Source organism: Leuresthes tenuis, unplaced genomic scaffold (genome assembly GCF_036924035.1).
Source record: "Leuresthes tenuis unplaced genomic scaffold, fLeuTen1.0.hap1 SCAF_23, whole genome shotgun sequence".
Taxonomy (NCBI): domain Eukaryota; kingdom Metazoa; phylum Chordata; class Actinopteri; order Atheriniformes; family Atherinopsidae; genus Leuresthes; species Leuresthes tenuis.
This window is the reverse complement of record NW_027325377.1, coordinates 21,295,476-21,434,698: the sequence shown is the minus strand read 5'-3', so window position 1 is coordinate 21,434,698 and position 139,223 is coordinate 21,295,476. Positions and strand designations below refer to the sequence as shown.

Genomic DNA, 139,223 nt, shown 5'->3' with positions numbered 1-139,223 from the left:
TTAATTTAATAGAAGGGGAAGACTTCAGTGGAAGAAAATGCTACAGCAATCCTTTGTTTTCAGATCCTGGTGTTCTGTGTACACATTTATTTATGATACAGTACAATGGAAGATCCTCCTAATCTTTTGCCTGGTATTGAACTCCCCAGCTTATGACTGATAATGATAATTCAGTCAGTGTTATACAGAAATGTTAACATAGCAATATGACCTTATAACCCACCCATCCTGCAGAAAAAAATACAAAATAAGATGTTCAAGTTTCAGGCAGAAATACTCAAGACAGCACATGAGAGTGTTTTTGTTAACCCAACCAGGCAAGCCACCATGGGACCTCATTAGGAGAAAGGATTTATTTTGTTCTTTTGTCACTGAACTCTTTCCATCAATAGAAACCGCCACATCTGGATACCCATCTTCAGTTACATTTGGCAACTTTATTTTTAGGATTCTGAGGTATTTTGACATTGGAGTTGAATACAGTGTCTTATTTCCATATCCAAGCAGTTGCTTTGTTTATCAAAGACTCCAAGAATAGGCTTTCTAAAGCTGAAAGAGAAGTGTGACAAGTCACACAGAATGATAAAATGGGTTTCACTTTCATGGGAGCAAATGACTGTTGTTGCATAGCACTCTCTTGCAATATCCTTTTAGGATGCTTAATTCAAATATTTGCAACATTCTATAAAAGGTATTCATGAGTCAGCATCCTCCCACTTTTCCCAGCTCGTATACAAAAATGTAACCCAGATTAGGGCCCCTTGTGTTATACTCTTCTCTGTTTATTGTAGCTTTTTTTTTATATGAAGTCAGATTTTTTTTTTCAGTGATTCTGTAGAAATGAGTGCTATCAAACTATGAAAAGAAGGAAAAAAACAACCAGCTAAAAAAACTAAACCATAAGGGAGCCACACAGCTTTTTATATGCCGGCCATATCATATTTTTGTGTCTGGCATTCTATATAAACAGAACTCCAGCTCTATGTGTTATGGGTCATTTGTGTCAGTGGATTAGATACAGCAAGTTTCTAAGAAAATATATTCCCCCTGTGTGGCACTGTTTGCTGGTCTGGAGTATTTAGCTGCGAGTTAACAGAATGGAAAGACTTGCAATGATCTTGCTAGGATGTTTCCAAATAATTTGGAAATAATATTTTTATAGAGGGAAAGAATATTCACAATTGGGAACATTTAAGATGGTTGCGAGAAGTGGACATCCCAACAAGTTTCTCCCAAGGACAGAATCAGAGAAAGAAGAAAAAACAACCACCAAGAGCTCCATCTCAGACTCTGCATGTTAAAATCTATAACAGTATAATCATAAAAGGACTGAACTGAAGTATGGCTTGTTTGAAAAGGTTGCCAGATAAAAGAGAACATGGAAGCACAACTTGGCTTTTCAAAGTCTGTATCTATGCAAACCAAAAGTTTGCTTTGAACAGGCAAGACCCAAATAATCTTTTTGTTGATAGAGATATCTAGAGGATTGACCTAACCAGACACTTCCAGCTAGAGTCTTCCATCTCAGAAGGACACGCACCCCTAACTCCACAAACAGTTCACAAACACTAATACCCCTTTTAAACCAAAGCAGTTCCAGGGCTGGTTCAGGAGTCGGTTCAATTTTATTTATTGAATTTAGCTGACTAAAAACTATAAAGATTTAATATGCCAATCGTGGCATTTTGCTTGGTCTGGTTGGTCTCCATAGCCTCACTCCCATCCCATGACTTAAGAATTTCTAGGCTTCTCAAAGAGCCTGTGCTAGTGTAACACAAGCTTTTTAGGTCTTCAGCCTGGGGTTTGGTGGTTGACACAGAAAGAACTGGTTCTAGATTAAGCACTTGCCAACCCTTTGTCCTGCTCCTTTATATCCTTTTCTTATCTCTCTCATCTGGTCACTCAATCTCTGCCTTTTCAGTCTGCCTGTCTGTATTGAGACAAAGAAAAAGACAGGGACTCTACTGTGCATAAAGATGCAGCAGAGGAAGAGAGAAACGTTCTGAGGTGAGGACACAAAAGCAACACCAATGACAAAGTGTGAGGCACAGGGAGGGTCTGCAATGATCCATATCCATATCACTGCAGGTCTAATACATACCCCAGCCGGTGGTGGAGGAACCAATCAGAACATGACACATTCATAGAGCCTCAGTATCCCATAGCTACAATATTCCAGACTTCCCGTGGGGCAAACAGAGGATAGTAAACAAAATGGATTAACAGGGACTGATCTAACACAGAGTATAGTCTATCTCGAAATCTACCTTCATAACTACCCTATTTCTTTTGTTCCATCAATGAAATCTACGAAAGAAGTAGCCCAACCACAAAACAGACACTCCTGCAGAGTTCAATCCCAAGGCGAGTAAAATTCAATCACATCCTCCGCTGCTGCTGACCCACCCGTCTAGACTGAGAGGGACAGAAAAGAACAGGCAGAGGTGGAGAAATCAATATAAAGCCTGAGGCAGGCAGAAGGCTGGCAACAGGTACACAGAGTGCTGGACTGAGTTAAGTTGTATAAGAGGAGGGCAGAGGACAGAGGTTCAAGGAGCAAATAGCAGAAAGAAATTTGAGGGAATAAGTCAAAGGTAAGACTAAAACCTTGTATATTTCAGTGTGAGCTGACAGGGTAAGCAATATAACACAAAAGCGCTTAAACAGTATGAGAAATGAAGATTTTACAGCCATAAAAAAGCATACTTTAAAAAGCTCCATTTTACCTTTTGTGTACAGAAAGAAGGAGCAAGACACATTTGATATGAGCTGAGAGGAGAAACATGTGAAGTGATGTTACATTCAAGACAACTGTCATGTTTGTATGGATTTTAATGCAGAGTGCTGAGCACTGGTTGAAAATCTACAGTATGAGATCACATGTAGGACCTGAGAAGTAAGGTCTTCAGTTGGATCCTGATCAAGCCTTCATCTAACAAGCTCCCCTCTTGTGGAACCAGCTCTCAGATTGGGTTCAGGAGGCAGACATCCTCTCTATTTGTTAGATGAAGATAAAAACAGTAGTAGTAGTTAGGGCTAGCTCGGGTGACCCTGAACCATTCCTCTGTTATGCTGCTATAAGACCAGGCTGCGTGATGCACTGAGCACCTTTCCTTGCCCTCACAACTACGCATTTTTATTGCATGTCATTAGCTTTGTGTGCGTCTGTCTGACCTGTGGTCTAGTTCAAAAACTATACGTTTCTGATCTGTTGTTACTGTCCTGCCCAACCTATCCACTGTTTCCCACCTGTTGTATCTTGTTCTTTTTTTCTGCATGTCTGTTCTGCATCATCCCAACTGGTTGAGAAAAGTAGCCCTAGTGTGCTGGAAGTTTCTTCCTGTTTAAAGTGACATTTTATCTTGTCTTGTTTGGAAAAAACAATAGCTTGCTCGAGGTAAAAGAAGACAAGGCCAAAGGGCTTGAAAAAGAAAATATCAAAATTCAGCTGGACAAAATTTGTGTTCTCACATGCCATTTTCTTGCCACAGCTGTGTGAAGACATCTGTACTCACAATGACTTGGCCAGCATGGTAATGCTAACCCTGTTTGCCATGCCATCATTAGCTCAATGCAAACTGCTAACTACAAACTGTGCATCGTTTGTAAGCAACATCCCCCCCATGTATTTGTGTGGGACTGATTCCTTGAAGAGAGATACTCCAGACTCAGTTTCTCAAACTGGTATATGACAATAAAGAAGAAAAGGATGGAGGAGTATAAGAATAAAAAAAGTGCTGCATTAGAGGGTATTCTTTTATGAGAAAACTGTTACAAGTTGTACTTTAAAAAGAAATGGTGAAAGAAATTTACAATTAAAAGAACAGAAAGATAATAAAAAGGTAAGTGGAAGTATGTGGAGGGTGATACACAAGATAAGAAATGACAAAAGGGGAAATGAAGGTTAGGATTAAGTTGAAGAGATGTAAAAGCATTGGAGTGGGCTGAAGATTATTTAAGATGACAAGGTTAAAAGGAGGGTCACTAAGTCACAGCAGGGAGGAAGAAAACTAAAAGGGAGAGCAGAGAATGAAATGGGTAAAGAAGGGTTGGGAAGGCACAGATTAATTATACTAGGTAATCCAGTGGGACTTAAACAGGAGAGTAAGAAGAGGAAATAAGTTCCAGTAATCATAAAAATAAAAGATGATAGAAGAAAGTTGTGAACAGTTCAAAGACTCAAAAAAGTGGAATTATCTGAGTAATATTAAATGAATATATTTAAAAACCTTGTCATGAAACTTGGAGAAGATATGGAAATTATGAAATTATAGAGGAGGAGAGGCAGTGAGTGAGTGCAGGATGGGCCAGTCAGGCACAAGTTAATTACAATGTGAAAACCAGGGGACAGGAGAGAACATTTAGATGCAGAGACAGGGAGAGAAGAGGCAGCTATGTGAGACAGGGTGAGTCAGAGTGTTATGTTGCCATGTGTGTGAGCTCTGAAGGGTTTCAGGGTTGAACAGAATTCCTGATGAGGAGGGACTGGCTAAGAAACAAATAAACTGCTTCAGGAACAGTGAAAAGCCATCAGTTAGTATTTCTCCTCTCTTCATCCTTGTCATCATTCTCTTCCCAAATCTGATTGGCGGCACACACACACACACACACACATTCACACACCTATACATACAGACTTTTTCACATGCCAAAGAAACACAGATGCACTGGAAATATAAAAAGGATCAAAAAATGTATGATATGAAAACAAACAGGAAATAAAAGAGACAAGTACACTGACAACACAAACACATTACCCTTCCCAACATGACTATGTTAGATCGTACGAGCGCCTGGGCCCATTCAATAATGGCTCAAATTGATGGAAATGGGTGCTGAAATTACATTTTCAGGGGTTCTCATTTTAAGTGCATGACTGGAGATTCACATTCATTTCCTGCGTGACTCAGTCAAGCATCACATCAATCAAACATCACGTAACTTCATCTCACAGCCATCCACAGTCTGTAATAGCGTAACAGTCTGATGAGAAAATGTTGTACGTTTTCTCATCAGACTATTAAAACTAACTATTAAAACAAACAAATCTTTGTTAAATGTTAAAATGTTTGTTTTAATAGCACACCGAACAGTGACAACAGCAGCAGAATTGCTGCACACATATAAACCATATGCATTACAGTTACTATAACTCTCTAAAAAAGGCTTTTTGTTTTTATTTTGGAATAAAAGCAACATTTAGCAGCAAGAGGGGGTCCACCCCAACCATCAGAGACTGTGTCACATTGCTGCCATCTAGTGTGTAACACGAACATAGTTTGCTTCTCCTAAAATAACAGAAAATTGTTGGGATGTCCTCTGGATTGATTGGCAACTATCTTAAATGTTCCCAATTGAATGACTCAGAATTCTAATTTACAGCTCATACAATACAAAATCCTTCATAGAACACACTATACAGGACAAAGGATGTTCAGGATGGGTCTGACACACTCAAACATCTGCTCACATTGCACAGATAACACACCTGATGATTATGCACACGCTTTGTGGTTCTGTGCGCCTGTCCAGAAGTTCTGGCTTGAAGTCTGTGAGGACCTATCAACATGGCTAAAGTGTAGCATCCCTGCATGCCCCACACTGTGCATACTGGGTGACTTAGACAACATCAACATGGAAATTAACTCAGCACACATGGTTCTCACAGTGTTATGTATCGCAAAGAAAACTATTCTTATGAACTGGAAAGCGAAGAACAATCTGTGTATTAACCAGTTTAGAAATTTTCTTTTAGATTATATTAGCATGGAAACAATGTCTGCCTCCTCAAAACATCAATTGGCTGAATTTAACTCTCTCTGGTTCCCGCTGATTAGCTTTATCACATAGTGGTGGTGGTGGGTTGCTGTCCCGTCGCTCTGGGCGGTTGGGTGTGTGCTGGGGGGGGCTGTGTGGCTTCGGGCGTCTGGTGGTCTCGCGGGTCGTGGGGACCGGGTTGGTCATTGCTGGGGGGGACTGTGTGTCGGGCTTGGAGGGCAGTTTTGGGGGCTTGCGGGTGGGACTGTCTTGCGGTGTGGGGCGGGGTCACTTAGAGGCCTTGGGGTGGTGGCTGCTGGCTCTATGCCGGGTGGCTGGGCCGCTCCGGCATGGGTGGTGGTGCTGGGCCTGGGCCCTGGTGGCTGGGCGCTGCCTTGCGCCCGGGGGGGGGGGCCTGCCTGTGCCTGGAGGGGCTGGGTTGTCCTGGACGCGCCACAGTATGGGTGGGTTGGTGCAGGTCCTGGTGCCGGGCTTGTTGCTCTGGGACCTCCAAGGTGTCCGCAGATGGTTGTTTTTTTTCAGGGTGTTGGGGCGTGCGGTGGGGGGGGGGGACGGTGCTTTTCCCCTGTTGGGGGGGGGGGGGGGGGGGTGGCCTGTGTGATGGTGGGTCTCAGGCCCGGGCTGCTGCGACTGGTGTGACCGGGAGGTTTGTTTGTTTGTTTTTTGTTGTTGTTTGTTTGTTGTTTGTAGAGGTCCTCCGGGGTGGGGTGGGGCGGGATGGGTACCTTCTGGGGGTACAGTAGCTCCCGTAATATGGTCGCTGCAGGCCCCGAGCCTGGTGGACATCAGCCCCTCCTGCCCTGGGTTGGCTCCCAGGTAGCGGGGATGCCTATTGCAGCCAGTCCCTGGCTGCCTTCTCCGGGGGAGAGTAGCTGCCCCGGTGTATATCCCCATACCCCTCTCCCTTCTGGCTCCTGTACACAGCACACACTCACACATGAAGGGTTTTGGGGGCGTGTGTGTTCGGTGGGGTGTAGTGGATGGGGCCACGTAGGTGGTCCCCTTTGGTTGCACTCTGCAGTTCCCCGCCCCTGTTTTAATTACACCTTAGACATTACTACTTATCAAACACACACTCACACACACACATTAGGTCTTGGGGGGTGGTTACACTGAGTGGCATCTGGTGGGCGGGGCTCTTTGGGTATGTAGGCTGCCCAGAGGGCCGCGCTCCCAGTCCTACAAGTTGGGCTGCCCCTCAATTTTAATCGCTCACTATTAGAAAATATTGAAGAGCCAGAAGGGTGAGGGGAGGGGTCTTCTTCCCACACCCCTGCTTCCTGGTTGCTGCTCGGGGCGGGAGGGGCCAAGAGGATTAATTAATTGTTCTGCTGGTTCGGGGTCTGTGGTGGCTGGGGGGCTGCTGGCCCCCTGGTGTGCCCGCTGCGCTACACCCCAGCAGAGTCGAGGGAGGGAGGATGTGTGGATGTATGGGACGTGAAAGTGTGTGTGGTGATGATTGGGCCTGGATCTGGGACTTGCTGTCGCCTGGCCTGCCTGTGCTTCTCCCGAAAGCGGCGTTGCCTCTCCCCGCTGCTCGCGACTTCACCCACCTGTGGGCACGTCTTGACTCCCAGGGCACTTGGCCAGGGGCGCTGGGGCAGGCGCTGACCCACTGCGTGGCTGTCTGGGGCACTTGGCCCTCCTGGGTATTGGGTGGGGCCTCTGCCGGGGGGTTTGGGGGCGCTCGGGCTCCCGGGGCCCGGGTCCAGTGCACGGCCCATGTCTGGGCGGCTGGGACCTGGCGGGGTCGGTGGGCTGTTGCCCCTGGCTCTCTGAGGGCCTCTGCCCTATGCTTATGGGGGCTCTGTCCGGGGGCTTCCTCTGCAGTCTTCTGGGTGGATGCGTGGTTGTCCCTGCGGTGGGCTTCGTGGGTTCTGTGCTCCGTGGGGGCTGCTGGTGGCCTGGGTCTTGTGGCCCTCTCTGCCTGCTTCTGATTGCTGGGGGGGGGCTGTGGATTGTGGCCCTGTACACTTATACACTCATAACTAACCACGGTTACCATGTAGATCCTGTGCCATGGGTGTTGCATGTTCTCACACACACACACACACACATTTATTAGCCCAGTAGCATGCTCGCTAAGCAGTTTATGTGTTATCCTGTGGTTTCAGGTCATCTCTCCACAGCTGTGTTGTATGCGATTACCGCTTCTTGTGCTTGTTTTTGTTTGTTTGTGTGTTTGTTTTTTCTCTGCTTGTCTGCTTTCAGGTGCTCCTGGTGGCGCTAAGGCTGGATTCCCCTCAGAGGCCATGGATTGTTGTCTGTTTTGTTTTTTACAGGTGTAGCAGCTGGTTGTCTGGTTTTTGTTTCTATTTTTGTTCTGTTTCCTCTTCTTTCCTCTTCTTCTTTCCTTGTCCCCCGGTCCGGTTCAGTTCAGTTCATGTCATATATTGTAAACAGAAATAAATAAATGGGCATCAAGGGGAGCTTTACATTTATAAAACTTCCCTTGGCAAAGCAAATCTGTTTGGCATCAAAGGTATTCAGACTACAATTCTGCTGCCATAATGCTGAACAGGACAAGGGGAAAAAAAAAAAAAAAAAAAAAAATGTTCCCAATTGTGAACAATCTTTCCCTCTATAAAAATATTGTTTCCAAAATATTTGGAAATATCCTTGTAACATGCAGCTAAATACTCCAGACCAGCAAATATTACCACACAGGGGGAATATATTTTCTTAGAAACTTGCTATATCTAATCCACTGCCACAAATGACCCATAACACATAGAGCTGTAGCAATGAGAACAGGCAACTGTGACTTGTATTTACAACTTTTACCTCTTTAACATCATATTTATGTTGTGGAAGAATAACTGCATATTTTTGTGATCATCTTTTTATTGATTTGTACATTAGCAAAAACATCCAGTTCTTGAATAAAGTAGTTTTGTATGATATCTGCAAAATTAAACAGCTGAATGAACATTAACCAAGAGTGGTGATTGCATGTTTTTTTGCCCGAGGCTGCATATTTATACCCAACAAAACTATGGGGTGAGACTACTTCCTGAGACTGCTGCCAAGTGATTCATGCTGTTCAAAGTCTAATAAACAATGTGTTGTAAGAATAAGAATTTCTAAAAAAGGGATCAAATAAATGTGGCAAACATACCCAGAGAGGCAAAGAGAACATGGACAGTCGGAAACATCACTCACTGACTGAGATGTTTTATTGAAGGCCAGGAATAAGTGTAATGGTGATATGAATCCAACACATTAAAATCACTCACCAGGACCAGATCTGCAGGAATTTGCTTTGGTGGTATTAAACCACATAAGACAGATATTATCGGAACAAAGAGGAGACTTTCTGTTAAGTGACAAGAAGGGAAAACATGTAAACTCCACACTGAGGGAGCCAGGAGCGCTCTTACTGTGAGGTGACATCACCGTTCAGCCCATGACCCTCTGGGCAACATCGAAGTATTCTTCAATGTAAGATCATTCATCTTGCTGCTTGGTTGTTGCTGACTCAGATTACAGAGATTCAGAGATCATATAAAGAATTCTGCCTTTGTTTCATTATTGTCTCAAAATTAAATGCTGTACAGTTATAATTATGAATATACAGTGTTATGTATTCTGTATCTACTATGTGTCCAATATCAGCAATGATCATGGTTTAACAAATATTCCACAAAGGTTTGTATTTGTTGAAATTTTACAATACTGTTACTGTTTACTTACTGTAATTCAGACACAGATACATCTGCAATGCTATTTCATTGGATTTAAACAATAAATTTCTGAAATTCAACTGCCAGCACATTAAATAAGAATAATATCAATTACATTATTACCTGTAAAAGAGATTTTAGAAAAGGTTGAGAGGACTGACTAAAGTGGAGGCATGAGAGAAGAGGGTAATCTGTTAGTTGTGATGCAGTCTAGTGAAAAAAATAATAACCAGGGCACCCAGTTAGATATTTAGTTTTTCATTAAGAAATAAAAATATTACTGGATCCAAGTTATGACATTTTAGATTCATCTGTCAAAACCACAATGTTCCAGAAGTCATGGTCATAGTTTAGGTGTTCTCTGGCAAACTTTGGTCTTGCCACAAACATGACTCCTCGATAAAAACTTCAGATAAAGGGCGAACTTGTGCAGTCATTTGATGCTGCTATAGACATGTGCGGAGTTCCCCATCTTGTAATGAGATTTTAGGTTTAGATTTTTGAAGACTTCTTGCTGAATTTCCAAGGACGGCTTGACCTGGCCAAGCTGTCATTTACTTTACTTTGTTCTCCAAATGTAAATCATTTTACACACAGCAGAATTGCTCATTTCAAATTATTTTCAGATACTATTTTTTTTCCCCTTCCAGGAATACATGCATATGCCTGAAGGCCACTGAGATCTCTACATATATCACTGCAATAGTGCTACTACCACAGCCAAACCAAACTAAATGTCTGCAGCTTGGATAAGACATGCACCTCTAAAACACTCAGGAACTACGTTCTAATTATTGTGGAGCAACTTAATCTTATTCTAAGCATTTTAACCAGTCATGAATCTTGAGATGTCCCCAATTTAGTCCTCACAAGAAATTGCTTTTCTATTAATGAAATTGTATAAATCATCTTAAATTAATTTGTTTTATTTTGACTGTATAAACTACTTCTATTGCAGTTAGGTTCTGGGCTCCTAGTCTGCAGAAGTTCAGAACGGTGAGTCAGTTTGAAACCACAGGAGGCATACTGTTATCTCTTAGTGCCAGAAAGGCCACAGATATCTCCATTTCCCACTAGTGCACACACAAATACACATTTGTGTTAAAAACTATATACACAGACATGCATTAGGCAAAGACACGCAGACACAAGAAAAACAGGAAGTTAAAAATGCAATTCACTGCTATAATAAAGCATTAAAGATGTCTGTTTTATATATACAGACTGTGAGGACACAGAGGACTGTTCAAATAGATTGATTACAAATTCATACCCACATAAACACAAACAAACTTAACACATGCTTTCATAGATTCTGAGAAAAATCACTCCAGACAGAAACTCAGAGCTTAACCAAAAACACACCTTTTTAGAGATGTGAGATGCAAAACTTTTCGTAACACTTTAATAGTTGCATCACATGTAGGAACTACACTGCAACATACACAGACAAAGGGCTCACTTCACAACCTGTGATGACAATGTACGATCTACAGTACCACTCTCTGGCATGGGCAACTACTCAGCACTGTCCCTCTGTGGCTGTGCAGATGCATCAAAAGAGTTCTCACATGTACAAGACTGTATTGTGTAACATGACTGCAGGCTGTGCAATGAACTACGTTTTGGATTAATGCCTTCAGAGGTCGTTTAAAGTGATGGTGCATATATTTTAGACATGTGATACACTTAAATGTCACAAATACTGCGCCTGTCTGTATGGGAAGTTTGTTGGTCAGCCAAGATAACTACCACATTCAACAAGTCTTCTGTATGCACCGCTGGTGAGACACTGCTCAACCACCTTATATGTCACTAAACTTTTTTTTTTCTAACTTCATCTGATCAAAATGTATCATTTGAAATAAAGTTATTGTGAGTGAAAATTACATTTAATAATACATTCGGTGTTAGATGAATAAAGTCTGTCCAAAGGTAGTGCTGATCAAGCACTTCCTAAAATCACTGCTGCATATTGAGACAGCATACGAATCCAAGACTGCTGAGCAATTATTTTCAAAATCTCTTTTGGTTCCGAAAATGCACAATGCTGACTCGTCAGCCTAAAGCATGCTCAAAACATGCATCCCACGCAGAAATGTGCGTTTATGATACGATCTATTTGCATCTTAATTCTTGGTCTGTTTTTTGTTGGGTAATTTATTTATTAATTTGAATGAAATGGGATTCATTGTATTTCTTTTACATGTGAGTTTAAGTGGCCTAGCAATACGGCACAATAATCTCCCATAATTATCATTAATAACTTGTAATTACAACAGTGTCAGCACGTCACAGGGGAACGTGAGCTTACTGCATCAGCTTCACAGACTCCTCCATTATCTCCTTTTTTGTTGCCTTCAGATGAAATAGGAAATTTGTACGACGTTGTGTTTACTTCACTTGCATCACCCTTTTATCTATTGCTGAACGCATCTCGGACACCTGAACTCGTCATTTACTGCAACCTCTATACACATATTATTTAATCACCACAGTTGTTTTTTTTGTCAGTATGATTATGATTTGTAATCCACATTCTTGTGTAAGAGTCTATCATCAATGCATTTTCCGCAATGTTCTTTTAGTGTGTTTCCGTTTTTTTCTTTAATTCAAATAAGGGCCTTCTTCAGGCCGACAAAGAACACATTCAAAATCAAGAAGTAAATACGACTGATAAATGCTTGGATCGTGTTTGCCTTTTTACATTATCGTAAAGGAAATGGGCAAAATTGTTTGGTTTGGTTTCTGGGACATAATGGGTGCGTTTTGGTGTGGAATGTAAACACAGTATATGTTTGTTTACAGGGAAAGTCCGCGGGATAGGTCTGAGTAAATAGAGCTAACATTTCCATGAGTACGTGAAGGCAGCAGTCGCTACCAGGAGACGTTTGCCGCAGCTCGCCTCTCTGCGCGGCCACAGCGGAACATAACAGAAAACACAATGTTAAGGAAGAGGGCAACATAATCTCACCACGCAGAGTGACTGACCATGACCAGCCGATGGCGACACGGTCCTCGCGGCTGTTCAGGAGAGCACGCCGGTAAAACGGCGCCCCCCCAACAAGAGCCCTTCGGGGACACCGGGGATGCAGCTGAGCCTGGGCGGGAGCTGCCGCGATGGATGCGGCTTTACTTCTACGGGATGCACGGTGTGACTTTGGATATCCTGCTCTCATCGTTACAGGGTTTTTTTTATGATCGGGACTCTAGACTTGTGGGCTTTTCGTCTCCTTACCTTTGCATCATGCACTCACTGACCCACTTTGCGCTGGAGAAGATCTACTCTCAGAAGAGATGTTTCCGAGATCGGCCTGTGGTGTTTCACCTCGTCTTCTACCCGTCAGTCTACATCGGACTTCAGATCCTGATCGGGAACATCAACACTTTGACCGAGCAAGTGCGGGTTGTTTCTGGGACACAGCTGGCGGTGCACTACCTCCTGGCTCTGTATTTCTCTCAGGTGTTCCACAGAGGACTGTCACATCTGCAGTATCACCCCTCCTGCTCCGCCGACCACATCGAAGGTGAAGATCGCAGACCTCTCCACGGTCTGCCCGGCTTTGCTCGTTTTCTATTTTTCGGTATGCATGGCTTTCTGGACGAAGTGCTTTTCACTTCTCTGTTCAACTTGGTGGAGAAGTCTGACCGGACCCTCAGCGGTCATACGTCCCTGTGGTCTTTCCTGATGTACGGAAGCTGCAGTTTCGTAGTGGAGAAGCTCTACCTCCATCTGCACTTCAGCCGAGGTTGGGGGAAGTGGCGGCGACTCCCCATCTACATCTGTTTCATCTACACCTGGGAGTTCACCTGGGGTCTGGTCCTGAGGCAGTTTGACGCCTGCTCCTGGGACTATTCCCACTACCCTCACAACTTCATGGGGCTCATCACCCTCCTCTACCTTCCCGGGTGGGTCTGCCTGAGCCTCTATCAGGACGTGCTCTCAAATGTCCTGCTGACCATAAAGTGCACCCAAAATGTAAATCATGCATGTGGGGAGAATGGAGAGGTCAACGGACAGTTTGAGTCGAAGAAAAAAGTACTTTAAATTAGATTTTTCTTTAAGTTTTGAATATGCACTGGGTAAACTCTGGCCTACATTTGATTACGGAAGAGACAAAGATACATTTGAGTCGAGAGACGAAAGTAAACCGGACACATGGGCTATTTTGCCTATTACTAAAGACATTTAATGAAAATATATGTAAAGTAGGTTTGGGACTTTTAACCTGCCTCAGCTCAAGGTTAGCATTTGTCACATATCTGAATATTTAAAAGTATAACCTAATTCTTAATTTTCTCTCTTGAGCAAAGGTAACAACATTTTGTAATGACATTTTTTTGTAATGTGAGAGTCCAGTGCACATTTAAGTCTCGACTCCCATCACTATGCAGGTCAGACATTTTCCACTTGTCAACTCTGCCACATCTGATATTTCAGGGTCTGATAGGACACTGATTTTTTAAAATTTGTTACCTTATTTAAATTCCTACTGCCATTTTGTATCCTACAGATGTAAAAAAAGAAATATCAATGACTTTCACATCTTCATGGTTTTGAAAGTGAGCATTCAGGTGTTTTTTTCCAAATGCATCTGCAGACTTGCCATCTTATACAAAGAAGATATTGTTGCAGGTCTGATTTTTGCTGGATTAAGTCGTTTACATTTGCATCTGCACGTTTTAACTTGAGCTCGTATCTGCATGCAACTAATGTAACGTGAAAAGTTTATGGTTTTGTTCCCAAATATACAGGTTAACATTCCAAGGTCAGCATTTCAATGATCCTCTTTTTTTAAGTTTCAGTGCTACCTTTAGAAAGAAAAATCCCCTCCCCATATTTATATGACTCCTGAGTTATGGACAGCAGCTATCAAAGAGATAAGCCCAGTCAAATGTAGCAGAAAAGAACCTGTAGCTGATTGAATATTTGGAGCCAAGTGAGATTTTACTGTGAATTTTTCCATGAACCAAACAATACTTTGCTGGAGTGCCTTCCTGTGCAAACAGAATTATTTGAACAAGACACAGCTTCTCTTCTTATCTGCAAGTGCTAAACTCATGGGTCACACTCACATATACTCTAAAGATTTCAGTCTTTTGTGAGGGGTTTAATAATTTCATGAAATCACTGAATACACAGCTAAAACAGTATGTCACATGTCCTCGTACGTCACGCATGCAACACAAAATTCAAAGAACACTGATTTTCTTTTTGTCAAATTCAAAGACATTAGTTGCACTTTGTTTGCACTTATTTAGAAGACATGTGGCACAAACATCAAATTGCACCTGAGCCCTATATTGTGGCTCCTGTTTTGTTGCACTTGGCAGCTTCATAGATGTTCTCGAACAATTACAACTTCTGCCACACAACTGAATTACTTCTTAAATCCTTAAGCTATCCCATAGATGAATAACTACACTTTAATCATACATACTTTGTGTTGTGCTCTTCTTTAAAGAAAGAAAAACAAATCCCTTAAGAAAACCATGGAAAGTTTAAAATACTAATTATTGTAACAGATATATGGATGAAATAAAAAAAAAAACAGTTCACTTACACTGGCATGTACTGTATGACTTACAATTTTGATTAAATCTAAAAATGTACTGTGTTACTTGTATTCCTTAAGTTTGTTACAGTCATGTGGTGATGAAGAGAAGACGCAAACGCAGACTCTGTGGATAACCAGAGGTTGAAGGAAGTTAGAACTGAGGTACAGCTCCAACAAACTAAACTGACAAAACCCCAATTGCAAATAACCTGAAAACTATAAATTTACTACAAACAGAAAAAAGCATAACGAAAGCCATGAGATTATAGCAGCGAGGATCTGACAATGACTGAGAGAAACCAGGGTGTTTAAATACTGTTGGGCTGATTAGAGAGTGATTGCAGCTGAGGGTGATGGACAGGCGCGTCAGTGGAGCTAATTACTAGACAAGAGGGAACTGAGAGAAACTGTGTGTGAGAATAAGGAACAAGAAACAAACGGAACTGAGAGAAGACAAGATGACCAAAGACAAAATATGAGTGACTATAAAAATGAAATCCTGATAACCAATAACTCAAGAACCCAAAGAAACTAAGCTTAAACAAAATACCAACTATGAACAAGGACAGAGGGCAACCAAGGAGTAATCAATGAACAAAAAGACAAATCAATACTAAACAAATACAGACAGAACAAATCCAAATGACGATCAATGACAGACACAACTGAACAGAAGCAAAACACAGTAAAACTAAGTCCCAAATCCACAAACCCCAACACATTTTTATGGCAATATTGGCAAATATCATATTCATTATTCAGCACTTCTGAGGAAATATGCATTTGTTTTACAGCGTTTTTGTATGATATACGTGACCAGGAGGTCCAGATAAAAGTTCTAGCCTTATATTTATTTCACAGTTCCAGCTGTATGGAAAAATGAAGCAGCGTATGCAAGCAAACTTTTTGGGTTACATTGTGCAGCACAGCTTCTGTTTCACTTTCGTATCTGTTGCTCTGGGTTTACAGGTTCCTTTCTGTTGAAGTATTAGTATTTTTAAACTTAGACCTTATTTCTGGCATGAAATATGTTCATCTACTCACCGATGAAAGTCGTGAAAGTCGGCGTCCTTTGGAAGATATTTAGATTCCTCGAGATCCATATGACGGGGCTTAGACGATGCAGCCTCTAAATAAGGCATTATCTGTCTTTATTTCACCAATACTTTAAGACGAATGAATAAATGAACGCGTACTATAGCTCTGTTAGCTCATAGCTGCTGTGTTGTTGTTATTGGCGGCTATCGGGGGGCTTATAGAGGGTTTTCTATACACTCTGCTGCAGCACAGCTTATTTACTCGGTGCTCTGTGACAATCGGCTAACTTCACACATAGTTTGCTACTGATAGTTTTGTGCAACATGGCAGGATATTTATCGCTGCAGCGGCGTACGTAGATGACGTCATCCCAGTAGTAGACGAGTGTGTAGAAAGCCCTCTATAAGCCCCCCGATAGCCGTCAATAACAACAACACAGCAGCTATGAACTAACAGTGCAATAGTACGTGTTCATTTATTCATTTGTCTTAAAGTATTGGTGAAATAAAGACAGATAATGCCTTATTTAGAGGCTGTATTGTCAATGCCCCCGTTCACTCCGTTATATGGCTCTCGAGGAATCTAAATATCTTCCAAAGGACGCCGACTTTCACCAAACTTCTCTCGGTGAGTAGATGAACATATTTCATGCCAGAAATAAGGTCTAGGTTTAACAATACCAGAGTTCCCCTTTAAGCATCTGTTCTGCACAGCCAGGCTCACGTGTTTTTGTCAGTTGTAGCCAACGGGTTGTTTTCAATTACATATCAGATAGGTAACAAGTTTTAACAATGCTCACCACACAAAGTCTAAAGATGAAACAAGAAGTATGGGTGAAGACAGGGTGAAATCAAATAATTTCAACAAGTCTTACTCCACAAAATTAGCTTTTCTAATGCTCATTGTTTTCTGTTTTGGTTCAAACTGCATGAAAGCAACTGGTATGTGTCACATTTCTAAATCTTATCAAGCTCATGTCGTAATAGTGACAATAAAATGATAACAGCTGAAGAGGACGACATGTCAACAAGGGTCCGTTTATTACACCTTAGAAATCATTGTGACATAAGCAAACACACACACAATCACTACCCAAGGGACCGTGACTGAATCCACCAGTGACCTACAAGACTTGACTGCACACCACAATGGGAATACACTAAGTCCTCTATAAAGCCTCATTAGCAGTCTCTATTATAAGTGTCGGATTGTTGTTAAACATCACACGATCTGATGCATATGAAAACAGGAACTGAGAGGCCATTTGCTTAAAAAGTTTTTTTAAGAGAGTCCTTAATACTTAACTGTATATCAACTGCTAAAGTTCTTTAAATAATATGTCAGTCAGTCTCATTAAATGCAATGTGAAATAGATCATTAACAGTGACGGGCACAAAAAGTGTACCCCTCTGTAGAATCTCCATCATAACATGGTGGAGGGAGTATCCCCATGATCCTGAGAGCTGCAGATGGGTGTTAACCCCTGGTAGGGTCTCCCATGGCAATTGGTCTCAGGGGAGGGGTTGCACAAAGAGCAATTGAAAGACCTTCGAAAATACCTTGCCATGAAAAGGGAAACCGGGGTGCCTCCTTCGCGTGAGCAGTAATGTGATTGATCTCAAGTGCTAACAGATATCAGGGAGTCCCCAGAGATAACAAAGACCTTATCAGAATTATTTCTGTCAGAATGAAGAAACATGTCCTTTTAAACTTAGCTCATTATCCTTCTTAGCCCAAAGAAGACCATGAAAATTGTGGTTTATTCAGCTCATCTGATATAGTTCAAACAAAAAGAGAAGTTAAAGTTTAATTCCCAGAACAGACAATGAGAAACATTACTAACAGTAAACTTTTTGATTGTCTGTTATCACTGTATTCATCAGTTTCACAGATCATTTACTATACATACAGTACACAAAGCAAACAACTTGATTAGTGCCAAACAGATAAGTTAGCTATTAGCTGCTGCATTAAATTGAGAACTTACCTATGCTCACGATGCACAGCAGTTCATCTTCAAACAAATGCCAGTGTTGGTCTACATCTGCTTGATGTGTAAAAAGGAGCTCCTTGCCAAGCTTAAACAGCTTTAACATGTTGTTTTATTTCTGCCTATTTCCATAATGGACGTTTAGGTTTTAGCATCAGCAGGAAATTGATTACATTAAAATAACTACCCCCAAATTAAATGAACTACTTTCAATAATGTAATTGCAATTTCACTGTAGTAATTCAGTCAGTACAGAGAGTAGCTCTAATCAAGCAACGTTAGTGAAAACACCTGTGTGGATGTCCCAAGGATTGTTTTTTTCTCCTCCTTCTTCTTCTTCTACTCAATATGGTGATGTGCTAACACAAGGTTTTACAGTAGAGTACAATGGAAAAAACGGGGCTTCACTTAGAGTAGCCTAAGATACCAAAACTTGGCTATTCATTTATTTTTCTCTATAGCACAGTTGTTTATTCAGTTTCTGCCTAGTAGAAATCACCACACTGTTGCTGCCTCTCTCTTTTTCTTTATACATTTATTTACATATGCAGCCAAATCATATGCAAATATCCACTGGGGTACTATTGTCATAGGCATAGGACACACTTCTGTCAGTGGTGATAGAACTGAATCCTTTACCTTTAACACACCTATTTAGAATAATGCTTGTGTCCAGAGGCAGCAACATACTGGAACAACAGTATGTTAGAGGCCCATCTACAAGTCGGTGGTCCTATGTTCTCTGTACTTTGGCTCTGGTACAAACACTGGTAATTCAATTAGAAATTAACTACTTGAATTACGAGCTAAACATTCATATTGTTCTTGACATATTCCTTAGTAATACTAGACTGCTGTATATCATCTAATGTAGCTTTACTAAGAGTGTTTTGGTACAGCCCTTGCTTCACACTAAATAGCAAGGCTTTGGCTAGCTCTCTGTAAGTCCTGGGAGTGCAACTCAGACCTTTGTAGCATTGACAGTTAAATCTCCTCCTTAAAATCTTCAGTTCTGCAAATGTAGGTGTCCCCAGAACAAAATAGCGTTCCCGAACATGCACGACTCTGAAATTCTCAGGGTCAAGGTGGAGGTAGTGATTGGACCTGGACTTTTTTCGGACACAGCGGCCGTTCCCTCTACACAGGAAGTTGCTGCAGAGCTGGGCAGCTGCCGTGACATTGATGATGTAAGGGTTAAGTGTGGAGGTGAGGTAGAATGAGAGGGCTTCACAAGAAGTCTGGAAAATAAGGAAAAGTGAGTGGGAGCATGAAAAAGAAACAGCTTTATTTAGAATGCTTGAAATGTAACTCAATCGACAACCTCAGCAATACAACCTTTAAGTCCGTCAATTTGCCCGCTAATAATTAAAGCAAATCTAAATGAGAAGTTCAGTGCCACTTTCGAAATGTCTGTGCAGGGTTTTTTTTATTATTATTATCATCTACGGGTATAGTGATCTCCCAGAGAGAAAGTTATAAGTGACAGAATGTCTCAAAAGTTTTCTCCCCAGCCTCCCAAGTCACAGCAACTACAACATTGCACATGAGTAAGCAGCTCACAGGTTCTTTTGCCTTTGATGAAGCTAGATTTGTTGCTAGTAGCGCTTTCAAAAAAAGATGGGAGAAAAGAAAAAAAGCCCCCAATAGGGTCTGAAAAGTAGTTCAATCTGGCGACAAAATTACCCAAGTTGGCAACAGTAGTCGCCTCCTTTTATGCTGCAACGTCAGTGATGATGCATAATGTATGAGACTTGAAAGCCATGAGCACAAACCATCTTTGTGCTAAGCAAACTGGTAGCTAAGGCTGTTAATAGGACAGATATTTGAGTAATAGGCCAATTTTACTCGTTAAAAACATGGCAAACTATTACATTTTACAATATGCCCAGCTTTTTCTTTCTATCTTTAGTGTTTTAATCACTGCATAAAGACAAAAAAAGATATCTTTGGCTACTGTCAGTATGTCATATACATAAACTGATTCACATTGTAAGTTCCCCTTCAGAGAAACAAGCATGACAGTCACTTTCATCAAGCTAATTTTGGTTTCCCAGCTGTAGAATAATTAATGTTGTGGCAGCACCAAACACCACAATCAATCAGCAGGTATTGTCAGTCTCAGAGAAGGGCAGCTTCCAGTCCTGCAGGAGCTCAGTTATACCCATCTAGCATTACTCTCACTCACCTTCGTACCTGCAGTCAAATTACCTACAGTAACACACAAGTCTTCAGACTGAAAGGAAGCTCAACCAGCAGTTTGTATCCCCCCTGAGCAGCTTCCATTGTCACCAATAAGGTGATGATGTTATCTGAATATGATGTTACCTGATCATCATAGTCAGCGCTGGCCCCCCACAGCACAGCACCGGATGCTCCAACTGCTGCACTCTCCCCGATGGTGCTGATCAGATCCCCCTGGACACAAACATGTTTGTTCACCAATGATTTTGCATGCATACAGACAAAAAGTACTGGACACTGTGTGCAGACCTTTCTCCTTTTTGTTTTTAGACAAGGCCGCTGCTGAAACAACTCTCCCTGAGATCGCTCTGAACTACTCCCCCCCCCCCCCCTCTGTCTTACGGACACCTGGTGATTGTTGACTCCGACAGGGACCCAATCAAGGACTTCTCCATGGCAACCTGCTGTGGTATCACAATGACATCTTGTGAACTGAAACATTGGTTGAGAGCCAGACATAGCAACTCTATGTCGCGAATCTTGAATATTAGGTATAAAAACAGACATTGAATAACATGATAGGACAGGATAAGAGCTACACCTTCAGGTGGACTTTGCACTTGAGCTGGGTGTTGTTACAATAGAGAAACCAAACTCCTCGTTAAACTGGACCTCTTGACGTGGAAACATCTCTCTCCTGGGATTTAAGATGTAACCTAAGATGTATCTAATCTTGTCAAGTGAGCAGTCTCTCCCTAAGGGGTTGTTTCAAAAGATGTTATCTGTTTGAATCATCATTTTGATTGTTAATATCTGTCTACTATTGGCAACCAATTGATTCTCCTGGCACAAAACGCATTCTTCATTCTGACACTGAGGTATCAAATGTATATATTAAGAAATCCCATTTCTTTCATCCCTCTTTACCTGACTGAGGAAACGTCTGTTCTGATCCACAAAGACAGGCCGTGTGTAAACAAACACAGGTTTAGTGCCGCTCAGCCTGGGCAGGGCAGACACTCTCAATGCTTCCTGGACACGGTTTCTAACCATCAGTGCTGCTTTGGGATTGTCTGCCAGAGAAGCCTGAAGCAGAAAAATAACAGTGGTAGAGAGGATAACATAAAGATAACTTATCCGGAAAGAGAAACATTAGCAACCTGCAGGTACACGGAGGGGTAAAGGGCAGTGCTGGAGTCCCACAGCCAGAGCAGCTCATTGTTCTGCCTTCTCACCTCCCTGGAGCATTGGCCTGTGTAGCTGGGCTCCTGCCAGCCGTAGTTATAGCAGTTAGGAAACAGGTAGAAGCCCCAGAGATAGTTTGGTCTCATGGCTTTTCCCAGTTCCAACATCCTTGACATGAATTTTCTTGCTGCCTCCTAAAGATGAAATTCATCAATATCTAATAGTAACTTTAATATCATAAATATGCTCATTTGTTTTATTAAATCACACAGTCAGTTCTGACCTCGAACTGTTGTTTGGCCTTTTTCATAGCCTGCTGTGCCGTGAGGGAGCGGTTTGTCTGCTTAACATGGGCCACTGACAGTGTCTGATAGATTCTCTTATTGCCCCAGTTTCTGTCCCATAGGGGGCGCCATTCCTCCCAGTCAATCACAGCCAAGCCTCTAGTTGTCCTAGAGAGGATAACACAAGATATGAAGGAACAGCGACACAAATAGAATAAAACAATGTGCTTCTGATTCATTTAGAAGTATGCTGACTTTCGTTAACCCCATTGCCCAGCCTTAAACTGTCCTGGAGTGCTCCAGGGCTGAGATACCACATTTCATGACTTCGGTTCCCAACCACTCTGTTTTGCTTTTCCGTCACTTCATATTTGTGAGGGCTTCTGAGGCTTCTCCTTTTCGACATGACAACATATTCTTGTGTCTGGCTGTACATTAGCAGGGTTCATGCTGAGGTTTGTGGTTTTTGATGACAGTGGTGTTACAGTCCACAACTGAAGGGGGAGCCAAAGAGCAAATAATTCTCTTACTTTAATGTCTTACTTTTATGCAGTACCAAGTGAGGTTCCAGCATGCAACACTGATTCTCAGCTGAGTCCCTTCAGCACAGAGATATCTCCAGATTCTCTATCTTTTGATGATGTTGTGTACTGTAGATGATGGAATAATTAAAACATTCATAACCGTACGGTTTGGAATTTTATTATAAGATTAAACGCAGTTTTTACAGATTGCTGAACCTCTGCATATCTTCACTTCTGAGAGACTCTTTTCCTCTAAGGTGCTCTTTTTACACCCTATCATGTCCTTTTTTTTCTATCCATCAAATGCAAGGGACGGTAAACATTTTCATTTTTCCCAAATAATTTTTAAAAAAAGGATTTTTTGAAAATAGTAAATGTCACTTTCAACATTTGATATGTTTTCAATGCTCGGTTGTGAATCAAATTTTGTTTCGTGAGGTTCCCATATCATTGCATTGTTTTTATTTAGTGTCCCATCTTTCTTTGGCATTGGAGTTCTACATAATTTAGTGCATTGTTGGATTTTTTTTCACTTACTTGGATGGGATGTAGTAATTAATATCATCTTTGGCCTTGTCCATGCTGACTTTCAGGTTTGCTCTTTGGGGGATGCCACCATAGAAGTGTTTTTTACTATTGAGGTCTACATATGGGTAAAGACCCAGTCTGTTTGTATAGAATAGAGACAAAAACTGGCCTGGAACCTGCAGAAAAAAAAACAACAAAAAGGGAATCACAACGATAAGCTTTACAACCCACAGTGAATAATCTAAATTCCAAAACAGCTATGGTAGAAACAAGTGATGGATTACGTTTTCTGCATAAAATGCTCTTAAGATTAAGATTGTCTTCATGTACGGTATAAAACCTTTAGTGGGGCTAAATTTGTTGATCAAAAGCAACCTGAGAGATGACATATTCTACGTTTGATTATGATGCAGATTTTTTGATCGAATGATGATCTAATTGTACACAAAAACAAATCTTTACCTTGGCAGGCGTGGCCACTCCTTTAAATGGTGAGGTGTCCAATGAGATGTTGTACCTGTTACACACCAGATTGGGAATGTTCCAAGTAACTATGAAAGGCTGATCCTTGAACAACAGGCCTGCAGTGTCGGGGAGAACGCGAGGCGGATGTAGTCCAGGCGGGTTGGAGGCTGTTGCTTTCGGAGGAGACAACGAGGATTTGGGGAGAGGAATGGGTGATGTTTCAGCAAGAAGCTGAGATGCTTTTGAAGTTAAAGGTGGTGTTAAAGCTGAGTTGGAGAGAGGAAACAGTGAGACTGAAGTGTGAGGGGATAGAGGTTTAACAAATACAGGAGGGAGTTTTTCAGAAGGAGGAGGATAAAGGGACAATTTGGATGGAAGAGATTTCAAGTTGTTGTGCAACGGAACGTCTATAGTTTTATGAGACAGAAACAAATGTTTGCAGGTGTGTGGCAACTGTGAGACATATTCTGTGGGTTGAAGAGGAGAGTGAGGATAACAGCAGCCTAAACGTGGACCCGGAGATGCTTGTTTCCGAAAGTGACTGATCTTTGCGGAGGTTATGTTTGAGGTTATAAGTGTGTCTCTGGTTAATGTTTCAGCGTAGAATGGCAAAGACATTTTAGAGGAAGATGACACTAAAGTAAATGGTGACGCTGTTGAAAAAAAAGATGGAGCAGCTGCAGGAGATGTAATGGAGTTTGAGGAGTGCGTGGCAATGGATGATGTAAGAGCCGTAGAAACGATAGCTGGTGAGATACTGGTTGATTTGTTGTCATCAACGGGAAGGGTTACGGCTTTTGGAGAGCTTAGGGTAGTTAATGCTAAGGCAGGCCAGACAGATAGAGATACAAGAGTGAGGAAAGAGGGAATGAAAAGGGGGAGGACTGATGGGGTCAGGGAGAGCAGCAGCACACAGCTTTGACTCCTCTGTGTGACTGAAACCATCCTTCCACTTGACTTTGAAATGAAACAGGAAAAAAAGTCACAGTCCGCATACCTTCTGAGTAGAAAATTATTTTAACAAGACATTATCCAGTGACATGATATTTCTGCTTTTCCACGTGCATGCCCCACTATCTTTTTCTAATATACAGTATGTTTACTTTTGTGCTCGGTCTAATACATATGTAAAAGATACTCTTTGTTCTGCATTGCTGTCAAGTCTAACAAGAAAGCCTTATAAATCCATTGACTCCAGCTCAAAAGTCCCCCAAATTTTAATCCTATCTACCTATCCTTGTCCTTGCTCTGCCAAAAATAACCATAAGCTACAGAGCTTGCTGTTTTGCAAACTGATATCTCCCTATTCAGAAATATCTAAGCTATAATGAGACCATAAACTAACTCAAAACTGACAGAATATGTTAAAATAAAAAGACACAGTACCTGGACATGCCTTCAGCCAAACGGTCCCAGCATTAAAAATGTGTTGAGCGGTTGAGTGACACACACAGAGTGAGAGTGTCCGACATATTCATATAACAGAGACTGAAGGAGGAGGAGAAGCACAACGTACCAGGATGCTCTCTGTTGTTTGTTCCAGAAAAACGTTTTAGTTTGATCCCACCCTACCAAGTTTGTCTTCGAGCAGAGGAAGGGGCACACCTGAGTGTGAGGTCATGAAGCATTATTCGGGTCATGGAGTTAATGGGTTAAAACTGAAATTCGTTTTTATTAGAAATTATGCCATTTAGAGTGGTTTGTGTCTGAGGTGTGCAGCACCACAGTACATGGGTAAATTAAAACAAAAAGTAACAAATTCAACATATTACGACAGAAAATAGTAGTAAATAAATGTATGAGCAGCAGCTTTCTGCTGATCCTTTCTGATCCACATAGGATCTAAACAAGCCAAAGTATATCTTTGCTTAACATGCAAATGCTTTTCTCAATATGACTAAAAAGTATTTACCAGACACTAAATGAACTCTGCTAGCAGACAGGAGACAGGGAAGCTTGGCGCCTAAGTGCCAAAAGAGCAGATGTGTACTGATGGCATAAATAATAGCACATCTATGTCCTATGGGTGGGAGGGCGCAGATGTGCCAGACAAAATTATGTCAGCCATGTTTTTATTTTCCAACAAAAAATAAAAATATGTCAGACACAAACTGAAAACGCAATTAATAACTTTCCTTGTCTCCTCCATGTGACACATCTGTCTGAGAATCATACTTCTCACTCAGTTGTTTACTCTGTTCTGCATGTGCTCATGTGACTGGCCAGGCACATGCAATACACCATTTGGTGGTGGTTATTTCACATGATGGTGGTACCGTGCAAACACTGGAGATAAACTTTAACCACAGCAGTTGTTTTCAGGAAGGTGGTGTATTCACTGGCTTGGTGTATTTGTATGACTTGAGTGTAACTTTCCTCTCATAAATTCAACCAAGAGAAACAAAATAATGTCACAGTTAATGAAAAAATCTGTTGTGAACAGGCAGGATTAGTAGAGTAAAGATGATGATTAAAAGTAACATCTGGGAAATTAAACTGGACATTTTTAATCTTGCTGATAAACAGGTCAAATTTGATACATCTCAGTTTCAGTATGTTAAAGGTATACAGCACTCGAATTAAAGATCTGCACAAGCTAAACATCCTATTATAGCCTGGATAGGATTAGATTAGATTAGTGTTTAACTAGCACTTGTGACTTGTGGCTGATTGAGTGTGAATATACTTCATAATTACACTGTCCAAATATTTTCCACATTCCAAGGTATGATATGCCTGATTAGCCTGTCATTAAATTTTCTTTTTCACCATCTGTAAGGAAAATAAATTCAGATCTATATTTACGTGTTGTGTGTTGCAATGTGTTCTGCCCAAAGGGTAGAAGTGCAAAGCAGCTGGAACGACAGCTGCTCTGACTGGGTTTGGGTCTGTCGTCTGGAGTAATACTGCCATCTTGTGGTCGAGCTGTAGAATTATTCAATAAAACTTCAGATTCATCTCATCTCATTGTTAATGTGTCAATATGTCTGTTCATAAAGATCATTTTCCACAAGAAGCACATGTCATAGTCATGGTTGCACAATATGAAACATGCATATACACCCATTAATGCATCTGTGAGATCAATCCAAAACTGACAGGGTGACTTAAGGACATTACAAGCTCTTTGAATAGCAGGTAGAAATGCACCGTGGGATTTCTAGTATTGTTTTGTTTGTTTTTCTTTATTGTCCATTCATCATCTTGTGGCACTTCATAACTAGCATGTGACCTCCAGATTGGGAAACAATGGTCTGGACTAATAATTGTCTTACTTTACCACAGAACAAATGTAAGCACATAGGAGATCAGGTGCCGGGAAACCACTGTCTCTGGGTTTTTTCCACTTATCCAGCGCTTTTTTTTTTTTAAACATTTTCTGACTTTTTCCAGTTAAATGATTTAGTGTAGTTGTTCACTGCAAATCCACGTATTGTCATTTTTCATTACAAAGCGCAACACAACCCTTGGTATCTTACAGTACCTGCCTGTTTAGCCAACCTGTTGTGATGCTTTTAAAAAATTTACAGAGAGGAAATAAGGCAAATCCATCTTTTTTAAAACATTTATAAAGAGGCCTGTATTTCAAACTATAACATTCATGTTTCTCCCCCACCCTCAATCTCTTGTGACCTCAGAGCTCATTTGCTGCAGAAAATGGGTCAAAAGATGTTTCGAGCGTAGCCCCAGAAGGTGTGCTGGCATTGGTGCAAATAATCCTCACAATACATTTAGCATTAATGTAACAATGCGTGAGCAAACACACATAAAAGTTTACAAACCCATACAGATGTACGTGTGTTAACATGCTTTGAAAAGACTTGCCTGCTCATGCTCACAGATGGTATTACTCAAAAAGTCAGTTGGGCGTTTTACACAAAAAATCAATCAGTATTAGCTGTCAGTATCTATGAAGTTCTATCTATGAAGAATAGCGTGTCTGTGTCCTTGTCATCACACGAATGGACGCAGGTTTTACCTCATGAAACACGTAATGATATGATTTGGGAAATTTGTGTTCCCTGAACCAGCCTGAAGATACCCACAGTATAAGTTATGAAAAAGAGGTTTCATGAACCAAAAGGAAATGAAGCCATTTAAGTTCTCTTTTATTACCTGTAAAGTAAGGAAGATTGTGGGTGCTGCAGCACAAAGAGTTTCGTATCTTCATGATTAAGAGTAATAATGTCGTCAAAGCAGTTCACCATCTTACGTCAGCAACATCATCTTGAAACCTCAGAAAATAAGAGGAAAAGGCAAATGGGCTTTTTCTCAGCAACAAAAGCCACATTTTGTGGTAGACTGCTTCTCTTTTCGTGTGCTGTCCTTCAATTTTTTTAGTCTCACTAACCTTCAACTCTCTATTCCCCATCCGTCTTTCTCTCCATCACCATAACAACATTCTATTCATTTCACTTCATGACAACATATTTGTACCACTCGTTCAGGCTGAATCATGTAATACTCACATAACTGAGGCTAGGTGGAGCAATGCAGAGTTTCCTCAGGTGTTTCTCTCCCTGTCACTCAGGTTTTTCAAGTTTGACGAGAGCAGAGGGGAAGGCTTCACCGGATGGAAGCACATGGAAGAGGAAGAGCACTGACAGAACAGGTGTAGTTTATGCTCAAGAAGAGATTTTGTAAATAGATGCAGAGCATGGAAAGGGATCTAATCGGTTAGCATTTGAATCATATTACTAATCATCAATCAAATCTCACCTAAACAAAGAGTTGTTTGTTTGTGATTGCATTCATTAGAGATGTCACTGCAGGTGACATTTGAGCTTGTCATTGTGTAAACTGTCAAGAGAAGTATCCACACATGAACCCTCATGGTGACCCAGAGCATAAATAATGGGAATGAGCTGGGTTTCTGAAGCACACATACACTGTAATAAGGACAAGAGCAAAACCATGCTCATCTGACAAAGACAAAAACTATTGTGTAATAATGAGGACATGAGTAGACATGCAGTAAGCTGATCTCAGCGAAAATCCAAAAGATTATAACAAACTGATTTCACGCCAGTCTAACAGAATGTGCTTGAATTATTTGGCAGCTGAAAGCATCTAAGAGTATTTTGATCAATATAATGATTATATAAGGGTTTGCATAATGTGATTTTTAAGTACTGGCTTAAAACTAAACATCAAGACGAGCTGACTTTGCACTGGTATGACTACGAATGTACCAGATTAAGACTGAACTTCTTATCTGTTTCATGGATATCATTAACTGACTTATTCCAAGTCAAGCTCAGTTCGTTGCATATAATTTTAAAAAAACTGAAACTCTCTCATTCGTCAGGTTTAAAAGAACATGACAAAAAACTTGACCCTATGAAGTCTGATACATGCACAATATAAATAATCTAGTTACAAATTGCTCTTGGTCACATTTCTTGGACAGGATGTGAACAGCTTTAAAATGTGACATATGACTGCTTTTTATGTAGGACTGAAGAATTCATTCAATAAGAATGTAATGTTCTTATATGTAGCACAGATAATTAACACTGCCATCCCGCAAACAACAACCTGTTTTAGAGCCTGACTGAGCATGCTATAGAGTGTTACAAATCCCCTGAGGTGAATTATTAAAATATGCACAAGCCAGACATACTGCCTTTGTTCGAAGCTACTCATTACAGCCTTGAATGATCTGTTTAGATGCTTAAAATTTGACATTTCTATGGTTTGTAATAAGTGAATACTATAATCTATCACTTTTATTATCTCAGTCAATTGGCAAGGATATAAGGGGGGAGAGGATGACGACACATACGCCTGAGGCAGAGCTCAGTAAATGGAGCAGTCTTAATTTTTCTTTTTCCTTTACTTACTGGCTAAATATAGTTTTTTGCAATGCAAGGAAAGGAGTTTGCACCTCCAAAGAAACCTGCCAGTACAAGGTTTGATTATGTCTAAGGATAACTTAAATATCTCAGAAAGCGTGAGGACTCGATCATATCTTTCAAAGAGAACTGAACCCTGGCCTCTGACTTCAAGAATTTAAAAGCACGTCTTCAATAGAGAGAAATGAGAAAATCTGTGGCTGTTAGGTGTGATAACTTAAAATGTGGGCTTAGCTTTGTAGTAATTCTGAATTCAACAATTCTCTTTTCATTGAGTATTATGACATTATCTCTGTTGGCTTTACCTTATTTCTTATCTCCTCCCATTCTGCACTCGCACACATTCCTGTCATAAAACCTATGGGCGGATTGGATCAAACCATCTTTACAGAGAGTACCACGAGTCCTATAATTTTTTTCATAAAGCGGGATATTTCCACCGGGCTTTCACAAGAATATTCTTGGATTTTTTAAATACTTATTTGCATAATTCCCATCGTTGGATGTGTCAAAGTTTTCCTTAAGAGATTATGTGGGACACAGTTGGGAAATATTTAACCCCCCTCGTTCCCGAATAGTGGACCCGTCCCTACACTGCCATGTTGGATGGAACTGGCTCAAGGCTTTCTGACGGCCGGACTTCCCAGGAAAGTTTTTGCAGTGTTCCGTCTTCGTCCAGTTGCTCCAGTTTTGACCTTATTTTGAGAAGCTAAGGGACGTCGCACTGCATTCCTAACCAGCATACGTTTTTCGGCATCATAGTCTTGCAGAGCGCTGGGACAAATCCGAACCGGTGTGAAGGGACGGAGGCAGGCCACGGATGACCGAAGGACTGTTTATGTATCTTTTTGGATCTCGTAGAACGAGTTAGAGTCGGTGCATACTTTATAAATTGATCACTAATAATGAGTGGACATCCGCCGCAACGGCGGCAAACAAATGTCGGTTCGATACTTCTTACATCGCATGAAAATGAATGCCTCTTTAGCCACCTTGGCAGGAAATGCATCGTAAGTTTTTCCCTCTCATTAAATTGTTGTATGATAGCCTGCTAAGGAAAAAAAAGCTAATGCTGCTAACTAATGCAGCGTTTCCTGTCCCGAGAATGGAGATAAGGCTAGCTATAAAGTGCAACAGTGGGATTATGGCCTACAGATTTATATAGGGATTGTTGGAGATAACGTATGACCACTCGCAGGGAAATATTAGATACTTCTAATTTACGAGCCTGGCTCGTCTTGACAGCCGACGCGACGACGAGGGCGACGGGCAAGCAACGGTGTTAAACGTCCCGCTCGGGACAGAGACGTTTGGGGAAAATAGCAAGTTTTATCCCAGCCCCATTAAAGTGAAGCGTTTGGCACACCTGAAATCACCCAGGAAATCCTGAAATTTGCCCCGCTGCTAGCTTAACCTCAGCGAGCCTAGCCTCGGTAAACTGGAGTTAATTGGAGCTGTTAAAGCCATCAGCGGAAAGAGGGGCAAATGAGTGCTTTATTATTTTTTTGCATTGGCATTACATAACGTGGCAGAACCTTGGTTGTTTTCGGGAAGTGTGTCCACCGAGAAGAATGTGCCGAGCAGACTTGGCTTAGAAGAGCTGACGAGCTGAAAGTCTTCCCTGTGTAAGACTTGCCAGCACCTAAAATCTGACGACAAAGCGGTGGGAGTAGCCCTCTGTTCCAATGTGACTGCAGTCAAGATCTGTAGTGCAATGTCACGACTCAATATTGTGAGATAATCTGATATTACGTAAGACGTTTAGTATTCAGCTAATTCATTTGTATGTCCTCCTTGTGCTCTCTGTCTCAGCAAGCCCCAAACCTAATTACAGTGGCATGTTAAGTGGCCCAATTGCAGCCTTTTCACATCCTTCATTAATCCAGCCTTGCACGTTTGGCTATAGGATTTTAGATCTATCTCTACCTATTTTTCTTTCACCTCATCATCCCCATTTGTTGACACTTCAGTATAACCATTATGGATGTTTTAGTTCTATCTAGTCATGATTCACTAAGTGACATTTCAATTGCAATACCAGTTTTGCTTGGATATGAAGGAGATGAACCAAAGCTGTTACTAAGAGGACAAAACTTTGCACCTTTACAGGATGCATTGATATTGAATCATGGACTATGTCCTGCATTTTGTGGTAGCCTTGTAGCCTTTTGTCTGATTTAAGGCCCTGTGTGAGCCTTAAATACTTTTCATTTTGCAACCTTCTTCTAAAATAACAGCGAAAAGTGGTCTGAGATGTTCTTAAATCAGTTTATTTCTTCTACGAGGTGTCTGTGTTGCAGCTCAGCAGAAGGCCTGAAACTGAGAAACAGAGTTCGATATTCAGCTTCACTGTCAGATATCACAAATCCAGATCGTTGCTGCTTTGCAGTTTTGCCAGGATGTCTCGCAAATGTCACCCAGTGATATCAGCCGGAAAGAATGTCATGCCCTCACCTGTCATTGATTGCCTTTGCAGATAAGACTTTATTTTAATGTAGAGGTTTCAGATTGATTAACAGGCTGTCAGGCTGTGGTTTTTTTGTTTGTTTTGTAGCTGGTTAATTCTGTTGGTCTTCTAGTTGGGAGGTGTTAGATTTCCATAAAGGTGGAACAAATTTATGTCTCACAGTGACCTTCAGGTAGCCTGTTCTCAGGTTACTTCCCTATGGCAGTCATTGTTTCCTGTAATTGTGTACAATGAAGGTGGCATGCTTTAGAGACAGAGAAATGTCTCTTCCTCTTGATGCCACTACTGCTTGCTGCCAACCGTGCACTCGGTTAGAAGTCTGTGTGTGGACACGTCTGCTTTAGAAAGGCCACATTTCCTGTCTCATGACACACACGATCAAGCCTGTGTGAGGGCACATGGTGAGACGTCCCGCCTCCTTCTTTAGGTGAACACAGTTTTCTAAGGTGTGTCCTGCAACTGTGTAACCTGTTTACACCAAGTGCTGTGACATCGTTCCTCTGGCATCCTGTGAATGATATCATACAGCATGTGACATCAGGAACATTCCTCTCAGGCCCACTCTCTTGTGCATTTGTACACGTCTCCTCATGCATAGTGAGAAGAAATGTGCGACACTGTGTGTGTTTGTTGTTGGGAGAGGAGGACTGGAAAAGGCTAACATTGTGTGTCTCCCAGACCAGTCTAATTGGAATGCCCAGCACTGAGGGATTTAGTGGCTTACTGAATGATTGCAAATGATGTAATATATTTATTTATGCATAAACTGTAAGAATGCAAAGGTTAGCATCATTTTGTTGTGTAGCATTGCTGTCTTTCTAAGGCGGACAGTTCTTCAGCCCCCAGATTTACTGTAAATGTGAGAGTCTGCCTGCTACCATAGTTAGTTCTTTGAAAGCAGCAGCACTTTTCTCGCCAGTTTGTCTGCTTTTCTAGATTGATTTTGGCAGCTGTTGGTTTGCATTGCATCGCTTCAAGAGTTTTCTCAATTGCTGCCCTAATGAAACTATATGTGCAATCTGCCCCCCTTTTTTTTAAATCCCAATGCCTGTGTGACTTCCTCAAAGTTGCCTCTTAAAAATGTTTATTTTACAGGGTTTTTTTGCAAGCATTTAGAATATTATAGATATATGTAGACATGAGGCCCAACGCTTGAAATATGCACCTGAGATACATAATTCATAGGTTAAGAATTACAAGTATTTCACTGTATTCTGCAGGGTGAAATTAGTCTGTATACATATGAGACACCCACAGGTACACACACAACAGTCTTACTGATTGCCTTTGCTCATTGGTATTCCTTGTGCTGATTTCACCGTCAGCAACACTGTCTTACTTGGCAAAAGGTGGACTGGGTCCAGTTCACGCTGTGTGTGTGTTTGTGTGCACAGACTGCCTGATCAGCAGTCCTGTCCTGCAGGAAGTCCCGTGGTTGGCCTCCTCTGGTGATTTGTGCTGGAGGAATGGGACCCCCACCTCTTTTCTTTAATCGGTCACATTTTTTCCTCAAGTGGGCTCCTTTTGAGCTCCAGCTGTGTTATCCTCTGTTTATTCATTTTTATGGGACCCTAGTAAGAGGTCAACTTAAAAACCTTTCCCGTAAAAGACTTCACAGGGACAGAAATTTCATTAATATCAATATGCTCGCTACAATTTGGCCTAATTATTTGTCTGTGAAAAATATTTTTCCTTTCTGTTTTCTTTTCTTTCTACATGAGCATCTATTAATGTTATCCTTGGTTAAAAGAAGATTACAGTTTCCTGGCCTTTGAACTGATGACATCTCTTTAATAAAGAGTCATGGAAGTCTTGAAATAAATGTTGACAGATTCCAGGATTATAGTGTTAAGCGGTTTAGTCGTCGAGTTTTATCATGAATAATGTTTGATTGTGCAGGGTTAGCGTTTACATCATCAGGTCATCACAGACGTGGACGCACAGTGGGAGCGGGTTCAAAAGCAAGTGTTTGTGTCGGGCTTTGATGATGTCATAGACGGAGCCCCACTTCCTGCAGCCTTTGGCCTTGTCGGGAGCGTTCAGAGCTGCATGGAAAAATACATCGCAAAACAGAATTCATGGAATTGTTTTGATCGTTGGTATTTCTGATCTAAATCCAGGCAAGAGCGGTGACTTTGCCACGGTACTTTATGTGTCTATAGATGAATCTTACTTGTGCTGTCTGAGTACCTGTTAACTCAGCTATGCACATTATGTGTTGTTATTCTTCGTCATTATTACTGACATTTCAGCTGATCCCTTAAAGAACAAAGCTTGTGTACTTGGAGTCAGTGGATAATGAGGTCCTCATCCCGATGAACAGATAACTGGCCCAGTAGAAGCTCCTGCGTTTGTTTTATATCAACCATGTACTGAGAATTCTTATTTGAATAGTTGAAAAGAGCAGTGGTTGTTTTCTCTGAGGTTTATTTCTCTCGCACTTGAAAAAAATCATCAACTTCTCCTACCTACTGGTTTTATTATGTACAAAAAAAATGCACCAAAAGTTTAGTGGTGTCTGATTGTCAGAAATGTAGGGCTGGGGTATAGAGACCAAATGATAGCCCTCTGTATTTTAAGACAAAATGACAACACACGGTGTATATTTAGTTTCTTTATCCATAAGCCGTTAGTATTCTATAATGCTAAGCGTTTACACCGTGCATGCTATCATCTCAGCCCTTAACATGGGTTTGTTTCTCTCCTGCTCTTATATATGATCTTTTAATGCAGCTCAATGCGCAAAAACAGCCAACACTGACAGCTAGAGCTTTACAGTTCTATACAAAAATACATCCTCCTGTATTGATATCAATGGCATTGTCTCAAAAAATAATCGCACCACTCAAGCCGAGTGTAAAGTAGCCCATAAAAGTTGGTGATTGTCTGCCAGAAAAGACTTTTTCAACTGAAGGAACTCTGCGACACCTCTATTCCTCTAATAAATGACCTATTCATGAAGTGGTATATGTAGATATTACAGAAGCCGTTATTTTGACTTGTGTTGGGCTGACCTTCGGCCTCTCCTCCTTAACTGGAGAGGGATTTTCACCAGTGTTTCATCATGCTCCAACATCCTTGTCACCATTAACAACAAACACTGCAGGGGATCTGAACTGTATACTGTTTTGAAGTATGCTGTAATTCCTGGAAGTAGGATAGGTTGAAATGTCCTAAAGGCACCACCGGGCATTTCACTCATGGTGCTCTTTCTTTCATGTGCGCCCCAGTGGTTGTGAACCTGGACTCCCCTGTGTGAGAAAAACCCCCGCAGCAACATGTAAAAACTATGGGAGTCCAATCTGGCCTTGTGATCTTGTCTCTGTGTGTGCCACAGATGTGTTCTTAGTGTGGAACATTTTACAGTTTCCGACTGATTTGCCCTCTGTGCCTTTAACCCAGCAGCTTAATCAACGAGAGCACAACCTCGTGTGGTTAAAACTGATATCAATGCATTTACAGAACTTTGTTCTCGTCTGTATCTGTTGAACTTCAGGGTGTTTGGTAACCATATGTAGATATTAAAATGACTCAAACCCTCAAGGATCGTAGACTTCTGGAGGTGTTTTGATACATAACCAGAATAAACCCACTTTTCCTCTTTGGATCCATGGTCTGTTTGTTTTAAGGACAAAATGTTAAGCGAAATGTTTTTGAAAGGTAGTGACCAGAATATCACTCATTTTTTGTTGTAAATTAGATATTTATCTCGTAATAGTCATCCATCTGTACTTCAGAGCTGCCCTCTCTGTCACTCTGCCTGTGCTTGTATGGTCATATTTATATATGAATAACGAATGAAATGATTGTGTGGATTTTTATATAACATTGATTTAAGATGTGGAAATAGTTTGAACCTGTGTGAACACCAGTTTCTGGCTTACCCCTGCATGCACATGGCGGTTGGAGCGTGTGTTGGAAGAGAACAGAGATCATGGTTTAATTTCAAGCTAGATAGACGATTAATAGATGGATTCCACACTGTTTTAGTCACTCAATGAATTTCTACAGTGGCGTGTATTTATCATGTCCCTTTAAAGTGTTGAAACTTCTGCAGAGGGTATACCTGTGCATTCACAGTTATGACTCTCATCTCTACATGCATTTCAGCAGTTAAGGCATCCTACAAATATTCTGCAGAAATGAACCTCCTGTTCTCTGGAGGGGGAGCTTCGTTGCATTGAAGGCTATGAACTAAATGACACCCTGTCATCATTGTAGCTCACAGATCTTACGTTTAGCACACATGGGCTTTATGGATTTGCATTTTTAAGAGATTGCTGAAACGTAGAAGCAAATGTTATCGGTTAAACTAGTGGAATTATCAGCTTCTATAACAGCTTTATATATTAACTGCCGCGTTATTTGGAGTATTTCTTATCATGCTGACTTTTGTCTTTTGATAGCATGGAGCATATAAATCCATCTGAAGACACACGTACACTCCTACAAACAAAGAAATAAAGAACAGCGCTTATCCAGCACACACGTGACCTTCGGCCTTTCCTTGTCTTTTTCTCTCCCACCATCCAGTCGTTGTCTTCAGCAGTGGTCCAGGTGTTTACAGCAGATCGAAACACCGGATGGACCAAGCGATGCTGCGGCGTGGCCTGCCTGGTCAAAGACAACCCTCAGCGGTCCTACTTTATCAGGGTCTTGGACATCAAGGTAGGTGATTACACATGCGGCACATGACCAAGAAACAGGATTTTCCCAAAGAGCTGCTGTTGAATCACAACTGGAGCTATTAGTTAAACAATTGCAACATTTAGATGAAATGCAGTGTTTGGCACTAACCCTATGCATCGATTTTGTGAGTTGATTAAGCAGCTTTTTTTTTTTTTTGCTTTCCACAGGACGGCAAAATGATGTTTGAACAGGAGCTCTACAACAACTTCAGCATGCATCTCCCCAAACCTTACTTCATGACATTTGCCGGCGATGTGAGTTGTTACGTTACTCCTTTTATTTGTGATCCTCTCTCTTATATCGGCGCCCACGTGTGAAGCACTTTTAAAAAGGTTTTCATTTCGGCTCATGAAAATGCAGCTTTTTCCTCAAGGCAAGACGTGTGCGAGATGTGTTCTGTCACTTGCACATTCAGGCAGATTTTTAACCTTCTTTCACGAGGTGTGGCTTGGTTGCTTCAACCGTAGAACTTCCTGTTTGCCTTGTTTTTCAAAGTAAACGCACGTCTCTCTGACTCTTTCATAAGGGACCTCCTAGTGTGTCTAACTTATTGGATGATTTATGGATGAAAATATGATGGAAATGTCCATAAAAGACATGCGTGAGCCCTGCTCCATGTTTGCCAGCTCATAAAAGCCATTGCAATCTTGGTTTCCTTTATATATCACAGCAGTACTAGAATTTCTAATGTTTATGTAACACAACACTTTTATCTTTGGGGCATACATCTTGTCAGTGGCTACAGTGGCATCAGCAGACCGTGTGGATTGTGGGTTTGATGCATCATGAAAGTTGGGTTGGTAGATAAATCGATGAGTCATAGTAAGAAGTAACAAATGTATTTACATCACATTTCTATTGTGGTTTGTCTGTGTGTTGGCAGACGTGCCAAGTGGGTCTGAACTTCGCCAATGAGGAGGAGGCCAAGCGTTTCCGCAGCAACACGTCAGAGTTGATCGGGAGAAGACAGAGGAAAAATGGTACCAATTCACTGCCGGCTCTCTGATTTAACCTACAAATCTCACCACTGATCTGACAAAGTATTTGTACTGTTCAGCTACACAGAACTGGGCAACACATTTTAAACATCAATATTGATTCAGAGGCGCTACAATGATGCCATCTGGAAGACACTCTGAGCTATTTAAACTAGTCCTTTAGCAATGCTGTGGCTCTTTTTTCACCCAGCAACTCATCTCTTCTTTGCAGATTATTTTCAGTGTTGCCTTTAATTCAGCTAATCATGGTGGTTTGTTTGAGAGGGAGGTTGTTTTTGTTTTTTAAATCCTTGAATAATGCTCCCGCTTCCTCTGGTCTTTACTGCTGTCCACCACCACAAGCAAAGAATAGATTTTGGTGCTGTAACATGTCATGTTCTGTACATTCTGTCTTACCCTTATCTAAAGGAAAACCTTGGACCGAGCATTGCATTGAATCACATTGTTTACCTGCAGCTTCGCAGATGCCTTCTTAAATTTTTTTTTTTTTATCATTGGCACTCATCCTTCACTTTTATCGTCACATGCTTGATTAAGACCGTCCGTCTCTCCTCTTCCTTTGCTACGGGTCACGTCCTGACCTTTCAAATGACTCGTTCTGTCATCTTTCTCCCACTCAACCCTCTGCACCCAATGCCTAATCTTATCTTCTGTTTAAAGATTAGTATATCGAAGCGTGTGTGTCTGTTTGTTTTAGCTTTGCAGAGTAACCCTCATTAATTAACAGCCTCTGTGCTTCAGCCAGCATTACTCTTTTTGGTCATTTATGCTTCAGTGTTTAGTTTAGTTTCCCGATGTAAGAAGCTCAGTGCACCATCCTCTCGGTGATTTGTGTGTTTGAGCGTCTGTGTGGAGACAATACAAGCTCTGACCTGTTATCGATGTCTTTTTAAAAACACTAACAGCACACTTTGCCTGGCAGTTTTAATGAATAACTCCCGTCTGTGCAGCACATGCACAATCCCGCCGACTCCTGCGCTCCAAATAAACTCCACGCTTTGTACATCTGCGCTCTGACTCTCACGCTCACCCACTTCTCTCTAACGCAACCCCCTGCTGAGCTCAGGATTGTAATGCTATAATTTGTGTGTTTTCACAGAGAAAAGACGCGACCCTCCAAATGGTATGTTTTCTACTGTTTCCTTCAGAAATGATCAGAAGAAAGGTGTGAAATTAAGAGTCAGACCTGTCAGCTCACGGCATCATTCGGGGTTTTGTGGATCATTTCTTTCCCCTTGTGCTGTGGAAACTTGACGTCTTATGAAGTGTTTCACGTTTGGCACACGTGGAACAAACTGAGTTCCAAAAATAGATTTAAAGCGTGAACAGCCTCCACTTTAACCAAGGTTCAAATAAAGAGTACTCGAAGCATCCAGCGTGTGCTAAAGCATTTGTTTTAGTGTTGAGACTTTAATTGTACAACACAGAGAGAGTTGTCCTGCTCCAGGATCAGGATGGAAACCTCTTTTCTCGTATGTTTATTGTAAAAGAGTCAGCTTAAAGGAACGTAAAAAAACAACAGCAAGATTCACGTCCAGATTTCCTGCTAATCAATGAATTCAGACTTTATTTACCTCACTGTCACAGTGTTGGAAACTGCATCCAAAAAGAAAACTTGAAGGTTATTGAGCCTTTCCATTGTAATAACTTGGAGTTGAGTGGAACTTGAGGGTGCCTCGAAGTGGAAATTGCGTTGCTGATAATATTCTTATTACTAAACTTGTGGACATGTTTGTTGGCCATGTGGTGCAACACTTTGCTTAGTGTGACACAGCAGCTTTTTCATTTTTGTGATCTTATCGTGCACCTCTTTTCAAAGAAAGTCGCCCCCTCTGAAAGTCGTCCTCTTACAGGAATATAGCTCCTCTCTGTCTCCACCTGTCCTTTTTCTTATTTCCCGCTGCATCATGGCTCTGACACCGTCATCTCTGCTCTGGCTCTTGCTCTCCCCTTCTGTCCCGTCCTGCTGCCTGTTCCAGCTCTCTTATGCCCAGCAGTGTCCTTGTCTTCCTTCTCCTCTTCACTCCTCATTTAATCTGTCTCAGTTTGCTTTTCTCTCTTTTTCTTTCACCCACTAATTCATCATGTTTTATAAACCCGGGAGATTAATATGGGATTATGTCATGGATGGGTTTTAATGATTATGTAAAGGCCAGCACTAAATCCAGAATGATTTTCTGGGATTAAATACGTCTCTGTGTCCTGCTGGGAAGGGGAGGAGGTAGTTGTGGAGTAATGATCATTGCAAGCCAACGCAGGCATTATAATCCAGCAGGAGGGAATAGAGGAGGACGGCTAAAGTTTGGCTGCTATCGTGTTACATGTTGGCTCTGTTTTTCTTGCAATGGCGATGCTGGATGTCTGCCTCCGCAGCTCAGGCCGCATGCTTGTCAGCTCCACCAGAAGTTTTTCGGATCCACATTTATTAAATTAAGACTCAAGGCAATTGCAAGTTGGGAAATGTCTTCTAATGTTTTGGAAATCTTAGACCATCTGGGCTTTTAGGCTTTTGCAGCGGCAACATCCCGTTTCCTGACAATCCTGGCGTCAGCTCTAAATGAGACAAGTGGATTTTCTTTTCTGCTCAGCTTGAGATCTTTTTTTGTTTTTGTTTTTCTTAGATGTATTCTTGACTTGCAGTCTCCTACAACTCTGCACTCTTTCTTTTCCTCCACTAAAAAAGGAAAAGTCAAATCTGTCTTGTGCATTCAGCCACGATCTGCCCCTGTTCTCACTATATTTCTCACCCCGAGCCGTCATCTGCAATGATGTTCTGCACAACCTTTCTTTCTACTCCTTCTGAGGAGCTTAATGGTGAGGGTAGAGGACGAGCAGCAACTGTAGGCGGTGGAGGTCTGGCCCCAAGCTGCCTCTCTTCATTGCACTGTCTGGTTCTCCCTCAGGATGAACTGTATCCATCCTATTCCAACCCCACCAGTCGTCTCTCATTATGCGCAGAAGAGCGAGCTTGCGATTTGGTCGGTAAAATGCTCCTAAATGTCAGCATGACCACCTGCGAAGCAGGGGATGGTGGGTGTATTTGGGACCGGGTGAGGAGGCGACGCAGTCGGTCAGCATCACCCTCGTCCAGCCGGACTCTCAAAAGTCCCTGTAGAGAGAGAGGAAGAGGTACGTGCTTCTAGTTAGAGCTTTAGTGATACTGAAATAAGACAGACTATGCTGTCATTTTAAAGAGAAGCTCTTGGAAAACACTTCTTAACCTGTGGCGAATCCACTGTACGACTCAAACAGCTTGTGATGAACTGCTTCCAAGTTGTTCACAAGAACAGCATCTGAAGTCCTGATGACTGAGCTGGCAGATGTTCTGAATGTATGTTTTATAGTGACACTGATGGTTTAAACCCTGCTTGTTGTTAGAGATCTCACCTTTCAGCGTGTATTTGCTATTTGTCTCATTGAGTTTTGAAAAGAAGAAGAAGAAAAAGAAAAATCTTTTTCTGACTTTCTCTATAAATGGACACATGTTCATCAGTGTTAAAATGGAATGTAACCGCTGTTTGTCCCCGGAGATCTTGAGGCATTTTGTGTCGTCATGTTGCACATTGTTGGTCGGGGGCTTACGTAAGTAAAAGCGTGGGATTGATCGTGCTTCACAAGTAAAAGTCAGCACACTTTAGAAAAAACTAACAAGGTTGTGGTTCACTCTCAGGACAAGTTGTAGAACAGTCTTTGTAAATAAAGTTTTGGCACTTAATTCAAGGCAGCACTGCGATATCATTTGAATAGCTTAATTAGCTGTCATGTATGATAAACAATTATGTAATTATTGTACATAATTTTTAAGCTTTATATAGTCTGTTATAGTCATTAAGTAATGCATTTCATTATCAAAAGGACGTCACTGGCCCTGAAATGTCAGGATTGGATCACTGTTGGATTTTCATTTTGAAGCAGGATTGTGTGTCGTGTTTTATGACTGTCTCCACTTTTCCAAATGAAACTGTTCTATAAAGCATGTGCCATTATCTGAGCCGCAACTTCAGTGCTGTGTCCATAATTTTTCCAGGACCTACGTTGCCCATGGCTACCGTCGACATAAGAAACCCAGAGATCAGTGGTCAGCGTTATCACAACTCTCAGATGAACAACATTGTGCACTCCTCCTTTCCCAGGAGGGACAAAAAGGGCAAAACCAAGAACAAGAAGAAGTTGACCAAGGCGGACATCGGCACACCCAGCAATTTCCAGTGAGTCACCACAAGAAAAGTGGATTTATCTCAGATTGTTTTTCTGTAAATGGCCCGCAGAAAAGTCTGTTTAGCAAGCAAACCCTTGGTTTTCTTTCAATCTGAAGCATTGTAATCTAATTGAACACTACATAAGTTAACCAACAAAAATACCAGTAATGTATTTATTCATTTATTTATTTGTAGAAAAAGCAGAAGCATCCCGGGAGCTCGTAGTCCCCTTTTCAACACCAGAGAACTCATTTTATTAGTCATTTGCAATAACTTTTCCTGAGTCTTTCTATGGTTTTTGATCACAAATTCTTGGGAAACTCTATCAGCTGCTTGTTGTTAGAGGGCTTTCTGGAGTGTGGCGTTCCATCTACACTCTACCCGTGTTTAGGATCATCATCCTTCTGAGAGATCCACTTCCAGTTTAACATCTGCTCTCTGACAAGCAACCTCACATTCTTTTCAAGAGCTCTTTGATATGTTGCAGAATTCATAGTTAATGAGTGCAAGCTGCCCCATCCCTGAGGCAGCAAAGCAGAACCAATCAGTCATTCACAATCACAACGGTATGAGGTTCTTTTCCTCGGAATTAGACTTGGATCTACATCTACTACAACTTCATCTTTGATTCCGAAGGCCTCATCTCTCGCTGAATATTCGCCGGCAGTTCGTAGGTTTGCTGGCACGTCTCGTACAGATCAGACAGTCTCTTTCTGACTGTAGAAACGGAGCTGCAATTACCACCAGATCCTGTGATGAAATGCTGAGGTCCTTTTTGGGCCAAATAATCAGTTCTTGGCTCTTAGGCAACAAAGGATCCTCAATATTATTGATCACACATGGCCCACTTTTGGCTCCCTGATCATTGGCTCCTAAGCTGCAGCACTAGATTCTACTTTTATGGATCTGAAGCTTTGATTGAGTTTTCCACTGGATGTATTTATTCAGTCACACTTTGAAAAAGACTTGTTTGCCTCTTTAAGTTGTTGAAAAGGGCAACAATTTCAAAGGATGTACTAAGAACCTGTGGTGGAAAATTACAAATGTAGTAAATTCACATTTGGGGGATGTTCATTCATTGATTTGAAAGAGGGAAAAAAAAAAAAAAGGATAATTAAACAAAATACAGATAGGATTACCATCAATGGTGGTGCAAGGTCATCCATTAATCTGGGTTAACATGTAAGTGATACTTCCATGTTAAAAGGCCTGTGTCAAGAGATTTACTCCATGTACTCCAAGCATGTGGGCTGCCTCTCATAAGCAGAGTCTATATCATTTATGTTGGTCCTATTATGCTGGCATTACATGTGGAATGATTAAATATACGAATATATAGAAGTAATACATTGATAGCTGGCATCAGAGAAAGAGCTGAATGTATAGATACGGGAAAGAGAAATGGCACGAGGGAATCTTTGTTAGTTCTTTGAGCCCCAGAATCGTGAACTACTCAGATCTGCAGGGAAGACTTCAGAACAAATCTGCAGTAATTTACGAATGGCTTGTCTGGACTTTTCCTGCTCACTTTGCTGTTGTGGAATCTTGATGGACTGCAGGGCTTGGTTAGAAGTGTTCTTTCCATTGGGAGGGATTATATTCTAAGAGCTGGAGGGGGACTGTGCGACCCTTGGACAGGATCCTTCTGCTCACATCATTATTCATACAAAATGGGATCGAAAAGCCTGGAAGGAAATGGGGGAAGATGGTGGGTGAATAGATTATTAGAAATAGAGAACTTGGGATTTTATATTAGTGATTCAAAACCAATTGGATCAATTTCCTTATTGAAAATATACTAAAACTGTTAATTGAGCTGTATGCTTTAACCCTGAAAACGCTTTGATAAATGGTAAACCTGCAGTTAAAGCTAAACTCAGTTTGAGGCATCAGAGGTAGCAGGGCAGGCATCCGGATGGAGGCAGTTGGTGGCCGCCGGCTTAAATTTGTCAGTTTTACTCACAGTTTTACAGATAAGGTGACACTCCAGGGCACCTGAGGTTTAGACCCTCAGACTGAGAGCTGGTCCAGACCCCCTGTACAGGGCCATCTGGGATCTGTCAGCTGACCTGAAGTAGAAGGATAGCCGTTGCAATGTGTTACTTACAAGCTGCAAAGTGCTCATTCTAACATGAAGCTCTCAGTCAGTTGCCATCAGATTAAGCGATGAGTGAATGTCTGAAAGGGGCTTTAGTGTGAGATTAATAATGTAGAGTGTTGTGTCAGTACTTGCGGGTTACAAATGAGCCATCTGGGTTCAAAGTGTGTTTGCTCCTCAGGTTTATATTAAACACCCTGTTGACTTTTGTTTCCTTCTTTGCTTTTATGTCTCTCATGTTTTCTCCTCTGCTTTTCTCACAGGCACATCGGGCATGTGGGATGGGATCCAAACACAGGCTTCGATGTAAGCAGCATTCACGTAACCTCCTTTTCACGCACATGCCTTATTTATACACATCTGCACATGCCGGAGCATTTGGCATCTAGGCCTTCTTAAAACCTTTCCTTTAAAATCTCCCTCACCCCAACATGGACAAGCAGCTCGAATGAATGATCTGAAATATCTGTTTTAAAGGGAAGAGAATCAACCTGCATCTACATAATCCATGACCTCATTCCCAAATGTTACATTCAGTAATACTGCTGGATTTTGGATGAGGGCTTTGAGATCGTACAGGTTGGAGGGCTTATTCGGTCTGCAAATGGAACAAATTAAGTACAGATATTATACTTTGACAAGTTAATGCTTTCATGGACTTAAATTGAGTCTTAATAGGTGACGTCTGTCAAACTAAGCTTGCTCACCTCAGATATCCTCAGGATTTTAGAGTCTAGGTACAAATGTGTTGATTAACTTAAAAGTATTTTGTAGTCTTAGCGGTATTTGTTACCGGTGTGCTAATCTTACCTGTCCCAGTTTTCTTCATACAGCTTTACTAAACTTACCATAATCATGTTAGATTGGATTCAAACAGATGTCCTAGTGGAAGAAGTATTTTTTTTTTTTTTGTTTGTTTGTTTTAAGCTTGAGCATCAGATTCATCACCTCTCTGTGACACCTGTGCACCACAATGCTGACCCTTAAACCTCACACTGACGATTAAAATGTGAACACAGATCCATATAATTATTACTTTAAGCTTCATCCCATCATCACAGTGTATGATTCAATATGAAAAAAAGTGCTTGTTTTTTAAGATAAAATTCTCTTCAAAACATCTGCCACTAGGTGGCAGCATAGCAGCTTATATTCTGGACTCTGAACGTTTAGCTGAAAACAAGGGAGTTGCTTCTCACATTCAGCTCCAGATTGAAGCTCTCTTTGGCTGAACATGTTTCCAAGAACCAGTGCCAGACAGATTAATCCTGTGTTTTCAAATGTGCCTCTAATCCTAACAGAACCAAACCCATTTGCTTCTAAGATGCAGAGATCAGAAATGAGCATTATTAACAAGGCTGAGGTTGTTTGATCTGAGGAACCCACAGTGGGAGTTGTGTTTACTACAAGCACATGATTATAGAGAAATGTAATCATAGTTTTCATTCAGGCTTTGGATTTATGAATGATCATGATGGAAATAACCCTAACTGTGATGTCGCCGTGTTTTCTTCTCCAGTTGAATAACTTGGACCCTGACCTGAAGAACCTGTTTGATATGTGTGGCATCTCTGAGGCTCAGCTGAAGGATAAGGAGACCTCGAAGGTGATCTACGACTTCATCGAGAAGAAAGGAGGCGTGGAGGCGGTCAAAAATGAGTTACGGAGACAAGGTAAGGTTGTCACGGTGTGGCAAATGAAAGAGAACCTTATCTTTGGGCAAGGATTATAAATTAGAAAGAGAAATCTTGTAAATGGGGAAGGTACACTTCCACCTTAGTTTAAAAATGTAAAAAATGTTTTTGCAGGACACTCGTCGTGTGGAAATGTGTTTATTGGGTTGATTGTCAATTAAAGACAGTCTAACTGGTGTGGTGGTTTTATTCCCAGGTCCGCCCAGGTGGAGCGGTAGGTTTCCATGCATGACCTGCTGTGTGCCAGCTTATGTCGATGCATGTAGAGTCCAACTATGAATTCAACCTGTGTGAAGTCTTTGCAGTGACTTCAGCAGTAAACTGTTTGCTGTTGTGCAGTTTGATGTCCCGACATCTGACTCTGAGCCAGCTGGAGAAATAACAGGCTGTTGTCATGTCAGACAGACTTCCTTCATATCGTGGGATAGTTGTTGTGCCGCGATACTTCTTGAACTACTGTATTTTGCTGTGTAACTCCTTTCCTACCCCTGTGAGAAGCATAGCCGCACTTTTAAACTTCTGGTTTGTCGTGTTATCAACACTTTGCACGTGAATTGGCTCTTTTGTCACTGGCGCTCAGCAGTGAGAGCAGCGGAAACATGGAGCATGTTTTGAAATAAATTCTTGATTCTAAAACATTTGGAATGAGGTTTTAGTTACGCCTTCTGAAGGCTGTTACCTTTAATTGTTCTTGGGTTTTCCTAACGTAATTTACATTCGTTACATTTGAGAAGGCTGCCCCCTGTTGCTTAACTTTGTAATTGCATGGCTTGGCACAAGCAAGACCTGGAGAACTGACAAGCATTTTGGACTGTGAAATCTTTGAAATTTTCTCAGTGTTACTCCATTAAAGCGATTTGTGGACAGTGGGGTCTGAACTTCCTTCAGGAACACAGTGTGACGTATTAATGAGGCTCATTCAAGTTTCATCTCTGAACTCGTGTTTCTGGTTTGTTTTTCTCACTCTTCAGCTCCTCCACCACCTCCATCCAGAGGCGGCCCCCCTCCCCCACCCCCTCACCACGGCTCAGCCCCTCCACCCCCTCCGCCTCCTTCCCGGGGTGGGCGCAGCGCCCCACCACCCCCTCCCCCCTCCAGAGCTCCCGTCTCTGCGCCCCCACCTCCCCCTCCATCCCGACCGGGCATGTCTGCTCCACCGCCTCCCCCACCCAGCAGAGGCCCTCTCCCACCTCCCCCTCCGCCAGCACATGCAGGCATTCCTGCAGCCCCGCCCCCTCCACCTCCTCCCCCTTCATTCTCAACTCCATCCAATATTGCCGGGCCTACTCCTCCCCCTCCTCCTCCCCCGCCTCCCGGCCCTCCACCTCCAGCTCTTCCACTCTCGACGGAGGCTAACGGAGGGGACGGCAGCCTGCCCGCATCCGGCACCAAGTCGGCACTGCTGAGTCAGATCAGGGAAGGAACCCAGCTGAAGAAGGTGGATCAGAAGGAGAGGCCGGTGTCCAGCACCGGCAGAGACGCACTTCTGGACCAAATCCGACAAGGAATCCAACTTAAGCCTGTGAGTTGGTTTATCAGACGCCACAGCGTTTTAAAGTTGTCCAAACAACTTTAAATTGTTCCTTTATGTTGCATTAACTGTGCTGCTCGTCCCTCTCCTTTAACAGAGAGATGACACTTCTGACTCAGCACCTGCCCCCCAGGCCCCCTCAGCAGGCATCGTTGGGGCCCTGATGGAGGTTATGCAGAAAAGGAGCAAGGCGATTCACTCTTCAGGTACTCTCAAATTCAACATTTCCTATCAACATTTTTCACCTTTGCAGTCATAAATCCTGACATGACGTGGCGTGTGTTATTGATGTCGCAGTATGTTTGCTGATGTGTATAGTTACATTCAAAAACTTTCAATCACTTTAGTTAACAGCTTGTAATTCAGAAAACCCGCATGGTTGCTTCTACAGATTTAAAGCCAGTGGCAGCAGGAAATGCCCACGCATTAACACCAGAAAATAAAATAAAAGAACACTATCTGCGTATCCTCATTTGTCTGATCTGGTACAGACAAATCTGGGAATGAACTCACTCGGACAGCAGGCTGTGCTTGTGCTCGTAAAATCTAAATCTTACTATATGAATGTTGTTTTGCTGGTCCTCGTGCAGTCTGGGGTCCATGTAGACGCCTGCAGACATGGTCGGTTGAGTAAAACTCGTACCTTACCGGTCCTCACATCGTCTTTTGATTCTGTGCAAAGCGGTGTCAGCCGTCAAGGTGCAGCATTAATAACGTGTAGTGAAACATTTTAAATTTGTAATGAAGCTGCTCTGTGGAAACAACACAATCAGGTTCATTATAAAAGACATTTTGTCTTCTCTTCTTCTTTCTTTTATTTTCCGTTTCATCAGGTCGGCTCATTCGCTGTTTGTCAGCTGATGCTGAGCATTTAAACCAGACTTCCTATTTTCTTGAGCATCCTCGTGATTCCTTTTTCCCTTTAAGGTTTTTCAGTTTAACAAACCTGCCTCTCCTGCTAAGGTTCATTCGTAAATTTCTTAGAACCGTTTCAGTTATTTTACTTTAGAAATGATGTATTGTTTTTATTCTGAATTTGTGTGTTACCACAGACGAGGACGACGATGATGAAGATGACGAGGACTTTGAGGATGAGGATGAATGGGATGATTAGTTGTTTTTTTTGCCCCCCCCTCTCCTGACCCCTTGATGATCATGACACTAAAAATGTTTCTTGTCTTCTAAAAAGAAATAGTTGATTTCAAAGTTATAAATGTAAATGTTCTGTCATATTTGCTGTACATTTTTGTTGCCTTTATGCTTTTTTTTTTATTAATCTGTGCAATACCTCATTTAATCTGTAAATGTTTGTCACTCACATCTTAGGTTGTTCTTTATCTTCGTTTGTCGGCTTCATCTTTGTGTCTTGATAGCATCTCTCGTTTTAAACTCTTTCTTTCGCATCCCCCCGTTGATCACCTGCATCAGTCATTCAGCCTTCTTCCATATCTTCTCCCACCACAGGTTATCCCTCCATGTCACCCTCCCATGAAATCCTCAAATTAATGTGCAATTTTAAGAGTCTCTTGAACATTCAAGCTGAATGTCTTTATTTTTTGTTTGTTTGATCATCGTGTTTTTTGGTCAGGGATTGATAAGAGAGCTTCCAAGACTCCAAGACAAGTTGCCACAAACATTTTTCATTAATTGTATCATTGTTCATTAGGTGGGAGAAAAAAAAATTGAACTATTTTCATACCCAGCTGCTTAGTAGTTTATTTTTACGTATACAAATGATCCTAGTTTAGCGCTCATATTTTCTTAAAACAAAGAAGAAAAGGTTCTTTTTGGAATATTTAGCGTAATTTGCTGCGGACTGTAAATTTGCTCCGGAGTGTGAGTCTAGTTATATTTTTGCACAGATTGAAAGAGGAGACTCGCTGCATGAATACAGGACATTTTCAGGTCTGCGTCATTAAGGAACGTACAAATGCTTTAAGAAATGCGACCGAGTGCATTCGGACATGAACGTTTTACACTACATGCGGTAATGGAGGCAGCCCACAGTGTTATGGCGAGCTATCTGTTTTTGTTTCGTTTTGGTCACTGTCACACTACAGATTCAGTCGAATATGTGCTATTTTTCTGTTTTCTTTTTTACACTAGCAAGCAGAGTATTAATAAATGCCTGTTTGTTTGTTTGTTTGTAATCAGGTTATTCATTATGTAAAGCTTGAGGAATAAAGACATTTTAGTTTTACACACCTGATGCTTATAATGGGTCCATGCTAAGTTACATGACAGAAACGGCAAGGCTTCAGAAGTATTCTTCTCGCTGAACACGTTAAATGTCAAAACACTATAGGTAGAAACTGTGGATTAATGCAACTCCTCTAACGCATATCAATATTTTCATCACTAACTACTACACTATTTGGTGTAACAATAGGAATCATTTGTGTAACAGCAAATGGTGGTTCATTTTTCCCGAAAAAGACCAAATCCCGTAGAAATAGCCAAACTTAAAGAAGTGTATTTATATCTTTAAGTTGGTATGTATTTAAAAGTGGGTTTGTCACAAAATATATTTCTTTTTAAATGTATTATCACTGTGCACCACTGATGGAAAATCACTGACAATATGGGTTCATTAGTGACGAAAGATAACTGCTATTATTTGAGTTGTCCCAGTGTGGTAAACCCAGCCAGTCAGTTTCCAAACCATGCAAACTAGTGCCATTCACCGTGGCCAGTGCTCTGTGTCTGGATTCTTTTAAACTAACTAATTTGGATCACCTGGAATTTTACCAAAGCTGTACATCTCCACCAAGTTTCCTGAAAATCGGCTCACTACTTTTTCCAAATTTCACAGACAAACTAATGGGTTGCACTAAAAATATAAGTCTAATCTGGTTGCTCTGTTATCTTTAGCAGTTAAGTAATAACCCAGTCTATAGGTCTCTTTAAAGGAGCACTATATAACTTTTGCTAAACAGCAGCTAATGGCAGCACAAAATGGTGAAAAATAGCGTTATAACATAGCATCTCTCCAAAATATGCTAATATTAGCCTACATATGCTAATGGTATACATAAGACTACAGTAATAGGCTGAGATACCTCATTAGGCTAATGTCAGGTTAAGCATCCTAATATCTAAACCAATTGACGACAATTGCCGTCAGACTGGGAAACTCATGAAAACTACATACTATCTGGTTAAACCAGTTTAAAAAGAGAGGTGGCACTTATACCTGAAAGAAATTTACTGAGCAAAGTTGAGTGTTAAAGTTTAGAAATCTGTCCTTTCTTCTTTCAGGTATTGCATGGTATTGTAAAATATTTCTCCATAGGACAACAAAGCTTCTAACTGGGAAAACCTTTTTCCTTTTAAACGTTGAGCTTTCAGTTTTCTTTTGTTTTGCTTTTTTTTTTGTTGGCAACCATTTTGGCTCTGCAGGCTCTAGCTAAAGCAGGCTTTAGCTATGATTAACATGTGAGCAAAACTTCAGCTTATTTTCTTGGTTTGCCTAAAGTTGAGATAATTAACTAAGGTCACTTTGACTGTTTCAGACCTGAGAATAGAAAGCATAACAAGAACACTACATGCAACAAAACATCCAACAAGAGAAAAATACAGAAAACTTTGAAATGTCTTTAAACTTCTTTTTAATTGTTTTTCCTCTTTTTGCCAGTCAGCAAAAAAGGACTGTTACTCTAATAAATTTTGTGTCTTTGTGAGACAAAGTGCCACTTGTTTGATGTAAGAAAAGGCTTCATTTCTTTGTCAAACATGACAAAAACTGGGACTAAAATCCAGCCATGTTTTTGCTGATGTTAGCTTCTGTAAGTAACTTGCTTAAAAAGATGTTATGGACACCAAGTCTTAAGAGGCTGGACAAATATTGAACTCTTACACTGTACACTCCAATAAAAGGTTGATCATCACATCAAATGGGTATTTTGGCATCTTTTCCTTTTTTGTCTGTGCATGGTAGAAGTTTCCCTAAAATGATGTCCTGCAAAACTACTGGTTTATTTATGCATCGTGGCTTTGCAAGTTCACTTTTCTGAGCATTTACATTCATGGGACGAATGCCAACCCCGTCAACTTCTGTGGACATTGAGACAGAAAGATCAGATGACGGCTGAACAGAGAATTATTACACTCATTTGCTACCATGTCATCCGGAGAGCCAGGTAGAAATGACAACCATGTGGGGGATGGAGAAAAAGTACAGCCCCTGACTCACAGCAGCAAATCATGAGTGACAAGGTAGTCCCGACTGCTCTTCCTCATACATAGATTAAAAATACACTTCTCTGAAAGTGTTTGTGAATGAGCAGCAAATGAAGTTCAGAAAAAGAGGAAAATGGGAGGAACTCATAATTGATGTGTCCCTAATGCTTTCAGAAGTCACAGCAACAATTCCTCCTGTGTAATGACCAATTATATATGTCCACGCCATTTATTTTTAGTTGATATCCACATCAACTGACCCTGTGTCAGTCTCCTCAGCTAAGTGCTTATGAAAGGGATTAGAGCTGGTATGGCACTTTCCACTGGTGTCACAACAGTGCAGCCATAGAGACAGACACATGCAGACGGGCTAAGCTTGTTCAGAAGCTGCAGCACTACTACAGTATTGAGGTTTAAACTTGTATTGATGTGACTTTTTAGTTTCATTTCATAATCTGTTGTGCACAATTGTTCACCTTTGGGGAATGGATTTTTGTATGGTGATGAAAAGTGAGTGTTTCTTATACAACCTTGTTTCTTAAACAGATACAGTCTTCTATAGGAGAAAAGTATAAATAACAGAATTAAAATAAATTAGAAACCCCTCTTTAACTGAAAATATTACAAAGACAAACTATCAAATGTTTTACTCTGAGAGATGTTTGTCGTCTGAAAAAAGCATACACTCCAGGGACAACACCTCACGACTGATTAGGTGTATTTGCAGGACCTTACTATCGTAATTGGGTCTAAAAAGGGGCTGAGTCTTTGAGAGGTGGCAGGGTTCACATTGTCTCTGGGCCCCTCGAGCATTTCTTTATCAAAAGCAGGTAATACTCATGTGAGTTCATTAAGTTGGTCCATTCAGAAAAGCAACAATTAAACTACCACTTAAATGAAAATCCTAGTTTAAAAATGACACAAACTGACTACATTCTGAAAGTGTTACAACAGCATGACTCCGTATTAAGAGTTGAGGTGCTAACCTAGCCTGGCTGCAGTCCTGACCTGCAGTCACAATATACAACTAAATAAGCCCAAATCTATCAAGTAGCGTAAATCCTAAATCGGAAACCATGCCACGAAATCATCAAGACTGGTTTCCCAAAGTTCCCAAAATTCTAAAGAGTGTTGTAATTTCTGAGCATATATTCTAAATAATCCATACATTTTCTCAGCCTGGTTTGTTGTCTTAATATTTTCCAGTTAAATGTAGGGCTTCTAAATTATTTGTAAATTTATTAATATTTTAGTCTGCGTAGCTTTTTCAAACAAGTTTTCAAGTAACAGTATATCATGTAGGCAAAAATCCCAAGAACTCATGTGGCCTGAGTTCCTCAAACTTCACCCTAGTTTGACCAGCTATTGGTAATATAACCCTTTGACACTGGACTGACGTTCTATGAATGTAGGAATTTAAAAAAAGAAAAAGGGATTTGAATGATGACCAATGATCTTAACAGCCTCGAGGATGTTGTACGGGCTTAATGCCCGCTTAACAGTTTTCTTTGTGCGGTCCAGAGAATGATGTTAAAATTCTTCAAGCAGCAATAAAACTTCTGTACATCCTTTCATACTGAATTCTATTGAATTGAAGTTTCACACTTCGGAAACTTAGATAAAGGAATGCATTGCACATACTGAGCTCGTATTCAGCAGAACTTCAGTTGTATTTCTGAACTTTCTACAAGTGCAGCTCTAGACTGGATTCATTCTTCAGAGTTTTTTTCATGCAGTACACATATTGATTAATTCTAGTCTTTGTCATTGGCACATTTAAGGTTGAATTGCAGAGACTAATAACAAGTGAAGAGATATGTGATTTGGACTGAACAGAAGCGTTTTAGTGTCCTTTTTTTGCTGATAACGGATCTTGCTTTGCATTTTCAAGAGGAAGAATTTGTTCTTTTTCCTCTCAAAAGTTTGTCGGCTTGTTTTAAATGCATAATGTTGTGCAGCTTTTTGGTACGCTGGAGTGTTTTACTTGATGCTCTGAATTTTTTTTCCACCAACATTGATGCCATGCAGTGTTAAATCTCACCTTTCGTGTGTTAGGCATTGTGAATTGTTCAAAGTGCGCAAAAGCCCACCTTTAAAATATGCTAAGTGGAGTGGGTGTGATGTGAATGTGTCTGAGTGGGCATCTGCATCAGTAGCACCTCAGCAGCAAGCGGTCTCACTGATTTAAAAAAAGAGAGAAAGAAAGGAAACGTGGCTTTGCACGTCCATAACAGCTTGTCTACTTTCTTTCAAATGGATCCCATCCAGAAACCAAAGAAGAAGAAAACACTCTCCACACTTAGACGAGTAGTATTGTAAACAGCAAATGGATATATTGAGAAATTAACACGTTGTTCAGCCAACAACAGATCATATTTACAATCTTAAAAGAAAACAGACTTAAAAAACGTATCAGTAAACAAAGCATTCAACTCATTTCAGGATTAGAATACAAATGCTATTTTCTACTGTGAATAAACACTTTTTTTAAAGAAATCTTAAAGTCACTGAAATTGTAAAGCTATTATTTGCAGTGCAAATTTCCAGTATAGTAGAAAGATTTCAGGTTCACCTCCTCAGAAAACACATTTTCACCTTTCATGCTTCTCTGCTTTCATTCCTGTTGGTCACTCCATCGTCCTCATGACGCAGACGTGATCTTGTTGATTTCTGCTGTTCTTATCGTAGATGATGCGGAACTTCCACCTGGAAAATTACAAGCATGTGTTCAATCTAAATGAGACATTTTGAGATGGAGTAACACCAAAATGTTAATTTATTACACGCTACACCAACCAGACCATTCCCAGCTATGCTAACATGGTGATATGGTCTCTGTCATTATCAAAGCTACTGAAAACAGTTCCTATTAATACCTGCATTGAGTGTCAGGAATGTAACAGCTACCATGGGAGACCCCGTTATCTGAAGGCAGAGCTGATTTTCCATAACATTGTAACAAACTGTGCTACCTCTGCAAGAAAGGCAATACTTATCTCTCCTCTTACAGATATACAAAAGGCAAGCACTGAAAATGATAGCATGAAACTATAGCCTCGGATGTGCTCCACTTCCTCAACAGTAATGGTTCCTTTTAGTTTCATCATTTCTCTTATTATCTTTGTTTTCCATCCCACCTTTTTACATGTAAGCTTATCATCCTCTTCAAAAAAATACAGTACTTGACAAGCATGGCAGACCTTATTACTGGCTATATTCTCTGTCCCTCTTTGGCTGTAAAAGCATTGTGATCATACCACGTGCGGGCTGATGGCAAACAGCCTTTCGCCTGCCTACTGCAGTCTAGAGGCAGAACATCAGCCACAGAGATGACTCAGACACCACTGACTATGTGTCATGCTCATCTAAATTAAACTCCCAGCTCATTCAGTTTGCCTTTACTTTGTACTTTGTTTGTCTGCTTTGGTTTCTGTTCCGTATCTTAGCCTTTTTTCTTTTTTTTTTGCCCAACTGAGCCCAAATAGGAATATTTTCACTGGGTGTATTTCCCAAAAATGACCCATCCCTCACCCGTCTCAGGCTGCGGATGCTGCTAGTACGGATGGACTCCATCAGCTGATCATGAGCCGACCTCATTGGTGTGGACGGCCTGCTGCCTTCATCCCCTCTCCGCTCCGCCGACACGGGCCTCAGGGCAGTTTTGAGCTCCTTCAGGATGCACCTCGTCTCTTCCTTCCCCAGCCCTTTCCCCTTCTTGCCCTTCTTCCCTTTAGTTTTGACTACCTTTTTGCTGCCGGCCTCGTGCGCTTTGATGACCTCAGCAATCATCCTTGTGGGCTTCTTCTTCTCCTGCTGTGGGAGAGTCGTTGGAAGAGGGGGTGGGGGAGGGGGAGGAGGTGGTGGGGGCGGAGGGGGGGGAGGAGGTGGTGCAGGTGGAGTCTGTTTTCTAGCCAGGTCGTTTCGGGGGAGTTTAGGTGAGCTGTAAGGTGATGAACTAGGCGTCCCTCTCTGCAGAAAAACAGGACAAATCAATGTTTAGAAAGACACAAATATGTTGATAAAAGCTACACTTTGGAGAGAAACATTCCAAATGTAAGGGTGTGAACGACTTTGTCAAAGGTAGAATTAAATTTCTGAAGCTAAGCTTCAGCCCCACTGAGCGAAATGACAGCATGTAAACACTGAAGGGGTGAAACCAACTGTTTGGTTTTCCCAAGCAGTAAAAGAGGTTAAAGCAGAACCGCTGTCAGTTGTGATGAGTGATAAAACTGTTGAATTATCAGCTGAGGTGAGATAGAGTGTGCAGTTTCCCTCTAAATGATAAAAGAAGCTGAGATTTTGCACATACCTCACAGTAAGGAACATGACTTTAAAGCACTGCAGTTACCGCTGAACAGAACATAAATTAATAAGAAACTGACTGGAGACTTAACTATTCGTACCAGCTTTTTATAGGTGAGCTTAAAACCAAGAGAACACCCCGTCACTAAGTACTTCATCATTATCTTAATATTTTATCTTTTGTGTTCCTTTAAGTAAAGCAGTGCACCGATCACCTCCCGAGTATCTGTCCATTCATTACCAAGTCTGCATTTTCTCTGCAGTACCTACAGTAATAACTGATCCGTTCATTTGTTTCCCTAAAGTCATTACTAGTAATCCATCAGTACTTCATGGTTAGATCAGTCCAACATACTTGTATTGTTTGTTACGCATTACAATTGTACTGTAATTCACCATCATCCATGATATAGTTTTCCATTAGGAATTGTAGGCAACTGCTTTTCATTGCACCAGTTATCAAATGGTTCCACATTCATTCCTCACTTGTTTCCTAATTACCAGTTGCCATGTACTTTATGTTGTCCCAGCAGATTAAATGATCAAAGTTAAAGTAAAAAGCCCATCATCTTAAGAGTAAAGAAGAGTTAGCTATCTGTTGGTATTCATGAATAATTCATCACCAGTAAGGCATTCTTTTAGTGAGTAATTCAGCATGTTAAAGAAGCACAATTTTGTCCTGCTAGACAAGGTAAAACTGCAAACCAGTGCAGAGGTTCGGGGGTTAACAACTCCATCTTGCGCCCCCTGTTGACCCTGCTGCTGCCTCTGCTCCTGCAGCCGTCTCTGTCTCTGGCGGTCCTGGTTCCTGGTCAGGATCCCTGTCATGCTCATTCTGGGACCAGGGAGGTTGAACTGGTAACCCAATTTGATCAAAGTGTGGTTTTCTCTCAGAATCTTCACCATCTCCATTTCTACCTGTAGGAGTTTTTTGTTTTTTTTGCAGAATTGTACAGTTACTATATTGGTGATGTAAGAGCACTGCAGAGGGTTTAATTGATTTGAATTGAAACCAACCTGCCCTCCACACATGTGCCTCTGGTTGTGGAAGCGAAGCTCAATCAAGGTGCTGTTCCCAGGAAGTGCTTGAACCAATGCCATCACTCCCTTCCCAGTCACATAGTTGGACTCTATATTCAGACTGGTGATGGACGAGTTCTCCTTCAACATCTTAGCAATGGCCAAAGCCACGGGGTCGTCAGCTCGAGTGTTTGCGAGGCTGAGGACTCGGACATATGTGTTGGACCTCAGGGCTTCAGCAAATCGGATGAGAGTTTCCTGAAAAGTAAGGTAGAATTTTTTGATGTTATGTTAAGTAATATTTGGATAGATACCATCCTGAGACTTTAAAACTTGAAACAAAACCATTATTTTTTACTTGACAGTTTTACAGTTGCCACCCTGACAAGGAGGTCATAGTATCGCCGAAGACTCTGGGCACTTTGGTAAGGTCAGAGCTTATGATGTGGACTCAAAGGCTTGTGCGTTACGTAACGTCTAGGATTAGTGACTGTGTGCCAGTGAGTACACCACAGAATGATTTAAACACGAACATGCATGATGATGGCAGAAATCCTCTCAAAGCTGTTTGTTAAGTGCAACTTTCGTTCAGTTTCCAGTCACCGAAGCGTTACTACCAACTGTGTGACTATGCCCTTCATTATATAACCATGGCAAGATGTCTGGTTCTAAAAATAAGGTGGCACACAATTTAAGAGGCGGAAGCTGGACACTTCAGTGCCTCAATCAAATTTCAATGTGGATGTTGTGATGCTCATATTTTACTCTTCTTTGCCAATAGGAAAAATGTGTGAATAATGTGGAACATACTTGTAATCCTCACACAGTTAATGCTTCTCCTGACCAACTCAACTAACCTGCCTATGAACAAACTGTGGTACCATACATCACAGCCATTTATTGTTGATGTTAAGTTGTAACCTTTAAGTTCTTGCCAATTGTACAGTTTCTCATTTTACATTAATATACACACCCACTCCCTGTATGGTGTCCTGGAAGCTTCTTGATGGCACACAGTCTCAATAACAAACATTAAAATAATGACAACATGCTTCATATTGAATAGGTCCTCCTCATGCCACCAAAAAAGCTCTGTCTGGAGGTGGACAAAGAAAATCTGGGGGTGTCTAGCAGGATTGTCTGGTACTAGGACCTTAGCTGTACATCCTTTGGGTAATGTGAGTTGAGAGGTCTTTGTGGATTGAACTTGCTTCCCATAGATGCCTTTAGATCCCATCCGGGATGTTTGTGGAGTGTTTTTGTAGAGCTTTGGTTTTCTGCTGGGAGAAGCTGCTAATCTAGGGGCTTGCTGTTGCCAGATGAGGGTGTTGCACACTTTATAGTGACTGCTTACTTTGGAAAAAACACCACTCGCAAAAATAATGGCTGTTTTCTACAAAGGTTTGACATATTTTTGTATTTACGGACACCTTGGCACTGAACAGTGTCATGTCCCTTTCATGACTGGTGATTAAACAATTTTGTGTGTTGTAACTTGTTGGTGCTGTCACCACATTTTATCTGATATCAGCCTACCAGTCAAAAATCAACGTTTGCATACCTGTGAGATGTCATCGATGTTGTTCAGATTAACTTCAGTGAGTTCGGGGGCATTGCTGATAACTTGCTGCAGAGCGTCATCGACAACAGTTGGGTTTCCATTCGTGTTTAGGTCAATAGGTGGAGGGGGAGGAGTCAGCCTAATAGGCTCCACCCTCTGAGGCCTTAGTAGTGTTGGTTTATTGGCCTGTGCTGTCGGCAGCTCAGACATTTTTGAAGCTTCAGGATTTGATTTGATTTCTTGTTCCTCCTCATCATCATCTTCCTCTTCTGTTACAGGCTCTTCTTCTTCTTCACTTTCCTCTTCTTCCTCCTCCTCACTGTTCTCCTCTTCGCTGTCTTCTTCTTCAGCTGATTTTTCATACTTTTTCTGTTCTTTCTCATCTTCATCATCTTTTTGATCCTCTTCTTCGCTGTCACCTTGTGTCATACAGTCCTCTTCATCCTGTGTTTCAATAATATTATTCAGAGCTTGAAATGCTAACCGTGACTATTTATCATGAATATTGTAAAGCTAAATTAGCTGATTCTCTCTGAATTCCAACACAGCATTGTATCTGCCACATTCTTCAAATGCCAAATAAATGTAATTAAATGCTATCACTGACCAGGTTGGGGCTTCCTCCTCCGATCTCGTCCTCCAGCAGTCTACGTGTTTCATTTTCCCAGTACTTCATAAGGGCTTCTCTGCTGAAGGTGCCAGTTGGGGTCTTATCTGTCTGGTCTCTTTGTCTGAGTCCTATAGGCACGTTGGCATCAGGATCAATGTCTACCAACTCCTTTTCCAACTCGGCCAGCTCCTCCGGGCTGAGCGAAGCCAAAAGCTCATCCTCATCAACATCTTCGTACTTACTCAGCTCTCGACGATACCCAAAACAACTCATGGCCAACGCCTGAAACGCATACACCAGTCAGAGCTAAACTGATACAGAAACACCAGCTGCTGATTCACGTATGGCCAGTTTATATTTTAAAATAAAGAAGTATGGGCACAAAGATTCCAACAAAAGATACGTTCCACCATGAGGCTGCTGGAGATCTAAAGACGTAAGGTATCATTGGAAAATCAGATTCCAAATGAGGCGATCCATACCACAGAAAGATGTTTACACAACTTGAGTCCAGTAAAAGAATACTTCTAATGAGAACCCACGCGAGTCTTAGCTGAATTTGTCTTGGCCATCTGACTTTAAGTAAGGGAGACTATGTGCGTCCGTGCCCTCTCCTCTTTAATCTCTGCAGCTGCTGTTTGGGCCTTAAGAGAGGGATCAGGGGGGAACGTACCAAAGTGTAGGCCCCATGATGCAGCTTCTTTTTTTGGGAGTCACTGTCCTGAGAGGCAGAGCTACAAAAAGCCAGTGAGCTCAGAGGCTGTGTGGCCTGTCAACGTAGCAGTCTGACACCATGACTTGAGTGGCATTGTTCATAGCCAAAAAAAGACCAACTGGACAGAACAAGAAAGAAAAGCAGAGATAATGTATCACCCAAAAAATGGCACAGGCTCTGCCTCCTTATGAACATCAGCGAAGAGGTGTCTTCTTTCTTTGTTACTGTTTGATGACATGGGTGATTCTGAAGCTCCTATTTGTACTGTAATATGTATGAGTCATCTGGCTTTTGTTATCCTCTGATATCACTTCCAATACCACAATCAGTTCAACTTCTTGAGTTTACATGAAATGTCTCAACAACAATTGGATGAATTGCCATGAATTAGATATCTCTTGATGTCTCATAATGACTATCATCATAACATAAAATTATAGACTTAGACTAGACTTTATTCATCATTCAGAATTGGCCGTATACAACAGAACGAAATTACATTTCAGTGGCTCCAGAAACAGTGCATATGTATTTGGTTTTGAATTAAACTACCACAGGCTACTTTGTGTTTAATGCTAATTAGCAGTAAGCATGCTAATAGAAAAAGAGAAAGATGTGAAAAAGAGAAATCTTTCCTCTCATTACTCACTAAAAATGACGTGTTGACAAGTACACATGTAAGCATTGTATTATTGTAATTTTCTCACAGAGTTGCTGTCTTAGTTATAAACTCTATTACTTACTCTGTGTTGCATAGGTTTTGGAATAGGAATTATGTCCAGTGAGTTTTGTGAAGTTAAAAAATGTTTATTATTTTTGATAGCAGGAATTATGCACATTCAAGCTTTTCATTTAAATATATTTAAACAACTAGTAATAGTTATTGACAAGTTTAGCTTGTAATCAGATTCTGCTCAAAACTGTTTAGATGTTTTATATTCAATAATTCACTGCATTCAGAGTCTAAAGACATGGGTTGCATTACTTCAGCATTTATAAATTATTGCCATTCGTTAGAAAACAACAGAACTGTTTAACAAAATGATCTTGTATTTAAGTAACATTTAAGTAACAATCTGATACATTCAGTAAACATGTTCAAACCCCATACATAATACATACATAATATGGACACTTAAAACAGGCACAAACAGAGAATCACACTGCCATCATCAGTTAGACTTGCTCTAAGCTTTGTATGGGTTTGTACAAACTACACTCAACAGAGAATTCTCTCAAACTCCTGAAGCATTCTTCTTCTAGTTTAGTGGCCACATCATATAACTAGTGATAAATGAAAACACCTGTGTGGGTGTTTAGGTATTTGTGAAGCACCTATTTCATATGACGTGCATGTATAGTGGAGAGCATGAATAAATGCAAACAGAAAGAGAGCAGGAGCTTCACAGCAACCAGAATTTTTACTGTTTGTCCAACTTGTCTGGATGGCCAAAAAGAGCACAACATCAGTGTGAGAGTCCTGGCCAGTTCAATCAGTGCTTCTCATCATGAAGGTTCCAGTCACCAGTATGATTAAGATGTGTTTCACGTTGATGAGAGTTTACCATACAGGTCATATTCTCTGTAGGTTAGGTAGCTTATCAGCCTGGGAGGGAAAGGAATGGCAGCCACGGCCTTGGGGTCATTCAGCGTCCTGATGCTCATTCGACCTCTGATAACCAGTCGACACAAGTGCTGCAGAGAGCGTGGCTTGCCTACAGACACACAAACAAACATAAACCCCAGCTGTTAAAAAAGATTCTAATTTTACCCTGCCTTATTGTGTATGTTTTCTTTGCAATTTTACTCAGTATGGTAGAAATCTCCTCCCACTCTGCCGTCCTCTTCAGGATCCCTTTAAGGTTCGAACAGATGCTGACATGGCTGACGTAGTCCAGAAGCATCCTCACAATGCTGCCAACCAGATGTGTCAGCCATGACACTGACACAAACTCACAGAACTAGAAGAGAAGATTGGGAATGAGGTTACAATAGGTTATTGGCTGATTTGTAAGGATAACTGTTTGACTCTAGCAGATGAGGATGTGTCTGCCAGCATCTATGCTTACTGAGATGATATCAGGTTGACTGTAAATCTGGTAGGCTTGGTTATAGAGGTCAGTCCAGGTACTGTCTATTTCTTCATTGTCACCATGGCAGCACTGAAAACACCTAACAGGGATGTGAGTTTAGAGAAGGAATGATTAGATGTATTTTCTATGCATTTTATACATGACCATGACATAATTTCTTCTTGAATTTCAGTGTTTGGATGTGTTTTTATTACAGTTCCTAATCATCAAAACCAACATGATTAAAACCATCTCACTCAGCCTCCACTTTACTTATATGGACTCATATTATGATGTGGACTCTCAGCACATTAGCAATCTTCATTGTGCAGTATAGGTTTACGTGCTTGTGGGCATGATATCCGCTGTTGAGCAGCAGTCGTAACATGACGTTGTCTCTGAGGCAGTACTGGAGGGCAGTAGGGAACATTGTGTTGTTGAACACCCGGAAAAAACAGTTCACCTCGACTCCATAAGATAACAGCAGCTGCACCAACTCATACCTGGACAAAATGGTCTAAGATTACTTCAGCACCGCCCTACTGTTAGCTTGTTAAAGACATTGGTCATTAATCAGAAAGTATAGAAATGAATGCTGCCCACCTCTCAGCCCGTATAGCTACTAAGATGCATCTCAGAGGGTCCAAGTCAGTTTTTGCTCCAGCTGCCAGCAACATATCAGAACAGGTCACATCGCCATTGGAAACAGCAAAGTACAGAGGAGTCTTCCTGAGGTCCCCATAGTTCTCTGGAAAAATTAGCAAAAGATCAGTGGGCAAGTTTGCTGATGTCACCGTGAAATATGGATTTGTTGTTTTATGACATAAATATATCATTGATAGCAGTGAAGATGAATCAGATCTTTTTTTGTTCCTTTTTTCCATTTTACTTCACCAATTTTGACAATTTTTTGTAGATTTTTTTAATAAAAGCCTCCCAAAAATAAATTTATATTACAGGTTATAACATAGCTTTTCCAGACTTTTAATTTATTTATACTGGGATTAAACAGGTGTTACTATGAGTCACAGCTGATAACTGATGGAACTGTCAAAGCATTGTGAGCTCCAACAGTTAGTCCCCTCAGTTTCCAAACACTTACAGAGTGCTGGTAAAAGCAACGGTGTAACATAGTGGTAAACATAGCCTGTATATGTGTATCCAGTTGCACCCTACCAGAGATGTGTGTATCTAGCAGGGCGTTGACATCAAAACCTCTTTGGATAAGCAGCTTCAGACATTCAGCCTGTCCCCCGTCAGCTGCAGAGTGTACCGGGCTCTGGCCTGAAAGACGGATTGCTCTCTTTGTGGTGATTGGGATGAGAGTCCTCAGGGCTCTAAGGAGCGAGGGAGTGGGAGAAAAACAGGAAGAGGGCGCAACAGAGACAGCGAAAAACACTGAACAGGATAGGGGAAAATGCTCATTAGATTGTGGTTTGCACTACATTGTTGTTTGGAGACGGAACTGAAAAACACTGATAAACAGAGAGCTCTTTGTGGAGATGAGTTCAGAGAAAACACTGCAGAGATGTGAAGAGGAGAATGAGAGACGTGTTTTACTCAATTATTTGTCCATTTTGGGCGCAAGAAAAGGAGGAAAACGATTTTAATTTGTCAGAAGCAATTTCTTTATTCTGGGAACTTTAAAATGAAGTTGAATGTTGTCTGCTGAAAAATATTGCCTCATGTAAATGCATTAGAATGCTGCTTGTTTGCAAATCAAACAGCTTCAGAACATGAAGGTTAACTCACAGTATATGCCCTTCGTATGCAGCTCTGTGGATGGGCAGCTGACAGGCGTAGCTGGCTACATTTGGGTTGGCTCCATGCAGCAGAAGCAGCTTGATGCAGTCCAGGTTTCCAGACCCTGACGCATCATACAGGACTGTGTCACCATTGCTGGCCTGGGCACTCACATCACCACCTGGTGGAGGGCAGAGAAAACACAACACAGCTCTTTGAGTGATGAAATTATGTGCATAGAGGAAGGATAAATACATGGTATACTGAAGGGTTTTAATGTTATACCATGCTGTATGAGTATGTCCAAAGCTTCAGTGTGGCCATATTCTGCTGCGACGCCCAGAGGAGTCACACCATGACCATCTCTGACTGTTACATTGGCTCCATGTCGAAGCAACAGCATTAGAATAGATGGACAACCGACCTAGCGTAAGAGATAAAACCAAATTAGCACATTAGGAGGTAAAAAATAAACAGGTTCTTATAAAAGTTACACCATTCACCTCTGCAGCTTCATGGAGGGCTGTCCACTTAGTGAGACACACCTGCTCCACAAAGGCCCCTCCCATGATGAGGGCTGAAACCATGTCGTATGAGCTCTGTCTCACTGCTACATAATGTAGAAAATACAAGATGCAACAGTACAAAGCCATGCTGATGAAAGACATGAAATGCAGTTAATTAATGTTCTGTTTTTAGTCATTTTCAGTTTAATTTGCTAACATTGCCAACTGTAATCTTAATGATGTATGGAAGAGAAAAGAAAAAGGCGAGGAGACATCATAAATATGGGTTCTCAACCTGGCAGCCAAAAAGCTTGTTTAATTCCTGATGATAATGGATACTGTACATTGTTTTACTATCACTGATTGTATTCACTTGTAACATGTTGATAATAATATATACATATATTCAAGGTGGCAAACCTACCAGTACTTAAATGTCACTGAAGAGTATTCTATTAACAGGACAAAACTAATTTAGCCAAAATGGTTTGTCCCAATTTAGCTGAAATGCAGCAGGCGTGAAGTAACAACATGGTCCACAGTCAGGTCAAGTGACCTCTGTTATGTCCACAAACTGAACAAGACCTGTATCCATCCATCCATCCATTTTCTATACCCGCTTAATCCAACTGTCGGGTCGAGGGAGGACTGAAGCCTATCCCAGCGGTCATTGGGCGAGAGGCGGGGTACACCCTGGACAGGTCACCAGTCAAGACCTGTATTTTGCCACAATTTTGTCACTGTGCATGGTCCACATTCAGTGCAACCACACTAGTCATTTCTCAATCCAAACTAGACCAAATCCCCTCCCCCTAAAATCCACATATATCTGGCAGCCATTACTGGGCCAGAGCAATTTTAAAAAGCCGCCAGAATAAGCCAAATGTTGACTGTGATTCTGTGTGAGTTTGCTACCAATGAGCAGAGGAGATTCATTTCTGCTGTTGGTGTTGTGCGGTGAAGCTCCGTGTTGCAGCAGCATCTTGACGTTTTCCAACCGGTTGGCCTCTGCTGCCAAGGTCAAGGCCGTGTCCCCATCGTCTGTCTTCTCCTCCACTGTCAGGTCAATAGATGTCACCACTGTGAGAAAAACACAATTGATTCAGAGACTCAAGCTTGCATTCACTTTAACAGCTTTATCAAACTTTGGTTTGTACTCTCACCCTCCAGCACCACATGCAGGATCGCTTGCTGTGGCTGCACAGCTGCTGCATGCAGAGGCAGCCAGCCCCTGCTGTCACTCTCCCTAAAGGCAGAGGCACAACAGGACAGCACCTGCAGCATACCCATATCACCTGTGGAAGTAGAGCCGAGATTCATACCAAACCTATTCCTGTGCAACAATGACTTGAACTATCATCTTTACATGTAACTGAAGGAGCTTCTGACTTGCACAGCTTTGCTAAATCTTGCACATAACAATATACTCATCCAAATATACTTACTGGGAACCTTACCTTTATAAATGGCTGCCATAATATTCAAAAAGTCTTCACTGTTTTGCCCTTTTCTAATGAACAAGAAATCTTTTATTATGGAAACACTGTAACTGAGCTCCATTACAGAAATTAGGTCAATTATTTTTAATTTGTAGGTTTCAAGTGATGTCTTTCATACCTGTTGGCTCTTGCTGAACATGACAGCTTGTTGGCATCTTGAATGCTCTCTTGAATGGCAAACTCTATCAGTTCCTTATTTATATGTTCCTGTTCAGAGTAATCCATTTCTATAAAAAGGGACAGAATGACATACCATTGCTTACATGAGTTCCCTTGTAAACACTGGCCTTCTCTTGTCAACATATGTCTTTTGAAATTTTTTTTGAAAGTTTTGCATAAAATTTAAGGAAGATTTGCAAATAAACTATAACATTTTGAAGTTAGATCTCTCTGTAGTCTGCATTTTGTCCTCAGCTATGGGCACGCGGCTTGTTGAAGGGTATCACAAGAGTATCACTGCAGTACATATGCTGAAAATGCCATCAGATGTGAGTGTATTGACGAAGCCTGTCATGTCTCAGATATACCACAGAATTAAGTTGCATTTTGTACCAATCATATCAATGCCTCACCTGTTGATCTTGGGACGTACTCTTGAGATCTCTAGCACACAGCCTGTGTGTTTTTATTTTATGGGGTCCTAGGCTAAGTCCTAAGTTATTTTTAGAAGTGACCGGTTTTAGTTGGCCTGACTCAGCTCAGAGTGTGCCTGTCACCTTTTCACTTCCCCAACAGCCACACCGTGACATTCAGATCAGATCATGCGCATAAAACACACATGACATGTTTGCGTACCTTCCTATTAAGTACATACGCTTTATTTGCAAAGCATCACAGGCCCAAAATCCTTACTGTTACTGACACTATGTTGCAATGCTCCACTCATCAGTCATTGTAGTAATCAGTTCTATTTTACTTCCACAGGCTCGCAGCAAGAAAAAAATGTTACCGAAGACAAACTGTGTTTTTTGATTTTGATACCTGTGCTGATCGTTTTCACATCTAAAAGATGGCAGCAACAGTGCCGTTGTGTGGTGAATATTGGACTAACACCTCGGCAGGTGTAAAACTAGATAAATAATTAAAACAACTCTGGATTAATTGGATGAAGCTGAAGATAGTGATACAGGCCATGTCCATTTGTGTCAAAAATGCTTCATAATTATGGACCTTTTGATTCCCTACATTACAAATTTCATCCAATCTTCTTCTGAATTTGTTCACAGTGTGTTTACATACTCCCTACACTGTCTGGCAAACATACCTCTGTGCATCACATTGCTTCAAAGTGCTGTAACCCAATTGCTGCCATATTTCGTACTGCCACCATTCTTAGTCGTGACTTATTTTTTAAGGGAAAAAATGAGGGAGACCAGCAGTAATGCTTAGTCTGTGGTTAACATTGTTGCTTTCCCAAACAACAGCACAGGTCAGAAGTGATGTCACAACAGCTGGCAGTCAGTGTTGCTTCAGCCAGTCCTGCATCTCTGATTTTGTAACATGTCATGTGCTTTGCAGGGGCCCTTTTTAAAAACTGGAGGAGTTTGCAAGCACGTCCAAGACTCCTGTGCTCAAAAATAAAACAGACTGCAAATGTCACAAAAACATTTTTAGAAACTATTAAAAGTACAACAGAGAAGTTAAAAATACCTTTATAATTCAAGGTTAAACTTGACAAATGCTTTCATCTTTCTATTCCAGCAGTGGACACCAGTATTGACACCAGTCATTTAGGATGAAGACTGCATAGAGTCAAACATGCCTTAAAAATCTGCCTGTGCAATAACCAACCCGTGAAGCATAACTGCAGCTAAAGTGGGGTTGCCTGAAGTACATATGAGCGATCAGTTTAGCAGACAGCAGTCAGAGCTTTCTGTGTTTGGAGAATCAAGGAGAAGTTTGGACAGGGCAGCTAAGCTAAAAGCGATTTAGAAGAGGGGGCTTGAGAAGGACAGATTTTCGCCATCTAAAACAAACCAAACCATGAACATTTCACAGAAGTTTGAGTAAACACTGTACATGGAAAATTTGCAACTTGTCACTTTTGAGTGAACTTCCTTGTTGTTACAGGTTATTGTTGGATAGGTTATTATCATTTATTGCAAAGGTTAAAGAGATGGTAAGTGTAACCACCACACATGAACGTTGTTTGGTGAAAACAATTGTAAAGACGCAGTGGGAAATTCTCTGCAATACATAATTTGCTGGGAATGCTATTACATTGTTTCTGTTGTTTTAGATGTTAAGAATTGACTCTTCTCTGGTCCCATTCTGGGTATCTGTTAGTTTAGCTCCCCTGTCAGAATGCCCCCTTGATTCTCCAAATTGAGAGTGATCTGACTGATTAGAGAATGCATATATCATTTTAACACATTTTTGCTGCTTGGAGGTGCTTTATTAAAACAAAAAACTTCAAAAGGAAATACTTATCATTGTTACTTAAACTGTTGAGGCTATTGAGCTGTTTCCATCTTTGAAATATCAAGCATGGCAAGGCAGCATCAGCTAATCAAAAGCTTGTTGAGATTTTTTTAAAAGCATTTACTAACGAGTTATAAAGTACATTCATCCATCCATGCTTCCTTCTTGTAGCTGGTGTTAGAGATGGGATAAATCCTGGATGGGTTTATCAGCTTTCAGAAAGGCAGACTATCGTGAGCAGTTATGCTCTCAGTAAAAAAAAATAACCAATTAACTTGAAATGGATGTCTTTGGATTGTAGAAGAAACCAAAAAAAAAAAAACAACCCTAACCCTAACCCTCATGAAATGCACAGTATGCTTTTTGTAACTCTTCTGCTTTTCTTCATTTCCTCAATCTATTCCTTGTGACTGCTATTGATTTGGTAATGGGAATCAATTATGTATAATGGCTTTTACATGGGTTCACTTAATAAGCAAGTATCATGGGTAGATTATGCAACTAACCTTCTGGACATCCACACACTGAAAAAAAATTAATACCAGACAAAGTGCATGTTTGATCAACTATTCAAATCCAATAAGAGAAAATCAAATTCATAAACAGATCATAATAACTGAAAATAACTGAATAAAGCACAAAGTAGCATGACTGAATACCTGAATTACCTCTTATCATCTTGTTTTCACTTTTACAAACCGCAGCATGGGGAATAGCCCTAACATATTCAAACCGAAATATTCTCTCAAGAGAACAAGCACCCACTTCTCCTGATGACCAAACTGATACGTGGGAGTTTATGGAAAAGTCTCAGACAGCGTCAGTGTGTGACATAATGACTCAGCTTGTAGGCGGCCTCTCCACCACGTCAAAAGACCCCACCAGTTTGTCTGAAGTGAAAGCAGACTGCTGGCCCATCCTCAAGTTTCACTACACGCTTGGACATTACACCCCTACAAATACGTGCAGAGATGAGCTCTTTCTTGGAACAGAAAACACTGAATTTCATGAGCTAGATTTGAGAAACCTTGGACTTTTGCTCCATATGAGGAAGAAAGTAAGTAGCATTTTTCCTTTTCTTTTCTTTTTTGTACTAGTAGTCTAAATTCTGACTTGTGTTGTGCACGTTAAGTAGCAAAATACTATTTTCACTTACTTTGTCCTTTATCAGCTGTTTCCTTGCTGTCAAATGAGACTTTGTATCAGAAAAATCACACAGGCTTAAAGATGTATAAATGTAGATCGATTGTTTCTTAAATACAGACATGAATTCTTTTTAATTCAGGAAAAGCAAACAGTGCCACAACTGAATATAATATTACTGCACAGTAAAGTACACTTCTGGGTAAAAGATAAAGACAGAGGAACTCATCGTGAAGGATGCCTCCATTTGGAGCAGCATTTAAAAACATTCTAATGTGTTAAGATGTTTACAGAAACTGCTTCTTACAGTGCATCTGTTACACTTTTAGGTGGGGAGTAGTAAAGGGAAAAGATGATGAGCTGATAAAAGGGGTAATATTGATTTTTGAATAGATGTAGCCTAATAAAAGCGATCAATATAGTCAGTGTTGTGGGTTAGGGCTGCAAATAACAGCTAAATTTAATTCTGCTTGCTTAAAATGTTCAATTTTTAAAAAAATGTGAAAATGTCATACAGGTTGATGTCAGGATGATGTCGTCACTTAGCTTGATCACCCAACTAAAAGTCATATTTGCCAAAAGAAACAACAAATGTTCACAGTCAGCGTTTTCTGTTGCCACAGTCATACATGTGAAGTGTTTGATATATTGAAATGATCCGTAACTTTTCTCTGGATTAGCTGGTGGATTCGTTGTCTGCAGCTCTCTTTTGGGTTTAAACCGGCACTTGGAAAATAAGATCTAAAATAAGAGCTTTTTATACAGCTGTCTTTATGTTTGGAAAAACATGAGAACCCTTCACACCACCTGGGGGAGGAAAGTGACTGTACTGTCCGATGCGATGAAACAATCATGGTAACCTTATGTAAGAAGCTGCCGGGCTCAGTAGAGTTTGGTTTGTCTGCTCTGATGTGTGGATACATTTACTTGAATGAATCTAAATCAGATTTGTGGTAAATTAATGCACAGTAGACAAAAGTACAGAATTATCGCCACCTTCGTAGCTGCAGTGTGAGTTAGGTGTGATATAATGTAAATATACTGCATTGCTTTTCTATTTCTTTTCAGATCTTGAAAGTAACTTGTTTCCTGCTGAGTCTGTTATCAAGTTTCAATCTCTGCTCTGGAAAGTTTGGAACACCAATAACTGATGATGTGAGCAAGCTGTCAATATTGGTGAGGTTGCTGAACTGCGACAGGCTTGATACATATGACAATTACAGCGTTCTGTCCTACTTGTTTGTGCTGTGTGTTCAATAACTGTTTCTACAAGACTGATACGGGGTTATAAACATTATTCTCTGTCATTATCCCTCCTATGTAGAAGCAGAATATTCCCTCAGATTATGAGATTCCTGTTAGTTACATTCCCAAAGAAGTGGTATGTATGCAATGGAGTGACACAGTCAAATAGCAAATGAGGGCTGCTTGATTTTATATTGAATAAAATATTATCTGCTTTTGCACCTGTTTTGCAGGCTGGCACCTGCTGGGTGGTGTTAAATATCTACCCTTTGGAGCAAAGTCTTCGAAAGCTGGCCAACATGTTTGGTGCCATCTCCTCCAACAAAGATAATATTATTGTCTTCATTGCAATGCTCAAGAGTTTACGCTTTACCTTTGACCACGAGGAACTGGTGGGTGTGAACACTGTTTGATAAACATAAAATGTTTGTGGAGTGATATGTTTTTAAAAGAGCGTTTTTAAAGTTAAGCCCTTATTAAAAAAAAAAAAAAGATGAAAAACATTGTTGCTCAATTTTAGGGAGAAGTATGCGACATTTGGACATTAAGCGACTGTTTTGCATATTTAATTGCATAAGTGGTTTGCTGGCTGATCCCACAGGAAACAGCGATGCAGGTCTTCCAGTGTCACTATCAGGAAGGGAGCTTACTGTCTGGTCTTTACTTTGACTACATTGAAGATGTCTTACAGTCTGCCGCAAAAGGGACATTAAGCTTCTCATGCAAGCCACCACCATGCCGTAACCATCAGCAAACACCAGGTACATAATTGATTTGCATTTAGGGTCTTATTTTTGTGAATGCTACAACATTTGAAGGAAATTTAAGAGTAGGTATTGATTTAAGGTCAGACGAACACAGCTGTGGATAGAAATATGTATGATCAAGGGAACTTGCCTGTCCACTATCACATTTCTAATGCGTAATGTAGACGTAGTTAGTTACATTTCCAATCATTTGCTTCTTGCAGAAGGTCAGGGGGAGAGTCGTGGATACAGCTGGTCAACAAGAACTCCCTTGCTTTTGGTGCTCATCCCCTTCACAGCTTGTGTTTTTCTCATAGTGTGGCAGGTAAAAAAGTTTTAAAAACTTTAATGCTGTGTCAATGAGCTTTTCTGGAGCAAACATAGAAAATTACGAGTTAAATTATGCAATCTAGATGCTAAAAATACAAGTAAGAAATAAATCCTTTAAGTAAATAATCACTTTAAACATTTTGTGCACTGTTAAACATGGGGGAAAAAGAGTGAAACTTTTAATAAGAATAATAATAAGATTTTTTAATTAAATTGTCTTATAAAACAATAATGTTTGCAAAGTGTTGATAAAAGAAGAAATAATGCAACATAGTCATAAACCTGCATCTATCTTAATGTTTTAAAAAAACATTATTGGCATGAAATTGCACACTTCAGGTTCAAGATTTATGACACCAATGACACTTAAATATAGGTTTAAAGAAATCCCTACATCCTGTTCTTATTTACATTTTACACTGCTCCGCAATTCTTTTGGAAACAGGGTTGTGATAACAAAATGAGTGTCAGCATTGTGAGCATGATACTATGGTTATGTTCGTCTGTCTATTCAAAGAGACGCTACCAAGTGTGAAGCCCTTTATCCTTTTTTAAACATCATTGGCATTAGCTTAATTTACAGTAAACCTGTCTTTGTTATTATGGCTACTTGCTGTTAGCAAGCTACTGTTAGCATTAGCAAAAAACCCTGCTATGCTTGAAATGTATTAAATTTTTCATGTTTTTTTCTGCCAATTTAAAAGTTATTTTTTTAATGAATTGTTCTGTATTACTCAATTGCTTGAATGTATAAATGCACAATAATGAGATTTCTAAAATAATTTATCATTATGATAATACCACAGCACTTTTTCTCCCCCCAAAATCCTAAATTTCGTTTTCACATTTAATTGTTCAGAGTATGAGGTCTGATGTAGCTACATATAATAGATTTAATAGTAGTTTTCTTGCTCTTTTTGATAAAATCCTCTAAACAGAAATATTATTGGTGCTAAAATTACCCCGACTACATTGACTTGTGTGTCTGTTGGTCTTTGTGGTTCTGTCAAATAAAACCTGCAGATAATGTGCTCTCAATTTTCTGAGCACTTCCAGGAAGGAAAGGCTTGTAAATTTTACAGCTCATCAAATATTTAGAATTCCTTTGAGACTCCGTTAATGTAATGAAGCTCACGTCTAGTAATATATGCCATTTGTAAGTCAAACATTTGGAGGAATTCTGTTCAAACTATAGATTTTTAATGTAATTTTTTTTTTAGGTCAAGTCAGGAAGGCGTTTACCAATGTGCAACACTGTAAATAACCAAATGGCAACTCCTGACATGATCCAAACAGTGTCTATCTCCATCCCACTTCAAACACTCACCCACGCCGTTAACACTCAGCCAGCGGGGGAGGCGATCGCTGAACATCAAAGTGGATGAAGCGTGATTAACAAAGGAGGGAAAATTGGACAGCAAGATAACAACCCACTCTTCAGGTTGTTCTGTCACTGGCAGAGGCCTGCTGGATAAATGAGTCTGGTCTGACACTCCTCTGCTTTCACTCATCCGAGTGCATGCGCCAGACCTACTGGATGAAAAAAAATTACAATAAAAAAAAAACAGTTGCTGAAAAGCAGATGTGTTGCAAAATTCCCCAGATTCATCATTGGAGGCAAGACCTCTCCTGAATAGCTGGTTATTTGACGAAATAGCCAGCGAAGTAAATATATTATCTTGTCTTGGCTGGTGAGTAAGAGCATTTGGCTGGCCTATTCAGAAAAGTTCAAATCTGTCTTGCCACTCTGAAGTCATTCAGAGAGTTGTCGTGCTTGTCTAGTTTGAAGATGTAATCAAAAATATCTGTGGATCCTCAAATCAAAGTGATACCATGCTGTTTGGACAATCTTTTCTTTCTTTTGAAATGGGACTGGGGCCATCAACTTATTGGCTGCATCATGGCTGTTAGTGAGACTGTCTTTTCTATGCAGTACAGTCACATAACAGTCAACACATTGAGTTTCAACCTGCTCCCATACTCTGACTGCTACTGAAATGTTTAATCACTAGATGCAAGCACATTCCAACCAAGATTTTTTGCAGTTACACCACTGAATGGACTAATGCAGCTTCTCTTGTACTTGTTGTTGACATTGTTATGATCTGTGACCTGCCACAAATTGCAGACCTGCTAGTCACAAACAGCACACTGAGAAGTTCAACAAGTGTCCCACTTTTTGAATCAAAGATCTGACCAGATGGCAGTTAGCCATCTACCCCGAGGGACTTTGAATCCAGTCATTGTATTTCAAAGCTGTTGCCCAGAGATCTATTGGTGCTTCTCAGCCACAGTGAGTGTGTTAGAGTTTTAATGCCTCATTCACAGAGTCAATCACGTTCAGTCATAAGAACATGACTCCCCGAGTGTGAGTGCTCTTGTACTGTATGTGTCAGCGACAGGGAGCAACAGACAGGACAGACAGGACGAGGGAGAGTGAGGCAGATAGGGACAGATAGATGGATGGACGGATGAGCTCAGTGAGAAGCATAAGGAGGGCTTGTTCTCCTCACAAAAGAACAGGCCGTAGGCAGGAGGAAATGCCTGTTAAAAACATGGCCGATGTCGACAGATCCCAATGAATCAACATGCTAAGAATCTCTCCAGACCGCAGGCTATATAGCCTCAGTGACAGAGGCTGGTTAGTATAACAGTTTTCTGTATTCAAATGATTTATTTCCAAAACACACCAGTGAAATATGGATATATCTTTATCAATGTTTTTTTCCTGTTTTAAACTGGGTTTGAAAATGACAACACTGCTTATTATTCTCTTAATGTACAACTTGTGTGACTTTTGTGTTTGTATTTTGTGAAAATGTGAGATATTTAATTTATTTTGTTAAAAGATGAACCTCTTACTAAATGTAATGAACTTAACTTACGGTTGCAATGTTGCAAGTGACAAACAGACCCATTCATGTCATGAATGTACAGGGGCCAGACAAAATACTGTGAACATATGACAAAAATGCATTTAAAAAACTGAATCATAGTAACTGATTCTACAGTGATTGGTCACATCAATGTATTTGTCAGCTCCCCTATAAGAATGTTTTTGGTTTCAGTTTGTTACCAGTGTTTTTCCTTGTCTCTTCAAATGTCTGAATTGTTTATAAAGCTGAATTTGCTGTATTTTGGGTAGATAATAGGGTCTTTTTAACATGTTTTGATAATTCACAGGAGTCCTCAATTGCTAGCTTATTAACATCCAGTGGACATGATACACCAGACAGTTATTATTGTAATGTTTGAGGAAATGTCTGCCCCCACCCCCACCCCTTTTTTTAATCATCTTCTGACTTCTTCTCAACACCGTATAAAATATTTAAAGACACACAAGTTGTGCTGCATCCATATATCCTTAGAATTAATTCAATAAAATTACAGTGTACTCTTCAAAAAAAGTCTTATAAGAGGATCCACCATTGTTCCACATCCTGTTTGATTGAATATATGACACTTTTACCTATAAAATGTTTTGGTGACTCTATATGTAATAATAAAAACTGTTTTTTGTCTTTAAAAAGCTATTGAATGAATTTAAATGAAAAGAAGACTCATGCATGCATGGGTTCTCGCTGGATATTCTGACATCCTCCTGCCGTATAAAAACATGCATGTTAGGTTAATAAGTGACTCTAAATTGATCCTAGGAGTGAGTACGTGTGTAAGGTTGTTTGTCTCTGTGTGGCCCTATGAAGGTCTGGCAACCTGTCCAAAGTGCACCCCACCTCTCACCCAACAATAGCCCTCCCGTGACCCTGAATTGGAGTAAATGGGTATAGAAAACAAACAGATGGACTATGGCTTTGAGCTGAACATAACAAAACTGCAGCTCCACTGATCACCTGAAAACAGCTTGTGGAGTGTTTCTGGTTCTTGTGTCTACAAAAACAAAATTTTTCAAAGCAGAATTTAATACTTGAAAGATGCACATTACACATCCCATTCAATCACTCGCAGAATAATTACAACTGCCACTATTCAAATAGTGATTCTCCAGTAGTTTGTGTTCCTCCATAGCCATTTCAAAAGACGGTGCTTTTATTCTGTATAGAAACATCCGCCGGAAATAGTCAGACTTTTGTTTTGGAAAGCCGCTACCCAGCGGTCGCCATTATTCTTCCTGGCTTGACGTCCAAGATAAGACGGTTTAATACTTTTAAACACTGCATTTTAGGTTAGACTGCCTCTGTTTAGAGCAGTCAGTTGACTAACTACTGAATTAGCCACGTATCTCGAGCCCAGCATGGACAGGCGGTCCAATAAAACAGGTAAGTTGCTAAGCTAACGTCGGCAAGCTAACAGTATCTGCCGCCGAGAATGATGATCAGAAAATAAAATGCAACGCTGGCCATCTGCTGCTCTAAGCAAGTGTTTTCTCCTAATCACCGGCCAACGTGAATGCACCAATGTCTGTTTTGTTGTTTTGGGGGGGATATATAGAAGGAAGCTAGCAAACAATCTTAAGAGATTACGGTTGAAGCTGTCTGATTTAAAATGAAATTGTCCACCGTCCGGATGCACGGATCGACTGTTAAACAGCAGAGTATCTCTTAGGAGAACTCCTCCACGAAACAGTGTAATGAACACCCTGCTTACTAAACTTTGAATCTAACTCTACGGGAGATTGGCGCTCAATCTCTCCATCACAGCACACGCACACGCAAACGCGCATTTGTACAACCCTCTGCAGATCATCTGCAGCCTGCGAAGCTTGTGGTCAGCACTGCAGCGCCCCCTACAGGAGCTCGTGGCTCTACTTGAAAAACCGCGTTGTTATCTTTATCGAAAATACTCAAACACCATCATTAATAGAGGGGAACGTTTGTTTTATCTACTCTTTGATTTCATTAGGGAAAGAGAGGGTTGGCAATGCCAGAAATCAATAAACAAACTCACTTTTACGTCCAAAAATGTTTGAACTATGTGACTGTGGGACCATCCTCACGATGCAGCAGTCGTGCTGTGACTGTCATTTATATGCTTGCAAATGTAATATTTTCCAACTTACTTTCAGGTGCTGGAAGTGCCCTTCCCCTGGCCTCTCTTCGTCTTTTGGCTTCTCCTCTGCAGCTGACGTATTCGTACATATGGCAGGTTATACGGCAGAGAAATGTGAAGCATTATGTGAAAGTGGAGGAGTTTGTGACCATGGTCACACAGACTGTTCCCGAGCTGCTGAGTTTCAAGCAGACCGCCCAGCTAATGTTGGGTTTGCGAGCAAGGGTGAGTTTGTTTTCACTGGCTATGTGTGTGGCAAATAATAGAAAGGAATTTATTCATGAAGTTGCTATTCAAACAGTGCACTTCGTGGGATAGAGATAAAATTTACAGTAAATTACAGTTTATAATTCAGGATTGATAACCGGAACCCTCTTGCTATCAATTTCCACAAGCTTGCCTCCCATTGCATGCTCAAGTTAATACATTGTTTCATAAAAGGTCAATATTTTTCTTGATTTTCATTTTTCATCTTGTACCGTAGATTATCCTGGATCTGCTTCACAAAGACGGCCCACCAGATTCCAAGGCTATCCAGACTCTTATAAATAAGCTTAAGGTCCCCTCGTCTTCAGGGGTAAGCACACATCATTTTCAATATTAAAATAGAATTTAAAATGGATTGCAATGTACTATCTTAGGGCAGTAATTAAATGAGCCTGTTTGTATTTCCTTTATTATAGAAGGATGTAGAAGTGGAGAAATCACAGACAAACTTCATGGTGCTGGTACAGAATCTGCTTAAAAACTCAACTGAGAGGAAACGCTTCTTCCAGGTATCAACATCTGTCTTAATAAATCACACAGACGGAATATTTGCTTGCTGTTTATTTTGATGCTACAATCACACCACAGCATATGGTGTAAAACCACAGCACAGAATGTAGCTCCACTAAAAACAGTGCTTGTGAGGATAAAAAGACACATGAATTATGGTTTGTTCCCTTTGAATTAAGCGCTTCTTTCAATTTCACACTTGTGCAGGAAGTGTTCCCTGTTCAGTACGGTTCTAAGTTTGACACCGCGCTGCAGGCTCTCACTGCAGGCCTGGTGTGCAAGCTGGAGCAGCTTCTCCCCGTTCCAAATCTGTCCCAGGTATGCAAACGTCATGTTCCTCAACACAGGAGTGGGTTTTACAGGTTGGCTCTGATTCGGTGGCACAATGTGCTATTGTAACAACAATGTTAAGGGTGTGTATTATAACCCTGTCCATGATATATTTTATTAGATCCAGGATGTTAGTCAGCTGTAAGAAAGAGGAATCTTTTTAAAGACAGACAGAATATGCAAATAGTTTTTATGTTGTACTGTGAAAAATATGAGTTAATTTAAAAAAATAGATCAAATCTAAGTGAAAATAAGTGCACTGAACATGTATTCGTTACCTCTACTGCAGCTTGGTGCCATGATCTCAACCGAGCCCACTGTCCTGGATGCGTGCGGAGGCTTGATTCCTGACTCAGGTGATTTGAAGACTCTTCTTCTGCACCAGCAGGCCAAAGGACTCATTGGTGTTAAAGGTATTCTTCCTGTTTTGGAAAGCTTCTTTATTATGCAATACAAATGACATCCAGACATATTTTGTGTTAACAAGTCAGCAGGCAGATGGATGAGTGACTCAACTTGTTGATCACTACAGTTGATAAATACAGAGAAATACAGCCTCTCCTTTTTGTGCAGCAACGGTCTCGACTTCAGTGGGCGACTGTGTGCTTTCGTCGCTTGCCTTCCTGCCCAAACCAGTGGAACCGCCACCACCACCCCCACCACCGCCACAATCGCCAAAGCGACCGGAGGTTATCCACAGCGAAAAAAGTCCAGCCTCCCTAAGTGACAGTGAAGATGTGGGTGTGGTTTCAGATGACTCTGACAGTCAAGCAGTCCCTGCTGGTCAAGAAGAAAGGCCATTAAGTCAAAAAACAGCTGATGGCAGTGCAGAAAAGGAAAAGGGTGTCGCAACAACAGCTCAGGGGGAGAACCTGGTGCAAGAAAAGAGTTCTGCTCAGCAGCAGTCTGACACAAGTCCTCAAAGCAAGGGGAATGATGAAGCACCTGCGCCACCAGACAAGCCGGAACCACAGCGGCTGCCCTTGAAATCCATCCCCTTCAGGGTTGTTCAGGTGCCGGTCAAAACTCCTCCCACTGTACAGAATACTGGCAGTGCTGGAGCAAAGGATGGCCAGAAGACTCAGCGAGTCACATTACATCAGTGGGTGTCACAGATTGCATCGAACTCGATGTCTCTCCCCGCTTTGCCACCTCTACCCCCAGGCAGACTAAGTGGTGATGACATGAGGCCAAGCATAAGAAGAAAAAAGCAGTTCAGGCACTTAACTGACAGATTTAGTTGCAGCGTGTGCGACAAGAGCTTCCCCTATCAGTCCAAGCTGATGGACCACGAGCGCATTCACACGGGCGAGAAGCCTTTCCTGTGCACGGCATGCAACAAAAGTTTCCGAACACAGGGGTTCCTCAACAATCACTTGAAGACCCACAGCACGGAGCGTCCTTTCGCCTGTGGGCAGTGTGGCAAGTGCTTCACCAAACTGCAGAGCCTGACAAAGCACATACTTGCCCACAGCGGCCAAAAGCCCTTCTACTGTAACATCTGCAACAAGGGCTTCACACAGTCCACCTACTTCAAGCGGCACATGGAGTGTCACACTAGCCAGATGACGTTTCCCTGCAAACACTGCAACAAAACCTTCCCTACAGCTTTTAAGCTGTCAAATCACGAGCGCTGGCACACCAGAGATCGTCCTCACATGTGTGAGCGTTGTGGGAAGAGATTCCTCGTCCCCAGCTTATTGAAGAGACACATGGGGTACCACATCGGCGACCGCCAATATCTGTGCTCTCAGTGTGGGAAGACCTTTGTTTACTTGTCCGACCTGAAGAGACACCAGCAAGACCACATACCCAAAGCAAAGATCCCATGCCCTGTCTGCCAAAAGAAGTTCTCTAGTAAGTACTGCCTAAGGGTTCATCTGAGGATCCACACCAGAGAGAGACCCTACCGGTGCACTCTGTGTGAAAAGACCTTTACTCAGGTTGGGAATCTGAAGGTCCACATCAGGTTACACACCAATGAGCGGCCATTCAGCTGCGATGTGTGTGGCAAGACATACAAGCTGGCATCGCACCTGAACGTCCACAAAAGGACTCACACATGCAAGAAGCCCTGGACATGTGACACGTGCGGAAAGGGATTCTCTGTCCCCGGCCTCCTTAAGAAGCATGAGCAGTTACACACGAGGGAAGCCAACCCTGATTTTACCGGTAAACGGAGGCACAGGGGTAAGCACAAGAAGCACTCCCTGAAGAGAAAGTATGATGAGGAAGAAGAGGGAAGCGATGACTATTAATCAGATATGTTTCGTGATGGCTGGGATCCTCTTATCTGTGTTTTCAAGATTGAGTCTGATTAGTGATAGAATAGGTTGGTGTAGAAAGCTACAACCCAGAGATCATGTGAACGTGGAACTCTAATTACTAGTTTGACTCGCTACCCTGTGGTCGATATTAGGTGATCATGTGGTATAGCCAGCGAGAACATATTCATTTAAACTTGAGACTGAAGTTATGATTATGAGATAAGGACTTTAGGTAAATAGGTTACCCAAATGTATGACATTTTGAGGAAAAGTCAATACCAACAGAGCATTTGTGATTATTTTCTGGTGTGTTTTTTTTAAACGAATTATGTGTTCAACTTCTCTGCAAAGGAGTTGATAAAGTTTGAAAGTTGGGAAATACTTTCCAAACATCATGCTTATCAAATGGCTACATTGATACATCCAATGTTTAAAAGATGAACATTGTGAAAACAATAAAAGTATTTAAAAGTATGTGACTGTAGATTATCTGCTATGTATACAAAGTGCTGTAGCATCTCTAGAAAATGTTTTATCTTGTTAGTGTGTTCTTCTGGAAGCTGGTGGTTGAAAACTGCTTTAACCACTCGTTTTGATGCAACTCTGAACTGTAACATTGAAGCCCCTCTGCTTTTTCTTTTTCATATTGTAGATCTGCTAATAAATGTTAATTTCTCTTTTTTTTCCTAAAAGTTTTGTTGCTTTGATGGTGAAACACTCACCAACATTCAAGGTTGATTGCAACCTTTCAATATTTTGCAATTGCAATGAACCCCGTCAACATTATAGCTGTGAGAGCAGCCATGTATGTAACCTAATATATCTACCCATTCTCACTTTTTTTCCCTTTGTTTTGAGGCTTTTCAGAAAAATAAATACTTTTTGCAAAGGATCTGTTTTCTTACTGGTGTATCTTGTAAAATTGTCAACTGCATAAGGAAAATGCACAAGTCTTGAAAAGGAGCTCCAGTATGGGCTTCGTAACCTTGATAACTTTGCAAGTGGACAGCCTTGACTAATTGTTTTTTTAGGCAGAATTACAAAACAGACTTTTTAGGGAAAGGGCTCTAAAAATAAATGAGCACAGTGGATGTGCAAAAAACACTCAAAGAGGAATCATGAGTCTGGTGTTTTTTATTTGTTTAGTTCCTAATCAAGTGTAATTACCCCAAAATATCAAATAGCAGCCATGATAAGAGTTGTTGGAGTTCTCTTAATTCTAAGCAAAGAAGCATCCTTTATGAAAGGAAGGAGATAGTTATATCCCACAATTTCTTGCGACTGCAACGCTGAAAACAATGCTCTGCTATATTTACACTCGTACCAACTGTGATTTTCTTTCCTTTTTTAAGAAGGAATCTTCATAATAAAGTTATATTGCATAGGATATCTTATTGTAGTAATATGATATAAATTGTCTCCATGTAACAACGTGATGAGAGTGTGTTAGATGGGATGTTTAAAAAAATTGGTCAAACATAGAGTTTTAATTATGTAAACCCACATCACACCTTATTAAAAATGTGGTCAGATTTTCCTAAATTCTGACCAGTTTATCTAATCCGTAACGTTTCAAACTCGATAAAGGACTAAGATCTCATGTTAAGATCTCGTTATTAATATTTATTTTTTTCATACGACCAACGGTCCACTGACCGGCTCAGGTCTTATGACGTCACATAAGCGACGACAAAAACGGAGCGCCATTTTGAAAAAAAAGTGAAAACATTAGTCCTCTCGTTAGACGCAGAAGCCAAAAAAAAAGAACATTTAAAGAGCAGCGTAACAGCATTGAGGATTTGAGAAAGTGGTAAGACAAACTTTACCATGAGTGACATACCTGCTGCTGCCCCGACAGGCAACACGGACCAGTCAGGCACTATGATACTTGAACTAATGATTTCAGATGTGGGAACAGGTACGTGTTATTGCAAGCATGTTGGAGCAAACTTGATGTAAGTGCAGTTTGAAGCAAAACATTTACCTCAAGTTACAGTTAATGTCATAGTTATGGACGGTGTTCTAGTTCACGGAAAAAAACAACAAAGCAAAGCAGAAAATACTGGGCAAACTCATGTATTATTTACTAAAATGCAAACAGCTGACGCAACGTGGATTCTAACTGCACTGGTTGCCTTAGGATGGTATTATTAAATATATGTGTCTGTAGGCACACAGGTTGACAGATGATGGTGCATATAGATACTTTTTCTCTTGCAGATCCACCTACGGTAACACACATTCCTGAAACCCCCGGCACACCTTTCCCAACACACTGTCTCACAGAAAACTCTCATCAACCCAGTTTCCTCTCTATTAAACTAGAAGACTGTGAGGCTCCTTCTACAAGCACCACACTGGCCTCCACTTCAGAGCAGACATCAAACATGTGGTCACCCATCTATGTAGGGAGGAGAAAAGGTGAGTACAAAGTGTGATTAAAAAGTCCAGAGACTACACAACTTGGAGGAAGAAAAAAAAAACTAAACTGTGACTATGCTTTGCTCCAAGAGCTCCTGTCATGCTTTAAAATTTACCTGAAGTTCTGTTCTAACTACTTGATGTGTTTTTGTGTCTTGCTCTGGATGTCCTTTATTGTTTCAAAACAGTGAACATTGATTTGATTGGCTTTTTGGGAAATAGAAGTTTTTGTGGACATCCGGACATCACTCTAGATCCTGAACCATTAAATCACATGGCACAACACTCTGAATGTTAAAGAAAACGACTGGCTTGATTTGGTCACACCTGATGAGCCTTTTTTGAACTTGGAAACCGTGTGCTTCTCCATTAAAGACTGCTGAGACTTGAGTCTCATTAAAATGATCCATTATAGGTCAGTTTGACACTGAAATTAAGGGAGAGTTTCAAGCATGGCAGGTGCATAGGGAGTGGTGTATGGCAGCTTGAAGTAACTGATGCTTTTTCTGTTTAGACCAAAAGCCAAGTACGATAGGACTTTTGGAAAAGGACCTCAAAAAGTATTCAAAACTGGAGACCTAAATGGATGTGTGTGTTTCTAATGTAGGAACAAAATGTCTGGGTCAGAGGGTTACATCAGTCTAGCATAAAATGCATCTAAGAAGCCCTGTGTCCACAAAGCACTTTTCTTTTCCAGAATAACACAGGCAGCAAAGTGCTTGCTGCTGGTATTTCACCAAAAAATTGCTCTGATATAGCATGCTGTCTTTCAGTGCTGTATTGATTTCTCCTTCGCCTAGTTTGTTGAGTAGAGGTTATGTTGTTGAACGTTTTACGTCACATCTCTAACGTCTTTGTGACAGTGATCACATTTAAATCAGGTACAGCTTCTGACTTTTCACCAGTATAGTCCCTGAACTTTTGATATCAACTTGTAGAGTGCAGCAGTGGAGCCTAATTTATTTTTAATATGTATTCTTTTATTAGGGTTTAAATGCAGATCATTGTGGGAGGGCTTTCATCTGTTTCTGTGATGTGACAAATTCTGCTCTTTTGCCTCTTTCACAGACAAGCCCACATGTAGTTGGTCAAAAAAGGAGGTCCTTGCATTGTTGACTTATTGGTCAAATCCCGCTGTTCAGCAAGAGCTTCTCCGAAATGTGAGAAATAATGCCGTTTACAATAACCTCAGTGCCAAACTGGCATCGCTTGGATTTCACAAAACAGCACAGAAATGCAAGGAGAAAATAAAAAAGCTGAAGCAGGACTACAGGAGAATCAAAAACAGTGATCACTTGGATGGGGGAAAGACTATATGGTTCGACATTATTGATGAAGTCCTCAGCTCCCAGGCTGCATCATCAAAACGTTCAGGAACAGCAAAATCTTCCTCAACAGAGCCCATTCAGTCAGCTGTGTTGGATGTGAACACTGATAGTAAGTGGAAATTTAACTAAAACTTGTTTATTTCTGTCATTTTTTTTTGTTTTCCCATTATGTTCAAGTACTGCAACTCTAAGGCATATTGTCAGGGTGTAAGGTTAGTCTGTCACAAGGCCGGTATACGTGGCGACATAACCAAGTATTAAGGATCTTAGCTGCAGGTATCTAAGGTGAAGAGAGTGGCAATTCAGTTTGTTCAAGAGGGGGAGAAAGTTAATAAGACAATAAGGAGGCAAGGCAGCTTAGAAGATGCTTGTGATTGGGAGATGCAGGCAGATTTAGGAGGAAAGCTTGTTGTTATCTAGGAAATAGCCTCTACAAATCTAAGGCCTGATATAGTCTTGTGGTCTAAGAGTCTGTTTCATAGAGCTAACTGTTCCTTGGGAGGCATTAGTGGCAAAAGCATATGAAAGGAAAAAGCTTAAGTATGTGGAGTTGGTGCAGAAGCAGAGCAGCGAGGATGGAACGTTAGGATCTGTCCAGGGGAGGTAGGTTGTAGAGGATTTGTTGCAAAGTCTGTTGTCTCATTGTTGAGGGAGTTGGGTGTAAGTGGACAGAGTGTGAGGAAAATAGTGAAGGAAATGTCAGATGAGGCAGTAAAGTCCAGTCAGTGGATTTGGATTAGAAGGAGAAATAGTAGCTGGTGGCCCAGCAGGGGGAGCACTTAGGGTAAACAGACTTTTGGAAGAAGTAAGGAAGAAATCCTGTATTTAAGTGGACAGTGTGGCCCATGTGAGCCTTTTGAAACTAGGTGGCCATTTTAGGTAAGTTGGCCTGTATAGCCTTGTTTTTCCTGGCATTTTTAGAGATTGTAGGACTGCTTAGGTGAGTTTTTCTGCTGAATCTGTGTGTCTTGCCCTGCCACCACTTCTGGCACCCTCTATACTTGGGGCGCCCACCAATCGGAAGGTCTGTTGTTCGACTCTGGCTTCCCCGGGCTACATGTCGAAGCGTCCTTGGGCAAGACACTGAACCCCACGTTGCCTCCCAGTGTATCATTGGGGGTATGAATGTGTGTGAATGATTAGAAAAGCACGTAGTTAAGAATTTTAAGACGTGCTGTATGAGTGTGTGTGAGTGGGGTGAATGCGGCATGTAGTGAAGCGCTTTGAGTGGTCAGTTAGACTAGAAAAGCACTATACAAGTATAAGTCCATTTACCATTTATACTTTCATTACCCCCTACCCGAACCAGGGTTTGAATCCCCACCCCGCTATGACCGGTGTGCAGTTGTTGAGAGGCTGGAGATGGTTTTTTATGATGATTTATTAAAGTTATTGTTCTTGGCGTGGATGAGTGCTTGTTTCCTGTTCTCTCAATAACATTGACGTTTTCCATTCACTTAACAATGACCCTTCATTTATTTTTTTTCTCGCAGATTCTTCTATTAACACAAGCAGCCTTGAAACCCGCATTATACCTGGTTTAGAACCTTGTCCAACAGAGAAACCAAAGGAACCAGATTACTACTTCATTACAGTAGATGACTATGGTGCTCCTTCTACGAGCATCACAACAGCCTCCACAGCAGCGCAAGCATCATCCTTGTGCCACTCTAGCCATATGGAGAAGAGAAAATGTAAGTACAAATAGTGATCAAAGAGTGCACCTATATAGAAATCATAGTAGCCACCCTGTGCAGCGATCTTATGCACATGCTTTGAAAGCTGCCGGAAGTTCTGATCTGATTATATGAAGGTTTGTAACTCCCTGGACCTCTTCTCCTGTGGCAAAATAGTAAACCGTCAAGTTGAATTTGGGAAAGAAAAAGTAACAGAGAGCCACATCTACGGGAATGAGCCAGTTGCACGAGCAAGGCTTATGATGTTATAGCGAAAAAAGGAATAAATAAATACCAGTTTCAGCATGGTGTGGTGGCATAATTGCACATGCCACAGTTCAGACTGTTTGTACCAAATGTACCTCGTCAAAAAACTTTCTTCAACATTAAATGTAGAAGAAAACCCCAGATGATTGGTTGAACTGACCTGATGCGCCCTCTTTGGCCTTGGAGACTGTGGTCGCTTTTACTGAAGACTGCTGTTATTCTCTTGTTGTAAGACCGACTGATCTCACCAGTGTTTAATGCTTTACATTAACGTTTGGCCAGTTCATCACAGATTTTGATGCTTTTTTTTTCTGCACATGTCTGAGGTTCATGGTGAAACCATCAAAACCATGTCATGACTTGACAAATTCTGCTCTTTTTGCTTCTTTCGCAGATGAACACACGTGTAGTTGGTCTAAAAAAGAAGTCCATGCATTGTTGGCTTATTGGGCAAATCCCGCTGTTCAGGAAGAGCTTCTCCGAAATGTGAGAAATAATGCCGTTTACAATAGCCTCAGTGCCAAACTGGCATCGCTTGGATTTCACAAAACAGCACAGAAATGCAAGGAGAAACTAAAAAAACTGAAGCAGGACTACAGGAGAATCAAGAACAGCCAGCACATGGGTTGGGGCAGGACTGCATGGTTTGGCATTATGGATGAAGTCCTCAGCTCCCAGGCTGCATCATCAAAACGTTCAGGAACAGCAAAACCCCCCTCAGCAGAGCCCATTCAGTCAGCTGTGTTGGATGTGGACACTGATGGTAAAGTGAAATTTAACTTAAACCAATTAAATGTATATCTTACGATTGTTTATTACTGTAAATACCTTTTTTTATTAGGGCAATTTCAGACAAGCAACATAAGGGAATGTTGATTTTTATGATGCTCTATGCTCACAATCTAGTGTTGGAACTACGTTTGAATCATCCTGAGCTTCTAGCTTGTTTTATTGATGGATAATAAAAAGGATACGGTTTTTACATCTTACTGAGTTCTTCAAGGCCTCATTTTTGGTGACTACATTGGAGTTACCTCATAGCTCCTTATTAGGACCGTTTAAGTCTTCAGCTTCAGTCCCTTCTCATTCAACATAGAACTCAAAGCTTACGTCTCTAAAAATTCTCACAGATTCAGATAAGCTACAATTCAATGTAGTGAATATTTGATCTATTAGCTTTTAAAAAGACAATAAAGACTAGCATCTGGCTTTTCTGTCGGATTTCCCCTGTCTTTAGATTCTTTGACCCTCACTAAACTTATTAAACTTTTCAGTAATAAAATTATTAGACAAAGAGCGAGGCACTCAAACCCACTGTACTTTGAATATCAACATTATTATTTGTGTGTAGTCCCTTAATTTTCTTCTCTATATTCTGATGTTTTCCCACAGATGAAACCCAATGGTTGCCTGATGAAGTTCAAGTGCTCATAACTCTCTGGGCGCAACCGAACATCCAAAAGCAGCTGCTCAGCTCAGAGGCAAACAATCAAGTTTTCATATATCTCAGCAATGAACTGGCTTTGGTGGGGTTTAACAAGACGCCACAGCAGTGCAATCTTAGAGTAAATAAGCTTAAAGAGGAGTATAGGAAAATCAAACAAGTAGAACCACATGAGGATTATAAAAGCGACTGGTTCACTGTTATGGATAGTGTCTTTGGTTCTGATGGTGATGCTTCCAAAGAGGTGGAGTCATCTGCTGTCCTCAAAGCACCGAAATCACCCGAAGGTGAGGATATACATGTCTGAAAACTTGATGACTAGATTTTTAGCTCTTTGACAGGTGTTACTGTGTTATCTCTGTTACATTGCTGTCAACAGATTCCTGTCACGCGGTTTGGACATCCGACGAAGTCAACATGCTGCTCACACGGTGGGCAGAAGAGAGCGTCCAGGAGCAGCTCTGCTCAAATCTGGAAGACGAAAGAGTGTACGCTCAGCTGAGCTCAGAGCTCGCCACTCAAGGTTTTGACAAGACCACCAGCCAATGCAGGACAAAAATAAGACTCCTAAAACAAGAGTATGAAATGATTGAGGAACAGGGAGACTCTGAAAAGCACAAGAGTAGATGGTTTGTCATCATGGATAAAGCCCTTGGTCGCAGCAGGCCAGAGGTAAAGACGAAACTAACAGCTGGAGTCACAGAGTCAGCCAATACGTTCCTGCAGGCATCGCAGCAAGACTTGCCTGAACCAGTGGAAGGTAAAAAAAAAAAAAAAAGAGTATTTCACTTAACAGTGACACAATCTGAATTATCCTGCTTTGGTGAATGATTTTTTCCAGACTGACATGATAGAACTTTGTAGTTACTAAGTAAATTTCCTTACATGTTCCTGGAAAAGTCAACATGCAATAAATCTGTTGTTCTAAAGAAAGAGAGTCTCCATAGCTCTGTGTAAAGGTGAGCTTTGAGCATTTGAGTCAAAGTGGTGTTCTTTGGATAGTTATACTGTGAAACAAGGGCAAAAAACAGGCACAGAAATACTGATTTAAGTCCATAAAGCTTCTTATATGCCAACATGACTAATCTGATAAGTCAATCGGACATTAAAGTTACAAAGTGGTAAATAAAAGCAAATCTTTTTACCTCCATCTGTCATTTGCGCTGTAATTTTGTTCTCTATTTCAACCTTTAATTTCTCATTTGCAGATTGCCGCTTGTCGCTCCCCTCATTGTGCCTTCTGGTTCCAACCCTGCGTCTGATGTGTGCCTTTGCCTGGCAGGTGGTCCAGTGTTGTAATGTGCAGCATTATAAAAAAGTGGAGGAATTGGTGAGATTGGTGACAGAGTTGGCTCCAGAGCTGCTGACACACAGAGAGAGAGTGCAGCTCCTGCTCACACTGCGAGCAAGGGTAAGAGGCAGGGCTGGTTCTCAAGAATCACTGGACTGCAAACTGTAAACTAACCCACGCCAGAGTGGACCGTACCCATATTTCAACAATAAAATAAGGACAATTATTTTTGATGACCATAGCTAAGTGAAACAATTGCAACAGAAATATGTTAATAAGGTCATAAACTTGTCTTTTTCAGTTTGTGCTGGAGTTGTGTCGCAGCACTGCTAACCTGCTGGATGTCCAACCCCACCTGAGGGTCATTCAGGACCTCACTATGAGCTCTGGCTGTGGTCAGGAGGTGGGCCTGTCAAACATGAAGCTAAATGCAGTTTTTCACACTGGTTTGCACGTGTTACCATGCATTTCAAATTAACCCATCGATGCTTACTGCCACAATTAAATGGCACCATTGAGTTGCAACATTTTACATTAAAAGAAGCACAAAAAAAAAAAAATTTCTTTGTCCCGGTTGGACTTTTCACTGTTACTCATCACTTGTGCAGTACATTGAAGTAGCAACTCCTCCCCTTCCCATACTTGAGATGTATATTATTCAGTATAGATTTCTTTTTTTTGCCCGTCATGTTGCCCAGAACAAGCTTTTTCCAGCTTGTTGCACCCCACATAATGATTGATAAACACAAAAAAATCTTTAGAATTCTTTAATAAAGCATTCTTCGTTTAATCCACACAGGGTTGTATAGGTTATTATCCACTCACTTCTTTTTTCTCGAGGCAGTTCTCACCCTTACCCCCTCTTGGCTCCACGGGGGACCCCCTTGGTGTTTAGTTTCAATTCTTGATTCTGAGTTTTTTCTTGCTGCCTTCACTCACTTTGGATTTGCTTTTCTTAGAAGACAAAGTACACCAGTCTCCCCCTGTCAAACACACACAAACAATTGCTCCATTATTTGATTTAATCTCCTCTGTCAGTGAATAATGTAATTGGGTCCTCTATGGAATAACCAGTGTTGCTACTCTACAAGTGGAACCCTGCTTCCTGGTTATATACTTGATCCTTGAAGCCTCCTTCTCCTTCAGACATTGAACATCTCTAATAATATTTTATGTAATTCGTCAGCTACTCGTTGACCTACATGAGATGCAAAAATGTGTTTCTGCCTGTATTGTTGTATATTTAATGAAAATGAAAAACAATACTCCAGCTTTTTTTTCTTTATTGATATATCTAAAAATCGGTTTATTGTGCAACCTAACCATGTATGTTTTTTATGAAACTTGGAATTACTTCTGCATGTTGTTGATGGGACAAAATGCCCCCCCGGAGTATTCTTTGCTATCCGTCGCGCTTATTGTTTCCTTGTTTGTTTTTTACACTGATTGGTAGGAGTTGGAGGAGTTGGAAAATTCAAAGTCGAACTTTGCGGAGGTCGTTTGTGCCTTGCTCGAGGACCCAGAGGAAAGAGAGAGGTTTTTCACGGTCAGACATACTTTTCTAGCTATCATTATTGAATACCAACTTGCAGTTTGTCTCTCTGCTGAGAAAGGGTTGTAGTGATGAGAGAAGAAAGACTGGACACCCTCCTACCTTTTTTCCTCAGGAAGTCTTCCCCATTCACTATGGCCAACAGTATGAAAGCACATTGCAGAGATTAGTGTGGAAATTCATCTCTAGACTTGATAATCTGCTGCCCATCCCTGATATAAAACAGGTAAGCTGCAGAATATGGTCGAATACTGTAAAATCTCATTATATTTGAGTTTTTTCTAGGCTCTTGCATGTTAAAATGAATTGTAAGTTAAACATATATGGTTCTATGTGCACTGTAATTTGAATTCTTCTTACCTTTACATGTTCATATGTGTTTTGTATGCACTGGATAGACGGCAGCATGGCTCAGCACCACCCCCTCTGTTATGGAAGAATGCGGACAACTGGTTTTAAAGCCGGAACAGCTAAAGGCGCTGATTCTTTTCCACGAGCGACAATCGGGAAACGCAAACAAATGTAAATAATTCACTGCATTGGTTAAGTAAATAATTAAAATCAACACACCCCCAAGTGAACATTTCTCCTTAAAAGTTGCTTTTGCTGCACAGAAATTGAAAAAATTGCCACACTGGATATAGGAAAAAAAAAAAGTTTGTTTAGTTTTTACTGTCTTTTAATCAAATTGAGAAACAATAAAAAATCTTTAAAGGAAGAAAATACATTTGTCATAAATCAAAACAGATATTTTGGGTACAGTTGTGTGATCCCATTTAAATGTCATGATCTCAGTGGCTTCGGCAAAATTCCACAAAGAGATCTGAATCCTGTGCTACTGAATTTGATTTATTTCCATATCTATATTGTTTATCAAATATGTTAAAGTCTAGCAAGTATCTGTGAGCATTCATTAACCGTCTTTAGTGCTGCATCAATAAATAAATACTCAAGTTTGGTGATACCGTGTGAAACATTTTTTGTCTCCCACAGGCTCCTCTCAAGCTCAGAACATGTTTTTGCCCACACTCTCTCTTCATCCCAAAGCACCTTCGAAGCAGCTGGCTTCAGAGCAACAGGAAGTGTCTACCTGCAATGAAGACAAGCTGTCTGAACATGGCAAGGATGGAGATACGCCTGAGGAAAAACAAACTGATGACATATCATCCCTTGAGGTCTCTGTGAAAGGAATGGAAGACCTGAAAGATGACCAAAGGGATGACGTGACCATTGCAAACTGTTTAGGTATGCATCCAGTGTAGGACTCACAGCTGTGACAAGAACAGCCTTTTAATTTAACACACACAGTAAAACTTTAATGCCTTACCTCAAACTGTATCTGCTTTTCATCCCGCTTCTTTCAGACTTAAATCACGCGCCAATACAGAGGGATCCCTGCGCAATGTTTTCCTACTCTGACGGCCAAGTGTCAGGACTTCTGAGGCACATCAGAGAAGAGCATCTCATCCAGGAATCCAGTCCCTTTGACGAATCGGGAGAAGACGAGTTCCTTCAGAAAATCCACTCTGAGCCAGACAGTAGTGAGTATTACAGGGAGATCTTCAAGGATGTAGCAACTCCTAACAGCCACGTTAAAACACACGGTCAATCATTCCAGTGCAACAAGTGTGATAAGAAGTACGCCTCCAAGGCGTCCCTGATCGTTCACCATCGGATTCATACGGGTGAGACTCCATATTTGTGTTCGCATTGTGGACAAGGTTTCCGGTCTTCCTCCAACCTTGACTTACACGTCCGAATACATACAGGAGAACGTCCCTACAAATGTCACATTTGTGGAAAGACTTCAATCCAACATCTGGCGAGGCACATGCGCATGCACAGAGGGGAAAAGAACTACCTGTGTACAGAATGTGGGAAGGCTTTTCTCTCCTCTGGGGAGTTAAAGCTACACATGCGCTATCACACAGGCGAGAGGCCTTACACATGCAAACATTGTGGGAAAGGTTTCATCGCAAAGTGCCATTTGACAGTTCATACGCGCCAACATACAGGGGAGAGTCCGTATCGGTGCTCGCTGTGTCCGAAATCCTTTCCCACTTTGAGGGCACAGAAAAAGCACCTGAAGATCCACTCGAACAAGAAGTCTTTCCAGTGTTTGAAGTGTGGAAAAATATTCAGGCAAGAGGATACTTTTAAATTGCACGTTGAAACACATGATTTGATATAAACTAATATAAATAATAAAGCTACCATTCCAAAAATAGTTCAGTGCACAACAGCATTGCTGTGACATGACGAAAGTTGTTTATTACCAACTGAAGGAGTTTTTAAGTCAAAATAAAGGAAAATGTTTTTCTTTGTTCAGACGAAGCATGCTGTCATTTAGAGTCTGAGTCAAGCAGAAATAAATCTGCCCTCTGAGTTTGTCACATCACAGACTTATGTGTCATTAACCAACCAACTAAAACGATCAAGGAAATAAAAATAGGTTTCAAACCCGCAGGACAAAAAGCAGAGCTCTCAGGTGCTGGGGTTGTGTCTGCTGAAGGGGGCTGTGATCTTAAACCTTCCCGGAAAATCCTGATGGAAACAGAACACTGATGGGAAAGTGATACCCAGGGAGATTTATTTTTAAGGAGGTACACACCTGGACTTGTGATTCTATTACAGATTGAAATGTCTATTAAAAAAATTCAAATTAAATATTTTTTCTTTTTGTCAAAATGTCAGCAGGAGCTGAAATTGTCTTTGTTGCTTCCATCTGTTTCCTGTATTTATCTGCAATCCCTGCAGCTTGAAGGAGACTCCATATCTGCTTCTCCAATGCAAGAGAGTTGCACTCATTTATGCACTCAGGCAACAATTCTGTATTATCCCCACCGTGGAGGAAAGACGACACTATAGTTATTATATAACTTTTATTGAGATGCATTGATGCCGTTATAAGAATAATTCCTTATATGAAGCTGCTTAAAAATAAAATGTAAATGCTACATGTTCGGATATGTTTTTTAATCCCCTTGAAATCCACAGTCTGACTTTATGCATGAAAAAGTTCTTCTCACAATCCTAGCAGCCACCTCTACAGCAGAATAACAGTAAGGACCGAGCTCTGTTAATGACTGAAGTTCAGGTTCAGTCGAGCTGTAAACATACACTGTTGGTTGAGCTTTGCTGGAAAGACTGTACCCAAAGACTCCAGAAAGACTAACTCTCTCCCATATAAGTATCCAACCAATGTAAGAGAGAGGCTTTTAGAGAAAAAGTTACATGCACAAAACACTGAAACCCCCATCTCTCCTCGCCTCTGTTGAGCAGACAAACATCTACCCAAACAGCACGGCTGCTAACTCTCTCCTTGAGCAGCAAGCCTCATCCTCTTTAGCTAAACGTGCATCAACAATCAGACATATTGTTCACAACACCGTCAGTGCTCTCCCAACAACATGTAGACCACACAGCACTGACCCCCACGCTGGCCTCCCACTGTGTCACTTCCATGCTGACACGCGAACCCGTCCACAGAGAATCGCTCGCCATTCGTCTGACCCCACCAGGAAACCCCCGTCTGGACTGAACCCCTCACAGCCAACCGCACTGACTCAGACAGTCGGCCCACAGTGAATGCACAGGGTATGTCTTCTGCTGCCGATTCCTTCATGACTGTATAGGATTGTTCTGGAAGTTTAGTCATGCAGATCATATGTTGTAATGACTTGACCATGACAGCTGTATGCATTAATGAATGGAACATATGGGGCAATATAGTTGGGGAGATATGATGGTCATGAATCACATAAAAGGAATATATAGAATGAGAGGATTCCTGATACAAGTATGAATATATACCACCAGGGAGAAATGAACTGAAACCACATTTATAAAGAATGTGGTTTATTTTGAGATTTAAAGGAAGACAGATGTGGTTTGTCTGATCTCCTCCGATTGATCCTCCTCAGCAACGTGGCCCCAAAAGCAGAAGCCCAAAGAGAAAAGCTTGTACTTTTCTAAAATTGGCTAAATAGTTGCAACCTGTCACCTAAAGACTTGATAAAGGTTCAAAGTTAAGTTTGGACTTTATGTGGTTTGTCACTTTCACAGGATTGCAGTCATATGAATCATTAATGATATGAAAATATACTGTTTACTCTTTCTAAACCACACGGTTTATCACCAAGAACCTGGTGAAAACCACAGCACTGTCAGATCTGCACTCCACGTCCCCACGTCTGTTTCTTATCCACTCTACAGAGAATTTTAACCATGTCCTGCTCCTGAGCTCCACATCTAAGACGTTAGTCACTGCAATCATCCAAAAAAAGTCCCACCAACTCATCCGTTTCCTCACGTGTCACCATGTTGAATGACTGAGTTGCTCTAAGTCACTCAGTGCTGTGAAACGATCCAAAATTTGCTCCCTGCTCCATCAGAGACGATACAGGATGTGAAGTCTTGGCTAACAACTCAGCAAGTGTCACCAACCACATTAACTGATCGGCTGCCTTTACTTAGCTGGAGTCGAAACTCTCAGCATTCTTGTTGGAACCGTCACTAACGACATCTAAACCAGCTTTTCCCTCTAAGCATCCCGCTTTCAGTGGACGGTACAAAACGTCAAAGGTCACAAATCCTGTTTCTACTGAACAAACTCTCATCTCTGATATCACTGCTATAGACTTATCCCACATTTTTAACTCTCGGTGTTCTTTGGAAAATGGCCAAACACACCCGCAGAGGTTTAGAGAATTTCCAGGTTTCATTGTTACAAACAGCTGTGTCTTGGCCAGTGAGCTTTTCTTCATCAGAACCCCCTGAAATCCTGTCTGGCCCATTGCTCAAAGACACATTCAAGTAGTGGGAATCTGCAAGACATGCAATCAGAGCAGCAAACTCTCAAAGTCTGGTCCCAGGAATAAACACATTTAAATACAGATCCATCAGTACTAAAAGCTCCAAGTGCAACTAATCCTTTTTCAGTATTTCAGTTGAAGAAATACTTAGATCCAACTGCGCCCCCTACTGCTCAGGAGGCGTACACAACATCCTCAGTCACCAAACGCTGAGCCTGGAGCCTTCATTTACATTATGTGGCAAATCTGTGGCGCAGGATGTGAGCAGCTGTATCCCACCAACTGAAAGCAGCTCCTATGAAAGCCCAGTGGCCCAGGCTCTGGACTTTTGGACCACTTTTTCACATGACAAGAACTTTTTCAGACCTTTCTAAGCAATTCTTCAGAGGAATATCTTTCATTATTAAATACGGAAATGTTTTGGAGGGACAAATTAAGTCAAATGAACAGAGACCTTTGTGGGCAGTAAGACTGCAAGCATATGCCATATAATGTCTAATGTACCCCCCAGAGACTTCTGTAGAAGGCTTCACTATGATGCTACACACGTCAATTGTTAATCTGTCCATCATTTGTTGCAAGCAGCTGGAAGCTAATCCAAAACTATCAGCTGCGCATCAAACTGAGAGCAGTAGCAATAAACATGTTCCTATAAAGATGTCTGGGTTTAAAGGCCTCACTCTATTGATGATGAAGGCTTTAGTCGCATTCACCATGATTTGATAAAAAAAAAAAACATTTTTTTAAATCCAACAGCAATCTTTTCTACAGTCGGCTTTTATTGTGTTTTACAATATGTGAACAGCATATCTACAAAATTATGAGTAAAAATGTATAAATTCCCTGTTTGAGTTCACTGTCCCCCACATTTCCATGTCCATGTTTTGGGAGCAGAAGATGACTCCAAACTCATAAAAACACTGGTCCTCAGTTTCATCCTTGAATGAGATGGAGCACTGGAAAGCTGTGGAAACATCATCTGGAGGCCTTTCCATTTTCATGAACATCCATCCTGCAAACAGAGGACATCTCAGTTTAGTGCATGAAAAAAAAATCACAGTGCAAAGGCAAGGCTTGATAGATGCATGTTTATTAAAGCGTATTTCTTCAGCTTGAGAGCAGGATTCCATCCATAAAGGATTGAGCCATTATTTTCTAATGACCCACCCATTCTCGTCTTTGAGGTGCTGGTACAACTCAAACTTGTCGTTGACGGAGCTCGCTCTTCCGCTGAACTCCTGGTGCTTTCTGGAATTGGCCGCAGTGATTCGATTGGTCCACATGGTGAGGAGTGAGACGGGACCTGCGGAGACGGGGCGACAGCTTTAAAACGCTGGAAGTAATGCAAGAAAGTCTGAAACTGCCGAAGACATTAAACGTGTTACTGTTATATGCTGCTGAGATTCATACTCCATATTGTAGTTTTTCCCTTTCATTATAAATGTATTTTCTGAATCCTGGAATACAAAAGTTTTATAAGTAGATGTTTCACGCTTTAAACAAAGTTGAATTCAGCAGCTGGAAATCAGTCATTTGTGTCCATCTTGACTACAAACTAATAAAAATATTTGAAACTGCCTGTGAACACAAAGACCGCAGAGGAAGTCTGTCCTCATCTGGAGGTTTGTTAATGATTTCTCAAAGCTAACTTTGTTTTTGTTTAATTCTGAGCAGAGATAAAATGATGAGCACTGGAACCTTTTGCTCTCTCCGGCGGCTGAACCTCCTCTGCCATCAGGCGTGGCTTCTTGTTGAGCGGCTCCGGTGAGTCCGGGGAATCCTTGATCACCTCTGACTCCTGATCTTCCTTCTCCAGCAAACCCTTTAGTCTTCGGTAAAGTGTAGCACGAGAAAACAGATATTAATGCAAATGCAATTAATTTTGGTGCTTGGGTCAAACTGACATGAAACCCTCATGGTGGGAGAAAGCTGCACATGAAAGCCAACAAACTGTAATCCAACAGAACCTACTGACCTCTCAGAGTCCTGCCAGGTTTTATCTTCTGTCTCTTTGCTGCCATTTTTCTCTGTCTTGTCCTCCTTGTCTTCTCTCTTCCTCCCTCTTTTCTTCCTTTCCTCCTCCTCTGGAGGTTTGCTGCGACAGGCAATGATGCACTCCAGAACTCGCTGGTGTCTGTCAGTGGCGCCGGCGTGAGTTTTCACCAGTGTTTCCAGCTCATTCCACATTATACGGTACTGTTCATCCCTGAAGACAACACCAGTGCAGATGCATTACCACCCCTGCTGGCTGTTTATCTGATGAAACTCGGGTTGATGCTGGAGGATGCTTTTAACAAATGATGTCATGTGATGAAATACCTCTTGGGGCCTTTGCCTCTGGATCCAACTGTGGAAATGGGGAGTGGGTCGTTCTTCCTCTCCATGTCTACCAGGTTATAGACAGTTTTCTGGCAGGTCAAAACGTCCTCCTCAGTGAGAGTTTCTTTCACGATCAGGTTAGCCAAAGGAACCACCTTTTGGAGGAAATCAAGAACACACGCATGCAAAAAAATGAAGATCCGGACATTTAAGAAGTCGACTAGTATGATGGAAATCTCTGCTGGAATTAATTGAGGGAGGAGGCTGAGTGTGTGCTCACCGCCTGCATGTTGAAGATGGTGGTCTGGGAGATGATCATTGGCCAGTATCTGGTGTGACGCTCCAGCTGAGATTTGGCCCTCTCAACGGGTAGCTTCCCCGAAGGATCATGGGAAGACTCTGAAACTGGAGTCAGCCGGTTCTCCCTCATAAATTCACCAAAATCCTGGTGGGAAATTTTTTTCTTTTTAAGTTTACAGACAGAATAATTGAGTCGTTTATTTTAACACAGCGACTGTGAGTTGAACGTACAGTGATTCTGTAGTCCGTCACTCGGCCTCCGCAGCCCTCACTGATGGAGGGCGGGTCCTCTAAGGTGGAGCGGTTGCTGTTGAGCACATGCAGGAAAATCTCGCCTCCATGGCTGCTTAGCATGTGGCTGATGACCTTTGACCCCGACTTCCGCGGCTGTTCGAGCAGCACTGATCGACCTGCGGGAAAAACGAGAGGAAATCATTAAACAAGGCTAACATTAGTTTCCAGATCACCGTGGAAATGGTTTACACATCATCCCAGGAAGAGTCCAAGGAGAGCTGCAACAACAATGAATGGACAAGAAAAATCGATCTGATCTAGATATTTTTTTTTTTAAAAAAGGTTGGTCCAGCTTACCGTTTAGAAGAAAGTTTGTTAAACACGACGAGGGACGACTGTTTACGTCTGTCGGGGAGATGCGATAAGCTCCTGTGCAGTAATGCAGCTCTGCAGTGGGTTTAAGAAAACAAAGATGAAGAGATGATTGATTATTGCACATCGAGTTGATAATACCTCTTTCACTGATTTTTTTTTCTTCCCTAAAAAGGAAATCCTTTAAATCTCTTCTTAAGCCACAACAGCTTCAAAATGACCAAAGGAAAAGTGTAATGGATGCAAAAAAATGAAAACAAACGTGAGAACATGTGCCGACTTCACCCACCGATGCTGTTGGTTCGTGGAGTGCACCATTTCAGGGTCACGGTCTCTTTGAGTCCATTTTCCCGAGTGCTGGTTCCGGCCATATGCAAGTCTCCTGCTCAACAAAAAGACGACATGTGATCAGTCTGGATGAACCAAATCTTAAAATATAATAGTGTAAATAAAACAGAGTATTTATAGAAATGATCTGAAAATCAGTCAAACTATATTCATTTGTAAACTGTACAAAAACGGTGCATCAAATGGTCTTTTTTTTTTAGATGCTTGTTAAAATTGTTAAAAGAAGGGGTGATGCAACCCCACAGCTGTCCAGTTATACAGGGTTAAATACAGGGTTTAAATGTTTTGGAAGACTTTGTACATTAAATCACAGATTTCAAAGACTCATCAGATCAGCTTTCACACAAGGGTGATGTAATAAATAACGAAAGCTGCTTCGAGCCCAATCACTGTCATACAGCTCAACATTAAGCTCAACTGATCAATTAAACAGGAACTCGCACCAACAGCGCTGACATGTACGAAGCGTGAAGCACTCACCACTTTTAAAGAACTCCAGGTGGGCGTCTTTGTGATGCAGGAGCTCAACGTCGTAATTAGCAGAGGTGTTGGCATGCTGCTCTTCCTGTCCGTCCGCACAGACAATAACAACGACCGGTTAGTGTGAAGTCAGCTCTTATAAAGTAGAGTAACACTGCTGATTTCATGTTCCAAAGGGTAAGTGATGATGGACAAAGTGAAAGGAAAATGTTGGCTCGCTCAGTGACTCAAGCATGTCTTCTTCTCCTTAGTTCAGAGACTAGTGTTCTGGTCTGTTTACGCTACTTTGATAGTTGTTTGACTACATAAAAACAAAAAACTATATATTTGGGCTCAGGCATTGAATGCTGGCAATAGGGCTTTAATTTAGTCAAACTGAGAATGATCAAAGAGAATTAGCTATATTTACGGATGGTCATGTAAAAGAAAAAAAGTAATCAAGACAGTACAACTGACAACATCGAGACACTAAATGAAAAGTGTTTGTCATGGAGGGCTGTAAAGGTGTGGGACAGAGAGTCGGGGAAGTCTAGACAAGTTTAATGCCATCCAAACCTAACAGACAATGAGGTTCATAAATAAATCAGGGGAGGAAACGCTGGTCTCATTATCACATGGTCTAAGCTTGTTTTTGTTTTGTTTTAGATTCTCTACATTTGAATTTGTTTAGTACAGTTTTAAGGTGATATTTCGAAACGTAAAAGGCCACTTTCTGCTGTGCAAGATTTCAACTTTCACAGCACAACTCTGCACTCCCAGACCAGCGTTGCCCGTCCTCTGCTCGAGCCTCACCATCAAATCTGTCCGGCAATAGTCAGATAAAAAAAAAAAAGAAGCTCTTAATGATGCTTAAATTAAACACAGTACACGGTGTAAACTCTGCCCCTTCCTTAGTTTGATGTGTGTGTGATCAGAGTACTAACCTGTTCGCAAACATTTAATGTGGGCTAGCAAAACAGAAAATACAGCATGAAACCAGCAGCAGGGTCACAGTCATATCAACATGCAGATGAAATAAACAAAAGGATGAGACTGCAAAATTTCATGCGTTATTTTAGGGAGGGAAGAGCAGATACCTAAAGATTAAGCAAGCAAATGGAATATTATGAGTGAGAAAGGAGAATGTAAGCAATAAAAGAGAAGTGATTGTGCACTAAAATCTGACTTTACTTTTTAAAGCAGCAAAAAAAACATGTCAAAGTTTAAGTAGGTTAAAAAGCAATGAGCAAAACCACACACGAAAGGCAGGAAGAAGAAGAAAAAGCTCTTTACTTTCATGGGGATGTTTGTTATGGTGGTGGAAGCCAAGTCAAAGTGCTGCTGCACGAGAATGTTGAGTTTGGAGGCCAGGTGCCTCCCAGCGCGAACACTGTGAACCTCGCTGGTGAGCAGAGAAGAGATCTGGAACAGCAAGAGAGCGGTAAAGTTAGAACTGACAGCTGTGACAAGATAAGGTTAGATGTAGCTGAGCCCTAGGGTTTTTCTCCCACCTCTTTTTTGGGTCGGTCAGACACCAGTGTGTCCTCACCCTGTGGGTAGATGTGAATTAGAACCAGGTCACACTGCTGGATGGCCATCAGCCTAAAAGTCCCAACCACCAAACCACAACAAGAAATAAAACCAAAGGTCAAATCCAGGAATGGGTATGATCGATAAATATTTCACAAATTTCTTCACCAACTCAAAGATCCCTTTTTTTCGCAACCTGCTGACCTGTCTGAGCTTGCTGCCAGCTTGTTCTGTTCTAAAATGGTTTCCTGAATGCAGTCCTCCAACATCCGCACATGAGTATCACTGTTGGTAAAATACAAAAAGAGAAAAGATGTATGACATCCTCTAAATACGAACAGGTAAAGTGACAACATCTACGTGCTATGGATAAACTGTAAAGCTGGGGGCCACTGGGCATAGAATGTAATGAAATTATCGTCTTTACTTTAAAGAGTAATATTTTCAATTCATAAGATGAACAAATGAGTAAAGCATTTGTTGCATGTGACATACTTCTTAGAAAACCTCTGATTAATGCCTTGTTACTGGCAGCATTTACCTTTTCGCATTGGTTAGGCAGATAATTCGGCCTCTGTTGGCAACTCTCTCGGCAGTTTCCATCAGAGTTGTGCGTCTCTCGTGCTGCAACTCTGTGATCTTGCACAAACACTCCACTGCAGCAACCAGTCCGTGCAAGATGCTGCAACACTCCGGATCCTCACGTGGATTGGGCGGCCCAACAGCTGCCAGAGCTGACATGAGCTGCAAAGACACGGAGGGAAACTACCTAATTCAGGAGAAGACTTCTGCACGAAAATGATCGCTGTCATTTTGTTGAAATGGCTCCTTAGTAACGTTTAGTGGTCAGTTGTTTTTTTTGTTTTACCTCATGAGTGCTCTGATCTTCCCGCCTCCAGCTGTTCAAGATGTGGAATTCTGAATCACTCACTATGTAATTAACCTGTAAAGGACAGAAAAAGTCAATGGCACTATCGACATCACTGATGCACCCAGATTAGAGTCACTAAAACACTCAAGACTTTGAGTGTCCCTTCAAAAATGTTTACTTTTTTTTCCCCATTACATCACTTCTGCAACCCAGTGGTGGACAATAAGCTTGGGCTGCAAAAACAAAGCTCACCAGTTTGTCCACTGGGTAAACATCGTAGAGGATTCGGCAGTACTCCATGGAGCACTCGACGGCACAGGTCCACAGTGACTTGGACACCGGCGCCAAAGGAATAACCCCTTGAGCTCGGCTCTTTGTCAGCACGTCGCACTCCACCTGCTGACGACTTGACTCTGCCATGTAGGGACAGTGGTCCACTACAAAGACGGTCTTGTGTGCCACTGAGAACATCTTCATTTTGCAAAACTGCAGTGTGTGCTGATCTGGAAGAATGATAGAAGAACTCAGTAATGTTAAGCCCTGGTTATCAGAAATCTAGCAGCATACACATATATAACAAGCGGTGATTATATCATTCTTATCTGTCTCATAGGCTGCTGTTAGTTTGTCCTTACATGACATCCGTGACAGTTATCACTCAGGCTTGCTCTACTTCTGCTCTCGCACGGCAAAATCCACAACACCTAAAGAAATATAATTCAGTTCATTCCATGGTGGTTGATTTCATACAAAAATTTCATATAGATCAGTCACTGTGAACTCACCTGGATAAAAACCTATCAGCAGACAGCTTTCTGGTCATTAAAAACTCTAAAGCTTCAGTAAACCGGAGGATGCTCTCTTAGAGCTAAATTTAAAAACTTAAACTCCCTGTCAGGCTGCTAGGACATGTTTATCATGACCAACTCCGAATCATCTGCGAGCTGAAGTCACCCGATCTGCTACAGTAGCATGTCATAGGCCACTGCGTTAGCCCGTTAGCTAAGACTATATGGTTTTATGTATTCGCTGATTCACGTTTACCATCAGCAGTGGGGAAAAAACACTCGTATGTTATTGTATAATACTGAGCTAAATGTCTTCTAAGTAACTAACGAGCCTGCAAACATTAGAAAACACTTGTACATACTTGGAAGAGACATGTACAAACAATGCACTTAAAGCCGTTCCAAGCTAGCAGGTTTGTTATTGGTGGAAATGTGTTCTGTGACGTTCCCTCGTCATTTCCAGTCCCCGAGTCAAATAGTAAGTTAGAATAGTTCCTACCTCATTTGGGTATAACCCAGGTTGACGTTTGAAGTTCAAACTGATTTCTTAAGTTCTTAGAAGTTTTAACTCTCGACCTGCTTCCCTGTCAAGCTTTGCTTTGGCAATAATTTTCGTACAATGAAACTGCAACAGTAATTTCACGTTTGACTTTGACTTGAATTTGAATTTGACTACGACTGAAAGTTGTTTTTCTACACGATATCCAATTAATAGGCTGACTTGTGTTGATAAATGTCTTTAAAACGAGTGTTTCCAACAGTGTAACTACAGTGGGCGTAACTGTTAAAATCGACGGAGCCTTCTACCCTCCGCCTCCTCCCACCTACCCCACCCTTATGATTTTCATTTTCTCAAGCCTCAACTTGACCAAACTTTAGCTGTTTCAAGCTGTGTAGTGAAATAAAGCAGGAATGTGTGGGAGACGCGGTTCCGCTTTGAAACAACAGCACTGTACTGCCGATCTATGTCTGCTAATGTAAAGAAGTTTATGTTTTTGGTGATGTGACTGAGCCCCTCGATCTGGAAACTATGAACGAAAGCGACATCTTAGAGATGGAGTCCGTCTCTGACATGGAGGAGATGGGTGACACGGAGATGGGCATGATTGAAGAGGAAGTTGGTGAGACTGCCACTTTATCTTTCGCAAGACACAATTTTTGCTTTTGTGTGCATGTGCTGACGTTCTGTCTGGTTTCATAGCAGCTTTCACGTGATGCTGTCCGTCAGATAGTTGAAGTATTCATCCATCATTTCTCTAGTTAAAGAGCATGGTTTTTATATGTAACCTTTAAACCTATTTGAGGTCAATCTACTGATTTTATCTTTCGCATCTTACATTATTACACACAAAAGTTTACAACTTTTACACACAGATCATGGGTGTGGGTTCCATTGTGTCTTCTCCTTTAAAAGGTTGAGTGAGCAGATAATGCAAACTACATGCACGAGAATAACCGTTCAGCACATGGCGCATGTCGCACAAATTTGCACAACAATCTGTAATGTATGAAAATGTGCCTTTCAGTTAGTAATTCACCACCAGTTGGTAAATAAATCCCAAGATGCGGCTCCTCTGAGAAGCTACAGACTAGCTGGAAGAGATTTCATTTGTTGTCACTCTTTTGTTATTTGGATTTTTTAGATTCCTGCGACTACAGACTGGAACAGTGAGATAACCGTTCAACAGAAGTTGCTCTGGCTCGTCTCTGAAGCAAATCTTAAAATAGACGTGCTGGAGCTTAACAATGTGTGCCTTTAGAAAGATTGGATAGATTCTTTCTCCTGTAAGCTCCTTTGTGTCTGTCTGGTTTTTAGCAACACGTGTATATTGAGATATATATTTCTAGGAAGCTCTTTACTGACTGAAAGATCAGTTTGTTTTTGGCAAAAGTCATGAGCAATGTATTAAAAATCCATCACCACATGGAAATGACAACAACATGTCAGAGTGCACTCCCTTTGATGGACTGATGAATTATTAACTTATTTTCTGATCATGCTGTGTGAAGTATACCGGCCCCTTTATTACATTTAGAGTCACTTCACTTTCATGATAAACAGTGATTCAGGAGCTGGACATCAGAACAGATCGACCTAGTGCTGTCTTTACAGTGTTGTAAACTGGATGCTGCATCCATGACACAGCTGCTGTAGCTCAGTCATGGAAACAGCTCTGTCACCTGTACCACTGAACCAATACTGCCAGTCATCTGCTGGAAGTTTTTGCACCAGTCTTATCTCGCTTGGTGATGGATTGGCAACCAGTCCAGGGTGTACCCCGCCTCTCGCCCAGTGACAGCTGGGTTAGGCTCCGGCCCTCACACGACCCTTAATTGATTTAAGTAGGAAAAGAAAGTGGATGGATGGATGATCTTATCTCACATGGAGAATACACAATTACAAGCTACCAAGAATTGTTTTTATAGGTTTCTATTTGAGTTGTTATGTTCCTGGAGATTACATTACAGTCCATTTGTGACAAACGCTACACATTCCCAGTATTTCATGTTGGTAAGCATTTCCTGTCTATTTTTTTTCTTCTCTTGTAATGATCTCTAGAGAGGAAGTTAATTCTCAGTTGGTGGGTTGTGGCAGAGCAAGATATTTTTAAGTGTAGGTGGCACGTTTTGGTCTTAGTTTCTATATTCTTTTGGAAAAGAATCAGACTCACTGCTTCGCTGTGGATCGATTCCGTGTTTTTTTTCCCTGGGGTTTGTGTTGAGAGTTAACCTGTGAGATCTTAAAAAAACATCCAGGATTCAGATTTGTCGAGGCATCCGGTGTTTGATTTCCAAGTGGACCTGCTGAAGCCAAAAAAAACAAAGAATAAAAAGATGCCTTGACTGTTCAACTAGAGTCTGAACTGTCAAAATGCAAAGTTAGAGCTCTGTCTTTGTCAACGGAAAGTCTTACATGATTTCCCACCATGTTACTATGGCCAGTGTTTTGAAAACAACATCTGTCCTTAGTTAGTATTCCACTTTAATGGCAGGATTACAAGACTTTCCATATTGGATGTTGTGTCATCTGTTTTGCACTTTGACACATTTATCAAGTTTATGGTGGAGCATGCATTGTTTTCCTTTTATGTTTTCAGGGGTTTTGATGCTGTAAACTGAGCATTTAGCGGGCGACGGTGACATATCCCTCCTCTTTTAATCCCAAAGGGTTGTACAACCTTGAGGAGAGCGGGGAAATTGTCTGTGAGAGTTTTAAAAGTATCAACAGGAACAGCGCATTTAGGGAAATGAATAATCTTCGAGGCTGAATGTTAATGTTGTTGTGGTCAGTTTCCTGGAGAAAACGCAGCTGAGCAGGATGAAGCACAAGCAAAGCATAAATATATACCTGTATGTGGAGGGTTTGCATCAACGATAACCTTCATTATTATACAGCAGTTTTACGCTAAAACATCCAGAACAGAAAGCTATGTTGAATCATTCTTGTGAAGTTTTATGGGCTTATTAGAGGGAGTTTGGATATCTGTGTTTATTCTTTTTACATTTATACTGTCAACATCCACAAAAAAGGTGTCTCTTAAGGAATGAGATTTGATGTAAATCAGGTTATAAATGATATTCCTGCATGAACATTTTAAATTTGTAAATCTCTCTAGAATATAGATAAGCATAAAATGTGAAAGTTTAGTGCACGGAGGGCTAATGAAATGGACATTTCTGGCTCAGAGTTTGAGAAAACTTTGGCACTACAGCTGTGAAGGACATGATTAGTAAGATTTCACTCGTGTGTATTACTTCTATTTGTGGGTGAAAGTTTGAACCAACCTATATTGCCACAAAACCTCCCTGCTGAAATTCAAACTGTTATTTATTGTTTGCTGCATTTTTTTGTCTCTATGCTTGCCTCCAGATTGGCAAGGTAAGGCAAGGCTCATTTATTTACATAGCACAACTAACTGATAAGGCAATTAAAAGCATATATATATTTGTTTTATATTAAAAGGGGATCGTATCCTTATCCACGCGCCTGGTCTTTTTCTTCACAGTGTACCCTCAGGAGTTTTTACCCACATATCACTCTATCAAAGAAGGAGCAACAGTAGCCAAAGCACACCTGGTGAGCCACCACTGTCTGTTGATGTCGGTCTAAAGAGTTATCTGCATCTGTTGGTTGTACACTTACTGGTGGATTGTACTTGTACTTGATATTATGATGACTTCTTAAATATCTGTCTTTCCTTTCCTAAATTTCTTTGGTAGCAATAAAAAATTAAGAGAAGGAAGGAAGGAACAATCAGGACACTCTAACATGAGAGGCAGCTCTCAAGATAGTTGCCAATTTCAGCGAGAGCTTTATTCATGCCTTGTGTTGTCACAAGTCTTTTTATGTGGAGAGAGGGAGGGAAGGAGGCAGAGGGCGGGTAACCTAATGTTTGTTGACATTTCCCATTTCCCCTTCAAGTCCAACATCAGAGATGAAATTAGCCCGTCAAGGACGGCTCTAAACAATATCTCGGCTCGGACCGTCTAAAAACTGTCCTTTTGCTCTTCATGGTGTTCAACATGTATGACATTATGGAGGAGGAGGAATATGACTTTCAGCCAGTAGAGCTGCCCGATGATCCCTGTTTTTGCCCTCAGGTGGACTTCAATGACAAACCAGACTCCTTATTCTTCAATGACGGCGTGCGGAGGATTGATTTCATCTTGGTGTATGAAGATGAGGACAAGAAGGACTTTGACAAGAGGCACACATTCCAAAGGCGTAAAGTAAGTTTTTTCGTCTTTCTGACCCACTTGGTTCAGTATAGTATTTATATACGGTATAACATACAAATATATATATATATAAAACAGCTGTAGGTACTGTTAAGTACTGCAGATGTTCCTTTGATAAGTCAAGTCAAACAATACTTACACAGTTAAAGATCTGCTAAAGAATGTGGTTCTAAAAACAGTGGATTTTAGATTATGTCTGAAATAAAAATATAAGCTTACCTTCCACTGTAAAAGGTTTTTGATTAAAACTTTATTTTCTGGTGTTTTATCGGGTTATTCATAAGTTCCTTTTAGAAGATATAAGGCCGTGCATTATTTGTAAAAGGTGTTTTGTATTTGCGCCAGGATGACAGTGTTTGACTTTAAACTATTTACCTGTGACTGTGAAGAAGATTAAACATCGCTTCGACGTTTGGAGTGTTCAGTTCAGCCGTCTGCTTTAGGACTTTAGGAAGGGAGGAAGAGCAAATGAAGAACATCGTTCCTTCACTTAGACCACCGAAATGCTTTGCAAGCAAACTCAGATCAGACCAGTTTGGTCACAAGTTTTCTCGTCTAAACTCTGCCTGACAGTATTATTTATCAAAAATAAACTTGTAAATTCAGTTTTTAAGTGGAGAAAGAACTGAAAACTGAGGCATGAGCTGGTGTACTCAGGTGTGTTTGTTGCCACCACTCTTTCACAATGGGCTTACTTTTTGTTTGCGCAATATAATGTGTGGTGAAACTATGGAACTATTCACATTAAAGACTTACGGTGTTGCAATTTAAAGCCTCGAGAAGTTTTGAAATTGAGAATGTCTTCTGTGATTTATAAAATCATGATGCGTGTTCAAGTCTTTGAAATCTGATATGATAGAGGGAGCTTCTTTTCTGCAGCAGGTAGTGTAAACTGAAAACATGCCCTGCAACACAACCCCTATCTGTAAAAGCCGATAAGCCAGTTTGAGGTAAGTACTTGGAAAACCCAGCTGGTTCAATCAGTCAAAGTCAGAGCTCGTGCCTCCTCGCTGCAGATCCAACGCAGCTGAAGAAATGTCTCATTCACAATCATACCAGACCAAACCAAAGCTCCACTGACGTGTGAGCTGCTCCGCCGTCTCCGTCAGACACTCCCTTCATGTTGTTTTTTCACTGTCAAACTCGTCCAAACAGACGTTTCGCAACCTTCTTTTGCTCCTACTCTGGCTCAGTTGAGATGGTGGTGCACAAATTACTTAGATGATGCAAACTTGACTTTCTTGAATATAAGTTCAGTGTTTAATTTTCTCTTCTTTTCAAATTTCCTGTTTGTCTTGGACACATTTAAAAAAAAAAAAACTAAAAAAAAAACAGCAGGTTGAAACAAAGCCAGTCATTACAATGAAATAGTAGAAATGTATATAAGTGTCCATCAAAATTTTTATTCACCTTGAAAGAATAAACCATCTGGTTTGATAATGATTTTTAAAGCTAAAGAGCTTTTCTATTCTCTGTAGTTAGAAAAATTAATTGTGCTCATTCACAGGATTAGCTGATCTTGGACAAATTGGCACATCAACACACACTTGTGTCTGTGCTCCAGAATCAGGATCATCTGCAAGTCTTTTAACTAGAAGCTCACTGGAGCTTTTCTGTTGTTTTGTTTTTTGTCTCCCTGAAGAGGCGGCGAGAGTACTTTGAGGCCAGCTTAATGAAGATGGGCTTGGAGTTGGAAGCCACACACTCAGTAAGTTGAAAGCCATTTGAAGCTTGTTTCTCTTCCCGTCTCTCCTGTTTAAACTAAGCTCTCACTGTGTTCTGCAGGTAGTGAATGAGAAACTCATATTTGTGAAAGTTCACATGCCGTGGGATGTGCTGTGCACCTACGCTGAGGTCCTGCACATCAAGGTTCCCATCCAGCCCAACGACCTGTCCTCCCGCCCCTCCATGTGGCGCTTTTTGTCCTGCATCACCAAGCCCTTTTACCCCAGTGAAGACCTCATCAGCAAGGAGACGGAGTTCTTCACAGCGCCTTTTGAGAAAGACCGCCAGGAGTACTTCTTAATCAAGGACAAAGACCTCTTCTTCACTCCTTCCATGAGGAGCAGGATGGCAAGTTGCAACATGCTGTTTCAGTCTGTTCAGGCTGCCAGCAAGTTCTTTTTTTATGAAATGGAATTAGTAAAAAGATCTTTATGGGGTTTGTAAACATCGTCTGCTCAGTGAATTCATGGATTTCATTTTCTAAATGTATAAAAAGGCAGTTAAAGTAAAGCCCATTTGAAGTTACAGAAATCATATTATTATCTTACATGATTGAATGATAGCATATGGTGAAGATAACATGTAAGCTCTTCTTCTTTTCTCAGGCGTATTACATCCTGAGCAGAGCCCCCTATGAAATCCGAGGGAGCATCAAGAAGTTTGGCATCACCAAACTGCTGGATGGTGGAGTGTACAAAGCCGCATATCCCCTTCACGATGTAAGTCTTGTTTACTTTGCTAGTTGTCTGCATGCTGTAGTATATTGCTGTGGTGCTAGTTTACTGGACACAAAGTGATTTGTATAATGCTTCTGTTTTGTTATTTAAGTGTAGGTTCAATGTCAGATCCGAAGAGGACGGTTGTCCCAGTGAGAGATATCAGCTCTATCAAGAATGGGCTCATCCCAAGAGCTTCTACAAAATGCAACCACTTGACCTCATAAGGTGCGCCTGTGGTGTTCGTAATCTTCTCACGAAAATGTTTGAAACTGTACCCTTCAACAAAGAACTGTTTGTCCTCCCCACAGGAAGTATTATGGGGAGAAGATCGGGATTTACTTCGCCTGGCTGGGTTTCTACACAATAATGCTGGCTCTGGCTGCTGTTGTGGGACTGGGCTGTTTCATTTATGGATACAACACTCAAGAAACCAGCACCTGGAGGTACTGCAAATGATGAAGTACATGGAATGTTTAGTAGATTCAATTAAGCCTACAAATGACGATCATACTTATGTTTCACATCGCTGTTAATCTTTGCAACGTTCGTTTTTAGCTGACCCTTTCTAATAATGTCTCCCATGTGTGTGTAATACTTCAGCAAAGAGGTGTGCGATCCTGATATTGGAGGACGGATTGTAATGTGTCCACAGTGTGATTTCTGCAAATTCTGGACATTAAATAGCACTTGTGACACTTCAAAGGTGAGTTTTATTTCATTTAAGCAGTAAACCTATTGTATTTTTACTCTGATCGATCTGAATTAACAACACTTTGTGTAGCTTAGTTCTTTATTAGATAAAAGTTGATTAAAGTTAATCGTAGAATATTATGATTTTTACGGTCGTGTCAGCAGTATTTTCTGAACTTCACATAGTTTTAGTGTGTTGAGCTGCTGTTTTACTTGTTTATTTTTTTGTCTTTCTCTTTTTTTCAGAAACTTTGCATATTTGATAACTTTGGAACTTTGGTGTTTGCCATTTTCATGTCAGTCTGGGGTAAGCTTCATACACTTTCAGCTTGTTGTTAGTTTCACTGCCTTTGCTTTTATCAAAGTCCGAATAAACCTTCGAGTCATGTCACACCTGTAGCTCAGGCAGATTATATGTGTTTAAAGTGTTGCTTCCTTTGCTGAGCAGCTTGTTTTTTTCCTGGCTCCTTTCTTTTCCTGTAGTCACTTTGTTCCTGGAGTTTTGGAAACGTTACCAGGCGGAGTTGGAGTACGAATGGGACACTGTGGAGTTTCTGGAGCAGGCAGAGCCCCCTCGCCCAGAATATGAAGCCAAGTGCATTTACGAGAGAAAAAACCCTGTCACGGGGGTGAGACACGCTTTTTTTTCTCCAGCTTATCCTGAATCTTTTAGGAAATTGTCTCACTCTTTTGTGTTTTTCTATAGTTAAAAGATAGTGTGTTGGAAAAAAAGGTGTTTCATGTGTTGTTTCTTTTAATGTTCAGTGTTTCTAACTGAAACTTTGTGATTCAGGTGAAAGAAAAAGTGCCGTACACAGCCTGTGGACGATGCGTTCGACTGTCCATAGGAATAGGGACTGTCTTATTTTGGGTAATTATTTTTATTGCAGTTTACTCTGATGGTGTCTGAGGTAAAAAAAAAAAAAAGTAGTGTGTTCTGCCTGTTTAGCTTAGAAAAGTAAGTCAGATTGAATCAATTTTATTGATATTGATTTGTCTTTCTAAACTAAACTTTTAATTTATATTTAATGGTAATTTAGACAATGAAATGTTGAATGAAACAAAAACAAAAAAAAGGCTATACAATAATGTTTTCAATTGCTTTTTATTCTTTAGATTATGCTGATCCTCGCTTCCATTGTGGCCATCATTGTGTACCGGCTGGCTGTTTTCATTACCTTCTCATATAATCTCAGAAAAAATGACCTGAAGAATTTAGAGCCAATAAAGGAGTATGTGACGCCTCAGATGGCCACCTCCGTCACAGCTTCCCTCATCAGCTTTGTTGTCATCATGATCCTCAATGTTCTCTATGAGCGAGTCGCCATCTGGATCACGGATTTTGGTGAGTTGATGCTGTATTGGTAGTTTTGCCCTCTCCTGAGGAGAACATGGATCAATCCTCAAACTTTTCATCTCTGATTCAATCCCAGAACTTCCACGGACCAAGACTGACTACGAGAACAGCCTGACACTGAAGATGTTCCTCTTTCAGTTTGTCAACTACTACTCCTCTTGTTTCTACATTGCCTTTGTAAAAGGAAAAGCAGTTGGCCATCCTGGAGACCCTGTTTATTTGCTGGGAAAATACAGAAATGAGGAGGTACTGTCAGTCTGACTAGCTTAGCTCTAACTTTAACTAACTTGCTAACTTTTGACCTCTGACCTCTTGTGTGCCTTGCTTTTTCAGTGTGATCCCGGTGGTTGTCTGATCGAGTTGACCACTCAGCTCTCCATCATCATGGGGGGAAAGGCCATCTGGAACAACATCCAAGAGGTCTTGCTACCGTAAGCAGTCGGAATCAAAGAGCTCTTTTCTGACTGAATGTCAGACAACGGACAACAAACAGCCTGTGTAAATTTCCCATTGTCTTACTGACACTAAACTACTGCTGCTGTGTGTGACCTCTTCCTGTGCTTCACAGATGGTTGAAGAATCTGATTTCCCGCCACTGCTCTCGTGCGGCCTCAGAAAAGGTGAAACCTCGCTGGGAGCAGGACTACGAGCTCCAGTCCATTTCAAAACTGGGACTATTCTATGAATATCTTGAGATGGGTAAGATGGCCATAAAACTTCACCCCCCCTGTATTTTCTGTTACATCTGCAGCTGTAGCTCAGGAGCTGGTTGCATGTGCTGTGGTTCACTCCAAATGAATTTATAAAGTTTATCTATCTGTAGGAACTTAAACGGATGAAAGTTACACTCTTGTACCAGGTGTAGTGGAGTTCTGGATGATGTAATTCTGCTTTATCCCTGGCAGTCATCCAGTTTGGCTTTGTGACCCTGTTCGTGGCCTCCTTCCCTCTGGCTCCGGTTCTTGCTCTGCTCAACAATCTGTTTGAGATTCGGGTGGATGCTTGGAAAATAACAACTCAGTGTCGTCGCAATGTGCCAGAGAAGGCCCAGGATATAGGAGCCTGGCAGCCCATTCTTCAAGGTGTTGCCATCTTGGCTGTTGCAACAAATGTAAGTTTGTTTTCAAAGTTCTTTCTTAGTTATAGTTGTGCTGTATATGTTCCAGTGTCAGCCCTGCAGTGAAACATTTGTAAAGCATTATATTCATTTTGTCCTCAGTTTTATGTCATTTCATGTGAATGTGCACCTCTCTATAACATAACCTTAATTCCTTAATTCTTAATTAACCCTAATTCCAAAAATGTTTGGACACTGTAATATGTCAATGAAAAGATCAGAAACCAATGTTTTGTATGAAAGTAACAGAAAACATTTCAAATGTTGAAAATAAGACATTTTAATATCTCATGAAAAAGATATTAGTTTGTCTTGGATTTGATGGCAGCAACATGTCTCACAACAGTTGGGACAGGGCCATGTCTACCTCTGAGTAGCATTCCCCATTGTTGTCTGATATATATGTTTCTTGCTGCTGAACAGTCTTGAGTCTTCTTTTTCGAATGTCTTTCACCAAATGTTTGTTGTGAAAGACTGTTGTTGAAAGGTCTGGATTGCATGCATGGCAGTCCAGTGAAATAACTCTTCGACTATGAAGCCATGCTGTTGTAATGGATACAGTATGTGGTTTCGCATTGTCTTGCTGAAATATGCAAGGCCTTTCTCGAAAAAGATGTCTGGATGGGAGCATATGTTGCCCTAAAACCTGCATCTGCCTTTCAGCACTGATGGAGCCTTTTTTTAGATGTGTTGTTTGTGTATATCAAATTCAAGATAAGCTATTATAGCTTAGTAAACAGTAAAATGTCTCACTTTCACCAAGTAAAATCATCTTTCATCGTGTTCTATAATACAGCATTGGTGTATGAGATTTGCAAATCACTGCATGCTGTCAGCCTAGAAACAGGCTTCTTTAGTTTAAAATTGAAAATAAGCTCCACAAAAGACATCTCTAACCGAGAGGCGTAACAGGTTGTAGAAAAGAACACTGGTGTCTTCACTGTGTTTGCTTGTAAAAGCTTTTTTTGGAATCACATGAAGATTACTATTAATTTTACATTGACTGGAATATGCTTGACAACCAACTTCCTGCTTTCACAACACTCACTCAGTGTTCTTGTGTCTCAACAGGCTATGATCATTGCTTTTACATCAGACATGATCCCGCGGTTGGTCTACTACTGGTCTTTCTCTGTGTACCCATATGGAGATCACACTAACCACACCATGCAGGGTTACATCAACAGCTCCCTGTCAATATTCAACATCGACGATTTGCGCCAAAATCTAACCGAACTCAAAGTGTCTCTCCCTTCCAACCTCAACACCTGCAGGTAAAAAGACAGACCCATCTGCATCTGTTCTGTTTATATTTCTGTTGTGTGTAAGAACAGCAGGTTTATTTCTTATGTTGAACTTTCATTAAATTCCATACTTTTCTGTTCATTTAAACAGAGGTATACTCTAACAGGTTCCCTAAATAGTACTGAAATGATGACATATACCCCACTTTATATTGCCATTATTTCAGATGATATCATTAACAGCTGCATACCTCAAAAGGAGGAACAGAACTCTACTGTAGCATGTTGCATTTGAGCAGAATCAGCTTTCCAGCTATCACTCAATGTCTCATATTCATGCACGTAAACTTAAAAAGGAATAAACTGTCTCGATATAAAGGTGTAATATCAACCGTGCATTCAACACAGATTCCTGCTGTCATGTGTGTGATCATATGATAGGTTTACAGTTTAATTAAGTTGATAGATAGGTTGGGTTGTAGAGATTTGAACACACAAACTTATATGTTGCATGGTGGATAAACTGTATAATGGCCTAAATCTTTGGTACACACATGTTAAGCATGTCATATATATATATATATATGTCTTGTCTGATAACCTGCTGCAGTGTCTGCGTTAAATATGCTGACATGGCTTCAGGTAGTAGATATATATGCAGGATCAAATTTCTAGAAAGAAAAGGTAGAGACTGAAGTGGGCAAAGGACCCTCAACATTGGACTGCAAATGACAGAAACTGAGTCTTAGATAGACTGTCAAAGTGTGAGATCTTTGGTTTTTTATGTAGTTTATGCCACTTCAGACAACCCAACCCCATTTCCATAGAACCTGTTTGGAATGTGGTTGACCAGAGGGTGTGAACCACACAGCCAACAAATGCACAGTTGCTCCGTGTTTGTCTTCAAACCACATGTGGAGAAATGACAGCAGACCACAAAGAAAAGCTTCTTGGCAGAATAGTGTTCAGAGCTTTAATCAAAGCCAAAGGTGGCTGTTTTCATATAAACATATTTTTACAATATTCTAAGTCAGTAAAACTGACCTACAGTAATTTTAAGCTGAAATTATATTTTTTAACTTTATTATATCATAATATATAAACATAAAATGAAATAATAGCTAACTTATGTCAGGAACACATGCACAGCAAATTGTCTGAGTCTGAAAAAATAAAAAAATGTCTCTTTTAGGTATCGAGATTATCGGTTTCCTGGAGGACACCACAGGCAGTACGAGCACAACATCTTCTACTGGCATGTGGTTGCTGGTAAAATGGCATTCATAATTGTTTTAGAGGTGAGTAAAATAATTCTAGATTAACCGGAGATCATTCTGACGAAAAAGAAAAGATTTAACCCACTGTTATTAGAACATTTAAAGCATGTCAGACTAACGTCTTCATCTTTCTTCTCTCATTGCAGCACATTGTTTACTTCACCAAGTTCATCCTGTCCTACATGATCCCAGACGTCCCATATGCTGTCAAGGAACAAATCAAACGAGAGAAGTACTTGACCCAAGTGATTCTCCACGAGACCAACCTGAAGCTGGTGACCAAACGTTTGAAACCAACCGCAGATGAGATTTTCAGCCGCGCAGAGGCAAACCTTGCAAATGAGGAGATGGAGATGGATTCCTCATAGAAAACAATGGAGAAGGACATCAGACTATTTTAGCTGTATAACCAGGAAGTGGTTTTCTGTTTTTACACAGTATATTAATTATTACTAATTTTTTTTCTGCATCCACAAACGATTGTTTACATCCTGCTCAACACTTTAACCTGATCCATCTCACCCCTCTTTGTAGCCATCCATTCTTCTATTCTTCTCTTTTTCACGTACTTGGGAAGTCCTAACTCAGCTTCACCCAAGGCAGATCACCCATTCTGACCTCTATTATCCACCAATTACAAGACACCGTAGATGAGCCAATCAGATGATATTCATAATCATCTACATCCTCATTCACATTACCTAAAATTTTTCATTAAACCAGCAAACTCACATGTTTTCATGTGGCACAAGGTTTGGACTTATGTTGTGGACAGCTGTATTAAAGAAAACTTCTTTTTAAACAAAGTTATAGACTTAGAAAGAAGGAACCACTAGGCTCTTGTCTACCATTTTAACCACTATCCTAAACTGTCTCACTGAAGTCGGGCAGGAAAATGCAAATGGCCTCTACCCTGTTCACTTAGAGTGTCACTATTCTGGGGTTATTAAGTGAAACTTGCCCATTTTGTTTGCATCAGACTGAATATTCGGTAACAGATGGAAGTTGTGAAACAACTTTTGTGCCATCTGATCAATAAGTAGCACTGTGACCACAAGGCTGTTTGTCTTAAGGCATTTGGGCATTATAATCTATTTAGATTTAACTTTTAAACAGCAACATTTATAGAGAAGGTTAAGTCTAAAAACTAAAATGCAGAAATTGTGTTCTTTTCCTCTCTCTCAACGTCTGTTGGACTATATCAGCAGATGGGAATTTGCTAAGTGGTTAAACAGATGGATCAATTTAAATGTATGATCAGTCACTAATAAAGCACTCAAGGTACTTGTTTGAGCCAGAAAAATCTTTTCTTTTTTTCTCAAAATGATGGCTGCTTTTATCATTGGAGTCTTTCAGTTTTGTGACTGTTACATTTTAGCCTGGCTGAATCCCTCTGCTCTTACCATCCATGCAGCTTTCTTTTCTGAAATTCTGCTGTTAAATATCAGTATTGCATGGTACAAATGTCCACCTCTTGGGAACACAATGCAATGACAATAAAGTGTTTTGTTGTTGTTTATACTCTGATAAAAGCCAATGTAATCTATGTTGCACAGGTGGAGTCCCTGGGTGTTAAAATATACTTTGTTTAAGCTGTGCTCTTCTAACCAAATGTGCTTGGGAGACAATTTACCTTAAGATCAGTTTGGAAACTGATCTTAAAACATATTAATTATGCATGTATGTTGATTAATCTAAGTTTGCAAATGTACACGAATAGGTGCCTCATGTCAAATCCTATTCAACTTAACTTGGGTAATGACTGCAACAGTATGAAGTGGTTTGTCTGTTGATCTGAGTACAAACTCTTTTTCTGCTCGTGCTTGATATTGTTTTGTCAGCTTATGCACTGTTTTGTCTGAGCTACTTTTAGTTACAGGGTCAAATTCCTGTGCCATAACCACTGGACTGTGTGTTATATTCTTAGGTTTCCTGTGTATTAACCAAAACTGTATCATACCTTTGACCCTAAACAATGGTGTTACATCCACTATGTATGAAAGTTATATCATTTAACATCTGTCAGCAAAATCTGATGCATATCTGCATTGTTTTTTTTATTGATATTTTCCCTGAATTGTTTCTTTTTTATCTGTTGTTTGTATTGTGTTAAAGCAAAGGGCTTAAAAAGTAAAAGCTTTCCACCATTTTATATTTTACTAAGTTTTACTCTCAGTTTTTTAACCTCTTTCTCTTGGTATTTGTTCTTGCAGTGATTAGACGATATCAGCATGTCTGAATCACTTTTATTCAGACAGAAATGAGTCATGAGCACAATATTGCTGAAGTACCAATGTGGCTGGATTGTGTCCAAAACATTTCTAGTCTGTGGCTCCTTCTTCAATGGGTCAAGTCCAACAATTCATTGAGTGGATTAATATGAAATCACTTGTCTAATTTTATGTTGGTGATAATTTAGTTTTGCATTTTTCGACCATCTATGGTAAATTGGAATTATTTTCTGATTCTGCATAATTTCTTTTTTTATTAGGTCTTATATTAAGATTATTTATTAGTCATTTCTATTGTTTTTATCCCATTTTTTCCATTTTATATCACATTTTAGTTCGTTTGAAACTCTTTGTTGTCTTTCTATGTCTAGTTTATTTCTTATTGTTTTCTGTCTCTTTTTTGTGATATTTCTGGGAGAAGGGGCCACTTAACGTCTTTGGTCCCTGCGTCTGCGAGCGGCAGGTCCGTGTCCATGAGCCCGTCAGCAGTGTTAGTTTCATGGAATTTTGATCAAGCAGAGTTTTCAAGGCCTTACATTCGACATCTAGATGCGACACAGGTCCCAAGGCTCACATGTACGCCCACTGTGTGCATGCCTGAGGTCTATCAGGTTGAAAACAGTTGTATGTTTGTAGATTTCACTGGTATTGATCCGTAAACGACGCAGATTTTCAGAATGAGCTCCCAAATCACGTGTGTCGGGTGGGTGAAACGTGGCGTTGCCAAGGAAAACCCGGACAAAGTAAGTACCATAAACAGCTAGCTGACATTAGCCGACCGGCGGCTAATCTGTCAACATGGCTGTTCCAGAGCTTTATGGGTCACAATTAAGATATCTTCAGATAATGTCGAACCTCGTTCGCTCATTACAAAAAGCAGTTGTGTTAGCGGCAGTTTACAGCTGCTGTGACGTTGGCTAACGTTACATGTCAAAAACGTTTAAAAAAAGTATTAGCCTCAAAATGCTTCTAAGTCTAAACGTGACACATTTGATGCCAGGGTTACAGGAATGTTTAATTAAAATCAGGTGAACTGGAAGGTTAAGGGAATGTTGCAGCATATGGGAATAACATTTCCCAGGTTGAACGGGTTCCCCAGGACTGAATGGATTAACTCCAGTGAAATTTATCTCCTTTCACTGATACTTGTAATACATCATTTAATTCCTACAGGTGGAGTTGAGCCAAGAGGAGCTCCAGCGCATCATTACAGAAGCGAAACAAGAGTTGGGGTATGTTATGTTCCAATTGCAAAGCATACAGTCACACACCATCTTTGACACACTCTCAAAAATTAAGATATTATTTATTTAATTCATTGTAAGTGGAAATATCCCAAAATATCTGATTCAATGATTTCTTTCTTTACTCAGAAACCTGGAAGCTGAGGATGACGATGAGGATGGCGATGATATGCCTCCTGAACAGAGTCCTAGCAATGAAACAGCAGATGTTGCTGAAGTTCCAACCGATGAAAAGGATGAGGGAGTGGAGGAAGACGATGAGCTGGCAGAGTACGGCCTGGAGAACTACGACGAAGAAGATGCAGGTGAGAGATGGAGTGTTTGTGTGCATTCAATTTGTTGTTGTTTTTTTTAAACATTAAATGTGTCAGTCTATGAAAAACTGACCCTGTGTGGTTAATTCAGCAACGGCTAACCTTGGTGACAGTCTGGCTGGGCTCACAGTGTTCAGCACTAATGAGGAGGATCCTTATATCACCCTCAAAGATACAGTGAGTATCCTCCAGGATTAGTTGTGCACTTTTAATCTGGTTTTGTTTCAAGTGGCAGCTAATACCTGTTTGAGTCTCATCTAATCTTAGATGTGACCTGAAAAATATGCTTGTGTTTTCCTTCCCCTGCTAGGATCAGTATGAGAGAGAAGACTTTCAAATCAAACCCACTGACAACCTCATCCTGGCAGGAAAAGCAGAGAAAGACTGCTGTAATTTGGAGGTCTTTGGTAAATATCTTCATGTATGACATGATTTCAAGATGAAACTGATATATTCACAGAGACTCTTGACAAATAACTTCTTTTAATCGGATGCGCCACATTTCAATTCAAACTAAATGCATTAAATGTGAAAATATAAGAAGTTATTACGTTAATTATGACTATTATGACCTCCCTTTGCAAACATACTGCTAATCTTTTGAGTAGCAATGAACATTAAGTAGTCAATCTCTTACTTTACAGTTTACAATTCTGAGGAGGACTCTTTGTATGTTCATCACGATATTCTGCTGCCTGCTTATCCACTGTGTGTGGAGTGGCTAAACTTTGACCCAAACCCTGCGGAAGGACCAGGTAAGGAAGTTTCCACTCACTGCTTACACAATCTTAATATTTTGAGAAGGTCCTCTGTCTCAGTTTAATTGGTGTTTTAATAAACAAAAAAAAAACTAATATCGTTCCATGTGCATCCTAACTGCAGCTAACTACGTCGCCGTGGGCAATATGACTCCTCAGATAGATGTGTGGGATCTGGATGTGGTGGACTGTTTGGAGCCTGTTTTCTCCCTGGGGAGCAAAAAGGCCTCCAAGAAGAAAAAGAAGAGCAAGAAGGTACGAGACTGTGTCATAATGCTGCACTGTCGTCTGTACAGTGTGGTATAAAAGATGTAATTAAATTAGCAAGGATCCGATGGTTTCTTTTTTATTGTACTAATTTGAAACAGCATAACATTAATAAACTTGGCTGTCATATGTTTAATCCCCTGCCGTCAAATGTCATGAAAACACTGCTGCTTGTCTCCGCTGATGGCAGGGAGCAGCTGCAGAGCCTGTTGAAGGGCACACTGATGCAGTGTTGGATTTATCCTGGAACGCACTGGCCAGGTCAGTGTTTTGTCAACCTCACCTTGTACATTTTATGCTTGTGTACCACAGCTGTTCATGTGTACATATGTGAATCCTTCACAGTGACAGAAATGCACTTTGTTTTACTCAGGAACGTGTTGGCCAGTGGATCTGCAGATAACACCGTCATTTTGTGGGATTTGTCTCAATGCAAGCCAGCCACAACTCTGCATAGACACACTGATAAGGTGCTCAGTACGATTTGGAAATCAAATTCAATTTATTTTGAACAGAACATCCTAAGAATGCTCAGGCTTGTGTGAAACAAAAATCATTTGTTTTTCAGGTTCAAACGTTAACATTCCATCCTTTTGAGGCACAGACTTTGATATCAGGATCATATGACAAGTATGCCTCATCTTCTGTGCAAGTAAGCAGATTTTGAAGTGAAGTTTTACATTGAAAGCAGGTTAAAACCTTTTTTTCTTTTTAGGACTGCTGTTCTTTACGACTGCCGAAGCCCAGACAGTCATCGAACCTGGAGGTTCAGTGGCCAAGTGGAACGTCTCGTCTGGAACCACTTTTCTCCCTGCAATTTTCTTGTAAGTCCTCAAACCTCTTGTTGGGTTTTAAAGATCCCATATTCTCATTTAGCAAGTTTTGATTTTGTTTTGAAGGTCTACTAAAATAGGTGTATATCCTTTCATGTACAAAACACGATTTTTTTTTTGCTATTTCACTATAATACTGGAGTACCTCTTGTGCTCTTGTTTGAGACATTGCCTCTTTTAAAGGCCGTCCTCCCTAAAAGTGAGTCAGTGTCCCATTGGTCAGAAATGTCAGACTGAGAGCCAGCTGTTTAGTTCCTCTTTAGACAAAACGTTTCATGGTGATGTCCTTAAATGACAGATGAAAAATAAGGTTTTCTAACTTTCAACTGGGGAAAAAATATTAAAGAAAACCAGATTTCCTGGTTGGGATCGAAAACATTAAACAAAATATTAGTTGAGTGTTATTAGCGCAATTCTTTCTGTAGTCTGGCCATGATTCAAAGCCGATGGAAGTACTGTGATGGCTGCATGATTAGAAATTAGTTAAAATTGGGATGAGATAAGATGAAGAAGTTGAATAATTCTATGGGGACATAATAGTAGCAGTAGTATAAGTTCTTCAGATGTTCCCAATGCAAACAAAACCTATCCCCTTTAATGCAGTTAAATGCAGTTAAATGCAGTGTGCTTCTGGTGTCGAGGTCTGGAGCTGACGTCCTGATCATTTCAGTTGAAGAACTTTATACAAGTAAACGAGCCTATTTGTTTCAGAGTTGCACCATCTTTTCCTTTGACTGTATATTAGAGATACCCGCCCACCACAGGGAGTTTTTATGTGCTCAGTGCTTGTTAGATGACGAACAATAGCCTCGCTGTCAGTCATATTTTTGAATAATAGGTTGTAATGTCAGTAAATAGTAATTGATGTGTGGTTAAGCCATAGACTTTGCTCATCTCTCTCTGTTATTCCTTTCCCAAGCTATGGTTGACTCAGCTATGTGCTTCTGTGTTTCAGGCCAGCACAGAGGATGGTTTTGTCTACTGTCTGGATGCACGCTCCGATAAACCAGTGTTCACACTGAGGGCGCACGATGAAGAAGTATCAGGTTGGTAGAAGATTTTTCCAGATTCTGCACCCATATTTTAATGTATTAAACAAAGACTGTTGGTTTTGAGTCCATGTGTTAGCTCTGTGCTGTGCAGGTGAACACTAAGGTCAGATTATTAGTTGTGTGTTCTTTTAAATTCCTGCAGGCTTGGACCTGAGCAGCCAGATTAAAGGATGCCTTGTCACTTCATCATCTGACAAACATGTTAAGATTTGGGACATTTTAGGCAACAAACCCAACCTGGTGCACTCTCGAGATATGAAAATGGTAAGAAGTTACATATACACCACGTACCTTTCTTTCCCTGAATGGTTGAGGTTTGTTGTTAATGTATTTTAGAGTCCTTGACAACATGTTTTGCCACCTGTGAACAGGGAGTGCTGTTCTGCGCCTCATGTTGCCCTGATCTGCCCTTCGTCTATGCCTTTGGCGGACAGAGGGATGGCTTGCGGGTTTGGGATATAAGTGACGTTGCAGCAGGTAAATGTAACAGTAAACTGTTTCAGTTTGGATAAAAATTAGAATATAATTTTTTTTTTCAGATGGGGCTATCCAAACATGTATATCACAGCCTGGCAAATGCATCACTTTCTCTGTTTTTAGGAAAAGATACACAGCACCAGACTTCATCCATAAAAATCACTCATTAAGTCTTTAATAATGCCTTTGTTTGTTCTTAGTGACCGAGGTATTTGGCAGTCGAGAGCGCTTGGTGGTGAACGCAGGATCACAGGCAGCCAGCACTGCAGCAACAGCAGACATGGAAGTCTCATAGTGGTCCTCTGGGTGCTACAGCAGCTTCTAAACATGAAAAAACTGAGCTCCAGTGGAAAGTTATTGTGCCTCCCTGCTGTGCCTAAGACTGGTTCACAGAAGAGGGACTGGATCAGATGAAACCACACTCACTGTGTAGACGGACTGGCCAACTTATTTGCAAACTTGTCTAAAAAGAATTGAAGAGCTTTGTTGAGTGTTGCTCTTAACACAAATAATATTGATGTGTTAATAATGAGTGTTAAAGACATGTTAAGAAATAGAAAGGCATTGACAGTGCATCTAATATTTATATTTCTGAATTTACATTCGACCTTCGGGTGGAGGCAGTGATTCAAATATTTGTGTCACTGTGTTGAAATGCTTAATTTTACATTCAGATCAATATTAGTTTGCTTTTGTGTGACAAATCTAAAATGCTAATAAGATTATTTTCACATGAACAAAATACAAGAAGCTGATTTATTGTGTTTCATATATTAATTAAATGTATGACACAATATTAGCAAAACTGGTCACTGTAATGAAAAACATTACTCTTTCAAGTGTTATATTCAAGTGAACATTCAATAAATACACGCTGTTTTATCAAATTTATTATAGTGGTTTTGATGACCATGTTGGTCTCTGCCTGATCTGTCTTGTCCACTTGATCTTCCATTCAACTGCTCAAGGTAAATGGTGATTTTTGCTTTAATGCACCAAATATAAGATTTGGTGCCACTATTTTGATTTCATCTGCTGTTAAAGTTCATGTTTTGTGGCACTAGTCATATCTAGGTCTCAGATATTATGTAAATTCAAACCACTAAAACCTGCAGAGAGAACCAGATAAAAGACATTTGACCCTTTCACTGAACACAACATCGAGAATACATATATTAAAGTGTCGAAACTAATGTATGTTAAAAAGTGCATATTTGTCTAAATATAAATCTATTCAGTTTCCATTAAAAAAATAATATATTTATTTATTTATTTTGGACTGCTGCGTGAAGGTCGTACGTGAAGTGGAACAAAATAGCATGCTATCAGAACTCCAACACGGAGCTATTAAATTGACGCACACAAAGATGAGCATGGCGTCGGGTCATTTATGCAAGCTAAACTGTTTATTAACGCGACTTTCTTGTGGCACTCCACTTCGTTATGTGCAATGTAAGTATCCTGGCTTCATTTATTTATTTTAATAATTAACGGTCATTTTAACGTGTCTGCGTTTATCGTTGAAATGAAAAAAAACACGGCAGTGAAAGCTAACGCTGGCTAACCTTGACAGTCTGTTTAGAAATAAGCACTTCAGTTTGTTATCTTAGAAACAACTGTGTTCTTAGTTGTTTTTTAAATTATTATTTGCATCCCTCATACTTGTCGTGTATGAGGGATTTGAAGAAGCTGAAATATGTCCGGTTCTTATAATTATGTTTGCAACCTGTAGCCTTCAGGTAACAGTCATGGGACGTTCTGTAAATGTTCGCTGGTGGCTAAATTCATTACTAAATAAATGTTACTTTGCTGATCTTTCACTGGGCTTTCATATATATATTTATATATATATGCAACATACATAATACGCTGTTTTTCCGCAATAGCTTGTTTGGTGCCAAATCGACAGAAGTCCAGTGTCGATGCTCCATCACGTGAGGGCCCTAACTGGTATGTACATTTGGGTAACTTTTTTTAATTAAAAGGCTGTACGTGTGTGCGTTATTATGGCTATTCCTGTGGTTGAGCAAATAAAATAAAATAAAGAAGTGACCACAATGGAACTGAAGTGTTTTAGGTTATTTGTATTTAAGTCGTGGCCTGTTCCCATTTTGAAAGAGAACCCCAGGTATCTAAAAGATTATGAAAGAACACGAGTAAATGACGTAGAAAGTGTGTGATTATATTGCTGCCTCGCCTGCCCTTTTGTTATTTCTCTGAGGTGTACTTTGTAATACTTTTGATCAAATGGCAGAACTGAAATCCGGACACTAACTTTCCAAATCTCTTAAATTTAGTGCGGTGGAAATTGGTGTGACTTCAGATGGGAAAACCATAGTGTGCTACCATCCCGCTGTTGACATTCCTTATGAACTCACCCAGGTAAGAGGTCGTGATTGGAATTTCTACAATGTAAATTGTCGAGCTGTGGAGTTGTGTTGAATGGAACCTCGTCATGTTGGTAAATCGTTTCAGCCTATTGAACGACCGGACCCCATGACCAACCCAGTAGAATCCCACGATCAGGTTTTAAAGGCACACCTCAACAAGGAGGTTCTCAAAGACAAAGAGGGACCCACTATAGAGGAGCTGAGCAAGATGTTTTTTACCACAAAACACCGGTTTTACCCAATAGGACAGTAAGTACACAAATAACACACGCTTATCTCTGTCTGGGGAAAATAGGGATTTTTGATTTAAAGATTTGTCAGGAATCATTTTTGTGATCATTTACATCTTATTAACATGCTGCTACATTTTGATCTTAAGCAAAGTTGGTTTGGTGTGATTGCAGCAGAAATTGGGTCATAAACTGGTGAAGCTACTGAGGAGCAGTTGGAGACCATAATTTCTAAAAATAAATACATTTTTAAAGGTTACAATTTAACTGTTCGGAGAAGTGAAATACGTATTGTCTATTTTTGAAGTCAACCCGATGGTGCTGGCCTTTTCGGACTTGATTAACTTCATACTTACGCACACCGTAGCTTTTTGTGGCGTTTTTTTTGTTGTGTGTACATATTGATTGACATCATTTTCCTCTATTTCACTATTCACAGATATCACAGGAGGCGCATCAATAAGAACCCCCCAAAGGACAGATAATTGAACATCTAACCGCAAATTACGTTTCCCTTTTCCCAATAATGTATAATAAACAGTTAAATATTCAGTCTGTTGTTATGTGATATCATTACTTGCCTTCTGATTTGAAACTGTTTCAATTGACATTTCTGTATTCAGAAAAACATTAACATCAGTACACTAAATTAGCCACAAAATATTTTTGGGGCTATTTATTAAAGAAAATTGACCTGGGAATTTTTTATCAATGCTTTCTCAATGTAAAGCAAAAATATCGGTAGCTAGTCGCTGCCGCTGTTGTGCACTGAAATGAATGAAATTCAGCCGAGAGTTAACCGATCCTGCACAGACACTCGTTTGTCCATGTTGCTTTTTACAAATAGACATATTTATCATTCTTTTTAAGCTTCTAATTAGATTCAATATGCTCTCTAACCCTACTTGATCATATCTTGATTTTTTTTTTTTTTTTTTTAATAAACAGCAAAAAGCTCCAAGAAAAATTTCGTTCACTGTTCTAAATGCCATATTTATTCTGTAAATCAAAGAGAGTTTCTCTTTTCTGCCTCATTTGCTAATAGTGACTTGACTAAAATGTGTTTTAATTTTTTAAAGAAGCTGATCTTAATTATGGAAAGTGAACCATTTGACTTCTCCGTGTTGCATATGATTAAAAACAAAAAAAATCAGACAAAAGAAAAAAGCATTTTGCATGTTAAGTGCTTTTTTTTCGCTGTTTTTTGTGACAATACTGTTATTGAGCAGGTCAAATGTTTTGGTTTGATTCGATCATAAAGCTGAATTTGCAGACATGCACTTTATTTGCACTGAATGATTGTAAGAGATGTTTAGAAACTAAGATATGATTACAAATATACATTGTCCTTATATGTATACTTTAATTACAAAAGTGCCTTTTAAGTTGCATTCAATGAGGGACTACCTTACAAGGTAATCTAACCCATACCGGTTTATTATGAATCCCAGACCTTGATTTTTACGTCAATCAGTCTGGGAACACATGAAGGAACGCAAATCCACAGAACTGTGGAAAGATCTTGTATTAGCGCTTATTAAAAGATGAAGTTCATACCCCATATTTATGTGAACTGACCTTTGTACGGAGATACATGAGAAAAATATTCATGGTGTTAATTAGATAACTTTTGCTCTTAACTGATGTTCATGGAATGTTTAAAAGTACCATGAAAAGATAGTTCCTCAATAACAAGTTATTTTGCTCTGTTATTATGTCTTACAATGTAAATGTGGGATAGAAAAGAAAAAAAAACATTTCAAAGGATATAAGAGAATATTTACACACCTCGTTTGGTTGTTGCATAAGTTTTTAAATAAATCGCCTCATAGCAAATGCAACAGAACTCACAAATAAGTATTTTAAAAGCTGGTTGAGAAAAAAAACTCTTTCATTTGTTGTTTTTGTGTCAGATCAGATGGACTTACCAAAACAGTCTTACCAAAACATTCATGTATCTACAGTCTCACGTCGACAGTAATAACTGACGCCAGAATACTTCCTTACGTCATCTGCAGCCACCGGAAGAGCGAGTTATCTGTCCCCGCCCCGGCAGTTCAGTCAATCCAACCTGAAGAGAAGGCGAGTCAACGGCTAAAAATATAATTGCTAACACAAGATGGCCGGTTTGCCTCGTAGGATTATAAAGGTACACCTGTTTGTGAACAGTGTAAATACATTTAGATAATATCGTGTGTGGTTATTGTAGGTAATATGTAGTAATATTATGAGCGCACAACTGCAACCATCTCGAATGTAGCCTGACGTTAGCGCGCTAGCATAGTTAGCTGCTGTGTAGCTAGTTATCGAGCTAACTCGCTTGACTGAGTGTTTTGTTTGCCACTTCCGTTTACTCCCCTCTGCTCCGATTGTGTTCCAAGTCGTATTTTAGACGATTTGTTGTTTGACGTAGTTCATAATTTTCAGATGAGTATATACTTAATTTCTAGCACAAATCACCTAATTATTCCAGTTTGTCCCGGTCGCCATATGAATGGATTCTCTATTTGTGCTAGGCTAGTGGTTGTAGCTTTACTGGTTCGTACACATGTCTGGCATTAATGTGAAACCGGACCTTTGTGGTTCCGAAACGTATAAATGCCACCAGTGAGAAAAATATGTTAGTTTTTCTTTTTTTGATGGGATGAAACCGGGGAAATGTTTATATTGTTACTCCTGTTGCGCAGAGGTTTCCTCCCACTGTCGCACCGCAGCCTCTCTGGGCCTGGCCCGGCAGTGGGCGCGATCAGCCCTTTCCGCCACATCAACCCTCAGGTTAAACATGTTTCCACAGCCGGTAACTACATGTGCACGACATAAAAGCACTGCTCAGCTTCTGATATAAAAGTTTGCATTATATTTTCCTCTCACAGTACATAAATACCCAAATTAAGTCGAGATTTAACCAGTTTCCGCCCTGCAGATGTAAGTGCACCTGCTTCGCTAAATGCAGAATATAAAAAAAATTCTACTTCCTCGTTTTTATTTGCACTGTTAATTGTCTCTCAGTACTCAATTTGTACAAGTCCACAATTGATAACGTATACCTAGGACTCCATATGAATTGTAATAATCTACAGGTTTCCTGTAAGGAAATGACAACGTAAAACGTGGGGAGGAAGAATACTCAGTTTCAGGAATTCTGTTGACTGACAACATTTTGAAACATGTTATAATGAAAGTGCTAAACTGGACAAAATGATAATGTTTAATGGTTTGTTTATTTGAATATGAGGTCAAACAATGTAGAGATGTAGGCTTATTTCCATTCATCTGAGTACAGCTGATTTAAAACAGCACAGATGTCAGCTTTCATCGCTTTCTACCAATGTGGTTTCCATAGTTTGTTTTCACTTCCTCTGCTGTGGATGAACTCTTCAAAAACCTGATACAAAATATTAGTATGTCCATTGAGGTTTTTCCAGAGGGTGCTTTGGGTTTTAGCAGGTTGACAGCAGCGGCTGTTTATCTCAAGGTGCTCAAATACTACTATTCGGACAACTGCATTTTAATGAGCATCTGTTGGCACTAACGTCACGGATTTAGTTGCAATGCCAAACACCACTGCACTGCTGAGGGTGACTTTTGGTTTGAAGCCAGATAAAACAGGAGAGCTGCTCATAACTAAAAGCAACCTAAAAGGATCAGGGAAAGACATTTAAATCATTGATTAGACATATGAGTAGATTGTGAAAAGCCTGCTACCTGACGGCCTCAGTGTGGGCTTTGTCAAAATATTATCTGCATATTTTTCTGTGCTTTTTTTGTACCAGTAAGCGCGTTAAGTTGCAGATAAACCAGTTGACAGGTTATACTAGTGGGAATGCAGTCTTAAATGAATTGTATTACTTGATTAAATGATTATTTAGGTGTTGTGGGAATCTGTGTACTGTTGTGCTCCGGCCCTCAGCCACCTTTTCTTTCTTTTTTTTTGTCAGTGTCAAACAGCAGCTCGTGGAATGTTGTCATGCCAGTATGTGGGGGAAAGTATGTGTGTGACTAACCGGGGTGAAATTATACGTTTTCCTCCGTTATATATCTGAAAGTGTGCCCTCACAACACGTCTTCCTACAGCACTGTTCTTTTTCCTGATTCAAAAATGTCAACAGCAGCGTTGTGCGTTTTCTCTGTCTGACCACACTCAGGAGACACAGCGGTTGATGGCAGAGCCCGTTCCAGGGATCACAGCTACGCCTGATGAAGGGAATGCACGCTACTTCCACGTGGTCATTGCGGGGCCTCAAGACTCTCCTTTTGAAGGAGGCACATTTAAACTTGAACTATTTCTTCCAGAAGAGTATCCCATGGCAGCTCCCAAAGTGCGATTCATGACCAAAATCTATCACCCCAACGTTGACAAACTGGGAAGAATATGTTTAGACATTTTGAAAGGTAAGAAAACATGTCAGTTATTCTACATTCTTGTTTTTTTGTTGTCGATACCTGTTGTTTTTCTTTCCCTGGTTGACTTCAGTGTGGAACCACACCCACAGGACTGTGGAGGATTAAAGTAGTATTTGTTTTGCATTTTAAAGATGAGAAGCATCAGACAGTTCAGGCTGTGATAGGCACACAGACTTGCATCAAAAACTGTTATTTCTATGCACTATTCATAATCCCACCAAGCTAATCAAAGGTTGATTAAGAGAAACTACTACCTCTGCTGTAGATATGGACCCTGCGAGGAGCTGTTGAAGATCTAATATATTAGCATTTAAAGGTGAACTGTAGAACTAAAACATTTATCTGACAGAATAATTATGCAGGGTGTTTCTTTTAGGGTTTGGTGTTATTTGTCTTAAAACAATACACAGACTCTTTAATTTGGATTTTTTTTCCAACGTGTGGCAATTTAGTGAAAAACGTTGCATTTCCTCTGGATGTTGTAAATGATCAGTTGGAGAAGACAGAAATTCACTTTAAAGCAACTTTATCACTTGCTTGTAAATGTCGTATCTCGCCAACTTTTAAACCTGTGAGTTTACGCCCGACATGCTACTCCATCAGTGACTTTCACACATTGAAACACCCCAGGGATGGAAGCACTGCTTCACTTCTTAAGATTACTGAGAAGCGACTGCTCCCAGTTACAGCAAACACAGAACTCGCATGATTTCCAACCATTATATCAAGTTGTGAGATAAAGGTTGTGCTTATTTAGAAAGAACAGCAGAGACGCTGTCAGATATACAGTATTGACAATGATAACGCACCCTAATGCGCCCGTCTGTTGTTTGCAGTCACGCAGATCTGCACACTGCATTTTATTGCTGTGATCGCTGTTTTTTCCATAGTCAGGTTGCCTGAGGAAAAGCTGCATCTGCGAGTGAATTCTGCACAACTTCTTCTCTGCTGTTATTGGGTTTTAGCTGCTTGGCAGCCATCAGGTGTCTTTTTTCCCTCCCCTCTTTTCTGCACTTTTGACCAATAGACTGATACTTGTTTCTCTTTTGCACCTTCTCCTGAATCCTAACAGACAAGTGGTCTCCAGCCCTCCAGATCCGCACAGTGTTGCTATCTATCCAGGCGTTATTAAGTGCTCCCAACCCAGATGATCCCCTGGCAAATGATGTTGCAGAGCAGTGGAAGAAAAATGAAAGCCATGCCATTGAGACAGGTGAGGAGTAGATTTAGGTTTTTCATTTCAACACTCAGGATCGAGTGCGCTCATCTGCATTGCCAGAAGGTGTCGCAGAGTTCTACTGTGATAAAATGCTCTGACAGATGGCAGCAAGTATTTGTTCAGTTCCAGACCTCTGAAATTCCACCCACATCCCAAATGATCCAAAGGTTTGCTGTCACCGTACCAGCGAACCTGCTGACGACTAATGACCCTGTCAGAAACTGTAGTTGTGATCGAATTAGATAATTACAATTAGATTGGATTGCAGTTTTGTTTTTCTTAAAGAAGTTGAAGTTCATCTCGGCAGCCGTGGCACTTTGAGGCCAGATGGACAAGGAAATGCTTTTATCGCTCTATCAACCTTGAAAGCAGCTTTTTGTTGACATAAAGTGAATAAATCGATGACAAAATGTTAAAGACGTCAGGCGTAGCAGCAGCAGCAGCGTCCCTGCTTGTTTACCTAACATTAGGAGTGCGAGCGAGAAAATAAACGATTTACCCGTTAAATGTCGCCGTTCTGGGCGCCTGACCACTTAGAGATGGAAAGAAGGGAGGCTGCTCAGGCCGGCACTGGTCAGTGGGACCATCCTTATCTGTTTTTAACTGCAGCTGTTGTGCCACTACCTGTGAAATGCATGTTGATTTTAGACCCCTCATTTAAGTTGTTTCACTGGTGTGTGTGTGTGTCTGTAACTGTTGGGAGGCTGGAACTAAAGCTCAGCATGTTTTTTGGATGTGATTGAATTTTTTAACATTTTTTACCAGCTTTACAAATATGAATAATTTCTAGTTCTTGTCATCTGAGAGTTTAAACTGAAATTCTTCTATTTTCTGATATTTCAGAGACTTACGTTCATTGTCGAAGAAATGCAGTTAATATGTAAATGAAAATGTTTATTCTCACGCTGCCCAAACCACTTTTTTTACACTACGAGTACGACGAATCCTGGCATTATGATTTTGGAGCGTGTCTGTGCCATCAGGGAAGAGAAAAACAGTCATTCCACATGTTCACGTTTGTCAGCTGGTGTTTTGACGCCCTGCCTGCTCACACAGTCCTCACCCCCAACACAACTGCTCTGTCTCTGTTCCCTCCCCAGCCCGAACATGGACCAGGCTCTACGCGAGCAACACTGAAGTATAGAAGAAGAAAGAAGAGGCGTCTGAATGTGATCCACAAAATGTACTCCTATTCTGTCAACATTTGAATTTAATGGACACAAAAAAAGAGAAAAAAAAAAGATTCTAAGTCCAAATCTGTTTGAAAGAAATGACAAGATTTACTGCTGCAGACCTCTGGGTGACTTATTTTCCTCTCTAAAACGCGTTAAATGTGTGTTAGCCTTTTAATTTTTTCTTCTTTTTTTTCTCTTCCTGTGTTGCTATTTAAATGCATCTGCAAAGAACGACACCCTCCCCACTACAGTCTTAAAATCACATGCGACATGTTGTCCTGGGCTAGGAAGTTACTGGTACGTTTGCAAAACTACTCGTGCATTAAAGCTGTCCTTCTTTTAACACATGCATCAGTTTGTCAACACATCTATATGTCTTTTTAAGAGATGACCTGTTGTGTTATTTCACCACATCATGTACACTTCTCCTCTTGCCTACTAGCGGTTATGAGACAAAAAGATTAGTAATGAGATTTCCTTTGGCTCTGTGGGGAATATGAGTTCATTTCCACTGTGTATGAGCACTTCACAATACCAAATAGAGTGGATGTTGCAGCTACAGTGGTTCAGCATCATCCCAGCAGCACACAGGGGTACTTAAAACTGAGCACTCGGGTTTTCATTGCTCAATAAAGCCCTATAAGAAACAGAATAAACCTAAATGAATCCACAGAGGAAACACCACCTCAAACTCTTCTTCAGTCCTAAAAAAAATGCTGTTAACTGAGAAAAATAGGAGGGCAGACAGAACTGGACTACTAGAAAAGGTTCATGAGGACATTTTCACAATAAAAACATGTAAATGTCTGAAATACATGTCAAATTTTCTGGTTAGGGACACAAACTCACAAGCACAGCAAACATTTAAAAGAATCTAGGACAAGTCAGTTTGTAGCCCCTGTGGGTGTCATTTTATGACTTCAGTATACACACAACACTGGTTTAAGGCCAGAAAAGATGAACAAATGAGTCCGATAATCTGTAATCTGTTGGTTGAATGCCATGTGAAAAGCCCAACGGTATAGAAAGTTTGCCATAGTTTCAGAGTAGGTTTCATCATTGATCCAGATGTTGTTTTTGTTTAATTCTTTTTTTTGGGGGGGGGGCAGTGACAGTGACTGTTGGACAGTTTGGGGAGGGTGAAAGGAGCACTTCCACATGCTTAAAAAGTCATTGCCAACACATTCAGAACGGTAGATAAAGAGAAGAAACTGTATCCATGTTGCAAAACATGATTTCGATGTGTTGAAAATGAAGCCCTTTTTTAAGAGTGTCGAAGTCCACGTTGTCTGTATTTTTTAACTGTCTGTCCATGCTATTTATGTTGCCTGTTTTATTTTCATTGTTACTTCATTAAGAAAAAGTTTGGTCCAGAACCAAGCTGAGACCAAGACAGTTGAAACTCATTTCTTGATGGGTGTTTTGTCGGAGTTGGGGTGCTTTGGGTGCTTGTTTTTTAAGGGAAAGTTTAAGTTTTTGTCCTCGGTTATAAAGTTGTTTTTCCTCAGTTGGTGAAAATACTTTTGCCCTTTCTCTGATATTGATGTGATGAATATGCAAGTACATTTAATTGATTCCAGAGGGGGAAATTAGTTCACTGTGCTAGCACGGAAAGATGATGTTAAAAATAAAACATTCAAAGTTCAAGATCCTACCAGGCATAAATGGATTTTGTATCAGCCGGAGTGAACTCGAGTTAAATTCTAGGGTATGATTTGTTGATATGTGGAAATAAACTTCTAAAAGTCCTTAAAGTTTCCTTTTTAAAGGATACCTAAATGATTGGATGAATGGGCTGGATCACAAATGGAAATGCTCCAGCGTCTGAGGGAGAACTTCACACATCATATTTGTCTTCTTTTCTTTTCTTTCTTTTCTTGCTCTTTCTTGGATTGTCGCTGGCTCTGTGTTGCTCAGATTTCTTTGCGTCCCGTCTTCACCCAGACACGCCTGCTTCGAAATGCTACATTTACTCAAGTCCGCAAGATGAAGCATGGTGTTAGAACCCGGTTAATTTATTGTTTTCCTGAGGGACTGGGCAGTAATTGAAACCACTGAAGTCGCTGGATTCCTGAAACAATTAGGTCAAAACGTTAAGAGATCAAACTGATTAATCAGCTCCCCGTGTTTAAAGGAAGGAAGCAGTTATGTCGTAATTTCAGTACATTTGCATACATGATTCTCCAAACACTCTGTAAATAAACTGAGTTGAGTAAGTAAGAGGAGTCTCCCCTGTTTTATGACGTGTGGATGTGTGTTTCCAAAAGCGAAAGGTTATATTTAAGATGAATTTTACACGGGGTGAGGGCATCCGGCTGTGTACGTGTCACTAGAATTTGCACTCTTGACTTTTTTATTGAGAGTGCTGCGACAGCTGATCTGGCTGAAGTTCATCTGACCCGCTGAGGGAGGCATCCACGTTTAATAGCAGTGAGTAACAAAACTGCCTTGCATGCTGTTTCTTCCTTCTCTCTCTGATTACTAACTTATTTACTTGTCTTTCTCTCTTCAGAACTTTAACATACTCTGCATGTATGTCTCTGCAGATTCTCAGTTGAACATCACCTGCATTCAAAGGATAAGAGAGACTGATGTGCACGTTACAGTAAATAAAGCTTTTCATGCGGCTCACCTCTGAGCAGGAGCTCAGCAATGGTCTCACCATACCTGAAACCCAAAAATATAGTTCAGCAGTCTTTAACTTCATCTGTGGTGGATACAAGCAAGAAGCAAAACAAACTGAAAAATGTTCAAACAGATATAACAAAAATCCCATTTCCATTGTTAAACACCCACAGATTGAGACTGAAATCGTCCAAAAATACACATGTAAAAAGCTCTAATCTAACACAGAAAATGATCAAAAAGTCGCTGCACAGTACGGCTTCATGTTTGTCCCCCGTCTTTAACATTAGCGCATTTACAGGAAACATAAGGTCATTTTTGCTTTCCTAGCAGAGTTAACATCTCACTAACTTGTGACCAAAAGTATAAAAGGCTTTTAAGTCTTGCTACAAAAAAAAAACAACCCTGCAGTTTACCTCTGTTTGCCTTTTCATAGATTCAGAGTTTTTGTTCTGCTGGATAAGAACTGAATAATAGCTACAGCTATAAAAGAATGTAAAATAAACTGCACACATTTGAACTTTAATGGAGGTTATCAAGACTTCTGCAAGCATTTCATGTTTCACTTTAGAGCTGCTAAGTTCATGGATCTAAAATACGTTACTTCCACTTTCAAAAGCTGATCGTTAGGCGTCATAAACCCGTAAAGAAAATAAAGCTATCAAATGCTAATCCTCAAGTTCAAGCTTATTGTTTGCAGATCTGAAAAAAATTGAGTTGATTATTTGTTTAACAAGAAGAGCAACTGAGCCTCAATGGAATTAATCAGACCTCGTATTTAAAACAACAGTCAGTTAAAGGGGAATGTTTAACTGGTATCGATTCAATACAGACACATCATCATTTGCCAATAAAAAATTGTTTTGCACAGTTCAGTTCTGCCAAAAAATCTCTGTAGCAACCGCTATCAGTTTTATCCTTTAATGCAAATCAAATCTGTTGCCTTCCCTTCGTGTTCTTTGTTGGTTCGTTCACAAGGTGGCGCTACAAGCAAAGGCTCCTCATATTAAAAACGTTTCTTTCTTAGAGCATGCAAATACAGAGATGTGTTCTTCATCAAAATTTCCACTCATTTCTGTTCGGTTACACCCTCTCAGCACCATCACATGAAGCCACGTGTTTGCATCCAGTCCAGACCTCTCCAGAGAAGTCTTTGGGAACAGATTGTCTGTTTGTCCATCCTACAGGGGGAACCTGTTCTGGTGGCCTGTGATTTTATGTGTCCTCATCTAAAAAAAAACCCAAAAGTTTCACAATGTTTTATGATCACGGATAGATTTATATGGCTTTCAGGCTGGTGCAAGTGCAGGAAACGATTCCCCTTGCTATCTGCAATATCTGACCAAACATTAACCAGTCTGAGAGACAGCTGTCTCTCATAAGGTTTGTTGTTGCACAAGTCGTCCTCGGAGCAGCAAAGTGATATTAGGAAGCCTAGTAATTCATTGACACATGCTACAAGTAAAAATAGGAAACATAAAAAAACATTATTGTTTACCACTACTTCGTTAGGAAGTACATTTCTCTGTTACTGTTGATAATGCTTAAGATACGAGTGGCTTTACTGTTTGTGGGTGACTAACGCTGCACCAGCCCAGCCCTTATTTGGTCAGATTTATTCAGACTGAGAACAGGATTCACTTTAGATATCGATCCAGTCTTCAGACTTGTTTCGATCAACCTTGGAGAACAGGTTAGCAGACTAGCCAACTCAAAACAGCAGAAACATGCAGGTGGTGAGTAACTTCAAAGTAATGAGCTTTCTCTTAAACCATCACTGAACTTCCAGGGCAAGAGGTGTGTGGCCCTGCAGTCAGCGATTACTTTGTATTACTTTGTACATCTGCTCAGAGCTGTGGACAAAGAGCTACTTTGCAACTAATCTTTGATATGCAGACATAGCTCAATTTCTTTTGTCAATTAGTTTTTAATAAAATGGATCCAAGAAGTATTGAAATCGCACTTAAAAGTGTTCCATTCTCAGCTGCGGTGTTGACTGATAAATTACTTTCAAACAGCTCAGACTGCCCATACACAGCAGCACTGAAAGTCAATCATAAATCAACACAGATACCATTTTTCAGGCCTTGAATAGTGTGGTTTATCCATGTAAGAGTATGACAATACAGAGCTCCAGCCACACAGTGGCTGCTGCCTCAGAGGACATGGAGCCAGCATCCTAAACATAGCTCTGCTCCTCTGACACACGGGATCATCTCTCGCTGTGACTGCTGACTGTAGGTGAAAACATTCCCGTCACATGCTGCTGATGTTGAGCCGACAGGTGAGGACAGACATCCTGTGTTGACTGATGCATGTCAGGCACTTATTGGAAACCAGACAGTAATTGTGGGAATGCGGGGCAGTTTTCTGAGTGGAGACGTTGTTTGTATGTTATGCCGCCTGATGTTTTTCATTTTAGCTCCCTTTTTTTTTGCCACCCCTTCCTTTGTCTTACAGTTCATCTTTCATCTTCATCTTTTTTTTTTATCCCTGTCATTTCTACTTTTTCTATCTCGTTCCCTTTTCTGTCTTCTCTCTGTTTTGTCTTTACCCCCTTTTTCACCCCCTCTGCTTTTTCTCATACCCCCTTTTTTTGCCTCTCATCACCTCCTCCCCCTTCTCAGTCCCACTGCAGATGAAGTGTGGAGGGACTGCAGTCAGAACCTTCTCACCTCAACTCCCCTGATGTTATATAACCATCCTCATTATTCCACCATGCGTAAAAGCAAAACTCAGCAACCCAAAAGGGAATCCCTCCTTGTAGCAGCAGGTACCCAAAACGACGTTGTGCTTCTTCACAGTATCTCAATATTTCAGGACCTCTTTGGTTATACAAGACATCTGCAGTGGGATGTCACAGCAGGCTGTGATTTTCCTGCTGTTTTAAGCACGAGGTGCTACACGTCTTAAATTATCCTCTCAGCGTTTTATGTGTTTACATCTCAAGACAGAAGCTGCTGTTCCTTTAGGTTATGCTTATGAGATAGTTGCAACATGTCTTAGCTATGTATGAGTGTTCATTGACAGGGTGGGTCAGAGCACGTGTGTTTTTCTTTAAAACACATGACATGTAGGTTTAGTCTTCCTTTCGTTTGGTTAAATGTATAGTTTCTTTAACAGCGCACAATGGTTCAAATCATTATCACAATTCCAAAAAGATAAACAGATTTACTATTCTGGAATTTTTAAACAAAACTGAATTTATGTCCAAAAAGAGACGTGGGTTTAATTTCATCACAAATCTGCACTGATTCAGAAGTCATGATAATCATTCTGTAAGGGAGATATGGTCATATCTACAATCCTGTGTGTGAGTTAATGTCAGGGATTCCTCTTCTCCTGCTGTGAATTTTTCATCTGTAGTGAGAACAGTCTGTCCTGGGCCATCCTTCCGCTCCACTATATATAACAGCCACTGCAGAGAAGGACACAAGGACATATCTTTGCATGTGTGTGCCTTTAAATGCTTGCAGAGGCCCCTTGTTGTAAGAGAAGGGTACTTCGGACTTGTGCAAATACTAAAACTAAGACAGCAGTGTACTGCTACCACCTTGATGCTTTGCTTAATAATCGTAGTAGCAGTTTTGAGCAAGTTAGTTTGGCAATGAAATGCCTGTGTCTAAAACTCACCATGCCAAAATAAAGTCTCAAAAGTACGAATTTGGAGCCTAATACTCTTGTTTATTCTCATCTCAACCACCTCCAATCTCAGCGACGAATGTTCAAATTTGGGTGGAAATCTACATGTGACTCTCGTGGTCAGTGTTAATGGGCTCTGACATTGCCAATTAGTTCTGTCTGTGTCACAAATCACACACTGGGACTAATCATGTCAGAGTTCTGATCCTGTCAAACCCACTCACAGAAACATACTGTGCACACAGTCATTAGGGGGCTGGTAGTCTCGCCCAGCAGTGTTCAATGTTAATAATTAACAGCCTCCATTCACTTAGTCTCTTACTGGTGCCTGAGCTCAGTAACCACCTCCCAACTTGTAAACAAATCCCAAGAACTGTGCAATAATAGATTGCATGTTAGTGAATCAGAGGAAGTCATGCTGGTGCTGACTATGTCGATCAATAACCTGTCATTCTGTGTGCTGACAGGAAGCTTTTTGCATTCAGCATTTGACAAAGTTTTGCTTCTGTTGGTTTCCATGGAAAATTTTGATCAACACAGGTTATAGATTATTGGAACAACAGGCTGCAGTTGCTGATAGTTTGGGAGGATCAGTAACACTGATTACCTCTGTGCACATTTCTGATTGGATTATCTAAAGCTGGGGTGGAAATTTTCTTTTGTGAAAGAAACCAGTCAATTGTTCTGATTAGGTTTCAAAACAGCTAATAAGTGGCAACTTTCAATCAGTAGTCTGAAGCCTGTGTGTTATCAAGCATTTATCATGCTGATGTGCTGCGGACCTATAACCTTTGACACTCACCTTTGACAATTCCCCAATTCGTATTTGGCAGGGGATCTGCAATATTTATGCTGGTTTCCTGCATGCATTTAGCATTCTAACACGTCACAATAAAAGTGTGATTATTTAGCAGGTACCATGGTCACCATCTGGCTTTAATTGTTAACATGCCGACACGTGCCAGCGTCAGCATGCTAACAAACCTGTGGAAGCTAAGGCATGTTCTAGTTAACCAATTATCCCAAACGGTTTCTTACACAGAACCCTTGGGAGATCTTGGAGATTTTTAGTAGGGACTTAAAGAATACAAGTGGTCGATTAGTTAAAGCATCCAGCAATCACTGAGTGGATCAAACTTATGTACTTTGATCATTTGGAGCCTGTGAAAAGACATCTGCTTCTGTTTACACGACACAAGAAAAAAGAAAATTCTGTGTGACCAAAGCTGGACTTTTAAAAATGTACGTAAACACAAAATCAAGCTTCTCAAAACTGATCTAACACACTCAGAAAATGTGTTTGGGGACTGAATCCCTCTGCATTTATGGGTCTGGGAGGTCTGCACATGCACTAAAGTTCAATCTTTTTATCAACTTTTTATAGAACAGCAGTGTCTATTATTTCAGTGAAATTCCCAGTAAATCTCTCTCTCATTAACACTTTTTTTTCCGTTTATATGAACAGACGACTGAATGCACCAGAAGTTGTGGTTGAAAATAAGCCCGTTAAAACTATGTGTCAACTCAATAAAATCCCCTTTCAAGTGACTTAAAGACAAGTCTTGTCCAGTGAATTTAGTCTGACTTATGTTGTTTGATGATCTCCCACAAAGAAAGTTAGAAGCGGCAGAATGTCTTGAATGTTTTGTTACACAGTCCACAGCGTTGCAGTAGTTTTCTCAACTACACTGCATTTATTTTGGGACAAGGGCAGTCCACTTAAATGGTCCACTCGAGCTGTCACTGTAGCTTGACTGTGCATGTAACCGTGCTGACGGACAGAATGAGGACCCAAATGCAATTTGACACTTGACAGGTAAAATCCAACATGTGAAATCTAGGTAAGCAGTCAGCCATGCAAACTTCACAATCAAGGGTTGGGAAAAGCAAACAATGATAACAGGCAAGGCAAAACACAAGGTCATACACTTACTGGGAATAACCCAAAAAAACAAGATCACATAAATACTTACAAATGACATACATGATCTTGCAGACGAGACAACTGGGGAGGATATTTACAGTACCGGGAGAGAAATGACTTGTAGCAAACAGGTGGGCAGTGGTGTAATCAGCAGAATACAAAACAGGTGTGAAGCAAAAGTAACAGGAATGAGCAGGTATAAAATGAATCTTACTAAAAAAAAGAAAAGAAAGGGGAGAGAAAAGAAAAGGTTCTAACTTGTTTCCACTAAAGTTTTGGACAATTCTTCCTGAATAATTGACTGGGTTGGAAAGACAAAGCAAGCATCAAATTATCA

The 139,223-nt window shown here is 40.6% G+C and overlaps 13 protein-coding genes across 16 annotated transcripts; 9 read left to right on the top strand and 4 right to left on the bottom strand.

Moving 5' to 3' along the window:
* The first annotated feature begins 12,332 nt into the window (after positions 1–12,332).
* tmem229a (transmembrane protein 229A) lies at positions 12,333–14,229 on the top strand. The gene has a single exon (XM_072377297.1). It carries the CDS (start codon positions 12,454–12,456, stop codon positions 13,507–13,509), a length of 1,056 nt encoding a protein of 351 aa, XP_072233398.1. The 5' UTR covers positions 12,333–12,453; the 3' UTR covers positions 13,510–14,229.
* Positions 14,230–18,853: 4,624 nt separating this feature from the next.
* Positions 18,854–24,835, bottom strand: LOC140282783 (hyaluronidase-1-like). The gene is made up of 8 exons (XM_072377345.1): positions 24,787–24,835; positions 23,212–23,681; positions 22,759–22,925; positions 21,697–21,865; positions 21,389–21,607; positions 21,156–21,314; positions 20,373–20,462; positions 18,854–19,285 (listed from the first exon to the last, which is right to left on the bottom strand). The coding sequence occupies exons 1-8, from the start codon at positions 24,833–24,835 to the stop codon at positions 18,854–18,856; spliced, it is 1,755 nt and encodes a 584-aa protein (XP_072233446.1).
* Positions 24,836–29,667: 4,832 nt separating this feature from the next.
* On the top strand, positions 29,668–50,639 carry waslb (WASP like actin nucleation promoting factor b). Of its 3 annotated transcripts, XM_072377927.1 has the most exons (11): positions 29,668–30,079; positions 36,070–36,204; positions 36,393–36,479; positions 37,109–37,205; positions 38,323–38,346; positions 41,251–41,431; positions 43,784–43,826; positions 45,040–45,193; positions 46,186–46,736; positions 46,843–46,951; positions 47,798–50,639. In XM_072377927.1, the coding sequence occupies exons 1-11, from the start codon at positions 29,975–29,977 to the stop codon at positions 47,857–47,859; spliced, it is 1,548 nt and encodes a 515-aa protein (XP_072234028.1). In that variant the 5' UTR covers positions 29,668–29,974; the 3' UTR covers positions 47,860–50,639. The 3 variants fall into 3 exon arrangements, with proteins under 3 accessions (XP_072234028.1, XP_072234029.1, XP_072234030.1); XM_072377928.1 differs by lacking the exon at positions 38,323–38,346; XM_072377929.1 differs by lacking the exons at positions 29,668–30,079; positions 36,070–36,204; positions 36,393–36,479; positions 37,109–37,205; positions 38,323–38,346 and adding an exon at positions 38,785–40,352.
* Positions 50,640–53,234: 2,595 nt separating this feature from the next.
* On the bottom strand, positions 53,235–59,057 carry lmod2b (leiomodin 2 (cardiac) b). Its single transcript, XM_072377436.1, has 6 exons — positions 58,415–59,057; positions 57,808–58,251; positions 56,244–56,504; positions 55,932–56,144; positions 54,456–54,893; positions 53,235–53,630 (listed from the first exon to the last, which is right to left on the bottom strand). The coding sequence occupies exons 1-6, from the start codon at positions 58,688–58,690 to the stop codon at positions 53,604–53,606; spliced, it is 1,659 nt and encodes a 552-aa protein (XP_072233537.1). The 5' UTR covers positions 58,691–59,057; the 3' UTR covers positions 53,235–53,603.
* Positions 59,058–60,022: 965 nt separating this feature from the next.
* asb15b (ankyrin repeat and SOCS box containing 15b) lies at positions 60,023–65,177 on the bottom strand. The gene is made up of 13 exons (XM_072377365.1): positions 65,071–65,177; positions 64,911–64,963; positions 64,617–64,748; positions 64,369–64,533; positions 63,451–63,557; positions 63,233–63,371; positions 62,957–63,128; positions 62,381–62,541; positions 61,808–61,952; positions 61,552–61,707; positions 61,202–61,304; positions 60,940–61,093; positions 60,023–60,847 (listed from the first exon to the last, which is right to left on the bottom strand). Exons 1-13 carry the CDS (start codon positions 65,175–65,177, stop codon positions 60,678–60,680), a joined length of 1,764 nt encoding a protein of 587 aa, XP_072233466.1. The 3' UTR covers positions 60,023–60,677.
* A 3,147-nt stretch (positions 65,178–68,324) lies between these two features.
* On the top strand, positions 68,325–74,320 carry LOC140282854 (uncharacterized). Its single transcript, XM_072377430.1, has 7 exons — positions 68,325–68,430; positions 69,585–69,692; positions 69,841–69,897; positions 69,995–70,153; positions 70,363–70,522; positions 70,732–70,832; positions 72,058–74,320. Exons 1-7 carry the CDS (start codon positions 68,419–68,421, stop codon positions 72,220–72,222), a joined length of 762 nt encoding a protein of 253 aa, XP_072233531.1. The 5' UTR covers positions 68,325–68,418; the 3' UTR covers positions 72,223–74,320.
* A 604-nt stretch (positions 74,321–74,924) lies between these two features.
* Positions 74,925–80,110, top strand: LOC140282940 (uncharacterized). 2 transcript variants are annotated; one of them, XM_072377541.1, is made up of 7 exons: positions 74,925–75,114; positions 75,861–76,069; positions 76,329–76,421; positions 76,531–76,620; positions 76,829–76,939; positions 77,241–77,364; positions 77,525–80,110. In XM_072377541.1, exons 1-7 carry the CDS (start codon positions 75,090–75,092, stop codon positions 79,207–79,209), a joined length of 2,337 nt encoding a protein of 778 aa, XP_072233642.1. In that variant the 5' UTR covers positions 74,925–75,089; the 3' UTR covers positions 79,210–80,110. The 2 variants fall into 2 exon arrangements, with proteins under 2 accessions (XP_072233642.1, XP_072233641.1); XM_072377540.1 differs by having other exon boundaries at positions 76,528–76,620.
* An 834-nt stretch (positions 80,111–80,944) lies between these two features.
* On the top strand, positions 80,945–91,422 carry LOC140282833 (uncharacterized). Its single transcript, XM_072377408.1, has 14 exons — positions 80,945–81,136; positions 81,439–81,639; positions 82,708–83,076; positions 84,461–84,661; positions 85,305–85,673; positions 86,303–86,641; positions 86,734–87,114; positions 87,563–87,765; positions 87,947–88,048; positions 89,099–89,191; positions 89,313–89,423; positions 89,596–89,719; positions 90,191–90,442; positions 90,562–91,422. The coding sequence occupies exons 1-14, from the start codon at positions 81,046–81,048 to the stop codon at positions 91,386–91,388; spliced, it is 3,663 nt and encodes a 1,220-aa protein (XP_072233509.1). The 5' UTR covers positions 80,945–81,045; the 3' UTR covers positions 91,389–91,422.
* A 3,350-nt stretch (positions 91,423–94,772) lies between these two features.
* Positions 94,773–101,668, bottom strand: ints13 (integrator complex subunit 13). Its single transcript, XM_072377311.1, has 18 exons — positions 101,230–101,668; positions 101,080–101,148; positions 100,697–100,947; positions 100,442–100,516; positions 100,115–100,317; positions 99,778–99,858; positions 99,555–99,645; positions 99,337–99,465; positions 98,065–98,149; positions 97,526–97,618; positions 97,222–97,311; positions 96,862–97,040; positions 96,611–96,775; positions 96,331–96,485; positions 95,987–96,217; positions 95,710–95,840; positions 95,179–95,314; positions 94,773–95,023 (listed from the first exon to the last, which is right to left on the bottom strand). The coding sequence occupies exons 2-18, from the start codon at positions 101,084–101,086 to the stop codon at positions 94,987–94,989; spliced, it is 2,139 nt and encodes a 712-aa protein (XP_072233412.1). The 5' UTR covers positions 101,087–101,148; positions 101,230–101,668; the 3' UTR covers positions 94,773–94,986.
* Positions 101,669–102,078: 410 nt separating this feature from the next.
* Positions 102,079–116,503, top strand: ano6 (anoctamin 6). Its single transcript, XM_072377156.1, has 20 exons — positions 102,079–102,353; positions 105,240–105,310; positions 105,835–105,963; positions 107,615–107,680; positions 107,758–108,045; positions 108,303–108,416; positions 108,526–108,641; positions 108,725–108,859; positions 109,017–109,119; positions 109,353–109,413; positions 109,590–109,735; positions 109,900–109,977; positions 110,223–110,451; positions 110,540–110,709; positions 110,797–110,894; positions 111,032–111,162; positions 111,369–111,574; positions 112,652–112,854; positions 114,017–114,122; positions 114,248–116,503. The coding sequence occupies exons 1-20, from the start codon at positions 102,263–102,265 to the stop codon at positions 114,467–114,469; spliced, it is 2,763 nt and encodes a 920-aa protein (XP_072233257.1). The 5' UTR covers positions 102,079–102,262; the 3' UTR covers positions 114,470–116,503.
* Positions 116,504–116,885: 382 nt separating this feature from the next.
* pwp1 (PWP1 homolog, endonuclein) lies at positions 116,886–122,168 on the top strand. The gene is made up of 15 exons (XM_072377599.1): positions 116,886–117,075; positions 117,506–117,564; positions 117,706–117,881; positions 117,982–118,067; positions 118,201–118,297; positions 118,535–118,645; positions 118,773–118,903; positions 119,106–119,176; positions 119,289–119,385; positions 119,484–119,545; positions 119,631–119,739; positions 120,704–120,794; positions 120,943–121,064; positions 121,172–121,277; positions 121,478–122,168. Exons 1-15 carry the CDS (start codon positions 117,010–117,012, stop codon positions 121,570–121,572), a joined length of 1,479 nt encoding a protein of 492 aa, XP_072233700.1. The 5' UTR covers positions 116,886–117,009; the 3' UTR covers positions 121,573–122,168.
* A 440-nt stretch (positions 122,169–122,608) lies between these two features.
* On the top strand, positions 122,609–124,449 carry mrpl42 (mitochondrial ribosomal protein L42). The gene is made up of 5 exons (XM_072377298.1): positions 122,609–122,729; positions 123,164–123,227; positions 123,575–123,659; positions 123,753–123,916; positions 124,337–124,449. The coding sequence occupies exons 1-5, from the start codon at positions 122,645–122,647 to the stop codon at positions 124,380–124,382; spliced, it is 444 nt and encodes a 147-aa protein (XP_072233399.1). The 5' UTR covers positions 122,609–122,644; the 3' UTR covers positions 124,383–124,449.
* A 1,484-nt stretch (positions 124,450–125,933) lies between these two features.
* Positions 125,934–132,349, top strand: ube2nb (ubiquitin-conjugating enzyme E2Nb). Its single transcript, XM_072377067.1, has 4 exons — positions 125,934–126,046; positions 128,043–128,289; positions 129,374–129,514; positions 130,621–132,349. Exons 1-4 carry the CDS (start codon positions 126,017–126,019, stop codon positions 130,662–130,664), a joined length of 462 nt encoding a protein of 153 aa, XP_072233168.1. The 5' UTR covers positions 125,934–126,016; the 3' UTR covers positions 130,665–132,349.
* The last annotated feature ends 6,874 nt before the right edge of the window (positions 132,350–139,223 follow it).

What these genes read in the sequence shown, in the direction of transcription:
- tmem229a (XM_072377297.1), top strand. Translation starts at nt 12,454, where the DNA reads ATGACCAGCCGATGGCGACACGGTCCTCGCGGCTGTTCAGGAGAGCAC.
- LOC140282783 (XM_072377345.1), bottom strand. Translation starts at nt 24,835, where the DNA reads ATGACCTCACACTCAGGTGTGCCCCTTCCTCTGCTCGAAGACAAACTT. An exon ending in TCTGCTCGAAGACAAACTTG is followed by an intron (nt 23,682 to 24,786) that starts GTAGGGTGGGAT and finishes TTCAACCCACAG; the next exon opens with AATATGTCTCACAGTTGCCA. An exon ending in ACAGACGTTTCCTCAGTCAG is followed by an intron (nt 20,463 to 21,155) that starts GTAAAGAGGGAT and finishes GTTTGTGTCCAG; the next exon opens with GGGGATCTGATCAGCACCAT.
- waslb (XM_072377927.1), top strand. Translation starts at nt 29,975, where the DNA reads ATGAGTGGACATCCGCCGCAACGGCGGCAAACAAATGTCGGTTCGATA. An exon ending in AAGACGCGACCCTCCAAATG is followed by an intron (nt 38,347 to 41,250) that starts GTATGTTTTCTA and finishes TAATTTTTCCAG; the next exon opens with GACCTACGTTGCCCATGGCT. An exon ending in AAATGAGTTACGGAGACAAG is followed by an intron (nt 45,194 to 46,185) that starts GTAAGGTTGTCA and finishes CTCACTCTTCAG; the next exon opens with CTCCTCCACCACCTCCATCC.
- lmod2b (XM_072377436.1), bottom strand. Translation starts at nt 58,690, where the DNA reads ATGAGTTGTTTTGGGTATCGTCGAGAGCTGAGTAAGTACGAAGATGTT. An exon ending in GAGGAGGAAGCCCCAACCTG is followed by an intron (nt 58,252 to 58,414) that starts GTCAGTGATAGC and finishes ATTGAAACACAG; the next exon opens with GATGAAGAGGACTGTATGAC. An exon ending in ACCCCCGAACCTCTGCACTG is followed by an intron (nt 54,894 to 55,931) that starts GTTTGCAGTTTT and finishes GTTTTTCTGCAG; the next exon opens with AGAGGGACGCCTAGTTCATC.
- asb15b (XM_072377365.1), bottom strand. Translation starts at nt 65,177, where the DNA reads ATGGATTACTCTGAACAGGAACATATAAATAAGGAACTGATAGAGTTT. An exon ending in GCATACGAAGGGCATATACT is followed by an intron (nt 62,542 to 62,956) that starts GTGAGTTAACCT and finishes CTCGCTCCTTAG; the next exon opens with AGCCCTGAGGACTCTCATCC. An exon ending in GTAGCTATACGGGCTGAGAG is followed by an intron (nt 61,708 to 61,807) that starts GTGGGCAGCATT and finishes CATTTTGTCCAG; the next exon opens with GTATGAGTTGGTGCAGCTGC.
- LOC140282854 (XM_072377430.1), top strand. An exon ending in CCTTTGACCACGAGGAACTG is followed by an intron (nt 70,154 to 70,362) that starts GTGGGTGTGAAC and finishes CTGATCCCACAG; the next exon opens with GAAACAGCGATGCAGGTCTT. An exon ending in TAACCATCAGCAAACACCAG is followed by an intron (nt 70,523 to 70,731) that starts GTACATAATTGA and finishes TGCTTCTTGCAG; the next exon opens with AAGGTCAGGGGGAGAGTCGT.
- LOC140282940 (XM_072377540.1), top strand. Translation starts at nt 75,090, where the DNA reads ATGGACAGGCGGTCCAATAAAACAG. An exon ending in AGGTCCCCTCGTCTTCAGGG is followed by an intron (nt 76,422 to 76,527) that starts GTAAGCACACAT and finishes CCTTTATTATAG; the next exon opens with AAGGATGTAGAAGTGGAGAA. An exon ending in AGGACTCATTGGTGTTAAAG is followed by an intron (nt 77,365 to 77,524) that starts GTATTCTTCCTG and finishes CTTTTTGTGCAG; the next exon opens with CAACGGTCTCGACTTCAGTG.
- LOC140282833 (XM_072377408.1), top strand. Translation starts at nt 81,046, where the DNA reads ATGAGTGACATACCTGCTGCTGCCCCGACAGGCAACACGGACCAGTCA. An exon ending in GATTTCAGATGTGGGAACAG is followed by an intron (nt 81,137 to 81,438) that starts GTACGTGTTATT and finishes TTTCTCTTGCAG; the next exon opens with ATCCACCTACGGTAACACAC. An exon ending in ATCGGGAAACGCAAACAAAT is followed by an intron (nt 89,720 to 90,190) that starts GTAAATAATTCA and finishes TGTCTCCCACAG; the next exon opens with GCTCCTCTCAAGCTCAGAAC.
- ints13 (XM_072377311.1), bottom strand. An exon ending in AAGATCAGAGCACTCATGAG is followed by an intron (nt 100,318 to 100,441) that starts GTAAAACAAAAA and finishes GTGTCTTTGCAG; the next exon opens with CTCATGTCAGCTCTGGCAGC. An exon ending in TCCACGAACCAACAGCATCG is followed by an intron (nt 97,312 to 97,525) that starts GTGGGTGAAGTC and finishes AACCCACTGCAG; the next exon opens with AGCTGCATTACTGCACAGGA.
- ano6 (XM_072377156.1), top strand. Translation starts at nt 102,263, where the DNA reads ATGAACGAAAGCGACATCTTAGAGATGGAGTCCGTCTCTGACATGGAG. An exon ending in ACACATTCCAAAGGCGTAAA is followed by an intron (nt 105,964 to 107,614) that starts GTAAGTTTTTTC and finishes GTCTCCCTGAAG; the next exon opens with AGGCGGCGAGAGTACTTTGA. An exon ending in CTTCCATGAGGAGCAGGATG is followed by an intron (nt 108,046 to 108,302) that starts GCAAGTTGCAAC and finishes TTCTTTTCTCAG; the next exon opens with GCGTATTACATCCTGAGCAG.
- pwp1 (XM_072377599.1), top strand. Translation starts at nt 117,010, where the DNA reads ATGAGCTCCCAAATCACGTGTGTCGGGTGGGTGAAACGTGGCGTTGCC. An exon ending in CCAAGGAAAACCCGGACAAA is followed by an intron (nt 117,076 to 117,505) that starts GTAAGTACCATA and finishes TAATTCCTACAG; the next exon opens with GTGGAGTTGAGCCAAGAGGA. An exon ending in ATATCACCCTCAAAGATACA is followed by an intron (nt 118,068 to 118,200) that starts GTGAGTATCCTC and finishes TTCCCCTGCTAG; the next exon opens with GATCAGTATGAGAGAGAAGA.
- mrpl42 (XM_072377298.1), top strand. Translation starts at nt 122,645, where the DNA reads ATGAGCATGGCGTCGGGTCATTTATGCAAGCTAAACTGTTTATTAACG. An exon ending in TCCACTTCGTTATGTGCAAT is followed by an intron (nt 122,730 to 123,163) that starts GTAAGTATCCTG and finishes TTTCCGCAATAG; the next exon opens with CTTGTTTGGTGCCAAATCGA. An exon ending in TCACGTGAGGGCCCTAACTG is followed by an intron (nt 123,228 to 123,574) that starts GTATGTACATTT and finishes TCTTAAATTTAG; the next exon opens with TGCGGTGGAAATTGGTGTGA.
- ube2nb (XM_072377067.1), top strand. Translation starts at nt 126,017, where the DNA reads ATGGCCGGTTTGCCTCGTAGGATTATAAAG. An exon ending in ATGTTTAGACATTTTGAAAG is followed by an intron (nt 128,290 to 129,373) that starts GTAAGAAAACAT and finishes GAATCCTAACAG; the next exon opens with ACAAGTGGTCTCCAGCCCTC. An exon ending in AAGCCATGCCATTGAGACAG is followed by an intron (nt 129,515 to 130,620) that starts GTGAGGAGTAGA and finishes TTCCCTCCCCAG; the next exon opens with CCCGAACATGGACCAGGCTC.